General features: G+C 59.3%; 9 protein-coding genes across 13 annotated transcripts; 4 read left to right on the forward strand and 5 right to left on the reverse strand.

Annotated features, from left to right (window-relative positions):
• Nucleotides 1–10,001: 10,001 nt before the first annotated feature.
• On the forward strand, nt 10,002–15,750 carry CLEC4G (C-type lectin domain family 4 member G). 2 transcript variants are annotated; one of them, XM_056113193.1, is made up of 9 exons: nt 10,002–10,100; nt 11,199–11,300; nt 11,807–11,860; nt 12,053–12,115; nt 13,351–13,455; nt 13,753–13,842; nt 14,003–14,151; nt 14,291–14,406; nt 15,292–15,750. In XM_056113193.1, exons 1-9 carry the CDS (start codon nt 10,046–10,048, stop codon nt 15,428–15,430), a joined length of 873 nt encoding a protein of 290 aa, XP_055969168.1. In that variant the 5' UTR covers nt 10,002–10,045; the 3' UTR covers nt 15,431–15,750. The 2 variants fall into 2 exon arrangements, with proteins under 2 accessions (XP_055969168.1, XP_055969169.1); XM_056113194.1 differs by having other exon boundaries at nt 13,351–13,437.
• Nucleotides 15,751–26,121: 10,371 nt separating this feature from the next.
• On the forward strand, nt 26,122–34,217 carry FCER2 (Fc epsilon receptor II). Its single transcript, XM_056113201.1, has 10 exons — nt 26,122–26,143; nt 27,679–27,804; nt 28,064–28,117; nt 29,073–29,135; nt 29,322–29,384; nt 29,958–30,020; nt 30,134–30,223; nt 33,348–33,502; nt 33,715–33,821; nt 34,079–34,217. The coding sequence occupies exons 1-10, from the start codon at nt 26,122–26,124 to the stop codon at nt 34,215–34,217; spliced, it is 882 nt and encodes a 293-aa protein (XP_055969176.1).
• A 2,700-nt stretch (nt 34,218–36,917) lies between these two features.
• TRAPPC5 (trafficking protein particle complex subunit 5) lies at nt 36,918–37,538 on the reverse strand. Its single transcript, XM_056113204.1, has one exon. The coding sequence runs from the start codon at nt 37,531–37,533 to the stop codon at nt 36,967–36,969; it is 567 nt and encodes a 188-aa protein (XP_055969179.1). The 5' UTR covers nt 37,534–37,538; the 3' UTR covers nt 36,918–36,966.
• A 4,804-nt stretch (nt 37,539–42,342) lies between these two features.
• On the reverse strand, nt 42,343–45,851 carry MCEMP1 (mast cell expressed membrane protein 1). The gene is made up of 7 exons (XM_056113250.1): nt 45,786–45,851; nt 44,187–44,288; nt 43,587–43,724; nt 43,419–43,469; nt 43,151–43,297; nt 42,898–42,960; nt 42,343–42,418 (listed from the first exon to the last, which is right to left on the reverse strand). The coding sequence occupies exons 1-7, from the start codon at nt 45,838–45,840 to the stop codon at nt 42,390–42,392; spliced, it is 585 nt and encodes a 194-aa protein (XP_055969225.1). The 5' UTR covers nt 45,841–45,851; the 3' UTR covers nt 42,343–42,389.
• Nucleotides 45,852–52,485: 6,634 nt separating this feature from the next.
• STXBP2 (syntaxin binding protein 2) lies at nt 52,486–63,791 on the reverse strand. 2 transcript variants are annotated; one of them, XM_056113180.1, is made up of 19 exons: nt 63,716–63,791; nt 61,904–61,953; nt 61,616–61,697; nt 60,909–60,985; nt 60,320–60,398; nt 60,112–60,215; nt 59,699–59,847; nt 59,450–59,534; nt 59,230–59,360; nt 59,020–59,127; nt 58,525–58,582; nt 58,330–58,395; nt 58,155–58,235; nt 56,747–56,885; nt 56,360–56,469; nt 55,666–55,761; nt 54,544–54,629; nt 54,271–54,428; nt 52,486–53,097 (listed from the first exon to the last, which is right to left on the reverse strand). In XM_056113180.1, exons 1-19 carry the CDS (start codon nt 63,750–63,752, stop codon nt 53,012–53,014), a joined length of 1,782 nt encoding a protein of 593 aa, XP_055969155.1. In that variant the 5' UTR covers nt 63,753–63,791; the 3' UTR covers nt 52,486–53,011. The 2 variants fall into 2 exon arrangements, with proteins under 2 accessions (XP_055969155.1, XP_055969156.1); XM_056113181.1 differs by lacking the exon at nt 61,904–61,953 and having other exon boundaries at nt 63,716–63,761.
• Nucleotides 63,792–69,130: 5,339 nt separating this feature from the next.
• Nucleotides 69,131–71,547, forward strand: PCP2 (Purkinje cell protein 2). The gene is made up of 4 exons (XM_056113205.1): nt 69,131–69,390; nt 69,487–69,601; nt 70,365–70,501; nt 71,384–71,547. Exons 1-4 carry the CDS (start codon nt 69,388–69,390, stop codon nt 71,501–71,503), a joined length of 375 nt encoding a protein of 124 aa, XP_055969180.1. The 5' UTR covers nt 69,131–69,387; the 3' UTR covers nt 71,504–71,547.
• A 49-nt stretch (nt 71,548–71,596) lies between these two features.
• Nucleotides 71,597–73,882, reverse strand: LOC130022437 (protein PET100 homolog, mitochondrial). Its single transcript, XM_056113208.1, has 4 exons — nt 73,748–73,882; nt 72,863–72,949; nt 72,691–72,723; nt 71,597–71,747 (listed from the first exon to the last, which is right to left on the reverse strand). The coding sequence occupies exons 1-4, from the start codon at nt 73,772–73,774 to the stop codon at nt 71,664–71,666; spliced, it is 231 nt and encodes a 76-aa protein (XP_055969183.1). The 5' UTR covers nt 73,775–73,882; the 3' UTR covers nt 71,597–71,663.
• Nucleotides 73,883–74,076: 194 nt separating this feature from the next.
• XAB2 (XPA binding protein 2) lies at nt 74,077–83,330 on the forward strand. The gene is made up of 18 exons (XM_056113165.1): nt 74,077–74,144; nt 75,716–75,864; nt 76,122–76,245; nt 76,420–76,617; nt 76,987–77,121; nt 77,231–77,395; nt 78,146–78,290; nt 78,454–78,605; nt 78,689–78,808; nt 79,151–79,282; nt 79,375–79,620; nt 80,339–80,501; nt 81,969–82,159; nt 82,258–82,380; nt 82,502–82,673; nt 82,777–82,906; nt 83,009–83,118; nt 83,242–83,330. The coding sequence occupies exons 1-18, from the start codon at nt 74,094–74,096 to the stop codon at nt 83,310–83,312; spliced, it is 2,577 nt and encodes an 858-aa protein (XP_055969140.1). The 5' UTR covers nt 74,077–74,093; the 3' UTR covers nt 83,313–83,330.
• A 1,265-nt stretch (nt 83,331–84,595) lies between these two features.
• Nucleotides 84,596–114,744, reverse strand: CAMSAP3 (calmodulin regulated spectrin associated protein family member 3). 3 transcript variants are annotated; one of them, XM_056113162.1, is made up of 19 exons: nt 114,512–114,744; nt 104,146–104,399; nt 101,733–101,855; nt 101,531–101,626; nt 101,353–101,385; nt 100,370–100,417; nt 99,905–100,043; nt 97,057–97,196; nt 96,857–96,950; nt 95,338–95,392; nt 95,144–95,217; nt 94,777–94,846; nt 93,159–94,653; nt 89,099–89,238; nt 88,690–88,970; nt 87,317–87,416; nt 86,969–87,081; nt 86,732–86,850; nt 84,596–85,121 (listed from the first exon to the last, which is right to left on the reverse strand). In XM_056113162.1, exons 1-19 carry the CDS (start codon nt 114,657–114,659, stop codon nt 84,816–84,818), a joined length of 3,828 nt encoding a protein of 1,275 aa, XP_055969137.1. In that variant the 5' UTR covers nt 114,660–114,744; the 3' UTR covers nt 84,596–84,815. The 3 variants fall into 3 exon arrangements, with proteins under 3 accessions (XP_055969137.1, XP_055969138.1, XP_055969139.1); XM_056113163.1 differs by lacking the exon at nt 100,370–100,417; XM_056113164.1 differs by lacking the exons at nt 100,370–100,417; nt 101,353–101,385.
• Between the last annotated feature and the right edge of the window lie 20,346 nt (nt 114,745–135,090).

A 135,090-nucleotide genomic window follows, 5' to 3' on the forward strand; every position in this document is an offset into this window, starting at 1 on the left:
CTCCCATCCCGAGCGATCTCTCCAACCATCATTTACTTAGTGATCCCTTCTTCATCCCAGCTGCCTTTTCCCCCAGCACATGAGACCGACTTCCAAGTCATGGAGTGATCCTCCTGGCCTTTATCTCTACTATCCTATCCTAATAGGTGTTAGTCTCCTAATATGTTACTTTATATTCCACAAATGAATTCAGATATTCTAAGTCTGTCCCTCTCTTTCTGACTCACTTCACTTAGCATGATACTCTTCATGTTAGGTAAAGGTAAAGGTACTCTTCATGTTAATGCATTTATATGCAAATTTCATGATTTCATCTTTTCTTTTCTTTTCTTTTGTTTTATTTATTTATTTATTGCTTTTTGGGTCACACCCGGCAATGCACAGGGGTTACTCCTGGCTCATGCACTCAGAAATTACTCCTGACGGTGCTCAGGGAACCATATGGGATGCTGGGAATCGAATTCGGGTCGGCCGCGTGCAAGGAAAACGCCCTACTTGCTGTGCTATTGCTCCAGCCCCGATTTCATCTTTTCTAACAGCTGCATAGTATTCCATTGTGTAGATATACCAAAGTTTCTTTAATCCATCATCTGCTCTTGGGCACTCGGAAAACATGAGATTTATTGGGAGGAAAAGAACAATTGCATGGAGAGTAACCCACTCCCAGGAAATAAAGTCAATTTTCGCTATGTTAGCGTCCAGATATATATATATATATATATATATATATATATATATATATATATGAACTGCGATTTACAAAGTTAATGAGTTGCATTTTAGGCACAAATTATTTCGAAACCCTGATGCCATTTCACCCATTACTTTTTCTTTTTTTTTTGCTTTTTGGGTCACACCCGGCGATGCACAGGGGACCATATGGGATGCTGGGAATTGAACCCGGGTCTGCCGCGTACAAGGCAAACGCCCTACCCGCTGTGCTATTGCTCCAGCCCCTCACCCGTTGCTTCTTATTCTTTTCTCACCGCCCCCCCCTTGATTTCTTCCCTTCTCTGTCCTTCTCCTCTATAAACATGGGATGGAGGGTGATCTAGGCATCCCTGCTACAATACATTTACTACATTTTCTCTGTTGTGTAGACCGCGACTAAGTGAGATCATCCTTCTTCTGTCTTGTTTCACTCAACCTGCTATCTTCCAGTTTCAACCACAGTTGCTAGCTGCCCCCATTTTTTGCAAAGGGATGGGGTCAGGGAGCTGGAGGAGGCATCTTCTGGGCTGGAAGTGGCATCTTCTGGGAGTGGCTGGAGGAGGCATCTTTTGGAAGTGGCTCCAGAGCTGCAATGCACGTTTTTTTTTTTTTTCTGTTTGTTTCATTTGTCCTGGAGTTCCCACCCTGCTATGCTCAGGGCTGACTCCTGGCTCAGTGCACGCACTGGGGCTCTGTCCTGGAGGAGTTGGGGGACCTGCTTTGCAGAAGGGTGAGCTCTGGGTTTGCTCCCCGGCTGTGCCAGGATGCCCCGAGCCCTCAGTGATGGGGACCCAAAACCAAAACAAACACAGCATGGACGCTGCGGCCAGGGTCCGGGTCCCAGTGGCCTCTTTGCCAATAAAGCCAGACCCGGGTCTGTTTCCCAGGAAGCGCCGCCGGAAGTGGCGTCCGCCCCGCATTTCCTTCCGGTTCCGCCCGCGGTTCCCACCGTCCGAAGGTTCCGGCGCTGGTGGCCGTTGTTTGCTCCGGCTGGGGTGTCAGGCTCTGACAAGGGGGCAGCCCTGCAACCCCCCACCGCCCAGCTGCAAGTCCGTCTCCTTGCACCGCGCCCCTGGCATGGGCCCCGCCATGCACCGTGTCCAGAGGGATGCTACCACTAGCAGATGCCTCCATCACCTCCTGGTCCTGCTGGGTCCAGGGCTCAAGCCAAGCCCTGGGATGTGGGAGGTGACCCACGGGGCACAGCCTGGTGCAGCACTGGTGACAGTGGGTCACTGTTCAAAAGTCCCAGATATACTATTCTTTATGTTTTGTTCAGGGGGGCCACACTTGGCAGTGCTCAGGGACTCAGGGATCAGTCCTGGGGACAGGGGACCCATGAGAACCTGAGTGAGTCTTCCCCACGCAAGGCAAACTCCCTCCCTTGCTGCATATTATTATTATTTGTTATTTATTATTATTTTTTTATTTTTATTAGTGAGACATCATGAGGTACAGTTGCAGACTTACACATTTTCGTGCTTGGGTTTCAACTATACAATGATCAAATAAATACCCATCCCTCCACCAGTGCCCATTTCACACCATTCGATATTTTCAAGGATGAAAATATCGACGAATAAAGTTGCTCTGATTCAGAGTTGGAAAGATAGGAAAGTTTATTTGGAAAGTGAAAAGGAAAGGAAAAGGAATTCCCTAGTTGGGGGGCGGGGAAGGACTTCATGCGGAGCTAAGGATGGCTCTTTTATGATGTATTTATTTATTTATTTATTTAATAGGAAATATGGTTCTTGTTTCCGTTATTGCTTTTGGGCCAAACCCAGCTGTACTCGGGGCTGACTCCTGACTCGGATCACTCGGATCACTCCTAGCAGTGCTCAGGGGACCCTTTGGGTGCTGGAGATCGAATCTGGGTCAGCCACATGCAAGGCAAATGCCTTACGTGCTGTAATGTTCATTCAGTGAAAACTTACCTTGCTTCACTAATAATCAGTTTTATCACTTGTCATCCCGTTGTTCATCGATTTGCTTGAGTGGGCACCAGTAACGGCTCCATATGTCCCTGTCGCGGGCTAGTGTAGCCCAGTGGCGTCTGCTCACTCCAGGAACACGAAGAGCGTCAAACCATTCATTCAGGATCTTGACAAAAATGTCCGACCAGGGGCTGGAGCAATAGCACAGCAGGTAGGGCATTTGCCTTGCACGCAGCCGACCCAGGTTCGATTCCCAGCATCCCATATGGTCCCCTGAGCACCGCCAGGAATAATTCCTGAGTGCCTGAACCAGGAGTAACCCCTGTGCATAGCCAGGTGTGACTCAAAAAAGCAAAAAAAAAAAAAAAGTCCGACCATCTCATAGGTGGGTGGCCAGGAGTTCTTTTGACGTCCTGTGGAATCCAGTCAGTAGCAGCTCTAGTCCAGCAGTCGTCTCCAAATCGCATTACGTGTCCGACCCATCTGATTTTTGACGCCTTGGCAAACAAGGCAGCGTCCCTGATCCTCGATCGTTGACGGAGGACAGCACTTCGGATTTCTTCACTAATAATAACAACAAAGATTGTTACAGCAGATTCGAGGATTGTGCAGTGGTCTGGTTAGTTTTAGAGTCTTTTGAGTTACCTGTCGGCTTAGATATTTTGTCATTTTCTCTGAGTATTCTGTGAGCCTAAATTCTGTGGCAGAAACTAAGATCATCAGAAACTTTTTTGTGTGTGTCTTTTGGAGTCACACCTGGTGATGCTCAGGAGTTACTCCCGGCTCTACATTCAAGAATTACTCCTGGCGATGCTCAGGGGACCCTAGGGATTCCAGCGATGGAACCTGGTCGACCTCATGCAAGGCAAGCGCCCTCCCCACTGTACTATCACTCCGGCCCCATCTTGGGCATCTGGTTAACTTTGCTGGGCTTTTTTTTTTTGAGGTGGGGGTTACACCTGGTGATGCTCAAGGTTTACTCCTGACTCTGCACTCAGGAATTACTCCTGGCGTAGCTGTCGGGGGGGGGGGGGTGACCCTCTGGGATGCCAGGAATAGAAACCGGGTTGGCTGTGTGCACAGTGAACACCCTCCCCGCTGTGCTATGACTCTGGTCCCGCCAGCCCCGAGGCCCCACCTTGGGAGATTGTTGACTTCCCATTCCCAGAAAGAGCCCAGGTATTTGCGGGTGTTTACAATGTGGAATGAAGACACCTAAAATTGAGCTGCTGGAGCTGGAGTGATAGCACAGCGGGTAGGGCGTTTGCCTTGCATGCGGCCGACCCAGGTTCAATTCCCGGCATCCCACATGGTCCCCTGAGCACCGCCAGGAGTAACTCCTGAGTGCAGAGCCAGGAGTAACCCCTGTGCATCGCCAGGTGTGACCCAAAAAGCAAAATAAATAAATAAAATAAATAAAATGGGCTCATATGGGGGCTGAGAGATAGTACAGTGGATAGGGCGTTTGCCTTGCACATGGCCAAACCGGGTTCAGTCCCTGACACCCCATATAGTCCCCTGAACCCCACTAGGAGTGAGTCTCCTGAACCCCCACCAGACGTGATCCCTGAGCACAGAGCCAGGAATCATCCCTGAGCACTGCTGGGTGGGACCCCCTATCCCCCTGATTTATTTTTAATGGGCTCATACAGGGCTGGAACGTCGTGCAGCAGGGAGAGTGTTTACTTTGCATACAGTGAACCCAGCTTCAATCTCCAGCATGACATATGACGCCCCCCCAAACCCCGCCGGGAGTGATCCCTGAGCACTGCCAGGTTTGACCATGAAACCGAAAAAAGAAAAGAGTGCTGACAACTGCCTTCTGGAGCTTTCCTCTAAGAATCTGTCTGTTGACAGCTGCACTAGCTGAGACTCCACTCTGTAATGCTCACTCTACTTTTTTTCATTATTATTATTATTATTATTATTATTATGGGGCTGGAGCGATAACACAGCGGGTAGGGCGTTTGCCTTGCATGCGGCCGACCCGGGTTCGATTCCCAGCATCCCATATGGTCCCCTGGGAACCTCCAGGGGTAATTCCTGAGTGCAGAGCCAGGAGGAACCCCTGAGCATCCCTGAGTGTGACCCAAAAATCAAAAAAGAGAGAGAGAGAGAAACTGAAGCTGCCAAACTCTGAGATTTCCCACCCTGCCCCCCAGTTTGCAGAGTGATGAAGCCTAAGCACAGAGAAGTTGGATGATTGTTCTTGGTGGGTAGCAGGCAGGGACGAGAACCCTGGTCCTTCGTCTTCCGGCTCTGTGATCAGGGAAATCACGGCTGAGTGGGGGATTCTTGCTCTAAGAACCTGAATGATCCCTGCAAAGATGAGTTGATTTCTCCAAGAGGAAAATCGACCCAGAGGGGGTTTTCTTTTGTTTGTTTTTTCTTTTTGGGTCACACCTGGAGATGCACAGGGGTTCCTCCTAGCTCTGCACTCAGGAGTTATTCCTGGCGGTGCTCAGGGGACCATATGGAATGCTGGGAATCGAACCTGGGTCGGCTGCATGCAAGGCAGAGCAATAGTGCAATGGATAGGGTTTTGCTTTTCACGCCCACCCGGGTTTGATCCCCAGCGTCCCATATAACCACCGGAGCAGAAAGAGAGCCAGGAATAACCCCTAAGTATCGCTGGAGTAGCCCCAGAACAAAACCTGGTGAGTGATACAGGGAGTGGAGAGAGAGTACAGCGGGCAGGGGGCTTGACTTGTACCCGGTTCGATCCCCGCCCCCCACAGGGTCCCCCCAGCCCCTCCAGGAGAATCGGAAGGGCTACGGCCTGCACGCAGAGCCCTGGGCAGTGGGTGGGGACGAGGGACGGAGATAAATAGGGTAAAGGAAGGGCACTTGCAGATCCCAGAGAGACGCAGAATGGGTGGTCTCGGGCCACTCTTCTCGACCCTCCCCAAACCCACCTAAAGCCCAAAGGGTTGCGGCGGCGATTCGCTGACTGGCCGGCAGGGGGCGCCGCAGGCCCGGGACTCTCGTTCCAGCTCAGGTTAGTCCTGAAAAAAAAAAAAACAAAAAACGGACCAGAGACTCAACCTCCCAAGAGTCGGTGATTATTTCCGTGGGTTCATTAAGGAAAGTCCCTCGGAAAAGAAAGCACGAGGGCCGGGGCTGGAGCGATAGCACAGCGGGTAGGGCGTCTGCCTTGCACGTGACAGCATCCCTGCATCAATTCCCAGCATCCCATATGGTCCCCCGAGCACCGCCAGGAATAGTTCCTGAGTGCATGAGCCAGGAGTAATCCCGTGCATCGCTGAATGTGACCCACGATCACGATCACGACCATCCTGTTGTTCGCCGATTGCCTCAAGCAGGCCCCAGTAACGTCTCCTTCGTCCTAGCCCTGAGAATTTTTTAAAAAGTGCCACATTCAAGGCTCCTTCAGGGTTAGGAGAATGAGACCCATCACTATTACTGGTATTTGGCATATTGGGTACGCCACGGGGAGTTTGCCAGACTCTGCCGTGTGGGCAGGTTACATTCAGGAGCCTGCCAGTTTGTCCAAAGTAAGAATGAGATAATAAGATGTCATTATTATCTCATTATGTCAAAACCCCACTTCCGGGAGCTGGGTTTTATAGTCTCTGGGTCTTGGCCGTTGATGGGATTACATGGCGCCAGGGGGCCAGTCGGTGGGTGTGACCCCTGCCTACTGGAAGATGGAGGATCTGGGTGGAGGATGCTCAGCCCTGATCCGAGCAGGCTTGGAGATCTCCAATGGTACAAATAAAATACAATTTTTTTTTATTAATTCAAAGCTCATTCAGGGTTAGGAGAATGAGACCCATCATTGTTACTGGTATTTGGCATATTGGGGACGCCACGGGGAGTTTGCCAGACTCTGCCGTGTGGGCAGGTGACATTCGGTAGCCTGCCAGGGATGTGACCCAAAAAGGAAAAAAAAAAAGCATGAGGGCCAAGATCTTTGAAAGTCGGAGCTGGAGAGATAAAATAGCAGTGGGGTATTTGCTTTGCAAGTGGCAGACCCAAGTCCGATCCCACACATCCCATAAGGTCCCTCTGAACCCCGCCAGGAGTGATCCCTGAGCACAGAGCCAGTCCTGAGTCCTACCAGATGCCCCCCTCCCCAATAAACAAAAACACCAAAAAAGAAAGTAAGGAAGAAAAGATCTTTGAAGTCAGCATTCAAATAGAATGAATTCGAGTCAAGAACTGGAGTCAGAAATTCCCCAGACTGGAGCTGGGGTTATAGCACAGCGGGTAGGGCGTTTGCCTTGCACGCGGCCAACCCGGGTTCGATTCCCAACATCCCATATGCTCCCCTGAGCACCGTCAGGAGTAATTCCTGAGTGCAGAGCCAGGAGTAACCCCTGTGCATCGCTAGGTGTGACCCAAAAAGCAAAAAAAAAAAATGGGGGAAAAAAAAGAAGAAAAGAAACGCACCCATCCTAAGTGTTTTTGCGGGTGGAGGGGAGGCAGGAAGCACTCCTGGTAATTCTTGGCTAACTGGGTCCGGATACAATGCTGGGGGTCACCAGGGACACCCTGGGGTGCTTGGGGACCTCCAGGGCCACAGCTGGTGGTGCTCAGGGAGTCTGCAGTATATTGTGCTTCAAACTCCCGCCCTGGTGCTTACAAAGCACCTCTGATCTCTGAACATAATCTCCCTGCACCCCACTCCTGTCCCTTGTCCTTTTTTTTTCTTTTTGGTTCACACCCGGCAATGCACAGGGGTTATTCCTGGCTCATGCACTCAGGAGTTACTCCGAGCAGTGCTCAGGGGACCCTATGGGATGCTGGGAATCGAACCCGGGTCGGCTGCGTGCGAGGCAAACACCCTACCCGCTGTGCTATCACTCCAGTCCCTCCCTTGTCCTTTTATGACGACAAGGAGGATGGGGGGGCTTCACTGGGTGGTGTTTGGGGATCATTCCTGGTGGGACTCAGGGGACACTATGGGATGCTGGGCATCGACCCCGCGTCGACCGCTCGCAAGGCAAACAGCCACCCCTCTGCACTGTGGCTCAGGGTTCTGGAAGGGGGCGGTCACCACAGAGGAGCGAAAACTGCTGAAAGCGAAGCAAATAACTGGGAAAACAGGAAGCAGCCAAGGAGGGGCTGTTTTCCTAGACGGAGGACTGGGGGAGGGGCTGGGAAGTTGAGGGGTGAAGTCTGTGCTATTTGGTTGCTGTTTTTATTTTGTTTGGGGACCACAGCTGGCTGTGTTCAGGGCTGACTCCTGGCTCTGTGCTCAGGGACCACTCCTGGTAGAGGTCACGGGGACCCTATGGGGTTCCAGAAGCCGAACTCGGGCCGGATGCATGCCAGGCAAGTGCCCTGTCCACTGGAGTATCTCTCCAGCCCCCACTGTTCTGGGTGACCTCAAAGTAAGCTTTTCACTAGTTTCCGACAGCGGATGTAACAGATCGCCTCAAACTCGCTGGCTTAAGACCCATTTATTTTATTTTATTTATTTATTTATTTTTGCTTTTTGGGTCACACCCAGCGATGCTCAGGGGTTATTCCTGGCTCTGCACTCAGGAATTACTCCTGGCAGTGCTTGGGGGACCATATGGGATGCCGGGGATCGAACCCAGGTCGGCCGCGTGCAAGGCAAACGCCCTACCCGCTGTGCTATCGCTCCGGCCCCAAGACCCATTTAATTGGGAGGATCCTCCCAGGATGGGAGATGCATGCTGAAAGTAGACTCTAGACCGAACATGATGGCCACTCAATGCCTCTTTTGCAGACCACAGCACCCAAAAGGAGAGAGAGAACAAAAGGGAATGCCCTGCCACAGAGGCAGGGTGGGATGGGGAGGATAGGGGGTGGGAGGGATATTGGGAGCACTGGAGGTGGAGAATGGGCACTGGTGGAGGGATGGGTACTCATCCACTGTATAACTGAAACCCAGGCACAAAAAAATTGTAAGGCTACAACTGTACCACATGGTGTTTCACTAATGAAAAAAAAAAAAAAGACCCATTTAAGGGCCAGAGTGATAGTACAGCGGGGAGGGCATTTGGCTTTCACATGGCTGACTGGGGTTCAGTTCCACCATCTCAAATGGTCCCCCAAGCACTGCCAGGAGCAGAGTCAAGAGAAACCCCTGCACATCGCTGAGTGTGACCCCACCAAAAAAAAAAAAGACCCATTTAAAGGGGCCAGGACGATTGTGCCCAGGGGAGGGAGGGTGGGAGGTCTGGAAGAGGGTGTCTACCTTGCACACAGCCAAGCTGGGTTCGATCCCTGACATCCTTAAGCACAGAACCTGGAGTGAGTCCTCTGCTCTGCTGGGTGTGACCCTCAAACCAATTGAAAACACACGACGACCCTTTTAGGGGGCTGGAGAAATAGTGTGGGACACACTCGCCCTGGCTCCCCTGAGGCTGCAGTGGTTGCCACCCTGCACGCGTGCTGTCTCCGAGGCACCGACAGGGTTCGCTCCTGAGCACGGAGCCAGGAATAGGCCCTGGGCACTGAGATGTGGCCCAAACACTGCCCCCACCCCCCAACAAGAAAATAACAGGAAGAGCCAGTTAGAGAGCTGGAACGACAGTCCAGTGGGGAGGGTGTTTGCCTTGTACGTGGCCAACCCAGGTTCGATCCCCGGCATCCCATAGGGTCTCCTGAATACTGCCAGGAGTAATTTCTGAGTGCAGAGCCAGGAGTAAGCCCTGAGCATCAACGGGTGTGACCCCCAAGCAACAAAAAGACACAGTTAGAGCCCCACAGTTCTATTACCAGAGACAGTGGGGCATGCCCCTGCACCACCTGACACCGGTCTGTCACTGCAGGCATACTTAGGGATTCTGCTTTTTTTTTTTTTTTGCTTTTTGGGTCACACCCGGCGATGCACAGGGGTTACTCCTGCCTCTGCACTCAAGAATTACTCCTGGCGGTGCTCAGGGGACCATATGGGATGCTGGGAATCGAACCCGGGTCGGCCGCGTGCAAGGCAAACGCCCTCCCCGCTGTGCTATTGCTCCAGCCCCGACCCATAGGGTTTTTTTTTTTTTCTTTTTGGGTCACACCCGGAGTTGCACAGGTGTTACTCCTGGTTCATGCACTCAGGAATTACTCCTGGCGGTGCTCTGGGGACCATATGGGATGCTGGGAATCGAACCCGGGTCGGCCGCGTGCAAGGCAAACACACTCCCAGCTGTGCTATCTCTCCAGCCCCCAATACGCATTTTTAATCACACATACACAAATTCATACTCAGATACCTTCACCGTCCTCCAACCCAATCTCCCATGGCCTCACCTCAGCTCCCATCCCTACCGGCCCGGAAGAGAAGCTGCTGTTTGACCGGCCAAGGAGTTCCCGGCACAGAGATGGGAAGGAAGCGAGTGTGGGAGAAGCGGGGTGAAGGGCGGGGCACGGGGCTGCCTGTCTGTCTCTGTCCACAACGGGCGCTGCTGGCCACCATGGACACCACGGAGTACAGAGAGTGGAACGAAGGGCTCCTGAAGCGCCATGCGGGTAAGAGCAGCTTCTTCTGCCCCCTCTTGAGCCCCTCTGACCAGAGCTCAGGGATTGATGTGGGGAGATGCTAAAAGGATGTCTGGGGTGGGGCTGAAGCGATAGCACAGCGGGGAGGGCGTCTGCCTTGCACGCGGCTGACCCGGGTTCGATTCCCAGCATCCCATAGGGTCCCCTGAGCACCGTTAGGAATAATTCCTTTTTTTTTTTTTTTTGCTTTTTGGGTCACACCTGGCAATGCACAGGGGTTACTTCTGGTTCATGCACTCAGGAATCATTATTGGCGGTGCTCAGGGGACCATATGGGATGCCGGGAATCGAACCCGGGTCGGCCGCGTGCAAGGCAAATGCCCTACCCGCTGTGCTATCTCTCCAGCCCCTAGGAATAATTCCTGAGTGCATGAGCCAGGAGTAACCTCTGAGCATCGCCGGGTGTGACCCAAAAAGCAAAAGCAAAAAATAAAATAAAATAAAAGGATGTCTAGGGGGCTGGAGCGATAGCAAAGCAGGTAGAGCGTTTGCCTTGCATGCAGCCGACCATGGTTCGATTCCCAGCATCCCATAGGGTATAATTCCTGAGTGCAGAGCCAGGAGTAACCCCTGTGCATTGCCAGGTGTGACCCCCCCAAAAAAAAGAATGTCTAAGGTGTGGGTGCAGGAAATACTCTTCACCCCTCAAGCCAGTTGAACTTGGATTCAAATTCTAACTCTGCCTCTTAAGGGCTGTGTGGCCACAGGCAAGCCACGAAACCTCTCTGAACTCAAGAGGGGAACCAGGCTGCCAAAGCTTCACCCTCAGTGCCTTAAGGCTGGGAGCACACGCTGCTGTGTGAAGGAACCCTGGTATTGGTCCTCAACATTGTGTGGACCCCCAAACACCAAGAGTAGCCCCTGAGCACAAAGGCAGAAACAGCCGCTGAGCACAGAATCAGGAGTAACCCTGAGCATAGAACGAAGAGTAGCCCCTAAGCACAGAACACTGTCACTGTCAGGGATGGTCCCAAAACAATTACAAAAGCAAAAAAAAAGCCCCAAGCTTGGGGTCCGGCATTCCAGGCCTTCCTGTTACAGGACCCAGATCTTTCTTTTTTGCTCCAGGTACCTGCAGGTGCTGGGGACAGAGGCTGCTCGGCCTGGCCCTGGTTTTGGTGGCCAGCACCATCGCGTGGATCCTGGTGCTGACCATCCTCTCCTCCAGGGGTGAGCGGCTTCCTGAGGATCGGGGAGAGGGCTGGGTCCCCTCTCTCTGGAGGCATGCCCCCTCCAAACCACAGTGCTCCAGTTATGTGGGAGACCCAGCTGAGGGGGAACAGGAGTCCAAAGATTTGGTCTCTCTGAGGGCTGGAGAGACAGCACGGCGGGTAGGGCGTTTGCCTTGCACGCGGCCGACCCGGGTTCGATTCCCAGCATCCCATAGGGTCCCCTGAGCACCGCCAGGAGTGACTCCTGAGTGCAGAACCAGGAGTAACCCCTGAGCATCGCTGGGTGTGACCCAAAAAAGCAAAAAAAAAAAAAAAAAAGATTTGGTCTCCACTGGCTGTGCGCGTGCACATGTGTGCACGGAGGGGCATGAATGCAGGGGGACCGTCTCCCCTCGGAGGGTGTGCTTGCAGGTCTTGTGCGCGCCGTCTGCCCGCCCCCCTCTTAAGCAGACCCCAACTCAGGACAGGCCTGGCCATCATGCCTGCGGGACCTTCTCTCTGCAGCTTCCTCGGAGCGCGGGACTCTGCTCAGCCGCCAAGACCTGCAGGTGACAAATGGTGCGCAGTAAAGGGGACAGGGGGTGGGGGCGGGGGCGGGTGAGGCCTGAGTCTCAGGGGTCCGTCCTGGGGTCCGGATAGCGGGTGGAGGGGGACTTCGCCTGGGTGTGTGATCTAAGGGCGGGGAGGGTTCCTTTGTGTTTCTGTGGGTGACTCTGCATGTGTTGAGGGGGCTTGGGGGGCTCCTTCCAGCTTCCAAGCTGACGGCGCTCCTGGATGACTTGAAGAAGGAGGTCAAAGCCTACAATAGCAGCTGTGAGTCTTGGAGATTGAGTGGGAATTGTGGGTGGGAATTGTGGGCGGGAATTGTGGGTGGGAATTGTGGAGCTTGTGGGTGTGTCCAAAACGTATGCGGTGTGGGCGGGCCCAAGGTTTATGGGTGGAGCTTGTGGGTGTGGCCAATAACGTGAGGGTGTGGGCGGGCCCAAGGCTTATGGGTGGAGCTTGTGGGTCTGCCGAATGACGTGAGGGTGTGGGCGGGCCCAAGGCTTATGGGTGGAGCTTGTGGGTCTGTCCAATGACGTGAGGGTGTGGGCGGGCCCAAGGCTTATGGGTGGAGCTTGTGGGTCTGTCCAATGACGTGAGGGTGTGGGCGGGCCCAAGGATTATGGGTGGAGCTTGTGGGTGTATCCAATGACGTTGGGGTGTGGGCGGGCCCAAGGTTTGTGGGTGGAGCTTGTGAGTGTGTCCAATGACATTGGGGTGTGGGCGGGCCCAAGGCTTATGGGTGGAGCTTGTGGGTGTGTCCAATGACGTGAGGGTGTGGGCGGGCCCAAGGCTTATGGGTGGAACTTGTGAGTGTGTCCAATGACGTTGGGGTGTGGGCAGGCCCAAGGATTATGAGTGGAGCTTGTGGGTGCGTCCAATGACGATAGGGTGTGGGCGGGCCCAAGGTTTATGGGTGGAGCTTGTGAGTGTGTCCAATGACGTGAGGGTGTGGGCGGGCCCAAGGTTTGTGGGTGGAGCTTGTGGGTGTGTCCAATGACTATGGGGTGTGGGCGGGCCCAAGGCTTATGGGTGGAACTTGTGAGTGTGTCCAATGACGTTGGGGTGTGGGTGGGCCCAAGGCTTATGGGTGGAGCTTATGGGTGTGTCCAATGACGTATGGGAGTGTGGGAGGGCCCAACATTTGTGGGTGGGGCTTTGTGGGTGGGTCCAGTGATGTGGGTGGGGCTGTGAACCCTGTTCAAGGTTTATGAACGGGGCTATGGGCGAGTTCAAGGCTGATGGGTGTGACTTGTGGGTGTGCCCAATGATGTGGGTGGGGCTGTGGTGGACCCAAGGTTTATGGGTGTGGCCTGTGGGCGGGCCCACTGTCTGTGGGTGGGGCTTGTGGGCGGGCCTAAGTTTTTGTGGGTGGGGCTTGTGGGTGGCTTCAATGGTGTGAGTGGGTTGTGGGCGGGCCCAAGACGTGCGGGTGGGGCTTGAGGGTGGGCCCAGTGGGGATGCTTTTTCGACTCCGCCCCCACCGTCGTCCCCTCTTGGAGCAGGTGTGAGCATGCAGGTGCAGCTCCAGACGGCGTACGCCGAGCTCCAGAAGGCGCAGGGAAAGCTGATGGAGCAGGAGAGCGGCCTGAGTGAGCTGAACCAGCGGGGTAGGGGTGCCATCCCCCACCCCGCCTGTCCCCACCCCACCCCCATTCCTCATCACGCCCGTCCGGTCACGTCGGACTCCTCAGGAACGCCTGGTTCCTTTTCCCTGGGAGGCCTGGCTTTGGCCACGGGAGTCCGAACCGTGATGACAACTCCTGACCCCAACCCCAGCCTGAACCCCGAGGTCCCCAGCAGCCTTGGTCCCGTGACCGGGGTCAGGGACTTACCCTCCCCTTATCGTGACCCTTACCCCGGACCTTGACCCCGGCCATCCTCTGCACCCCGTCTTGGCCTCGCAGTGACCCAGAGTTTGGCGGAAGCCGGGAGGGACCGCGAGAACATCCGCACGGAGCTGCTCCGGGCGGTGGAGGGGGTCCGACAGGCGAATGGTGAGAAGGGGCAGGGCGGGGGTGGGGGTGGGGGTGCAGGGGGCGGTCAGAGCTACCCTCTGGCCTTGGAGTCCGCGATCTGGCCCCACGTGCACACACGCCTTAGTGGGCGTGCAAGCAAGCCACTTCCGTATCTCCTCCCGCTTCTGCCTCCTGCCAGGCTCCTGCCAGCCGTGCCCCGCGTCCTGGTTGCCTTTCCAGGGCTCCTGCTACTTTTTCTCCCAGCGAGCGGCGCAGTGGGAGGCGGCACTGCGGCACTGCGTCCAGCAGGGGGCGCACTTGGTGATCGTTAAGGACCTGGAGGAGCAGGTGCGCGCCCCGCAGTGCAGAGCAGAGGGCAGGGGGCGCGCCCGGGGCTGGGGGGCTGTTCCGGGGGCGGGGGGGTGGGGAGGGGACTGTGAAGCGATGTCAGTGTCACTGCCCCAATGCAACTGCTCTTCCTGCCCAGATCTTCCTGACCCGCAACAACGGCAACTTCGGTTACTGGCTGGGCCTGAGAGCCCAGCGCAGGGGCCACGTGGTCCAGAGCTACCAGTGGGTGGACGGGGTCCAGCTCACCTTCAGGTGAGGGGGGAAAAGATCCAGCAGGGGGGAGATGTGACAAGATCTCAGGTACTGTCGGGATGGGCAGACTTCAGAGGGGAAAAGAATACCCTTCCTCTTTTTTTGGTTTTTTTTTTTTCCTTTTTGGGTCACACCCCGGCGACACTCAGGGGTTACTCCTGGCTCTGCACTCAGGAATTACTGGAATTACTCCTGGACGTGCTCGGGGGACCGGGTTGGCCGCATGCAAGGCAAAACGCCCTCCCTGCTGCAGCCCCAAGGAACTGCCTTTTAGGAGGAAGGGGTGTTAGGAAATTGCGTTCCTAATTAAAGAAATAAATAAAAGGAAATTATGTTCCTGGTAGTTGCTGAGCTCAGACGGCTCAGGGTATCTAAAGTGAGATCTGGAGCTGGAGCACTAGCACAGCGGGGAGGGCATTTGCCTTGCACGTGGCCGGCCCGGGTTCGGTTCCCAGCATCCCATATGGTCCCCTGAGCACCGCCAGGGGTAATTCCTGAGCGCAGAGCCAGGAGTAACCCCTGTGCATTGCCGGGTGTGACCGAAAATGCAATAAATAAACTAATTAAAAAATAAATAAAGTGAGACCCAATCCATAACCAGGCTACCCGGAGCTAGGCGGTAGGACGGCGGGTACACATTTGCCTTCCACGTGGCTGACCCGAGTTCGATGCCCGGCACCCCATATAGTTCCCCGAGCCCCGCCAGGGTGATTCCTGAGCACAGAGCCAGGAGTCAGCCCCGAGCACTGCTGAGAGAGGCCAAAGGAAACAAACAAAAAGCCACCGTAATCAGGCTAGACGCTGAAAGCTGGACCACCCCAGGCCAGGCCCAGGCTCAGCTCGCCCCCTGCAAGGCGCCCACCCTCTTCTGCCGCACCCCTGCAGCCACTGGAACCGGGGGGAGCCCAATGACTCCATGGGACGCGAGGACTGTGTCATGATGATCCCCACGGGACTGTGGAACGACGCGCCGTGTGACAACGAGAGAGACCGCTGGATTTGCGAGAAGCGGCGAGCCTGCTAGAGCGGCCCAGGGACCGCCCAAGCCACGCCCACCGCCCCACGCAACCACTCACAGCGCTCGCCACGCCCTCATGTCCCGCCCGCTCGCGTGGCCACGCCCCCGTCGCCCGCACGACCCCGCCCCTCTCCCCGCCCTCCCACGTGACCTCGCCTGCCCCGCCCCCTCGCGTAGCCCCGCCCCGCCCTGTGTGCCACGCCCCCTTTCTCTGCTCCTGAGAACCAGCCTCTTGGTCCAGCATTTTCGCCTTCTGCTGGGACTTCTGCTCCAACCTCCCGGGCACACCTACCTTGAACCTTTCCACCTTCCCAGGCAGCTGCTGATCTGACCCCACCCCCCACCCCCCGCCCCCCATCCCCCACCCTCCCTCTCTGGCCGTTTTTCCCGCCTTAGTGCCCACCCCCCTTGCTAAATTGGTCTTTCCTCCCACCCCAAAGATGCTTGCAGTCTTGGCGACCCCAGAAGGAATAAACTGTTGGAGAGAAATGAATCGTGGGCTCCTGGCTCCCCTGGGAGCCGGGGGTCGTCAGCGTCTTCTCAGAGATCTTCCGGCGATCCCTGTGGCTGAGTCCACTTGGTGGGCGCTGGTGGTTCTCGAAGGCTCCAAACGCGGGTCATTCATTCACCCCCACGAGGTCAGGAGGTCGGGAGTGCAAGCAATGAATGAGACACAGTCCTCAACCCCTGGGGAAACGTCTCCTCTCTTTTGGGTGGGATGAGTAGGGCCTCACAAGCAGTGCCCAAGACCCCCGGGGTTCACTCCAGGCAATTCTCACCCAAATGACTAATGGTGAGGTGCTGGTTTAGGTCTTGTGGGGCTGGAGGGAGGGGGGCTGTGACCCACCTCAGCAGTGCTCATGGGCCTCCAGGCCTGCACTTGGCAACGCTTGGGGAAACCTGGCGATCAAACTGGGGTTGGCTGGGGCTGGAGCAATAGCACAGCGGGGAGGGCGTTTGCCTTGCACGCAGCCAACCTGGGTTCGATTCCCAGCATCCCATATGGTCCCCCGAGCACCGTCAGGAGTCATTCCTGAGTGCATGAACCAGGAGTAACTCCTGTACATCGCCGGGTGTGACCCAAAAAGCAAAAAAAAAAACCTGGGGTTGGCTGCCTGCAAGGCCAGCACCTTCACCCCTGCACTGTCTCTCTGGGCCCTGAGCCTTCTGTGCAGGCAGAAGGTTCTAGAAGGTATGGAGGTTGGCGGTCCTTAGTTGTGGCTGACCTGGCTGAACCCCATTTGAGGGGGTCCAGAGTCTGGCTCTATCCACGGGGGAGTTTTGCTCTGAAATCACCCTGCACTCCCAAACTTTCCTGCTTGTCTTCTGGGGATCTGGGGGCTCTCCCAGAATTTCCAGTGAATGTTGGTCCAATTTGGGGTGGGGGGGGAAGTGACTGATGGAATTGATTCTGGATTTAAGGGTGGCTAGGTGGCCCCTGGGAATTCCTTCCTGAGGCATCACTTAAACAATGAGAAGGTGAAAACTTTCAGTGCTGGAAACACACACACACACACACACACACACACACACACACACACACCAGGTCCCTTTCTGGGTGCACCGGCCTTGCAGCTTAGACAGAAGCTCTGATCAAGGCCAGGAACATTCTGGCTTCTGAACAAATCACAGAGCCAGGGAGCAGGTTAACCTCCAAAGAGTCAGTTTAGGGCCAGAGTCATACATAGTACAGTGGGTAGGGCACTGGCCTTGCACATGGCTGACCTGGGTTCGATCCCTGGGTCCCTCAAGCCCACCAGGAGTGATCCCTGAGCACCGCCAGGACTAAAACAAAATAAAGAAGAGGGACCAGAGAGACAGGACAGAGGGAAGGCGTTTGCCTTGCACGCAGCTGACTCTGGTTCAGTCCCCGGCATCTCAGATGGTCCCTTGAGCCTGACCACAGGGAATCATCTCTGAGCACAGAGCCAGAAGTCAGCCCTGAGCACTGCAGAGCATGGCCCCAAAAAGTATAAAAGGAAACTCAGTTTTCCTCTGTGCCTGGAGACATGAGGGCATGTTAGGGTTCCGGAAGGAGGGGGCATTGCTCCCCGCAACTTGTGTGTCTGCGGTTGCTGGCGCGTGTCTTGGGAACTGCCAGGGGTCCTGGCGCATTGCACAGTGTGCCTGGGATTTGCTTGTGTGACGCTGAGTGCCCGTGGCGTTGGCCAGAGCTCTCAGGCTCTCAGGAGTGTGTGTGTGGGATGCATCCGGTGCGTCAGCCAGAGGTGACATGACTGTGTACATGTCTAGTATGTCTAGTGGCCGCCCTCCCCCCCCAAACTCTCTCTCTCTCTCTCTCTCTCTCTCTCTCTCTCTCTCTCTCTCTCTCTCTCTCTCCCTCCCTCCCCACATGTCCAAGTCACCGTCTCTAGGTGTAGGTCTGTCCATGGGTGTTGGAGCGGCTGTGTCCATGTCTGGGAGGAGAGAGTGCTGTGTTTGCATGGTGGGAACATTGTGGGTGTGTTTTGTGAACCGCCTGTTACTGGTGTTACTGTGGTGTGTGTATGTGTGCTTTTCTTGTGCTGTGTGTGTCTGTGTATCTGTGTGTCTGCATGTGTGTCTGAGTGTGTCTGTGTGTCCGCATCTGTGCCTGTGTGTGTCTGTGTGTGTCTGAGTGTCTGTGTGTGTTTGAGTGTGTCTGTGTCTCTGTGTCTCTGTGTGTGTCTGTGTGTGTCTGAGTGTGTCTGTGTGTGTCTGTGTGTGTCTCTGTGTCTGCATGCCTAAGTGTGTGTATCTGCGTGTGTCTCTGTGTCTGTGTGTCTAAGTGTGTCTGTGTGTCTCTGTGTGTCTGTGTCTGTGTGTCTGTGTGTGTCTCTGTGTCTGCGTGCCTAAGTGTGTGTATCTGTGTGTGTCTCTGTGTCTGTGTGTCTAAGTGTGTCTGTGTGTCTCTCTGTGTGTCTGTGTGTCTCTCTGTGTGTCTGTTTGTGTGTCTGTGTGTGTTTGTGTTTCTGTGTGTCTGTGTGTGTCTGTTTGTGTGTCTGTGTGTCTGTGTATCTGTGTGTGTCTGTGTCTGTCTCTGTGTGTCTGTCTCTGTGTGTCTGTGTCTGTGTGTGTCTGTGTGTGTCTGTATGTCTGAGTGTGTCTAAGTGTATCTGTGTGTGTCTGTGTATCTATGTGTGTCTGTGTCTGTATGTCTGAGTGTGTCTAAGTGTATCTGTGTGTGTCTGTGTATCTATGTGTGTCTGTGTGTCTGTGTGTCTGTCTCTGTGTGTCTGTGTCTGTGTGTGTCTGTGTGTGTCTGCGTGTGTGTCTGTGTGTCTGTGTGTCTAAGTGTGTCTAAGAGTATCTGTGTCTCTGTGTGTCTGTGTGTGTCTGTCTCTGTGTGTCTGTGTGTGTCTGTCTCTGTGTGTCTGTGTGTGTCTGTGTGTCTGTGTGTGTCTGTGTATCTGTGTGTGTCTGTGTCTGTCTCTGTGTGTCTGTCTCTGTGTGTCTGTGTCTGTGTGTGTCTGTGTGTGTCTGTATGTCTGAGTGTGTCTAAGTGTATCTGTGTGTGTCTGTGTATCTATGTGTGTCTGTGTGTCTGTGTGTCTGTCTCTGTGTGTCTGTGTCTGTGTGTGTCTGTGTGTGTCTGCGTGTGTCTGTGTGTCTGTGTGTCTAAGTGTGTCTAAGAGTATCTGTGTCTCTGTGTGTCTCTGTGTGTCTGTCTCTGTGTGTCTGTGTGTCTGTGTGTGTCTGTCTCTGTGTGTCTGTGTGTGTGTCTGTGTGTGTCTGAGTGTGTCTGTGTGTGTCTGTGCTCTGGGTTGGATGACCCCCTGAAGCTGCTCCTGAGCCATCTGGGTGGTGCTGCCCCGTTGACGACACTCGACATTGGCCTTGAGGTGGGAGAGCTTCAGAGACGTTGCCTCGGAGGCAAAGGACAGTACCAAAGGGGGCGCCGGCCCCTGTCATTTTTGGTCACTGCCCCTCTACTGGGGCTCGGCCTGGCTCCGGCCTGTCCCCCTGCCAGTAGGCGGCCTGCGTCATGCTCACTGCGTTCCTGCCCTCCGTTGTCTCACCCCTGCAGTGCCGCCACGGCCTTCGCCCCCGGAACCTGTGCTGAATCCCCGGTGCAGTGTCCCCTCACCGAGTCCCAGTCCCTGACCGTCCCTGCTCCCTGGCGGCCGCCTCCCCTGCGTGCGGCCTGTTGGGATCAAAGGTTGTTGGTCACTGTCTGCTGATGCATCTGCCACGCTCTCGTCTGTGGCCGGCCAGGGAAGGCCCACCCGGGACCCCGACACCGTGGAACAGTGACTGAGTTTAGACACTGTGATGTGTGTGTGTGTGTGTGTGTGTGTCCACCTGCCCGCCAGGGACCCCCCAGTCCATCCCTCACCCCACCACGCTCAGTAGCTCTCATGAACCCACCCAATTCCACCAAATTCTCACTTCCCCAGTACTGGGACCCGAGTCAGAGGTTAGAAGACTCCCCTTGCAGGGTGCAGGGAGGGGGACCCCCCACACACACACACACAAGCAGGGCCTATAACTTCCTTTCTGGGGTAAACTGAGACCCAAGGGGGGTCCAGAGAGTTGCCACCCCTGGCTAAGATCCGGACGCTCTGACCCAGTGCTTGTGGTGAAAAAAAAAAATCCCCATGGGGTTGGGGGCCAGCCCAGGACTTGGGGGTCCACAGGTCTGTGAACTCCCATCAGCCCATCCACGAATCACCCCATCGGCCCTTGGCAGCCAAGCACAGCTGAGCGCTGGGGTCTCCGTGGGGGCCGCCAGGGTGGGTGACGGTCCTTGGGGACCCCTGGCTGTGGGGTATTCTAGGCTCTCCCGAGACAAGCCTGAAAGAACAAAGCCTCATAGATGGGGGCCCACATCCGCCGGGTTTCCGCCCGCCCCCCCGGAAAAAAAATACAAGAGACCAAGGTTAATTCTGCAGAAGGCGAGAGGGAAGGATCTCCGCATCTCACGGGGTCCCCCAAGTCCCCAGAATCATGGTTGAGAGGTTGCCCCTCCCCCCACCTCTTCCTCCTCTGATTTAAATAGAACCCAGGCGGAGACCCAGCCAGCAGAGAACTGCACCCCGGAAGGACCCGGGCTGGAGGCGTGGGGGTGCCCTGATTACGGTGCCCCGTCTCCCCTGCAGCCCACCGAGGCCTGAGAGGGCATTTGCCTGGGCGTGCTGTGTCCTGGCCATGAGAGGTCCCGCCCCGCGTGGACGGGGCCCCCAGCTCAGACCGTTCTGTCACGGCATCTTCTGCCTCCTCCCCAAACTCTTCTCTCACCCCACCCAAAGTTTCGAACCCAGGTCATCCGCCTTGGCCTCTGGACCAGAGGAGGTTACCAGAGTCGTTTGTTTTTTGGCTTTTGGGGTCCCACCCAGCGGTGCTCAGGGGTTCCTCCTGGCTCTGCACTCAGGAGTTACTCCTGGCGGTGCTCGGGGGACCCTATGGGATGCTGGGAGTCGAACCCGGGTCGGCCGCGTGCAAGGCAAACGCCCTCCCCGCTCTGCTATGGCTCCAGCCCCCCACCAGGGTCTTAATGACCCCCCAACCCCTGGCCCAAGAGCAGGGGTCGGTCCCCTCACTCTCCTGTTACCTCCCTGACTCGGGGAGGGGGCTGGGGTCATGCATCAGAGCAGAGTCTCTTAGCACTTCTGTGACTTTCTTCCTGCCTCCCCGTCGATGGCGCCTTCTGGGGGGGGGGCGCTCAGCGTTTCTCCTGGCGGTGCTTGGGGGACCACCTGGATGCTGGGGATGGAGCCCAGGTCAGCCCCGGCAAAAGCAAACGCCTTCCTGCTGCACAGCCCTCCAGGTGCTCTGTTCTCTTGTTTGTCTCCCTTCTCTCTCCTCCTCTCCCTCCCCTCCCCTCCCCTCCCTCCCCTCCCCTCCTCCCTCTCCTCCCCTCCCCTATTCCCATCCTCCCCAAATCTCCCCTCCCCTCCTCTCCCCTCCCCTCCCTCCCCTCCCCTCCTCCTCTCCTCCCCAAATCTCCCCTCCCCTCCTCTCCCCTCCCCTCCCTCCCCTCTCCTCCTCCCTCTCCTCCCCTCCCCCATTCCCATCCTCATCTCCTCTCCCTCCCCTCCTCTCCCCTCCCCTCCCTCCCCTCTCCTCCTCCCTCTCCTCCCCTCCCCCATTCCCATCCTCATCCCCTCTCTCCTTCCCTCCCCTACCCTCCGCTCCCCTCCACTCCCCTCCCTCCCCTCCTCCCTCTCCTCCCCTCCCCCATTCCCATCCTCCCCTCCTCTCCCCTCCCCTCCCCTCCTCCCTCTCCTCCCTCCCCCATTCCCATCCTCCCCTCCCCTCCTCTCCCTTCCCTTCTCCTCCTCCTCTCCCTCCTCTCTCCCTTCCCTTCCTCTTTTCCCTTCCCTTCCCTCCCCGTCTCTTCCCTCCTTCCCTCCCCTCCCCTCTCTCCTCCCCTCCCCTATTCCCACCCTCACCTCCTCTCCCCTCCCCTCCCCTCCCTCTCCCCTTCCCTCCCCTTCCCTCCCCTCCCCTCCTCTCCCTTCCCTTCCTCTTTTCCCTTCCCTTCCCTCCCCGTCTCTTCCCTTCCCTTCCCTCCCCTCTCTCCTCCCCTCCCCTATTCCCACCCTCCCCTCCTCTTCCCTCCCCTCCCCTCCCCTCCTCTCCTTCCCTTCCTCTTTTCCCTTCCCTTCCCTCCCCTCCCCTCCCCTCCCCTCCCCTCCCCCTCTCCCTTCCCTTCCCTCCCTCCCCTCCTCTCCCTTCCCTTCCTCTTTTCCCTTCCCTTCCCTTCCCTCCCCTCCCCTCCTCTCCCTTCCCTTCCTCTTTTCCCTTCCCTTCCCTCCCTGTCTCTTCCCTTCCCTTCCCTCCCCTCCCCTCCCCTCCTCTCCCTTCCCTTCCTCTTTTCCCTTCCCTTCCCTCCCCTCCCCTCCCCTCCCTCCTCCTCTCCCTTCCCCTCGCCCTCCCCTCCTCTCCCTTCCCTTCCTCTTTTCCCTTCCCTTCCCTCCCCTCCCCTCCCCTCCCTCCTCTCCCTTCCCTTCCCTCCCCTCCCCTCCTCTCCCTTCCCTTCCTCTTTTCCCTTCCTTCCCTTCCCCTCCCCTCCCCTCCTCTCCCTTCCCTTCCTCTTTTCCCTTCGCCTTCCCTCCTGTCTTCTTCCCTTCCCTTCCCTCCCCTCCCTCCCCTCCTCTCCCTTCCCTTCCTCTTTTCCCTTCCTTCCCTCCCCTCCCTCCCCTCCCCTCCTCTCCTTCCTTCCCTCCCCTCCCTCCTCTCCCTTCCCTTCCTCTTTTCCTTCCCTTCCCTTCCCTCCCCTCCCCTCCTCTCCCTTCCCTTCCTCTTTCCCTTCCCTTCCCTCCCCGTCTCTTCCCTTCCCTTCCCTCCCCTCTCTCCTCCCCTCCCCTATTCCCACCCTCCCCTCCTCTTCCCTCCCTCCCCTCCCCTCCTCTCCCTTCCCTTCCTCTTTTCCCTTCCCTTCCCTCCCCTCCCCTCCCCTCCCTCCCCTCCCCTCCTCTCCTTCCCTTCCCTCCCCTCCCCTCCTCTCCCTTCCCTTCCTCTTTTCCTTCCCTTCCCTTCCCTCCCCTCCCCTCCTCTCCCTTCCCTTCCTCTTTTCCCTTCCCTTCCCTCCCTGTCTCTTCCCTTCCCTTCCCTCCCTCCCCCTCCCCTCCTCTCCCTTCCCTTCCTCTTTTCCCTTCCCTTCCCTCCCCTCCCCTCCCCTCCCCTCCTCTCCCTTCCCTTCCCTCCCCTCCCTCCTCTCCCTTCCCTTCCTCTTTTCCCTTCCCTTCCCTCCCCGTCCCTTCCCTTCCCTCCCCTCTCTCCTCCCTCCCCTATTCCCACCCTCCCTCCTCTCCCCTCCCCTCCCTCCCCTCCTCTCCCTTCCCTTCCTCTTTCCCTTCCCTTCCCTTCCCTCCCTGTCTCTTCCCTTCCTTCCCTCCCCTCCCCTCCCCTCCTCTCCCTTCCCTTCCTCTTTTCCCTTCCCTCCCCTTCCCTCCCCTCCCTCCCCTCCTCTCCCTTCCCTTCCTCTTTTCCCTTCCCTTCCCTCCCCTTCCCTCCCCTCCCCTCCCCTCCCCTCCTCTCCCTTCCCTTCCCTCCCCTCCCCTCCCCTTCCCTCCCCTCCCCTCCCCTCCTCTCCCTTCCCTTCCTCTTTTCCCTTCCCTTCCCTTCCCTCCCTGTCTCTTCCCTTCCCTTCCCTCCCCTCCCCTCCCCTCCTCTCCCTTCCCTTCCTCTTTTCCCTTCCCTTCCCTCCCCTTCCCTCCCCTCCCTCCCCTCCCCTCCTCTCCCTTCCCTTCCTCCCCTCCCCCTCCTCTCCCCTCCCCTCCCCTCCCTTCCCTCTTTTCCCTTCCTTCCCTTCCCTCCCCTCCCCTCCCCGCCCCTGACTTCCTCCTCCTGCACACTGGAGATGGGGGCTCTCCTCTCTCTCCCCCTCAGTGCTCTCACCTGAGCCGTGGCGATAAGAATAGCCGGGTTTTCACGGGCCAGGAAGCAGGGAGGAGTGCGCCCAGTGACCCGGCTCGCTGACCCACAGCCACCTCTGCAAAAGGAGAAGCTGAGGGCGGCGAGTGCGCAGAAGGAACGTCTCTCAGCTCAGACACCTCGCCGAGGCCGGGCCCTGCCGTCTCCGGCCGACTCCGTCCCTGGCCCAGCGCCCACGGCAGACACCCGCCGGGAACCCAGGTAAGGTGCGTGGGTGGAGGGGTCTGAGTGTGTGTGACTGTGTGTGTGTATATGTTGTGTGAGTGTGTTTAAGTGTGTATGTGTTGTGCGAGTGTGTGTGAGCGTGTGTGTTTATATGACTGTTTGAGTGTGAGTATGTGCGTGTATGAGTGTGTGTGTGAGCGTGTGTGTATGTGAGTGTGTGTGTGTGACTGGTGGGACATAGGAGGCATAGTTCCTCAAGAAACTACCTCGCCAGGGGTTGGTGGGGTGCTGAAGCAACCGTATAGCTGGGAGGGGGCTTGCCTTGCACACGGCTAGCCCGAGTTCAATCCCCAGCATGCCATAGGGTCCCCTGAGCACCACCGGGAGCCATTCCTGAGCGCAGAGCCAGGAGTCACCAACCCCTGAGCATCGCCAGGTATGACCGAAAAAGGAAAAAAGGAAACTCCCCAGTTAATCTACTTTTGGTTTGGGGGCCAGACAAGCAGCATTGCTCGAGAACTATTTCCAGGACCAAGAGATATCACAGGGACTAAAACTAGTTTTGCAAGCAGCTGACCCGGGATTGATCCTGGCACCCCATAGGGTCCCCCTGAGCCCAGCCAGGAGGGACCCCTGAGCACAGAGCCAGGAGTAAGCCTGGAGCATGGTTGGGTGTGACCCAAAACTTAAAAAATATAAAATGAAAGAAAGAGAGAAAAAAAGGGAGAACAGAAGGAAGGGAGGGAGGGAGGGAGGAAGAAAGGGAAGGGAGGGAATGAGGAAGAAAGGAAGGAAGGAAGGAAAGAAAGAAAGAAAGAAAGAAAGAGAGAAAGAAGAGAGAGAAAAAAAGAACAGAAGGAAGAGAGGGAGAGAGGGAGGGAGGGAGGAAGAAAGGGAAGGGAGGGAATGAGAAAGAAAGGAAGGAAAGAAAGAAAGAAAGAAAGAAAGAAAGAAAGAAAGAAAGAAAGAGAGAAAGAGAGAAAAAAAGAACAGAAGGAAGAGAGGGAGAGAGGGAGGGAGGGAGGAAGAAAGGGAAGGGAGGGAATGAGGAAGAAAGGAAGGAAAGAAAGAAAGAAAGAAAGAAAGAGAGAGAGAGAGAGAGAAAGAAAGAAAGAAAGAAAGAAAGAAAGAAAGAAAGAGAAAGAAAGAAAGAAAGAAAGAAAGAGAGAAAGAAAGAGAGAGATTGGAATGATGGATAGCAGGTAGGGTGTTTGCCTGTATGTGGCCAACCCAGGTTCAATCTCCAGCATCCATAGGGTTCCCCCGAGCACCTCCAGGAGTAATTCCTGAGTGCTCAGTCAGGAGTAACCCCTGAATATTGCTGGGTATGACCCAAAAACAGGAAGGAAGGAAGGAAGGAAGGAAGGAAGGGAGGGAGGAGGGAGGGAGGGAGGGAGGGAGGGAGGGAGGGAGGGAGGAAGAGAGAGAAAGAAAGAAAGAAAGAAAGAAAGAAAGAAAGAAAGAAAGAAAGAAAGAAGAAAGAAAGAGGGGGCTGGAGCGACAGCACAGCAGGTAGGGCATTTGCCTTGCACGCGGCCGACCCAGGTTCGATTCCCAGCATCCCATATGGTCCCCTGAGCACCGCCAGGGGTAATTCCTGAGTGCAGAGCCAGGAGGAACCCCTGAGCATTGCTGGGTGTGACCCAAAAAAAGGAAAAAAAAGAAAGAAAGAGAAAGAGGAAGGAAGAAAGAAAGGAAAGTGGTTTGGGTGGCAAGTCACAAAAGCTGTGGGTAGACAGAGGTGGGTCCTGCACGAGGCCCAGTCACAAACCCCTCCCCGCACTACACACAACACACACACTGCCCAGACCATAAAGGGGTCCCTAGCCCCCCTACCACACTGAAGGCTCTGTCACCTACCAAGATCACACAGCCATGTGTTTGAGTGCATGTCAGGGACCTTGGGGTGCCGACCTTGGTTGGGTCTCCAGTCCGTGACCCGGTCCCCAGCTTCCCTTTGGGGTTGAATGTCACCTTGGCTCCAGGAGGCAATGACATGCCATCCACCGGTGGGGAGGAGGGCATCCCTGAGCTCTTCAAGACCCTGTACCCGAAGTCTCACATTTCACCCCAAACCCTCTTCAAAGCCCAGATCTCAGAGCTGCACGCTGCGGACGGAACACCTTGGCAGGTAGTGAGCTGCCCGCCGCTGGGAGCAACCAAGTGGGGCTGCCATGGATGATAACTCATACTCGGGTGAGTGGATTCTCTGATGCCCACGGGGCAAAGGTCACAGGCAGGTCTTCCCTTCCCCCCCCCGCCCCCAGTGGAGAAGGGAGGGACTCCCCCATGTCTTTGTTTGGAAAGAAGAATGAATTTCTAGGAAAAGCTGGAGCGAGTGGGAAGGGCGGGGAGCCCACACTGGTCTTCCTGGCTCAGCGCCTGGCAGGGGAGGAAAGCCAACGGGTTCCTCCCTCTCTGACTCAACTCAGCCCCCCCAAAAGGCGGCTCCGGCTGGGGCGCTGGAGGCTGGATGAGTCTGCAGTTCCCTTGAAGGAGGCTCAGAAGCAGTGGGGTTCAACAGGATGGAGTGTGGCTCCCAGCAAGAAGGAAGGGACCCCCCGGTCTTGGGCAGGGAGCAAGGTAGACTTTGGGGGACAGGGGTTGCGTGGGTTAGGGGAAGAAATGGGTTTCAATGCTTATTTTTTTTTGCTGTTTCGGTCACACCCGGCGATGCACAGGGGTTCCTCCTGGCTCTGCGCTCAGGAATTACCCCTGGCGGTGCTCAGGGGACCCTACGGGAGGCTGGGAATCGAACCCGGGTCGGCCACGTGCAAGGCAAACGCCCTCCCCGCTGTGCTATCGCTCCAACCCCTTCTTCTGGTACTTTTTTTTTCTTCTTTTTGGATCACACCCGGCGATGCTCAGGGGTTACTCCTGGCTCTGCACTCAGGAATTACTCCTGGTGGTGCTCAGGGGACTCTATGGGATGCTGGGAATCGAACCCGGGTCAGTTGCGTGCAAGGTAAACCTTCTGTGCTATCGCTTCAGCCCCATGGGTTGCAATGCTTTGCATGTGGGAAGCCTGAGTTCAATCCCCTGTACCGTATGGTCCCTGAGCACTGCCAGGGGTGACTCCTAAGCTCTGAGCCAGGAATCACCCCTGAGCACTGCCCGGTGGGGCTGGAGAGAAAGCACGGGGCTTGCCTGTGGCTGACCCCTAGCTCCATCCGGGCCCTGCTCTCCGATGCACAGCCAGGATTCCCCACACCCTCCCACCCCGCCCTGTAGCCTCGGCCGCTAGCCTTGAACGGCCGCCTCAGCTGATCAAGAATCTCTGAGGATGACGGGGGTGGTGGGGGGGGGGAGCACCGGGTCTTTTGAGCACTGCTTGGGAAGGTCTAAAAGAAAAAAAAAAAGAACACGACGGGAGATGCAGGATAGCACAGCACAGAGAAAAACTGACACCTGGAGTTTTGTGTGCAGGGAAGGGGCGTTTGAGGAGGGTCCTGGGGTAGGGACTGTGGCCATCACCAGAGCACCAGCAGAGTGCCGGACAGTGGCAGAGACAGACCCAGCTGCTCGGGCTCCCTGCCACTCCGGGACCTGCATGCAGGAGGGGGGTGCGGGGAGGCCAGGGGAGGGACTCTGGGGGGTCCACTGGGAGCCACGCACCCTCATCGCAGGGACCCCAAGTCAAGATCCCAGGGTGAACGAAGGTGGGTCGCGATTCTGGGGGATAGGAAAAATCAGAGTCTGGGAGCACCCGGCACCCTCCGTTCTCCCCACAGAGGTTCCTGTAGAATATTCCAGAAGGCAGAAGTCGTGTTGCAGAAGGCAGGGGCTGAAGCTGGTGCTCTTGGGGCTGCTGATGGCTTCCTTCTGCGCCGGACTACTGACTGTCCTCCTCTTGTGGCGTAAGGACACCCCCAGCCCCAGGGAGCCCCATCCTGGGTGTCCCCCCAAAAACCCAGACCCTCACTCAAAGCCCAGGCTGTTCTCCTGCCCTGCCTCCCCTAGCTCCTTCCTGTGCCTTGCACCCCACCTGGCAGCCCTTCTGCCACCCTTTGGGTACCTCCTGAAGGGTCAGTCCAATCGCTGTCCCCCTAGGGGCTAGGGAGGGGGTGCTGGTGACCTGAGACCCCCACCTCTCCCTCCCCTCCGTCTGCTCCCCAGACTGGGACGCGGTGCAGTCCATGAAGCAGCTGGAGGAAACGGCTGCCCGCAACGGTAGGAAAACGGGGGGGGGGGGGGGCGTGGGTGTGGGTGGACGGGGGGGGGGAGGGGACGCTAAGGAGGGGACGCCTCTTGTCCTGCTTGTGCAGCTGAAACACGCCGGACAGGGGAGAGGGACCAGGGTCCAGAGTCCCCCCCCCAAGAACTGAGGGTACACTGGAATCCCCCCACCCCCAGCCAGGAGCCCTTAGTGACTCTCAAGAGGGAGGGAGACTCTAGAATGTTCTGGATAGGGGCTGGAGCTGATAGCACAGCGGGTAGGGCGTTTGCCTTGCACGCGGCTGACCCGGGTTCGATTCCCAGCATCCCATAGGGTCCCCTGAGTGCCGCCAGGAGTGACTCCTGAGTGCATGAGCCAGGAGGAACCCCTGAGCATCGCCAGGTGTGACCCAAAAAGCAAAAAAAGAAAAAATAGAATGTTCTGGATAGCCTTGGAGCCCACCCCCACCCCACCCCCCACCGCAGAATGGACATACTTCCTAACTTCCAGGTGGAAACTTGGGAGCAGCCCCAAGGATGCCCGGGAGCTTGGGATCCAATCCCGCTGTTCTTAGAGGATTTGGGGGGTGCGCTGAAGGTCCGGCACTGGGGGCTGGAGCGATAGTACAGCGGGGAGGGCATTTTCCTAGCACACGGCCGACCTGGGTTCGATTCCCGGCATCCCATAGGGTCCCCTGAGCACCGCCAGGAGTAATTCCTGAGTGCAGAGCCAGGAGTAACTCCTGTGCATTGCCACCAGGTATGACCCAAAAAAGAAAAAAAAAGAAAGAAAGAAAAAAAAAAAGAAAAGAAAAGGAAGGTTTGGCACTTTGCTGAGCATCTATGGCCCGACCCCAAATAAAAGCACAGAAGGGCAGAGACCTGGGGTGGGGGCTCAAGGGTGGGACTTCAAGTGGAGGCGAGGCAGGGGGCGTGGTATCAAGACCCCGCCCCTCTCACCCCACCCCAGTCTCCCAGCTTTCCCAGGTCTTGGCAAGCCACAAGGACCAGCAGATGACCCAACAATCCCAGGGTGAGTGACCATGGGCAGTGAGGAGAGAAGTTGGGGGCACCTGGCGAACCTGGGGACACCAGCGCCCTCGACCCTTCACACCTCCCACCTGTCCAGAGACTCTGGGGGGGAGGCCACGGCCGCAGAGGGGGTGTCCTAAATCCTTGCTAATACTGACATACCCCGACCGCCCCCCCCCAAAACCAGCTGCCCAGATGTTGCAGAATATGGAGAAAATCGTGACTGAGCAGAAGACCCTGAAACACCAGGGTGAGCAAGACAGCGGGTGCTTTGCAACAAGGCTGACCCGGGTTGGATATCCCATAGGGTCCCCCCCAAGCACGACCTGGAGTAATTCCTGAGCACAGACCCCCTGAGCACGCCAGATATGACTCCGAAACAAACAAAAAATATCAGAATGTGGGGCTGGAGCAATAGCACAGCGGAGAGGGCGTTTGCCTTGCACGCAGCCGACCCGGGTTCGATTCCCGGCATCCCATGTGGTCCCCGGAGCACCGCCAGGGGTAATTCCTGAGTGCATGAGCCAGGAGTAACCCCTGAGCATCGCCAGTGTGACCTTCAAATTAAAGATAGGGGCTGGAGCAATAGCACAGCGGGGAGAGCATTTTTGCCTTGCACGCGGCCGACCCGGGTTCGAATCCCAGCATCCCATAGGGTCCCCTGAGCACCGCCAGGAGTGATTCCTGAGTGCATGAGCCAGGAGTAAGCCCTGTGCATTATTGTCGGGTGTGACCCAAAAAGCAAAAAAAAAAAAAAAATCAGGGCGGGGGGGGCGGGGGCGTCACTCTTGATCTCGACCCCCCACCTCGCGCCCACGTGCAGAATTTCAGTTCTCGCGGAACCTGGACGGAGTCCAAGAGGATCTGGTCAATCTCAAGTCCGCGGGTGAGTCTGAAGGCGGGAGAGGGCGGAGGAGGGCGGGGGGGGGGGGGGGCGCGGGCGCTGGACGGCGGGTGACGCGGCCCCCACCCCCACCCCCACCCCCGCCCCCACCCCAGCCTTGAACGAGATGTACAGTGTCTGGAACCGCATGGAGAAGCTCCAGGAGGAAGTGGAGAAGCTGTGGTTAGAGCTGCATCTGTCCAACGGTGGGTGCGCGTGACGCCCCTCCCGCTCCGCCCCCCCCCCGCCCCCCACTGCCTGGGCTGACCCGGGGTGCGGGTACTCCTCTGAGCACTGCGCGTGTGCGCGCCTGCAGGTAGCAGGGAGCGTTGTAGTTCCCAGACGTGGCCACCAGAGGGCGCCCGGCATCGCCCTTTCCGAACCTCATGGCCACCTAGGGTGGGTCACCTGGGGGGGACTGGTGGGACCTCCCCGCCCCCACCCCCGCCTTTCTTTTTATTGTTTGGTGGGGTGGGGGCACACCCGGCCGTACTCAGGCTCTGCACTCACATATTGCTCCTGGCAGTGCTCGGGAGTCCTTATGGGATACTGGGGATCGAACCCGGGGTCAGCCGTGTGGAAGTCAAACACCCTCCCCGCTGCACCCCTATACCATCACTCCGGCCCCGGGGTGGGGTGGGGGGGGGACTCCCTTCCTATGGAGAACTTCTGGCAGGGCTCCTGCTTGGAGGTGCTCAAAGCTGGGTAGTGTTTGTGGGGATGGGAAAGGGGGGGGGGGGATGGAGGAATCGAACCCAGGGTCTTCCACGTGGCAGGATTGTGCTCTTACCCCTTAAACTCCATCCCGGGGCGGGGGGTCCCGCCTGGCCATTCTCCTCTGCAGCTCAGTGGAGGATCAGCCCTGACCACAGTCTGCTCCCAGGACTGACCCAGCCCGGGGGAGCAGGGGGTCATGATGATGGAGGGGGGAGGGGACCATCTTTTTTTTTCTTTGCTTTTTGGGTCACACCCGGCGATGCACAGGGGTTCCTCCTGGCTCTGCACTCAGGAGTTACTCCTGGCGGTGCTCAGGGGACCATATGGGATGCTGGGAATCGAACCCGGGTCAGCTGCGTGCAAGGCAAACGCCCTACCCGCTGTGCTATCGCTCCAGCCCCCGGAGGGGACCATCTTGGTCTCTAACTGGGAGGGGGCTGGGTCACTGCCCAGAAGTTCAACCCACCCCACCCTGCGCGGTTGTTCCCACCCCACCACCACTGGGAAACCCCTAATGCCTCTTGGGGCAGAGATGAGGACGGATTTCTGCTTGGGGGGGATGGGAGTGCTGTCCCCTGGGACATGGTGGGCCAGTGGGGATCCCAGGGAGAAATTCCATCGGGGTGTCCACTTGGGGGACGGAAGCAGCGGGTGAAGGGTCTGAACATCGATGGCTGTGTGCAAACTCCTGATTCCAGCCAGGGGACCCAGATCCAAGGCACCTCTCCCTGCCCCGCTCTTTCAAAATGTTTGTGAGGAGACAAAGAAATAGTACATGGTGGGGGCTGGAGTGATAGCACAGCGGGTAGGGCGTTTGCCTTGCATGTGGACGACCCGGGTTCGGTTCCCAGCATCCCATATGGTCCCCTGAGCACGGCCAGGAGTAATTCCTGAGTGCAGAGCCAGGAGTAACCCCTGTGCATCACCGGGTGCGACCCATAAAACAAAAAAAACAGGGGGGGGGGGAGCTGGAGTGATAGCACAGTGGGTAGGGCATTTGCCTTGCACACGGCCAACCCGGGTTCGATTCCCAGCATCCCACAGGGTCCCCTGGGCACCACCAGGAGTAATTCCTGAGTGCAGAGACAGGAGTGACCCCTGTGCATCGCCAGGTGTGACCCAAAAAGCAAAAAAAAAAAAAAAAAAAGTGGGTTGGATTGAGAGTCCAGAGGGGAGGGCGTTTGTCCTGCTCATGGCTGCTGACCAGGGTTCAGTCCTCAGCACCACTAGGAATGATCCCCAAGCACAGATGGGTGTGCAACACCCCCCCCAAACCCCCCAAAAAGGAAAGGAAATTGCAGGGGTCAGGGAGATGACTCAAAGATCTAAGCATAGTTTTTTTAATGCTGGAGAATAAGGTTTGATCCCTGAGCACTGAGACAGGAGTGGACCTTGAGCACTGCCGGGTGTGCCCCGTGCCCAGCCCCCCCAATAAATGGGGGGTCTACATCTGTGTAGACACCATGGGAGTGAGCTCTGGCCTGGACATACTGGAGGCTGTGGTGCTGGCTGAACTGGGGGTGACAGAACGGAGGCCAAGACAGTCCCATGTTAAGGCTGGAGCCATAGCACAGCGGGGAGGGCATTTGCCTTGCATGCAGCCAACCCGGGTTCGATTCCCAGCATCCCATAGGGTCCCCTGAGCACCGCCAGGAGTAATTCCTGAGTGCATGAGCCAGGAGTGACCCAAAATGCAAAAAAAAAAAAAGAGAAATATTAAAAAAACACTACAAGGGCTGGAGCGATAGCACAGCGGGGAGGGCATTTGCCTTGCACGCAGCCAACCCGGGTTCGATTCCCAGTGTCGCACATGGTCCCCCAAGCACCGCCAGGAGTAATTCCTGAGTGCATGAGCCAGGAGTAACCCCTGAGCATCGCCGGGTGTGACCCCAAAAGCAAAAAAAAAAAAAGGCAGTCCCATGTTGAGACCCCTGGGACCCAGCCTCCAGTCCCCTGCCTTGTGTGTGATTCCCAAGAAGATCCTCCCCAATTCCCAAGAAAGTGGCCCTGGGTGCTGGCCCCAGGGGTGGGGTGGGAGAAGTGGACAGCACTTGGGGCTGGGGAAAGGGGTGTGAGCAGTCTGGCATGGCCGTCCACACCCTCCACTGCCCTGTGGCTGGGATGCCATTGGGGGTGGGGTGAGAGGGGGTGCGGGCAGCGGTGGGCACCCCCTCTAAGGATGTTGGTGGTGATGGAAGGGGGTGTGCCCGGGTCCTTGGGAGTGTGGGCGCTGCTGGCCATTGAGCAAGTGATGAGAGGATGTTGGGTGGGACCCGGCTGGTGATTCTGGGGGGGGCGGGGAGCAGTGGGCATGCCTGGGGGGTGCTTATACGGAGGTCCTGGAGGGGGAAGCACTGATCCAGGCAAGAGAGCCAAGAAGGGGACCCAGGTGGCCCAGAGAGACGGGACAGCAGGGAAAGCGCCACCTCGCACTGCCCAGGTGCCCCCAACCCGACCCCACAGAGCCAGGGCTAGCCCCCAGCATCGCTGGCCGTGGCCCAACTGTTCTGCCCCAGAGGAAGGGGATGCCCGTGTTCACCTGGGGCTGGATGTGCTGGAGCCCCAGAGAGACACACCCCCCTGAGCCCCTCAATCCCCACTCCCACCCCCCAGGCTCCCAGTGCAACACGTGCCCAGAGGACTGGGTCAACTTCGGCCGGAAGTGCTACTACTTCGGCCAGGGCACCCCCAAGAAGTGGCTGCAGGCGCGGAACGCGTGTCGCGCCCTGCAGGGGCAGCTGGTCAGCATCCACAGCCAGGAGGAGCAGGTGGGTGCGGCCCCGTGGGGGGAGACCCCGGGGGGCCGCGGCTTCCCATTTGGGGGCCACCCTCCAACCCACGTGATGCTCAGGACTGGCTCCCGGCTCTGCTCCCTGGAGTCTCTCCTGGCCGGGCTGGGGGCGGTGGGTGGGGGTGGATGCCAGGCGGGGGGGATCAAACCCACTGGAGGCACCCAAGAGCCCTCCCGGTGCCCCCCCAGGACTTCCTAACCCAGCATGGCAGTAAATTTGGGACCTGGATCGGCCTCCGGGACCTGGACTTGGAGGGGCAGTTTATCTGGATGGACGAGAACCCCTTGAACTATAAGTGAGTGGGAGCAGAGTGGGGACCCTGTGTGGTCAGGGGAGGCTGTGTGGAGGGACCCACGAGCACCCCAACCCCATCTGGGCTTGGTGAGCTTCAGGGTGGTCAGTGAGGAGGCCGGTGGGGTTTGGGGTGCGGGCCCAGAGGGGGCGAGGCCGCGGGCTGGAGGGTGGGGATCCAGGGTCCTGGATTAGGCAGGAGGGTGTGTGTGTACGGGGGGGTCCCTCCGGCCTGATGGAAGCTGCCCTGCCTCGTTCCAGCAACTGGGGCCCTGGGGAGCCCAACAACCAGGAGCCCAGCGAGGACTGCGTGGTGATGGAACACTCGGGGAAGTGGAACGACATGGACTGCCTTGGCCGGCTGGACAGCTGGGTGTGCGACAGGCTGGCCACCTGCTGACCCGCCCCCAAAGGCCCCCTCGCCCCAGTTTCCAGGGAGTCCCGGGAGCCCGGGATGGGGTGGGCGAGAACCCGAGGGGATGTGCCTCTCCCACCCGCTCTGTCTCCCCAAGAACCCTCCTCAGAACTCGGAACATTGGGGTCTCCCTTCCCACCCCCCCAAACCTACTCTGTATGACCGGGGCCCCGCCCTTCCCGCCTCTGTCTTGGTGTAACCGTGGGGGGGGCGCACCCCAGACTCTTCCCCACCTGCATACTCTGGGCTGGCAGAGACCACCTCCCCAGTACCCTCACCCCATCTCTCCCACTGCCCGTCTCCCCCAGGACCCCCTGCGCCCACCCTCACGGGTCCATCTCCTCCCTGCTGGCTCTTGAAGGACAGTGGGCTTGGAGTAAGCTCCCAGGGCCCTGTGAGACTTGGCATGGGGGACCCCCGGGTTCTAGCCCCCAGACCGCACAGTCCTACAGCCAAGCCCTCTGAGCATGCCCAGTGTGCTCCCAAGTGCCAACACACACACACACACACACACACACACACACACACACACACACACACAAATTAAACCTGAAAGAGCTTCCTTTTCCTCTCTGGGGTATGCATACTTTAATACGCCACCACCTACGGCGTGGTCAACCTCTGGTCTGCAGCAGGCGTTGAGACTAACGGGACCACATCCAGTAGGGCAGGGAGGCCGGAAGGGGCCGTCAGGGTGGGGAAAAAAAGGGGAGAAACCCCAGGTAAAGGATTCTCAACAATGCGGCCAGAGCAGTGGCTGGTAGGTACAGCGGTGAGAGCACTCGCCTTGCATTCGGCCGTACCCGGGTTCCATCCCTGGCAACCCTCAGTGCAGAGCCAGGAGGAAGCCCAGAGCATCGCCGGGTGTGACTCAAAACATGAAAAAAAAAAATCGTAGGACACCATCTCTAGTCCCCAGACACAACCAACCTCAGTGTTCCAGAAGCTTCCCACCTTCTCCCTGCTCCAGCAGCTTCCTATCGCTTGTTCACGTCTCCACTGCCACTAGACGGCACCCCCATTCCATCCCTAACACCAGAGGAGGGGCTGGAGCGATAGTACAGCGGGTAGGGCGTCTTTGCCTTGCACGCGGCCGCCCCGGGTTCGATTCCCTGCATCCCATATGGTCCCCCGAGCACCGCCAGGAGCAATTCCTGAGTGCATGAGCCAGGAGTAACCCCTGTGCATCGCCGGGTGTGACCCAAAAAGCAAATAAATAAATAAATAAAACCAGACAAAACTGTGACCCAACTTGGGTCAGACCCCATTGCAGGGTCCCCAACTTCCTCCAAGGTGCTGGCAAGTACAACTGGGACTGCAGGATGGATGTGGGTGCTGAGTGCGTGACCACCCAGCCCGTCCCACCCCCAAACATACACACACACACTGGGGGCTGGAGCCGTAGCACAGCGGGTAGGGTGTTTTTGCCTTGCATGCGGCCGACGCGGGTTCGATTCCCGGCATCCCATGGGTCCCCTGAGCCACCGCCAGGAGTAATTCCTGAGTGCAGAGCCAGGAGGAACCCCTGAGCATTGCCAGGTATGACCCAAAAAGCAAAGAAAAAAAAAGTTGCATATAAGGGTGGGGAAATAATACAGAGGGGCAGGACGTCTGCCAGACTCACAGCTGACCTGGATTCAATTTTCAGCATCCCTTAGGGTCCTCCAAGTCCCGCCAGGAGTGGTCCCTGAGCACAGAGCTAGGAGTAAGCCTTGAGCACCGCAAGATATGTCACCCAAAAAAAATAAATAAAACAGGGGTTGGAGCGACAGCACAGCAGGTAGGGCGCTTGGCTTGCACGCGGCCGACCCGGGTTCGATTCCCAGCATCCCATAGGGTTCCCTGAGCGATAGCACAGCAGGTAGGGCGTTTGGCTTGCATGCGGTCGACCCGGATTCGATTCCCAGCATCCCATAGGGTCCCCTGAGCGATAGCACAGCAGGTAGGGCGTTTGGCTTGCACGTGGCCGACCCGGGTTTGATTCCCAGCATCCCATAGGGTCCCCTGAGCGATAGCACAGCAGGTAGGGCGTTTGGCTTGCACGCGGCCGACCCGGGTTCGATTCCCAGCATCCCATAGGGTCCCCTGAGCGATAGCACAGCAGGTGGGGCGTTTGGCTTGCACGCGGCCGACCCGGGTTCGATTCCCAGCATCCCATAGGGTCCCCTGAGCGATAGCACAGCAGGTGGGGCGTTTGGCTTGCACGCGGCCGACCCGGGTTCGATTCCCAGCATCCCATAGGGTCCCCTGAGCGATAGCACAGCAGGTGGGGCGTTTGGCTTGCACGCGGCCGACCCGGGTTCGATTCCCAGCATCCCATAGGGTCCCCTGAGCGATAGCACAGCAGGTGGGGCGTTTGGCTTGCACGCGGCCGACCCGGGTTCGATTCCCAGCATCCCATAGGGTCCCCTGAGCGATAGCACAGCAGGTAGGGCATTTGGCTTGCACGCAGCCGACCCGGGTTCGATTCCCAGCATCCCATAGGGTCCCCTGAGCGATAGCACAGCAGGTAGGGCGTTTGGCTTGCACGCGGCCGACCCGGGTTCGATCCCCAGCATCCCATAGGGTCCCCTGGGCACCGCCGGGAGTCATTCCTGAGCCGGGAGTAACCCCTGAGCATCGCCGGGTGTGACCCAAAAACCAAAAAAAAACACCAAACACACACACAGACACAGAGCGCATTGCGCCAGGGCGCAGCAGCGGGGCCGGCCGGCCTTTATCTCCCGCGCTCAGCTCAGCGGCCCTCCAGGGCCCGGTCGCGCGCGATGACCGCCTCCTCGAACTTGATCATGAGCGTGGTGCCCTTGTGCCAGTGCGCCGTGACCTTGGCCGGGAAGCCGCTGTGCGTGAGCACCGCCTCCACGATGCCCGCCGTGAAGCTGGCGCAGTTGAGCGTGCTGTTCTCCTTGGGCACCGAGATGTAGGTGTTGATGAGGGGCTCGCGCTCGATGATGTAGAAGGTCCGCGCGTCGTCGTTGGCCTGCTCCAGCTTGTCGGCCTCCTTGCCGAACAGCGCCTTCCACACGGCGCCCTTGACGAAGAGCAGCGCGCCCAGCACCTTGGTCTCCCGCCGCGCGCCCTTCTCGCGCGCCACCAGCGCGTCCAGCACGCGCGCGCCCACCTGGCGGCCCAGCGCGGCCAGGCGCGCCTGCAGCTCGGCCACCGAGAACACGCGGCTCTGGCAGTGCTGGACCAGCTCCGAGAAGAGCAGGGCGAAGGCGCTCAGGCTGACCTCGGTGCGCGGCCGGGCCAGCGCGCGCTCCAGCAGCGCCGACTTCCCGCGCGTAAAGCGCGCCTCCATGCCGCCGCCGCCCTGCGGGGAGAGGGGCGGGCGCTGGGTGGGTGGGGGTGGGGGTCGGGGGGGTCGGGAGACGAGGGGAAAGCCAGCCACCCTCCCCCCCTCCCCGGCCTCTCCCCCAGCCCCTCCATCCCCACCAGGAAGCGGCTCTCCATCACTCCTCCCAGGTGGGAGGGATGCTCTTAACTGGGGATGCGTGCAGTGGACCACCGGGTTCAAGGACCCCATGGGATCCCCCTTCCCCAGCAGGAGTGACCCCTGAGAGCAGAGCCAAGAATAAGCCCTGATGAGGCCGGAGCGATAGCACAGCGGGGAGGGCGTTTGGCTTGCAGGCGTCAGACCCGGGTTCGATTCCCAGCATCCCATATGGACCCCCTGGCACCACCAGGAGTGACCCCTGAGAGCAGAGCCAAGAATAAGCCCTGATGAGGCCGGAGCGATAGCACAGCGGGGAGGGCGTTTGGCTTGCAGGCGTCAGACCCGGGTTCGATTCCCAGCATCCCACATGGTCCCCCCTGGCACCGCCAGGAGTGACCCCTGAGAGTAGAGCCAAGAATAAGCCGTGATGAGGCTGGAGCGATACCACAGCGGGGAGGGCGTTTGGCTTGCAGGAGTCAGACCCGGGTTCGATTCCCAGCATCGCATATGGACCCCCTGGCACCACCAGGAGTGACCCCTGAGAGTAGAGCCAAGAATAAGCCCTGATGAGGCCGGAGCGATAGCACAGCGGGGAGGGCGTTTGGCTTGCAGGAGTCAGACCCGGGTTCGATTCCCAGCATCCCATATGGTCCCCCCTGGCACCACCAGGAGTGACCCCTGAGAGCAGAGCCAAGAATAAGCCCTGATGAGGCTGGAGCGATAGCACAGCGGGGAGGGCGTTTGGCTTGCAGGCATCAGACCCGGGTTCGATTCCCAGCATCCCATATGGTCCCCCCTGGCACCACCAGGAGTGACCCCTGAGAGTAGAGCCAAGAATAAGCCCAGATGAGGCTGGAGCGATAGCACAGCGGGGAGGGCGTTTGGCTTGCAGGAGTCAGACCCGGGTTCGATTCCTAGCATCCCATATGGTCCCCCCTGGCACCACCAGGAGTGACCCCTGAGAGCAGAGCCAAGAATAAGCCCTGATGAGGCCGGAGCGATAGCACAGCGGGGAGGGCGTTTGGCTTGCAGGCGTGAGACCCGGGTTCGATTCCCAGCATCCCATATGGTCCCCCAAGCACCGCCAGGAGTAATTTCTTAATTCCTGAGTGCAGAGCCAGGAGGAACCCCTGAGCGTTGCTGGGTGTGACCCAAAAAGGAAAAAAAAAAAGAAAGAAAGAAAGAAAGAAAAAGAATAAGCCCTGAGGTTGGAGCGATAGTACAGTGAGGAGGGCGTTTGCCTTAAACGCGGCCAACCCGGGTTCGATTCCCAGCATTCCATAGGGTCCCCGAGCACCACTGGGAGTGATTTCTGAGTAGCAGAGCCAGGAGTAAACCCTGAGAATTGCCAGGTATGACCCAAAAAGCCAAAAAAAAAAAAAAAAAGAATAAGCCCTGAACATAGCTGGGTGTGGCCCAAAAGACAATTCTCCCCATCCCAACCCCCCCCCAAAAAAAGAAAATGACAAGCTGGGGCCAGATACATGGTCCAGCAGGGATGGCATTTGCTTTGGGCACGGCCCACCCGGGTTCAATCCCATAGGGCCCCCTGAGCACCGCCAGCAGGGATTCCTGAGTGCAGAGCCAGGAGGAACTCCCCTGGGCATCGCTGGGTGTCACCCCCAAAACCATATAAACCAGCAAAACAAAACAAACAACAAAAAAAGAACCAAAAAAGCACTGGAGACAATTCTGGAAACTGGCTCTCCAGTGAAGTGGGCCCGGCACGAGGCTGACCAGGGTTCCCTGCCTGAGACCTGCCAGGAGTGATCCCTGAGCGCAGAGCCAGCAGTCAGACCTGAGCACAGGCAGGTGTGCGTCCCTCCCAAAATAATAATAAACTAACAACAACAATAATAAGGCACGTTCTGGGGGCTGGAGCAATAGCACAGCGGGTAGGGCGTTTGCCTTGCACGCGGCCGACCCAGGTTCGATTCCCAGCATCCCATAGGGTCCCCTGAGCACCGCCAGGAGTAATTCTTGAGTGCAGAATCAGGAGTAACCCCTGGCTACTGTGCATCGCCAGGTGTGACCCAAAAAGCAAAAAAATAAATAAATAAACAATTTAAAAAAATAAAGCACGGACCCATATGGTCCCCTGAGCACCGCCAGGGGTGATTCCTGAGTGCAGAGCCAGGAGGAACCTCTGTGCATCGCCAGGTGTGACCCAAAAAGCAAAAAAGCGAAAAAAAAAAAAAAAAGCACGTCCTGGCTCCTTCTGCCACCTGTAGGAGTAACTGTAGGAGGCCCGAGGTGGGTGGGTCAGATGATGGGAAGGAGGCACCCAGAGTCTTTCTGCAGAGACCTCCCAGCCTCTCCCCAGCAAAACAGCAGGAAGGGGTGGGGGTGGGGTTTGCGGTCCAGGGGGCTGGCCCGGAGGAGCCGTGGGGAACCCCCGGAGGGCGAGAGCGCTCCTCCGTAACTGCATCATCTGCAATGCACTTAGGGCACCTGCAGCCGACGTCGATGTGACCTGGCCGGGGGCGTGGCCAGCCTGGCCTGGGGGTTGGGGGGCGGCTCTGAGAAGGGGGGAGCCTGAACCCGCGTGGGAAACGAAACTGGAGCGGGGGGGTGGGGGGAGAGGCGATCATCAGACGAGTAGGGGGGGAGAGGAGGCTGGGGGCGCCGGGACCCCCGCCCCCAGCCCCGAGGCTGCAAGTCGCAGCTGCGGAAAGGGGGGGGCAGGAAGAGCGCCGATCTGGAACCGGGAGGGTGGGGCAGAGAATCGGGGCGCTTAGGACCCCCACACTGGGGCTCTGCAAGGAGATGGTGCTGGACTGGGGGGACCCCCACCAGGCCTGAGATCCGACCCCCTCCCCCACCCAAGGGAAGCCGCCGCCAAGGATGGAATCGGGGGGCAGGGGAGCTCCTGCAGATCGAGGCCCCCCCAGGGCTCCGGGGAGGTGGACACGGGGGACACGGGCCCCCCCCGACCTCCGATGAGGCCTGGGGTGGGGGATGGGAGGGCGGGGGGCGGGGGGCGGGGGTCGAGGAGCGTTCGGCGCCCGGCTCGGGTGGAGCCCTGCGCATTAAGCCGCGGAAGGATGGGGACCCGCCCCCCGCATCCCCGCCAAGCAAAGGGGCGGGCGGCAGGACCGGGAGAGGGGGAGCCGCGGGGGGAGGGGACCGGGCGGCCGAGCGAGGGTCTCACCGGGAACTGCAGCCGCCTCCGCGCTGCCGAGCTGCTTTACGGCGCCGTGAAAGGCCGTGAAAGGGCGCGGCGCGCGGCGCTTCCCGGCAACGGCCGCACGGGGGCGCGCGTGTCCTCGCGGCCGGAGCCGCCTGTGACTCCCTCGAGCCGCTGTCTGCGTGCCCAGAGGGACACAGTGACCCGCCCCAGAGCACTCGCCCAGGAGCTGTCGGCAGCGGCCTTCGTGCGGGATTTGCGTCTTCAGTGCAATGCAATCAATTGCTCACGGGCAAAAATTGCACTTTGGGGGCTGGAGTGATAGCACAGCTGGGGAGGGCGTTGCACGCCTTGCACGCGGGCGACCCGGGTTCGATTCCCAGCATCCCATAGGGTCCCCTGAGCACCGCCAGGAGTCATTCCTGAGTGCATGAGCCAAGAGTAACCCCTGAGCATCGCTGGGTGTGACCCAAAAAGCAAAAAAAAAAAACTGCACTTTTTTTTGGTGCATGCGGTAGATCCGGGTTTCATCCCCCTGCACCCCATCATCGGGTTCCCCGAGCACTGCCAGGAGTGATGCCTGAGCACAGAGCCAGGAGTAAACTCTGAGCACGACCGGGTGCTCCACCCCCACCCCCCACCCCCACCCCCAAAATCCTATCAGCTCGGGTACAGGGTTAGGAGCTCATAGAAACCCACTTATGTGCAAGGGAGACCTTGAACCCTCCTCGTGAGGATCACGGGGACTTAGGGAGCACCCAGGAGCCCACGCAGACTTCCTGCCTCCCTGCCAGCTAGTCACCCATGCGTGACCTTCCCATTTCTTCAAGCCGGAACCTTTGCAAAACGTTTCTTCCGCCTTCAATTTCCACAGCCCCCCGTTGCCACCACCCCCAACTCCTCCAAGAAAAACAGGTCTGAGAGTCACGTTTGTTTTTGGTCTTGACTTTTTTTTTTTTTATCTTCGGAAATCTCATAACGTGGGAGCAGAAGAATCTCATAACCAGCGACCAGACCAAGCAGGCACCTGCGGTGACGTCATATTCCCCCCCCCCCCCCGCAGTGGGCACCCCGCACCCCCCACCCCTACCTCCCGCATGCTGGGTTGCTGGGTTTATGCGCACCTTCACCCCTAGACACAGTCTCCTGTTCCCACGGAGCAGCAAACACACGCACCTCCGTGCTGCAAACACCCAGAGTCACCAGGGCACACCTTGGTGGGGTCTGATCACAGCCCAATTGAGCCAGCCACCTTCACAGACGACACAGGTCTCCTCTGTGCGGGGCCACACAGGTGCACGCCCATCCTGTACCCTGAGCGCCCCCTGCTGGACGCTGAAAAAAACACACCCTGGTGACCCGCTTATAACAGGCAAAAGGGAATCCACATGCCACACAACACACACACACACACACACACACACACACACACACACACACACACACACACACCCCTCTAACGCCCTCAGACCCTGGCATGCATTTCTGTACACGCGGAGGGGAAAAATCAAGGGTTCAGATCGCAGATCAGGGATCTTCACCGGCCAATTGACCAAGTCCTCCAGGCTGACACACAGGACTTGGTGGTCTTCATTTACGCAGAGGAGGGCGCTGGGGGTGGGGCTAGGGAGGAAAGCACGTGGTCAGACAGATTGCACCCCTGTTAGGGAAGCTGGGGGTCAAATATTGGGGACTCCCTCTCCCCACTCATTCACCCACATTCCCCTTGACTTACGTGCAAGGCTGTGGGTTTTTTTTTTTTTTTTGCTTTTTTGGGTCCCACCCGGCGATGCACAGGGGTTACTCCTGGAATTACCCCTGGCGGTGCTCAGGGGACCCTATGGGACGCTGGGAATCGAACCCGGGTCGGCCGCGTGCAAGGCAAACGCCCTACCCGCTGTGCTATTGCTCCAGCCCCTGTCTTTAATTTGAAGGCCACACTGGCGATGCACAGGGGTTACTCCTGGCTCATACACTCAGGAATTACTCCTGGCGGTGCTCGGGGGACCATATGGGATACTGGGAATCGAACCCGGGTCGGCCGCGTGCAAGGCAAACGCCCTATCCGCTGTGCTATCATTCCAGCCCCATCTCCGACTTACGTGGTCTGGGATTCTCCAGGTTCTGGGAGATTGTGTTGACTTTAGACTTGATGTAGCTTGTGTCTGGGGGGTGGAGTGGGGGGGGAGAGGAAGCTGGGAGTGGGAACCTCAGATCAGGCCCACCCCCTGCTTCCTTGGAAAGCCCCTTTGGGTCCATCCAAGCGCGGGACGTCGGGCAGCACTAGCACCCCTTGGCGACTAGTCCTGGCCCTGCACCCAGCCGGACCAGGAGCTTTTGGAGACCAGCGGGCACCTTTGACAATCGAGTCCAGTTTGCTGCTGTAGCCGCTGACCACTTTGTGCTCCGCACCGATGGACTGCTGGGTCGCCTGGATGGCCTTCAGGAGCGAGCCCTGGCCCACCCTTAGCTCTTCCTGACAAACTCGCACCGCGCTGGAAACTGAGGATGGAAGGGACCAAGAGTGTGAGTTTGTGTGTGGGGGGGGGGGTAAGTGGGGGGGTCCCCACGGCTCTGCCAGCGCCCCCAATTCCACCACCACCCCTCAGCTCTGCCCCCTCACTGTTATTCAGCTCCGTCTTCAATTCCAGCAGCTCTCGGGACATCTCAGAGTCTGTTGGCGTGGAGGGGAGACAGAACACAGTTTGTGGAGGGGGTTCGAGGGATTGACAGCTCTCACCCGGACCCCCCACCCATCACGGAAGGAAGCTGGGAAGATGGTCCCACTCACTCTTGACCAGGATGATGGCGGACAGGATGATGCAGAAGAGAAATATCAGGGCCAGGAGGATGTACAGGCTCAGAACAGCCCGGTAGAGCCAGCCAGGAACCGGAGCCAGGGCTGAGGGCTGTCCCCTCTGGACTGGACCTAGGGCAGATTCGGGTCCCAACCAACACTCCCATCAGCCCCAACTCTAACACACACCGTGTCCCACACCTGTCACTCAAGCCCCCACGTTCCCCTGCCTGCCTCCACCAGTGGGACCTCCAGTAGGGTTCCTGGTGTGTGGAAACCTTTAGTTTTTTTTTTCCCCAATGCCCATGGATATCACTGGCCGTCGTGGTCCCCCTGGAGGGCTCACTAACACCCTCAGCTAAATTGCCACCGTACCTCGCCATTTTCACCGGCCCCATTCACCCCATGGGCAGAGTTGGCACATTGCCAATCCGAGTCAGCTCCCAACCCGGAAGCCAGCCAAACCCCGTACCACCACCTCCTACCTCCACATCCTGCCCCTGTCCCAGACATCCTGCCACCGGGGGGTGGGGTGGGGGGGGACGGACCCAGGCCCAAGGTGGGTGGGATGTCTGCAGGAGGGCTAAGGCTTACCTGAATTCTTGGGGAGCTTATCACGGCCCTTGGACTGGTCCCGGTGTTTGAAGGTCAAGGTGATGTTCTCATACTCAGGGTCTTCTGCAGCTGCAGGGCGTTCTGTGGGAGGGATAACGGGGCTTGCCCAGGATGCCAGGGTGCCAAGACGTGGGAGGGAGCTCAGGGGTCTTGTTTTCTTGCTTTTTGTTCTTGTTGTTATAAGGGGGTCATAGCCAGTAGCACTTACTTCTGGCTCTGTGCTGAGGAATTACCCCTGATAGGAAACCTAAAGGGGTACTGGGGGGGGGGGGCTGGAGTGATAGCACTGTGGGTAGGGCGTTTGCCTTGCATACAGTCGACCTGGGTTCGATTCCCAGCATCCCATATGGTCCCCTGAGCACCGCCAGGAGTAACTCCTGAGTGCAGAGCCAGGAGTAACCCCTGTGCATCGCCGGGTGTGACCCAAAAAGCAAAAAAAAAAAAAAAAAAAAAAGTTAAAAAAGTAAAAAAAAAGTTTAAAAAAGTAAAAAAACAAAGTCAAAAATCTTGTGCACACCACCGACCCAGGTTCGATTCCCAGCATCCCATATGGTCCCCTGAGCACCGCCAGGAGTAACTCCTGAGTGCAGAGCCAGGAGTAACCCCTGTGCGTCGCGGGTGTCTGGAGCGATAGCACAGCGGGTAGGGTGTGTGCCTTGCACACCACCGACCCGGGTTCGATTCCCAGCATCCCATATGATCCCCTGAGCACCGCCAGGAGTAATCCCTGAGTGCAGAGCCAGGAGTAACCCCTGTGCATCGCTGGATGTGACCCAGAAAGCAAAAAAAAAGGGGGGGCGGGTGCTGGGAATCGAACCCCAGTGTACTATCTCTCCACCCATTCATTTGTTGGGGGTGGGGGGCACACCCAGCAGTGTTCAGGGCTTACTCCTGGCTCTGTGCTCAGGGATCACTCGTGGCAAGCTCAGGGGACTGCATGGGATGCCGGGGATCGAACCTGGGTCGGCCATGCAAGTGCAAATCAAGAGTCCTCCCCGCTGTCCTCACCCTTTGGCCCCATTTGCTTCTCGTCATTCTTTTTGTTTGTTTGCTCTTACCATACCTGGCAGTGCTCAGGGATCACTCCTGTTGGGACTCGCTGGAGGGCGGGGGACCCTCTGCAAATCCAGGGATCAAACCCAAACCCAGGCCGGCTGCATGCAAGACCAGTCCCTCCCTGCCGTTCTGTGAGGTGTTGCATTTCAGAATCTCTCCACGAACAACAAAATGAAGGACAAGAAGCAAAAAAAAAAAGAGGCTGGAGCGATAGCACAGCAGGGAGAGCATTTGCCTTGCATGCGGCCAACCCGGGTTCGATCCCCAGCATCCCATAGGGTCCCCCCCTCCCCCAAGCAGCATTAAGAGTGATTTCTGAGCACAGAGCCAGGAGTCACCCTTGAGCATCGCCAGGTGTGAACCAAAAAGAAAATTTAAAAAAAGAGAGAGAGAGAGAAAGAGAGGAGCAGAGGGAGTGAGTTCTGCTTCTTGTCAGGGTTCAGGGGAGACGCACACTCTGGCCTTCAGAGCGAGACCCCTTCCTCCTCCCCACCCCAACGCACCCACCCTAAGACATCAAACCTTCTTTGCTGGCCGGAGCTCCTCGTCTCTTGTCTTTGGAAGCTGATGCTTGCATCTTGTCTTCTGGGGTCCTGTGATTTCATTCGGGCTCCATGGTCTCCTGGCTTCCCTGAACTCGGTCTCCCCACCCACCGGAAAGTATTGAGTAAGGTGACGCAATCTGGGGTTAGAGGGGCGGGGTGGGTGACAGGAAAGAAGCACCAGGCTCCCTTATGGTCAGAGTTCCTGGAGCTGCTTCTTTGAGACCTTCAGCCGTCACCCAGCTCCTCTCAGCAAGATCAAACAACGGAGAAGCTGGAGAGATACAACAGCAGATAGAGCACGTGGCAGACCCGGGTTCGATCCCCAGCATCTCATAGGGAACCTCCTGGCCCCGCCAGGAGTGATCCCTGAGTGCAGAGCCAGGAGTCAGCCCTGAGCATGGCCAGGTGTGACTCCCAAACAAAACAAAACAGGAATATTAATATCCAAAGCCAGGGAAAATGAGGGCCAGAAGAACTGGTCAGGGGCTGGAGCGATAGCACAGCGGGTAGGGCGTTTGCCTTGCACGCGACTGACCCGGGTTCGATTCCCAGCATCCCATAGGGTCCCCTGAGCAACGCCAGGAGTCATTCCTGAGTGCAAAGCCAGGAGTAACCCCTGAGCATCGCCGGGTGTGACCCGAAATGCCAAAAAAAAAAAAAAAGAACTGGTCAACGGCTGGAAGCTACCACATGACCACATGACCACACATGTGAGGGGAGCAGAGGGCAGTTCGTTAGAATAGACAAGGGATGAGTGTGACAATAAGAGTTGGAAATGGCCACTCTGGACGGGAACTGAGTGTGAAGTCAGTAAAGGTTATCATATACATGATAACCTGTCAGCATCTGTAACGCAAACCATAATGCCCAAAAGGAGAGAGAAACAGAGAGACAGAGACAGAGAGAGACAGAGAGAGACAGAGACAGAGAGAAGTGTGTCATAGATGCAGGGCAGAATAGGGTGGGAGGGACTCTGGGGACATTGGTGGTGGGAAATGTACACTGGTGAAGGGACCAGTGTTACAACATGACACAGCTGAAATCCAGTCATGAACAACTTCGTAACTGTGACCACTATGGATCTCACTGTGATTCAATTAATAAAATAAATTGTGTTAAGAAGACAATTCAGGGGCTGGAGCGATAGCACAGCGGGTAGGGTGTTTGCCTTGCACACGGCCAACCCGGGTTCGATTCCCAGCATCCCATATGGTCCCCCGAGCACCGCCAGGAGTCATTCCTGAGTGCAGAGCCAGGAGGAACCCCTGTGCATTGCCAGGTAATTCAATGGAAAAGACACTGACTTTCCCTGGCACGCAGCTGACTCAGGTTGGATTCCCAGCAGCCCCATAGGGTCTCAAACCCTTCCAGGAGTGATCCCTGAGCACAGAGCCAGGAGTCAGCCCTGAGCACCTCTGGCGATGACTCAAAAACTTAAAAAATAGGGCTGGAGCGATAGCACAGTGGGTAGGGCAGTTTGCCTTGCATGCGGCCAACCCAGGTTCGATTCCAGGCATCCCATACGGTTCCCTGAGCACCGCCAGGAGTAACTCCTGAGTGCAGAGCCAGGAGGAACCCCTGTGCATCGCCGGGTGTGACCCAAAAAGAAAAAAAAAAGAAAAAAGAAGAAAAAACCTTAAAAAACACAAAAGGCTGGGGCTGGAGCGATAGCACAGTGGGGAGGGCGTTTTTCCTTGCACGCGGCTAACCTAGGTTCATTCCCCAGCATCCCACCAGGTCCCCCCAAGCACCACCAAGAGTAACTCCTATGTGCAGAGTCAGGAGTTACCCCAGCCACCATGGGGTGTGGCAAAAAAAAAAAATCCCCGGCAGTGAATAAGGGCTTCTGAACACTGCAAGGAGTAAGCCCACAGCATTGCTGGGTGTGGTGCAAACAACTCCCACAAACTGCTTTACTTGGAGGCTGGAGAGAAAGTCAAGGCTGGAAGGCACTTGCCTGGCCAGTTGCCAACCCGGATGCTTCGTGCCCTGAGCCCGCCAGGAGTGATCCCTGAGCACAGAGCCAGGAGTCAGCCCCGAGCACGGCTGGTGTGGGTCCCAAGAAACAAACCGAAAAAGCTGTTTTACTTCACTGGATCGAATGACGACTGGTCAGGCGCTTCCCCAGATACCGTGTGGACATGCGTGTGGACATGCGTGTGTTCATGTGTGTACTTGTGGGTATGCATGGGCACACTCCCAAAATGAACCGCTTCCTCCTGCCTCCCCCCCAGTCTCCAGAGAGAAACTGGGGTACCCTGAACACCCCAACTTCAGGCGGGGGCAGCTGAACCGAGACAGGATTCCCAACACCCCTCCCGACCTTCTTCCTGCTACATCAAGGGTCCCCCGCAAGCCCACCCCAGAGCTTCTCCTTTTTCGAGCACCCTCCCGCCCCAGCTGGGGCCAGGGAGGACAAGGAAATGCATGAGGCAACATGCAAACCACAGGCCTCCATCCACATCCCTGTCTGGGCGAGGTGCACCCGTGACCCCCCCCTTCTCCGTTCTAGCCCCCCCAAAATGCAGTGGCCCATCAACCTGGACACTCCCTTCAGAGACCAACTCAGACACACGCCCCGACATCCGCTCACCTCAAACGCGCACAGCCTACGGCCACGTGACCATCTGTGGACATACATGTGGGTCCAATGAAAGGGCCTATGTCGGATTGGCCCTGTCTACACTGCGCCTCCTCATTTGACCTTGAAAGGAGGGGGAGACAGGGGCCAGAGCGACAGGCCAGCGGGGGTGGCCTTGCACGTGGCAGACCTGGGTTCGATTCCCGGCATCCCTAATGGTCCCTCCCAGGCCTGCCATGAGTGATCCCTGAGCACAGAGCTAGGGGGAAGCCCGGAGCAGAGCTGGGTGTGGCCCAAAACAGAACAGAAAAATGTGGGGGGCAGGGAGATAAAAATATAAACAAAGGGAGGGGGCTGGAGCGATAGCACAGCGGGGAGGGCGTTTGCCTTGCACGTGGCCGACCCGGGTTCGATTCCCAGCATCCCATATGGTCCCCTGAGCACCACCAGGAGTAACTCCTGAGTGCAGAGCCAGGAGTAACCCCTGTGCATCGCCGGGTGTGACCAAAAAGCCAAAAAAATAAAAATAAAATAAATAAAATTAATAAATTCTTGGGGTTGGAGAGATAGCACAACGGGTAGGGCGTTTGCCTTGCACGCGGCTGACCCGGGTTCGATTCCCAGCATCCCACAGGGCCCCCTGAGCACCGCCAGGAGTAACTCCTGAGTGCAGAGCCAGGAGGAACCCCTGTGCATCGCCAGGTGTGACCCAAAAAGCAATATATATATATATATATATATATATATATATACACACAAAGGGGTCAGAGAGGTGGGACAGTCAATGAGGCACTTCTTGCTTGCAGACGGCCCGGGTTCGATCCCCAGCACTCCATAGAGTCCCCTGAGCCCCTCCAGGAGTGATCCCTGAGGGGCCGTAGCGATGGGACAGTGGGGAGGACGTTTGCCTTGCACGCAGCTGACCCAGGTTCAATCCCCGGCATCCCATAAGGTTCCCGGAGCACCTTCAGGAGTAATTCCTGAGAGCAGAGCTGCAGAGCCAGGAGTAAAAGCCCTGAGCATCACTGAGTATGACCCACCCCCAAAATAAAAAAAACAAAGGAGTAAGCGCTGAGCATTGAGGAATGTGAGCGCCTCGGAGAGAGGGAGAGAGAGAGAGAGAGAGAGAGAGAGAGAGAACATAAAGAGAACATAGGGAAATAATTTTTATTGGGGGTTTGGGCCATTTCCAGAAGTGCTCAGAGCTTACTCTTGGCTCTTTGCTAAGGGATCTCTCCTGGCAGGGCTTGGGGGATCATATTTGGTGTTGGGGTTCAAACTGGGGTCTGCCATGTGTGAAGCAACTATCTTAACCCCAGTTCTATCACTCTGCCCCCACCACCAGACAAATTAATAGGAGCCACAAGTTTAATTTAAAAACTTCAGGGGTTGGGGCTGGAGCAATAGCACAGCGGGTAGGGCGTTTGCCTTGCATGCGGCCGACCCGGGTTCGATTCCCAGCATCCCATAGGGTCCCCTGAGCACCGCCAGGAGTAACTCCTGAGTGCAGAGCCAGGAGTAACCTCTGTGCATTATTGGGTGTGACCCAAGAAAAGGAAAAAAAAAGTGAATTACAGGGCTTTAGAGACATTCCAAGGGGTTTTTATGTTCTTGCCTATCTGAGTTCAATCCTTGGTTCCCCAAAGCGCACCAGGAGTGACCCCTGAGCAGAGCCAGAAGCAAGCCTTGAGCACAGCTGGGTGTGGCCCACCCCATCCCAAATATTTCTTTTATTTTATTTATTAGGCTGGAGCGATAGCACAGCGGGTAGGGTGTTCGCCTTACAAGCGGCCAACATGGCCGACCCGAGTTCGATTCCTCCGCCCCTCTCGGAGAGCCCGGCAAGCTACCGAGAGTATTCGATATGCCAGACACAGTAACAACAAAGTCTCCAATGGAGACGTTACTGGGCCCGCTCGAGCAAATCGACGATCAACAGGAGGGCCTTTACCTTTACCTTTACCTTTTATTTTTATTTTATTTATTTATTTTTTTTGCTCTTTGGGTCACACCTGGTGATGCACAGGGGTTACTCCTGGCTCTGTACTCAGGAATCACTCCTGGCGGTGCTCAGGGGACCAGATGGGATGCTGGGAATCGAACCCGGGTCGGCCGCGTGCTAGGCAAACACCCTCCCCGCTGTGCTATTGCTCCAGACCCAGCCAAATATTTATTTTTTTAAAAAGTTATTGGGCAGGAGAGATAGTACAGCAAGGAGGGCACTAGCCTTGCCCACGGATGGTCTGGCATCTCATAGGGGGACCCCTGGGCCCCACCAGGAGTGATTCCTGAGTACCGAGCGCCGAGTAATCCCTGAGCATCGCTGGTGGCCCAAAACCCAAACCAAGCCAGGACTGTAGCAACAGCACAACGGGTAGGGCGTTTGCCTTGCACGCCGCCGTCCCGGGTTCAATTCCCAGCATCCCATATGGTCCCTGAGCACCGCCAGGGGAAATTCCTGAGTGCAGAGCCAGGGGTAACCCCTGAGCATCACCAGGTATGACCCAAAAAGAAGGAAAAAAAAGAAAAACCAAGCCAGGACTGGAGCAACAGCACAGTGGGTAGGGCGTTTCCCTTGCACGCCGCCGTCCCGGGTTCGATGCCCAGCATCCCATATGGTCCCCTGAGCACCGCCAGGGGAAATTCCTGAGTGCAGAGCCAGGGGTAACCCCTGTGCATCACCAGGTGTGACCCAAAAAGCAAAAAAAAAAAAAAAAAAAACAAACCAAGCCATCGAAAAAAAATGTAATGCCCTTAAGACCAGAGACATTACATCATTTTGATACAAATAAGGAGCAAAGGCTGAGGCAGTTTAAGAAACAGATAATTACTCCGTGGTCCTTCTGCTACCTCCCTGTCACTTCCAATTCAGGCCACCCCTGCAGCCTGCACCCCTCCCGCCCCACCTCTGCACAGCCCTTTGGTTTCCAGGCCGGGGAGATCAAAGGAACCGCAAACTGTGCCACGGCGCCCCCTGGTGTTCGCGGCGTTGACCTACACAGAAGGTTCCAGGCGGAAACCCCGGGGCTTTCCCTGGGACGGATGTTCAACTAGCCCCGCGGAGAAGGCGCTGGACTTGCAATGGTCAACCTGGGTTTGATCCCTGCTCCCCTGCCTGGTCCCCTGAGCACCGCCAGAAGAGATTCCTGGGTGCAGAGCCAGGAGGAAGCCCTGAGCACTGCCGAGTGTGGCCCCCAAAACAAAACAGAGAAACAAAACGACCCCACTCCCTGGCCAGAGAAATCATACAGGAGGGATGATTTCTGCATCATCCTTGCAGGCAGTGTTTGAAGCTGGGCCTTAATAGGAATCTCCAGCACTACAAAAGCAGCCCCCTGAGCACTGTCATGGGTCACCCCTGAGCAGTGCCAGAAACAGCCCCTAAGCTATTTCCACCAGGTATGGGTCAGACAACCTCAAAAAAAAAAAAAAAAAAAGAATTCCCCCATCCAGGCATCTACCTGCCTTTGTCTGGAGGTGTCACCAAGACCCTTAGTAGAACCCTCTGAATTAGACTCTCCACAGCACCACCAACTCCCTTCCCAAACTCTTCATTTTCAGTCCAAGTTTCACTTCCTCCAGGAAGCTTTCCTTGAGTGCCCAGATGGCTTCCACAAGATCCATTCAAGCGATTGTCAGGGTGAACCATCTATCTGGGCCCCCAGAAAAAAGGACCCCTTCGTATCACCTTACTTGCACCGAGATTCACTTCTAGTTTATTATAGTTTGTGTGTGTGTGTTTGGGGGGGGTGTGACTCACACACTTGCCTGCGTTGTAAGCAGCAACCAGATATTTCCGGCAATTAAAATAACAATAATAATGATAATAATTTACAAAAGCAGGGGTCTGGCGATGCCACCTGGTGTTGAGTTCTGATATAGACACCACACTGAGGCCACCAGGGACACCCGGGGCTCTGTGAACATCCGGTGGCGGCCAGATCCAGGTGAAGACAGACACCAATGCAGGGTTGAAGACCTGGAGCCCCAATTTGGCCACAGAATCTCTACAGCCTTCATCCGGGCTAATTAAAGTAATTGGGGGTTGGGCATTGAGCTAAGCCCTGGGGTCCTTTATCGGGAGGAGAAAAGAGGCTGGGGTTCGAATGCCTGAGGCACAGGATCCAGGCATGCACCCAGGGAATGAAGAGCCATCCTTTTTCACCCCATCCTTTTGTCTTAGGGGTGAAAAAGGATGTACAGAGAGGCGTGGCCTGGAGTGGGCGTGGTCTTGGCAAGGCGTGGCCCCGGATAGGGCCGGTTTTGTGGGCGTGGCCTTGTTGGGGGCGTGGCCTGTGGGTGTGTTTCTGTGGGCGTGGTTTGTTGTGGGCGGGGCCCGCAGCTGCAGGCTCCGCCCTGGAGCACACCAGGTCCCTTGGGATGTGGGAATGGGGGTGGGGGGGAGGAGGGACAGCAGGAGGTAATGAGGGCAGGAGGTGTTGGTGGAGCAGGATGAAGGGGTGAGTGGGGAAGCCAGCCCTGAGGCCAAAAGGAAGGGCTGGCAGGGCTCCTCGGGAAAGAGAGTGGGTTGGCTGGTGCAGAGAAGGGAGTTTATTTCTCTGGAACGGAGAGGCGGCGGCACAGTGGCTTGGGAGCTTGGTGTTTGGTGGACATGGGGGCCATCAGGGCAGAGGAATATCCTCCAGCTTCTGGTCCAGCATCTTGAGGTCATCCAGGAAGCGGGTCGGGGTGAGGATGTGCGAGGAGCCTGGGCAGGAGGGTACGGTTGGGGGTTGGAGGGGTGTCGCTGCCACTGTCACCACTCCCCTTCCCTCCTCCCCACACAAATCCCTCACCCCCCAGCAGTTGGGTTCCTGATCCCACTGGAAGGCCTAGAGTCTTAGAAACCCAAGGGGATGGAGTGATAGAACAGAGGGAGAGCGTTTGCCTTGCACCTAGCCATCCCGGGTTTGATCCTTGGCATCCCATACTGTCCCCCAAGCACCGCCAGGAGTTACTCCTGAGCACTGCTGGGTGTGTCCACAAAACAGACAAATATAAATTCAGGGGTCCGGGGTTGGAGCCGGAGTACAGCAGGGAGGGCGCTTGCCTTAGATGCAGCCAGACAGAGTCCATCCCCCATATGGCCCCCCGAACCCTGCCAGGAGTAACCCCTGAGCACTGCCGGCTGTGTCGAAAAAAGCAAATGAAAAAAAAATGGGGCAGGAACGATAGTACAGAGGGTAGGGCATTTCCCTTGCACGCAGCCGCCCTGGGTTCGATCCCCAGCATCCCATACGGTCCCCCGAGCATGGCCAGGAGTAATTCTTGAGTGCAGAGCCAGGAGTAACCCCTGAGCACCACCGGGTGTGACCCAGAAAGAAAAAAAAAAAAACAATCCAGGGCTGGAGAGATAGCACAGCGGGTAGGGCTTCTGCCTTGCACGCAGCCAACCCGGGTTCGATTCCCAGCATCCCGTATGGTCCCCTGAGCACCGCCAGGAGTGATTCCTGAGTGCAGAGCCAGGAGTAACCCCTGTGCATCGCCGGGTGTGACCCAGAAAGAAAAAAAAATCCAGAGCCCCTGCAACTCCCAGCCCCTCAAGACACAGAAGCCCAGCTCCACACTCTAGTCCTGCAGAAGTTGCTGGTTCTTAGGGGGCCCCAAGTGATAGTCCAGCAGGGAGGCATTTGCCTTGTACTCAGTCTGCCCGGGTTCGATTCCCAGCATCCCATAGGGTCTCCAGGGCACCGCCAGGAGTCATTCCTGAGTGCATGAGCCAGGAGGAACCCCTGAGCATCGCTGGGTGTGGCCCCCAAACCAAAAACAACAAAAAAAAAGGTGCGGACTCAGGGGGTTCAGGTTCTTCAGTTCCCATCTGTCTAAGCATCTGGGGGATCCAGCCCTAAGGACCCCCCTTCTCTTGAGGGGGGCGACTCACCAATAAGCACCTCCCATTTGCCCTCGGTGGCTCTGGTCACCTCGTAGGCGGCCCGCATCTCTGACATGGTCACTCCACCCAGAACGTAGAGGATGAGCCGCGGGCCGGCTCGAGCTTCCACGCCCGCCTTATTCTTGTGCCAGTGGCCGAAGCGGGCGCTGGGGTGGTCAGGGGCGCAGGGGTCAGGTGGGTCACTCCACTCCACACCTCATCCCGACCCCCAACGCAGGACCCCGGCATGGGGAAGGGGTGGCGCGGGGCGGGGGTCCTCACCTGACCGCAGCCTGGGAGCTGGCGGCGGGGGCGGGGTCCGACACGAAGGGCCACAGCTTGCGGTCCAGGCGGTCCTCGATGGCATCCTGGGGGTCCACGCGGAGGCTGGGGTCACCGTCTAAACCTCCTCCCTGCCCCTCGGGGATCCTCCGTGGAGTCACCGCCTCCAGCCTCCCGGAATCCCAGACCCAGCCCCCCTCACCCACCATCCTGGAGTGTCCCCCAAGAAGGTAGGGGTTGGGGCTGGAGCGATAGCACAGCGGGGAGGGAGTCTGCCTAGCACGCAGCTGACCCGGGTTCGAATCCCAGCATCCTATAGGGTCCCCTGAGCACTGCCAGGAGTAACTCCTGAGTGCAGAGCCAAGAGTCAGGAGTAACCCAACCCCTGAGCATCGTGACCCAAAAAGAAAAGAAAAAAAAAAGTCTCAGGGGGCTGGAGCTATAGCACAGCGGGGAAGGCGTTTGCCTAGCATGCAGCCGACCCGGGTTCAAATCCCAGCATGCCACGTGGTCCCCTGAGCACTGCTAGGAGTCATTCCTGAGTGCAGAGTCAGGAGTAACCCCTGAGCATCGCCGGGTGTGATGATCGCCAAAAAAGAAAAAAAAGAAAACAAAAAGAAGGCAGGGGTTGGGGGGGGGCTGAACCTCCCGGGCGAGCCCCCAGCCACTGGGTCCTGAACCTGCCGGGTCGTGGCCCCAAAGGAAAAGATGGAACCACCCCCGCCCCCATTCACCTCCTGGGGTCCCCCCAGGGTGTGCCCTCAGAGCTTTTTTTTTTGGGGGGGGGCCTCTGTTAGCTCCTAAGGACCCAGGCACCCAGACAGCCCAGGCCTGGGGCAGAGAGCCATAGGGGGCTGATGGGGGGGCAGGAGGACGCCCCTGGCCTGCTGTCCGGGATAGGGAGGGGCCAGGCGGGGCAAAAGGGTTTCTGGGGGGTGGGTGGGGGGAAGAGGAAGAATCTGGGGCTGGAGAGAAAGAGGCTCCTCGGTGGCACCTGGCGTGTCCCCCCTCCGCCCCCCAAGCATGCTGATGCCGTAGGGAGGTGTTGCTCAGGTGGGCCAGGGGTGCCCAGGGGTGCTCAGGTCTGGCATGTGTGGCGCCCACCCCCAACCCCCACAGCACCTCCATCACGTCCTTGACGATCGGGGTCCAGCGGGACAGCTGGTAGGTGGGCTCCAAACGCTCCCTCCGCTCCAGTCGGCTGGGGCTCGCCGGGCCCTATGGGGGGGCACGGAGGGGCCGTGGGGAGGCTGGGCAGGGGGTAGGTCCTGGCTGGCGGGGGCTGGAGGGGGGCTCCTCTGGCTTTGGGGACGGGGTGGGGGTGGGCGTGGGGGGGCATGCAGATAAGAGATGGAGAAAGGGAGGCGGAGATGAAAGGCAGAGGGGAGGCGGGGAGCAGAGGGAGGAGGGAGGATGGGGAGGGGTGGGAGGGAGGGGGAGGAGAGAGGAGGGGAGGGAGAAGAGGAAGCGGAAGGGAGGACGGGTGGGGCCCAAGGGAGGGTCCAGAGCGGGTGGGGGGGGGGGCGGGAGACAGACAGGGGCGCAGGGGGGCGGGCGTGGGGGTCATGAGAGAGCCGGGAGGTGGGGGTGGGGGCGGAGAGACAGGCGAGACTGAGCAGAGGAAGCTGCCGGGTGTGCCGGTTGGGGTGCGGGGCCCCCTGAGACCCCGGGAGCCCGGGGGTGGGGGTGGGGGGCTGCGGCCGCCCCCCACTCTGCCCTCCTGCCCCCCCACGGCGGGACCACCGCGACCCCCTCCTGCTCCTCCTCGCCCCGGGCTGGGTCGGCGGCGGCGCCGCCCACCGCCTCCCCCGCGTACCCCCGGGTTGGTGACGGTCGCCCCCAGCTGCTCCAGGTTCCGGATGAGGCTGCTGTGGGCCTGCACGTTGGCGTGTTGGATCAGCTTGGTCAGGTTCTCCTCGCTCACCCCTGCGCGCGGGACGGAAGTGGGGGGAGCCCCACGGTCTGGGGGTGCCCGGGACGCGGCCCCACCAGGAGGCGCCCGGGCGGGCACCCCGCAGCGGCCAGGCTGGGGGTCGTCTGGAAGCAGGCGCGGGGGCCCGGTGTGGGGGAGCTAGAGGCTGGGGGTGTCAGCAGGGCTGACCGGGTCATGCAGAGGGGAGTCTGGGGTCGGTGGACGGGCTGCCTGCACGGGAGAACTGGGGGTGGGGGTTCCCGGTGACGCCCCCCGCCCCGCCCCACCCACCGTTCCGGAGGAGGACGTAGAGCAGCAGGACCCGGATCTTGTCGTAGGCCGGCACCGCCGCATCCAGCAGCACCGGCACGATCAGCTTCATGGCGTCCTTGATCTTCTCGCCCTCCGCGTCCGAGCCCATGGCCAAGTCCTGCGGGCGCGGGGTCCAGCTGGCCCGTCAGCCCCCATCGCCCCAGGAAGGGCGGGGGCTCGCCCGGCCTAGGAAGGTTCCACCCTGCCCACAGACCACCAGGCCCGCCCGCCCACTCTTCCTCCCGCAGACCCAGCCAGCCCTCATTCAGGTCCTGGGGTTCCAGAGACTCCGCCCTCACAGGCCACACCCCCCAGGTCTCCCAGGCCCCGCCCCTCAAGGACACACCCCCAGGTCTCCCTCCAGACTCCGCCCCCAGGGCCACACCCCCAGGTCTCCCAGGCCCCGCCTCAAAGACATATCCCCAGGTCTCCCTCCAGACTCCGCCCCCAGGGCCACACCCCAGGTCTCCCTCCAAACCCCGCCCCTCAAGGCCACACCCCAGGTCTCCCTCCAAACCCCGCCCCTCAAGGTCACAACCCAGATCTCCCTCCAAACCCCGCCCCTCAAGGCCACACCCTAGGCCTCCCTCCAGACTCCGCCCCTCACAAGCCACACCCCCAGATTCCCCAGACTCCGCCCCCTCAAGGCCACACCCAGGTCCCGCCCCTAAGGCCACACCCTCAGGTCTCCCTCCAAATCTGCCCTTCAAGGCCACACCCCCAGGTCTCCCTCCAGACTCAGCCCCTCACAAGCCACACCCCCAGGTCCCCCAGACCCTGCCCCTCATCGGCCACACCCCCAGATCTCCCTCCAAACCCCGCCCCTCAAGGTCACAACCCCAGATCTCCCTCCAAACTCCGCCCCTCACAAGCCACACCCCCAGGTCTTCCTCCAAACCCCGCCCCCAAGGCCACACCCCCAGGTCCCCAGACCCCGCCCCTAAGGCCACACCCCCAGACCCCGCCCCTAACGGCCACACCCCCAGGTCTCCTTCCAGACTCCGCCCCTCATAGGCCACACCCCCAGGTCTCCCTCCAAATCCACCTTGCGTCAAGGCCACACCCCCAGGTCCCCAGACCCCGCCCCTAAGGCCACACCCCAGACCCCGCCCCTAACGGCCACACCCCCAGGTCTCCTTCCAGACTCCGCCCCTCATAGGCCACACCCCCAGGTCTCCCTTCAAACCCTGCCCCTCAAGGTCACAACCCCAGATTTCCCTCCAAATCCGCCCTTCAAGGCCACACCCCCAGGTCGCCTCTAAACCCCGCCCCTCACAGGCCACACTCCAGGTCTCCCAGCAGACCGCCCCTCAAACCGGAGCCTCTCCATCCCAGACCTCACTGAGGGCCTTTTCCGTCCAGGAACCCCCGCGACAGGCTCCCCTACCTGCTCCACGTTGCACAACTTCTCCACGGTCCCCTTGAAGTGCTTCATGCAGTCGTCGGCTAAATGGAGATGTGTAGAATACTGCAGGCGGGGGAGAACCAGAGAACAGGCTGGGAGTCAGGCATGGGGGGCTTCAGGCGGAGGGGCAGGGCAAGTCCCCCCAGGGCCCACTCACCTTGTTCAGTTCCTTCTGGTACTGCGGCATCTTCTTCAGAATGTGCGACAGGTCTTTGATGTTGGCCTGGGAGCCAGGGTGCAGGGAAGGCCACAGTCAGGGTCCCGCTCTGGGGGGAGGCGATCGGGGGAGGGGGGGGGCCTCTCCTCCCATGCTGCTCCGCGTGTCCCAGGCCCGCCCCCCACCCCCACCTACCTTGTCGGTGGTCAGCCTCTTGCTCTCACAGAAAGTCTTCAGAAGCTCCGTGACCTTCCTGCCAGGGAGGGTTTGAAGGGGAAGGTGGGGTTGGGGGCTGGGGCTAGGTGAGAGGCGGTGGAGAGACTCCGGCAAGTGGAGAAAGGGGGTGCCCAGGGGGAAAGACCCGGAGCACATGCGATGTGGGGATGCTGGTCCAGGGCCCAAGGCTTGGTGGCTGCCCTAGCCCTGGGCAGAAGGGCATGGGGAACGGGGCGTGGCCTTCTGGGGGCGTGGCCTGTAATGGGCGTGGCTTTTGCGGGTGCTGCTTTTGGGGCAGGGCTTTGTTGGTGACTCATGGGCGGAGTCTGTGGGCGTGGCTTCTGGGGAAAGGGCCTCGTGGGCGTGGCCTCTGGGGCAGGGCCTCGTGGGCGTGGCCTCTGGGGCAGGGCCTCGTGGGCGTGGCCTCTGGGGGCAGGGCCTCGTGGGCGTGGCCTGGGAGGGCAGCGCACGTACTTGGACACGTCTGCAATGTGCATGTGCCGTAGCTCCACCCACAGGTCATCGTCCTCATCCAGCAGCACTGCTTTCTCCCGGGTCTCACTCAGCCCCGTGGTCTCGTACCTGGGGGAAAGTGGCCGGGTGGGGAGGGGGTTGTCAGGGCACCAGGAGGTGTGGGGACGGGAGGGGAGGGAGGATGGAAGGGCAGGTCCCGAGGCCACCCACTTGTATGTGTCCTGCTCAATGTCCAGCAGGTCGTAGGCCATGGCCTGAAACGTGAGCTCGTGCAGGAGTGGGGTCACAGGGTCGGCTGCCCGGTCCATGATCAGCAGCTGGGAGCGGGTTTTCTCAGGACCCTGGAGGCGGCAGATGGGGAGTGAGTTGGGGGGGAGACCCCAGGAAGCCTCACCCCTACCTGTGCATCCCCCGGGGCCATCCCTCTCACCTCGCCCAGACTTGGATTATCGGCCTTGAAGCCGTTGAGCTTGGCCAGGACGGCATGGGCCAGCTGCGCCGTGTCCTCTGGGCCTCTAGGGGTGGATGGGTGGAGACTCAGACATGGGGGGTGGGGGAGGCAGGGAGGAGGCACTCTCCAGGGTGGGAGGCCGGTGAGGGCAACGGGAGGGGTGGGGGGGTCACAGATGGGGTTCAGGGGAGGAGGGAGAGGGTGGCAGGAAGGGGGCGGGGTCCCCACTTGCGGTAGCGGATAGACGGGTACTCCTGCAGCGTGGCACACAGTGTGGCGATCTGCTGGGCCAGGGCCTCGAGCTGCCGCGTGCGCTCCCCAGCCCGGAAGGGGCAGTAGAGGTTGTAGGTGCTGTGGGGGGCGTCCAGGGAAAACACCTGCGAGGGGGGCAGGAGGGCAGAGTGAGGGGCGCAGGCACCCCCTTCTCCCGGGGTGGGGGCGTCTCTGGAGCCAGCCTGGATGGCCTCTGTCTCTCCATGAGGTGGGGGGGGACCCATCCTCCTCCCACTCCCCACCCCCCCACCCTGCAGGGCTAAGTGGGGGGGAGGGCTGCTCGGTGCTGCCCCCTGGAGGTTGCCGGTGGTACAGCCCCTCAGGTGCCGGGATACCAACCGCCTATCAGGGACCAGGCTGGGTCCTACCTGGGCCTCATAAGGGAGAAAGGCCAGGTGGATCTCCTTCAGCGTCTTCACGACCTTGGCTAGGCGGGAGCGGCCCAGCTCACAGAACAGGGGCTCTGGGCAGGCTGGGACAGGCGAGAAGAGGTGTCAGGCCCCCCCAGACCTGGAGCAGATCTCAATACACACCCCCCCCCAAAACTCTCCCCAACGTCCTCCGCTCCTCACTCACTGTCAGTGAAAAAGATGTGCGCTGCCTTGTAGGTGAAAGTCGGGGTCCCCCGGAAGTCTGCGATCAGGGCCTGCACGGACTGCGGGACGCAGGACTCTCTCCAGGCCTCACCTGGGCCCACCACCCCTCAGCCCTATTATAGGGCCTCCAGGTCCCTTATTCATCTCCCCATACAGGCAGACACATGCATTCACGTGAACAGGCACACACACGTGCACACAATGCACGTGAAGATGTGTGAGTGCTTGGGGCTGGAGCGATAGCACAGCGTGGTAGGGCGTTTGCCTTGCACGCAGCCGACCCGGGTTCGATTCCCAGCATCCCATAGGTTCCCCCGAGCACTGCCAGGACTGATTCCTGAGTGCAGAGCCAGGAGGAAGCCCTGAGCATTGCTGGGTGTAATCCAAAAAGCAAAAAAAAAAAAAAAAAAAAGTGTGAATGCAACACGTGAGTACACGTGCCTACTAGACACGTGTACTAAGCATGCATACGCCTGCATTCAGGTAAGCACGCACATACGTGCATGCATGCACCCAATCCCACGTGCAAGCACACACACACACACACACACACACACACAGACAGGTACCTTCTCTGTGGGGCTCAGCAGGTAGATAGCTTCCAGGCTGGGGATGGGCTCACGTCGTTTGTTGATGTCCTCCACGACTACCCGGGTTGGAGGAAGGAGCGTGGGAGGGGGCGGGGGACAGGGGAGTAGCCTCAGCTCTGGGGGAGCTGGACCCCCATGAGGGAGGGGCACGCTGCCCTCCTGGAGGCTCCCAGAGGGACACACCCACAGGTGACGCAGCTCAGAACCACCCTCATGGTGGCTCTCTCCGGGGTCCGTGGGGCTCCTTTAGCAAGTGCCATGCTCTGGAGGCCGGAGCGGTAACACGGTTGGAAGGATGTTTGCCCTGCATGGGGCCAACCTGGGTTCGATCCCCAGCATCCCATAGGGCTGCCATCACCCCTCCTCCTGCCTTGCCCACCCCCCCCCCAGCATCGCTAGGATTAATTTCTGACTGCAGAGCCAGAAGTGAAAAAAAAAAAAAAGGAAAAAAAAGGAAATCCCGCCCTCTGGAGGCTCCCACACTGTCCACCTGGATGTCCACCTGGAGGGGGAGATGGACACGGGGTGCCACAGCCGGGGACGTGGACTCCTGCAGGGGGCACCGTGGGGTGCACTTGTAGGCAACCCGCTCTGGGCTATCTTGGACACTGGGGGGTCCACACAGGAGTCTTCACAAGGTGGTACAAGGATCGGGTTGCGGGGGGAGGGGGGATGTCTCCACTCACTGGTGATGCCCTCGGCCAGGATGTCCGACATCTTGCAGCAGGAGGACAAAATGCGCATGCTCGGGTGATCCATGATGAGCACCTAGCGGAGGAGTTGGTACGTGGACAGGGGCCTGGGGGGAGGGGGCGGGGCAGTGGGCTCGGGAGCCCATCGGGTGAAGGGGAGGGCGGCCCCAAGAGCCCACCCCCTGCACCACTAACCCCCCCCCACACACACACTCCTCACGCCCCAGCTGCTTCTTCGGTGGGTTTTCGGGGGTCCCCCCCACCTGTTTCGCCCCGACCTACCTTCCACTCCCCATCCTTTTTGACACTCCGAATGACGCCGCTCAGAATTTCTGCGGGGAAGGGAGGAATGGGCAATGGGCTCAGGAAGAAGGCTGGGTCCCCTGGCATGCTGGGGACACTTGCAGACATGCATGCGTGTGTGTGCGCGCACACACACACACACACACACACACACAATGTCCCCAACTTTTTTTTTTGCTTTTTTGGGTCCCACCTGTTGATGCTCAGGGGTTACTCCTGTCTCTGCACTCAAGAATTACTCCTGGCAGTGCTCGGAGACCATACGGGATGCCGGGGATTGAACCCAGGTCCGCCCGTGCAAGGCAAACACCCTCCCCGCTGTACTGTCGCTCAGGGAGCCCCCCTGCCCTCCCTCCAACTTTCCCTTAGTCTTGAGCGTGAAATGTGCCCTTGGGATTCCTGACTGCACACACGTCCCCATGCCTTGGGGGTCTGCACCTTCCCTAATTTCTCCGAGCAGTTCCGGGTCTCCACCCATTCCCACCCTCAAGCAAGTTACAGCCAAGGAACCGGGTTCAAACAACAGTCTCAGCCTCACTGTGTGGCTGAGTGCCTGGGGCTTCAGTCAGCAGATCTATGAGATTCTGGGGCTGGAGAGGTTTCTGGGTTCCAGCCCAGCACTGCCTGGAGCCCCAGAGGACCCCGAGCGAGGACTAGCCCTGGAGCACCATTGGTGAATCCATCCCCCCCCTCCACCAAAACACCAAAAAAGCAAAAAAAAAAACCCACAAAAATTAAAACAAACAAACAAACATTGTTTTAGAAGGATGAAAACAGTGGACATCAGGGTTTGCCTCCAAGTCAGGCTCGCTACCTCCAGCTCCCGCCAGGTTTCCACCAGACCCCCTGATTCCCCCCCACCCCGGATGAGAATCGGGGCCTCTGGTGCCCTGTTCTGAGGCCACCCTTGCTGGACCGTGGACTCAGTCTCCTCATCTGTCAAATGGGGAGCCCCAGGCCTTCTGGGGACCAGGGGGAAACCCTGTTTGGAGGGTCTCTTGTTTTGAAGCTGGGGTGCCCGAGGTTTAAGCCACACTCTGCACTGGCCGGAGGACGGAGAGAGAGAAGGCAGGGGGAGCAGAGGGGGTGGCCCCGCCTGCCACATGGTCATGTCCACTGTTATCTGGACCGCCAGGGCGGAAGGAGCAGCCGTGGCCGGAACTCCTGGAGGTGGAGGGGGGAGGAGGGAGGAGGCGACCTCCAGCCCGCCCCCCCAGCAGAACCCGCGGGGGGCCTGGATCCCCTCGGGGTCCTCCCCTTGCTGGGGGCTGCAGGTCCCTGCAAGGTGCAAGCTGCAAGGCAGAGGAGGGGAGCCCCCCTGGGTGTGAACAGACGCGGGGACACGCCCCCCGAGCTCGCCGGGCTCCGAGCGGGGTGGGCGGGGGGTGGGGGTGGGGGATGCCCCAGCCGCAGCCCCGGAACCCGAGCCCCCCGGAGTTTGCAAGTTCCCCGAGCAAGGGCGTCTAGGCGTCCAGCAAGGCCGGAGTCTCGGGGAGGCCCAGGGGTCGGTCCGGACCCGCTCGCCCGAGCCACACCCCTGCCCGCCCAGTCCGATCCCCCCCTGGGTGGGGCGTCCCCCACCCCCACTCCCCGGAGCCCAGCGAGGACCAAGGCGGGGACCCCCGTCCTCCAGCCCGGCCCGCCCCTTCGAGGACCAGGTGATCGACAGCTCCCCCGGCCGGGCCCCCGACTCCCCGCCCGGATCCCAGGATCCCCGGCGCGCCCCCTGCCCTCCCGGGTCCCCGGGGAGACGCGACAGCCCCGTCCGGGGGGCTGGGGGGCGACACTCACTTTCCCCCACCACCGCCTTCAGCCCCGAGGGCGCCATCTTCCCCAGGGGCGCCGCCGCCACTTCCGGGTTGGGCTCAAGGTGGGGGCGTGGCCGACGCGTCAGCCACGTGGGCCCCGCCCCCCGCGGGCCCGACCACGCCCCCTGCGGGCCCCAGCCACGCCCCCGCGGGCCCCAGCCACGCCCCCGCGGGCCCCAGCCACGCCCTCACGGGCCCCAGCCACGCCCCCGCGCACCTGGCCCCGCCCCGCGCACCTGGCCCCGCCCCGGCGAGGCTGAACCCGGCGGAATGCGGGCAGGTTGACCTTTCGCTCCTCGACTCCCCCCCTGCTCGCTTCCTGCGAGAAAGGGCGAGATCGCGGGGCGCTCTGCACGCCAGCTGCTTGCCCCCAAGTGGTCCCACGCCTGGGGGAGGGGGGTGCGGGTGCGCCTGTGTCTCCGCCCTGCTCAGAATGCGGGAAGCCACAAACCCCGTGACCCACTTCCCTCCTGTCCCCAAGAGTTTATAGGCTTGGGCAATATTTGATCAACTCGAGAGGCCCTAGAGAGAGAGAGAGGGTCGGGCTGAGGCCATCGGCTAAGGTGTGGCCCGTTCTCACCCCAGGCTCCAGAGAGCCCAGGGGTGTGCAGGGCTGACAGTGTGTAGGACCCCCAGGCTCATGGGGTCGTCCACCCCCCCCTCGAGTACAAAGCGGTGTGACTGCAGGTCTACCGAGATTTGAAGCTGGAGTCGGTGGTGGGGAAGAAGGCGTATGCTTTGAGGGGACAGTACAGCAGGTAGGGCACTCGCCTTGCATGGGACTAACCAAGGTTGAATTCCCAGGCTATTCCCAGGGTACCCCCAGCCTTCAGGATTGATCCCTGAGCAAAGAGTCAGGATAAGCCCTGAGCACAGGTGTGGCCCCCAAAAAACAAAATACTTATGCTTTGGGGACAGGAGAGAAAGTACAAGGAGGTAAGGCACTTGCCTTTCACAAGAATGACTTGGGTCTGGTTCTACGTGGAAAGTATCACGCTAAGTGAAATGAGCCAGAAAGAGAGGGACAGCCATCGAAAGACTGCACTCATCGGGGGAATATAAAGTAACAGAATGGGAGTCGAACACCCAAGAGTAGTTGAGATAACTACCGGGAGGTCGGCTTCACGGCTTGGAAGCCGGCAGCACATGCTGGGGGAAAAGGCAGCTCAGATAGAGAAAGGAACACCAAGTTTGGAGGACTCGCTCGGGATGCGAGATGCATGCTGAAAGTAGACTGTAGACCGAACACGATGGTCACTCAAGGCCTCTATTGCAAACTACAAGACCCTAAAGGAAAGACAGAGCAAAAGGGAATGCCCTGCTAGAGAGGCGGGGTTGGTGGGGGGGATGGGGTGTGGGGGTGGGATGGCCACTAGGATCATTGGTGGTGAAGAATGGGCACTGGTGGAGGGATGGGCACTCGATCATTGTATAACTGAAACCCAAGCATGAAAGTTTGTAAGTCTACAACTGTACCTCATGGTGTTTCACTAATAAAACAAACCCAAAAAAATGCCATACTCCAATCAAAAAAAAGGAAAAGAATGACGTGGGTTGAATCCCTAACATTCCATATGTTCCCTCGAGCCCATAGGAAGTGTGATCTCTGAGCGCAGAGGCAGGAATCAGCTGTGAACACAACCAGGGACAACCCCCAAACCAAAAAATATTGCCTTGCACAAGACCAACCTGGATTGGATCTCCAACATCCCACAAGTTCCCCCGAGAATCTCCAGGAGTAATTCCTGAGTGCAGAGTCAGGAGTAACACCTGAACATTGCCAGGTATGGCCCCCAAATAAAACAAAATAAAGGAAGTTTCTAAGAATAAGACCAGACGTGGAAGCGAAGGCCCCACTATTTATAAAGACAGACAGGTGCTGGTTTTGTCTTTTTGGCTTTTAGCTGGGGGCAGAGCTCGCTGCACTCCCCAGATCAAGATTTAAGGGGTGGAGGGGTGGAGGGGTGGAGGGCTGAAGTGATAGCAGAGCGGGTAGGGCGTTTGCCTTGCACGTGGCCAACCTGGGTTCGATTCCCGACATCCCATATGGTCCCCCGAGCACCGCCAGGAGTCATTCCTGAGTGCAGAGCCAGGAGTAACCCCTGAACATCGCTGAGTTTGACCCAAAAAGCAAAAAAAAAAAAATTAGGGAAGGGGACCTGGGAGGTCCCAGAAAGCCGAAGTCACCTTTAGCACCCCAGCCTGACCCCAGGGGGCACCTGCTATCCTCTCCACCTCCTCCTTTGTGAGGGAACCAGCCTATCCTGCTTTCTGGGGTCAACTGAATGGCCCCCTCAAAAAGCTAAGTCGAGGGGTTGGAGAGATAGCACAGCAGGTAGGGCATTTGCCTTGCATGCAACCTACCCGGGTTGGTTCGATTCCCAGCATCCCATATGGTCCCCTGAGCACTGCCAGGAGTGACCCCTGAGTGCAGAGCCAGGAGTAACCCCTGTGCATCGCCAGGTATGACCCAAAAAGAAAAAAAAAAAGCTAAGTTGAGCCTCTCAGAATACATAAACAGGAGCAGAGAAAGTGTGTTGAGAGGATGTTATGCTGGGGGGGTCGGGTCCCCTAGGAACCAAGTGTTGGTCCGTGTCCCAGTTCAGAGCTACAAGCCAAGGACCATGCTAGACTACCTGCCCCCTAGCCCGGACAAAGATCCCACACTCATAGGTGGGTGTGGGGGTTCTATCCCCCTCTGAGTCAAGGGAACCCCCTGGGAAATGAGGTCACTGGAGGAAGGAGCAGGATGGTCCCAGGTTGGCATTCATTATTTGTGGAGGGGGGCATGGTGATGTGGGTCCCTTCTCCCAAGGGGACAGTTGCTTGGGGATCAAGATGCTGCATATGACCTGTTCATCGCTTTTTTATCATTTTTTTTTTTTTGCTTTTTGGGTCACACCCAGCGATGCACAGGGGTTACTCCTGGTTCATGCACTCAGGAATTACCCCTGGAGGTGTTTGGGGCATCATATGGGATGCTGGGAATCGAACCCAGGTGGCCGTGTGCAAGGCAAACGCCCTCCCCGCTGTGCTCTTGCTCCAGCCCCTGGCCTGTTCATCTCTTGAAGACACTTGTTTGGGTTCCAGAAAGGCATCTTGGGGTACAGGGGGTGCCCCTCCACACCCTCAGTGATACCCACCTCCATATCACCAAGGAAAGCTGCTCCAGAAATGGATAAAGACTGGGAACGGGTTCATGAGAAGAAAAAGTCGCTACTGAGGCTGGAGCGATAGCACAGCAGGGAGGGTGTTTGCCTTGCATGCGGCCGACCCGGGTTCGATTCCCAGCATCCCATATGCTCCCCTGAGCACCACCAGGAGTAAGCCCTGAGTGCAGAGCCAGGAGTAACCCCTGAGCATTGTCGGGTGTGACCCAAAAAGGAAAAAAAAGAAGTCTCCACTAAGAGAAGAATCAGGCTGTCGGGGCCAGAGCAATAGTACAGTGGGGAAGGCACTTGCCTTGCACATGGCTGCCCTGGGTTCGATCCCATAGGGTCAAATGGCCAGGATGACCAGCAGTAATTCTTCAGCACGGAGCCAGGAACAACCCCTGAGCATCCCCAGGTGTGACCCCAGAAAATAAATAACAACTGTCAACTGTCCTCCCATTGTTCATCGATTTGCTCGAGTGGGCCCAGTAACGTCTCCATTGTGAGACTTGTTGTTACTGTGTTTGGCATATCGAATACGTCATGGGTAGCTTGCCAGGCTCTGCCGTGCGGGCGAGATACTCGGTAGCTTGCGGGGCTCTCTGAGAGGGGTGGAGGAATTGAACCCGGCTCGGCCGGGCCGGCTGCATGAAAGGCAAATGCCCTACCTGCTGTGTTACCGCTCCAGCCCGATAAATAAATAAATAAAAATAAATAAATAAATAAAAAGAATCAGGCTGGAAGGGGTTTATTGAAATACTCCCAAGGAGCCCCAGTGAAATCATCCCGATTCTGTGTTCTGGGGAGATTTATAGTGAAGCACAGGAAGCCTGAGGTTCAGGGTAGGCTGGTTCCAGGGCTTTCCAGCAGGTTCCAGGAATTATGACAGCCATAAAAAAAAAAAAATCCCCGGGCAATGGCTTAACCAGCTGCTCAAGCCCAAGGACACGGGTCCCCTCCGTCCTGTCTGCCCTGCTCTGTGGTGACCGGTCAGAGACAGTGCAACTTGGTGACAGGGACACAGCAAGTCCCAGTTTGGGGGTCTGCGGATGTGAATAAAAGGGGGCCCGGAGAGAAGCAGCCCTGAAGTGCAACTGGCTGAGGGGGTCCTCTGTGATCCAGGGGTGTCCAACTCCCCTGTCCACTACTATGTGGCAGGAAGTGGGGAGGCCCATTTGGAAGTTCGGGGGTGCTCAGAGGTTTCTCCTTCCTCTGCATTCAGGAATTACTCCTGGGAGTACCTGGCGGGGGGACTATATGGATTCCGGGGATCAAGCCCTCCCTGCTGTCCTATCACTCTGGTCCAGGGTGGGCCCGCCCTGGCCTGCGCCCACTGTGCTGACCTGCAGTGACCTGCCCCCTCCCCAGCCTACTGGGTCCCCCCGCCTCTCCCCACCCCAGTCTCTGGCATCTAGCCACTGAACAATGATCTGGATTATTTTGATGGGGCTTAAGGCTGGGTGGGGGCGTATGGGTGGGAGCCGGGGAGCCGGGCTGGAGGGTATTTTCTGCTTGGCACCCTGGTCTTTTAAAAAGCTTTTCTCAGGGGGATTGTGATAGGACAGTGGGGGGAGGGGGGGTTGGGCATTTGCCTTGCACATGGCGGACCCGGGTGCAAGCTCTGGCATCTCATAGGGTCCCCCGTGCACTGCCAGGAGTGATCCCTGAGTGCAGAGCCAGAAGGAAGCCCTGAGCACCACCAGGTATGACTCCCCCCCCCCAAACCTAAACCCAAACCCAACCAAAACAACAACAAAAAAGCTTTCTCAGGCTCAAAGCCAGGCAGAGGCCAGTGGAAACATGGATGGAACCAGGATAAGGATAGGGGGCGGGGGCTGGAGCGATAGCACAGTGGGTAGGGCGTTTGCCTTGCACGCGGCCAACCCGGGTTCGATTCCCAGCATCCCATATGGCCCCCCGAGCACAGGGCTAATTCCTGAGCGCAGAGCCAGGAGTAACCCCTGTGCATTGCCGGGTGTGACCCAAAAAGCAAAAAAAAAAAAAAAGGATGGGGGATGACATCCCCTCCCCTCTTGGGCCAGCCTGGGCCAGGGGTGGGGGCACTCCATAATCAGGCCTCGCCCAGCATCCCCCCCAACTCCTGGGGAGCCCGCCAATGCTGAGGCAAATCCGTTTGTGGGACACCTAATTAGCTAGCGGGTCTCCCAGGACCCCTGACCCAGTTGCTGCCGGCGGAGATGCCCTTGGGAACGGGGGGTTCGAGTGCTCGGCACCGCTGCTCGGACAGAGGTCAGAGCTGATAGGGTGGACCCCGGGGGAGGTGCTGGGGTGGGGGTGGGGGCTGATGCAAGGATTTAGGGGTGACCCCGCCCCCAGGCAATCCTCCCATCTGGCCCAGAAGTAGGACACGGCTCCCCCTGCACCCCCACTGCCTGGGCAGCCTCTCCCACGAGGGGGGACCACGTCAGCCGGGGCGGGGGGGACCGGGAAGGAACCGCCGGCCTCATTTGTAACAGCTCAGCCGAGCCGAGCGGAAGGGTCTATGGTGAGATGGGCGCAGGTTGGGGTGCGGGGAGGCGGACCCCGCGCTGGGTGGGGTGGGGGGAGCTGGTGGGACCCACGGCGCGTCGTGTGTCCCCAGGCGGGCGCCCCGGACCAGGAGGGCTTCTTCGACCTGGTCAGCCACGTGCAGGGAGGCCGCATGGAGGAGCAGCGGTGCCAGTTGCAAGCCGGGTCCGGGCAGCACCCTGAGAGCCGTGAGCACGGACCCAGGGGTGGGGATGTTGAGGGATGAACGGGGTGACCTGCAATGAGGGTCCGTAGGGTGGGAGCCCAGGCTTCGCATGGGGAGACGCGGGCTCCTCGGGCACTTGGGGCTTCCTGGGAGCAGGCACTGGGTAGGGACCCCTATTACACCTGAATGTTTGCGGGGCTGGAGCGACAGCACAGCGGGGAGGGTGTTCGGCTTGCACACGGCCGACCCGGGTTCGATTCCCAGCATCTCATATGGTCCCCGGAGCACCGCCAGGAGTCATTCCTGAGTGCGGAGCCAGGAGGAACCCCTGAGCATCGCTGGGTGTGACCCACCCTCCAAAAAAAAAGGGGAAAAAAAGGGAATGGAAGGGGTGGGGGTGGCAGGAGGGATACGAGGAACATTGGTGGTGGAGAATGAGCACTGGTGGAGGGATGGGTTCTCGCACATTGTATGACTGAAACCTAATTATAAAAGTTTGTAAGTCTGGGGGCTGGAGCAATAGCACAGCGGGTAGGGTGTTTGCCTTGCACGCGACCGACCCGGGTTCGATTGCCAGCATCCCATGTGATCCCCAGAGCACCATCAGGAGTGATTCCTGAGTGCAGAGCCAGGAGTAACCCCCTTGTGCATCACCAGGTGTGACCCAAAAAGCAAAAAAAAAAAAAAAAGACCAGTTGGGGGCTCCAGTCGACTGGGGTGTGGGTGGGCGTCTGGAGTCTGAGTCTGTGCCCACCTGCATGCTACACCCTGTCCCCCCATGCCAGCCCCCGGAACAGAGAGTGGCCCCGCACCCGAGATGGACAATCTCATGGACATGCTCGCCAGCACCCAAGGCCGTCGCATGGACGATCAGCGCGTGACCATCAGCGCCCTGCCAGGTTTCCAGCCTGTGGGTCCTAAGGTGGGTGCCTTCCTGCCACCACCCCTCACCTCCATCAGGGCCCATCCTGGGCACCTGCTGGCGGCGGCGTTCTGGCCCATATACCTCCTGAGTGAGGAACAGGGACACAGCAGCCTGGGTGGGGCTGCCCAAGTCCGGCAGGGGGACGTGTGAATGTCAGAACCGAGGCCGAGACTCCAGCTAGGGCCAGAGATCAGCCAGCCGACCTGGGTTCGATCCCCAGCATCCCATAGGGTCCCCCAACCACCACCAGGAGTAATTCCTGAGTGCAGAGCCAGGAATAACCCCTGAACATTGCTGGGTGTGACCCCAAAAGACTTTGGGGAGATCCTCGAGACACCCCCAAAGGCTGCTTTCAAGGCTGAGAAGCTGAGGGGCTGGGGTGATAGCACAGCGGGTAAGGTGTTTGCATTGCACGCGGCCGACCCGGGTTCGATTCCCAGCATCCCATCTGGTCCCCTGAGCACCGCCAGGAGTAATTCCTGAGTGCAGAGCCAGGAGTAACCCCTGTGCATCGCCGAGTGTGACCCAAAAAGCCAAAAAAAAAAAAGGAGTAAGTCATGAGTACTGACTGGGTATTGTCCACCCCCCCAAAAAAAATTGTTAAAATTAAAAAATTGGGGGCTGGAGAGACAGTCCAGCGGGGAGGGCACTTGCCCTGCACATGGCCTACCTGGGTTCGATCCCCAGCATGCCATAGGGTCCCCCAAGCACCGCCAGGGGTTAATTGAGAACAGAGCCAGGAGTCATTCCTGAGCACTGCTGGTGACCCAACCCCCACCTCTAAAAAAAACGAGGGGGGGTGGGGGAGAAAGGAAGAGCTTTCGACTCCCCCCTTCTCCCGATTAACCTCGCTCTCCCTTGCCCGCCCTTTCTCCACAGGACAAAATGCAGAAACGCCCCGGGACCCTGAGTCCCCAACCCCTGCTTGTGCCCCAGGACCCGATGGCACTCAGCTTCCGTCGCAACAGCAGTCCCCAACCCCAGACCCAAGGCCCCTGAAGGGCCTGAGTAAGCTGGCCGGGCACCGTCCCCCCCCAACCGGCTCCTCCTACAGGCAGATAGATAATAAAGGACGGCTTGAGGACAAGGAACTGAGGAACCGAATGTGTGTTATTTGGCTTCGTGACAGGCGGGTGGACGGGTGGGTAGACCGTGGGCCTCAGGAGCTGTGCTGGGCCGCTCGAAGGAGCTTCTCCTCCCTCTGCTTCCGAAGCCGCGCCTTAAACTCTTCCATCTCTCGGCGCTGTGCGTGGGGCCGATGGTAGGAGGGAGAGACAAGACAGGGTTGGGGTTGGCGGACCACACACACACCCCACACACAGACACACACACAGCCGAGGGCTGGGACCTCTCTCCCTCCACCCTAGCCACCCCCCCCCCCCAACTCCCAGCTTCCGAGCTGACTTGGGTGGCCGGAGCACAGGAAAAAACTATGCTGGTTAGAATCAGGGCCTACTTGGGGCTGGAGTGATAGCACAGCGGGTAGGGTGTTTGCCTTGCACGCGGCCGACCCGGGTTCGATTCCCAGCATCCCATATGGTCCCCTGAGCACCGCCAGGGATAATTCCTGAGTGCAGAGCCAGGAGTGACCCCTGTGCATCACCGGTGTGACCCAAAAAGAAAAACAAAACAAAACAAAAAAAGAATCAGGGCCTACTTGGGGCCCTGAGAGATGGGTCAGCAGGAAAAGTATTTGACTTGCATGTGGTGGCCCCTCCCAGGATCCCTGGTACTGCATTGGGTGCTCTCAGCTCTACCAGGAATGACCCTGAGCACTGCCGGGTGTGGCCCCAATCCCTCCCACGCCCCCCAAAAAGAACCGACCCAGATCAAGAATAAGCAGGATTGTGGCCGAAGCAATACAGTACAGCAAGTAGGGCATTTGACTTGCACGCAGCCGACCTGGGTTCAATTCCAAGCATCCCATATGGTCCCCCGAGCACTGCCAGGAGTAATTCCTGAGATGCATGAGCCAGGAGTGACCCCTGTGCAACGCTGGGTGTGACCCAAAAAGCAAAAAAAAAAAAAAAAAAGAACAAGCAAGATCAGTGTCATGGGTCACAGAGCGTTTTCCAGAAACTAAACCCTGGGCTTTCAGGTCCCTGGCAGCAACTGGGGCCAATATTGACACGGGTACCCCTCCCCGCCATGGACACCTCTGGTGGCAGGAGCAGGGTGTCACTTACCTGCTCTTCTGTCTCAGGAGGCCACAGCTCTCTCTGTGGGGACGAAGTCACAGCTCCAGGCAGGCTCCTGAAGCCTGACCTGGGAGGATCTTCTGGGCTCCCCAGAAGCCCCCCAGGGCTGGATCCTTCATCCCCCAGCCCCCCAAGCCCCTCCAAGGGTACCCACACCCACCTTGCGCTGTATGACGTTCTGTTCAAACCATTCAGCCTGATTGGCAACCCAGAACATGGCCACGGGGAAGGTGAGGTAGAGAACCATCTGGAAGGGCAAGCGGTAGATAAGCAGAACTTAGGGGTCCCACCCCTCACCTCCACGTGCAGGCCCAACCACCAGGAACCCCCAAACACCTCCTCGGCGGCCTCCTTACCAGGAACCCCAGAGCTCTCTTGGATGAGTCCAAGTTTATTCCCTGGAGCCAGAGAGAGCTTAGCGGGCTGGAGAATAGGTCTGGCATGCAGGAGGACCCGGGTCTCACGGCTGCAGCATACGATCTCCCCCCAACACACACACCCCCAGCACCCGCCGGGAGCCCCGCCGAAAGAAAGTCTATTTCTGCTGCAATCCAAGAAATCTTGCTCCCGAGAGCCCCTTCTCAAAACGCTCCCTTCCCTCTGAACACAGCACCCTCGGGTCTATATTGCAATCAATGACAACCAATGCAATCGATGACAATCAATGCCCTGAATGCAATCCTTCCAAGTTAGATCCCCCGAGGGATCCTCCCAAGCCCAGGAGAAATCATTTTTCATGTTCCTAAATCCGAGGATATAAGTAGTCCCTGCTGATGACACCCATCTCAAGCCCAAGGGTTCCCCCAGGGGCTAAAGTTTCCCCCCCTTCCCCGCTCCATCGCCCCTTTCCGAGTCCCCCCGACTTCAGGTAACCGCACCCCCCGCCACCCTGCTATGTCCCCGCTCCAATCTCTGCACCTTCCTCCCCAGGAGTGCTCGCTCTTTGACATCCCCTCCTTTTTTCTGGTCTCCTCCTCTGCGTCACCAAGACGCCCCCCAATCCAGCCTCCCATCCCGCCCTCTCCCGGTCCTGGGGTTCACTGACCCGAAAAACCTCTAATTTCACCCCCATCTCGGCTGCTTCCAGCCTTGCAAAGTCGCTTCCGCCCCGCCAGGGCCAACCCTCCTGCAAGACAGTAGCTCATTGGGATTTCGCGGGTCCCACGGCTGCAGCTGATTGGTCGAGGAGGCCCCCTCGTGACGTCATCTCCAGTCGCTTTTCCCCCCTACTTCCGTTCTCTGTCGCTTCGGAGCGGAAAGTCAACAAGGCAGAGCTGGGCGGGGCCAAAGGGTTCTTGGCCAATAGGAAGTAGACTTGGCTCTGGAGGGGGCGGGTCTTGGGCGCGTGACGTCGAAACCCCCGCGACTCTCTCGCCCGGAAGCCCTGGAAGATGGTGGCGATGGCGCGGCCGTCGCGTACCGAGCGGTCGGACCTCGTCTTCGTAAGTTCGCGGATGGGGTCGAGGGTGACTTTTTCGCAGGGCAGCGAGGCCAGGGAGGCCGTAGGGAAGCGGAGTCCGGCCTCCCCGGGGGATCGAGGCAACTTTTGGGGGGTTGACGGACGGGCCAGAGGCGGGTCGGTGATGCCTGGACCAGGCTGGCCGGGGAGGCTGCAGCCCTGGAGGCGGCGAACCGGGCCTGGGTCGGAGAAGGGAGCAAGGTGGGAGGGGGCGAGTCGCCGAGCTAATGCAGAAAGGAGAGATCCGGTAGGGGTCGGAGCCCTGGGACGGCGGGGAGGGCGTTGGCCTTGCTTGCAGCCTACCCGGTGGGTTCGATCCCCGGAGCCCCCATATCTATGATCTTCCCAGAGCCTGCCAGGAGCGATCTCTGGACGCAGAGCCAAGATGTGGCCCCAACTTTACCCACCCCCACCCCATTTGCTTATTTATTTTTTTGCTTTTTTTTTTTTGAGGTCACACCCGGCGATGCTCAGGGGTCACTCCTGGCTCTGCACTCAGGAGTCACTCCTGGCAGTGCTCGGGGGGACCCTATGGGATGCTGGGAATCGAACCTGGGTCGGGCCGCATGCAAGGCAAACGCCCTACCCGCTGTGCTATTGCTCCAGCCCCCCAGTTTCGGGTTATGTAGCGAGCCTGCTCCGATTGGGCACGAGGACCAGTTGCTGGTGGAGGGCTGGAGAGTGGGTACTGCACCCCGGGTTTGTTTTTTTTTTTGCTTTTTGGGTCACACCTGGCGATGCACAGGGGTTACTCCTGGTTCATGCACTCAGGAATGACTCCTGGCGGTGCTCGGGGGACCCTGTGGGATGCTGGGGATCGAACCCAGGTCGGCCACGTGCAAGGCAAACGCCCTACCCGCTGTGCTATGGCTCCAGCCCCCTGTTTCCTTGTTTTTTTGATCGACATCCAGCAGTGCTCAGGGGTCATTCCTGGCTCTGCACTAGGGGATCTCTCCTGACGGTTTCTATGATCCTATGGAATGCCAAAGGTTCAGTCCTGGTCAGCCTCCTGCAAGGCAGATGCTCTCCAAGTGTACGACCCTCTCCACTTGCTTGGGACTCAGTATTTGGCCGACCGTTTGATTTTCCCAGGTTCCGTGCTCCTCCAGTAGGTTTTTGGGATCCTGGGAGATGCGGAGCTGTAAGAGATCCTGGCGGAAGCGGGTGTAGCATCTGGGCTGTGTTGGACCAGAGGGGTTCATGCAACCAAGTGTGCAATTGTAACCAGGTCACTTGCAGGATGGACCCCAAGCCCTACCATAATGGAATCCAGGATCACCATTGGTCACCAAAGCTTTATGCTATTTATTTATTTATTTATTTATTTATTTTTGGCTTTTTGGGGTCACACCGGTCGATGCACAGGGGTTCCTCCTGGTTCACGCACTCAGGAATGACTCCTGGCGGTGCTCGGGGGACCCTACGGGATGCTGGGAATCGAACCTAGGTCGGCTACGTGCAAGGCAAACGTCCTCCCCGCTGTGCTATCGCTCCAGCCCCTGCACCCCGGTTTGGAGGGCAGACGCTCTGGACCCCCTTCCCTACCCCCCGCAGGAGGAAGAAGACCTCCCCTATGAGGAGGAAATCATGCGGAACCAGTTCTCCGTGAAGTGCTGGCTCCGGTACATCGAGTTCAAGCAGGGCGCCCCCAAGCCCAGGCTCAATCAGCTGTACGAACGGGCCCTCAAGCTGCTGCCCTGCAGGTGGGAAGCACCCCAGCGGCCCTGGGGGGGCCGAAGGAGAGGGGGGTCCCCCACCCTGGGCTGCCCCTCACCGAACTGACCGGTAGAGCTGGAGGTGGGCACAGGTGGGCACACTTCCCCTGGCCCAGCGTGCTGACAGTTGTCATGGAGGCCCAGTCGCCACCTCTCGGAGGGCGGGGGGAGCAGGGGGGAAAAAGTTTGGGGGGCTTGCGATGTTGACCCGCCGTGGTCCGCACCCCCCCGCCCCCTTTCCTCAGCTACAAACTCTGGTACCGGTACCTGAAGGCACGCCGGGCGCAGGTCAAGCACCGCTGTGTCACTGATCCCGCTTACGAAGATGTCAACAACTGTCACGAGAGGGCTTTTGTGTTTATGCACAAGGTGGGGGTCTGCACCGGGCAGGAGGGGCGGGGGGGACAGGCCTGGGGCTGGGTCTAGACTTGGCCCTTGAGGATGTTCGTTCTTTGAGTACTGGGTGGGTCCTAACTTGGGCCGGGGCCGGGGGCCGCAGCTCAGACCAGCCTCTGCCCGCCCCTCCCCCGCCCCCCACCCCAGATGCCGCGTCTGTGGCTCGATTACTGCCAGTTCCTGATGGACCAGGGCCGGGTCACGCACACGCGCCGCACCTTCGATCGGGCGCTGCGGGCGCTCCCCATCACGCAGCACTCGAGGATCTGGCCCCTGTACCTGCGTTTTCTGCGCTCGCATCCGCTGCCCGAGACGGCCGTGCGGGGCTACCGGCGTTTCCTCAAGGTGAGCGGGGCCGGGGGCTGGAGTGATAGCGGATAGGGCGTCTGCCTTGCACGCGGCCGATCCGGGTTTGATTCCCAGCATCCCATAGGGTCCCCTGAGTACCGCCAGGGGTAACTCCTGAGTGCAGAGCCAGGAGTAACCCCTGTGCATTGCCGGGTGTGACCCAAAACGCAAAAAAAAAAAAAAAAAGTGAATGGGGACTTGGACTGGGCTCTAGCTGTCCCCGTCTGCCGGCCGGGTACTGGGGTGAATCAGAGTCCCCGATGCCACCATGCCAGGCTGGGAGACGGGCGGGAAGGCGCAGGGCCAGGCTGGGTCAGCCCAGGCTACCCCTCGACCCTGACTGGGGTGCGGCCGCGCCCTCCCCAGCTGAGCCCCGAGAGCGCCGAGGAATACATCGAATACCTGAAGTCCAGCGACCGGCTGGACGAGGCGGCACAGCGCCTGGCCACGGTGGTCAACGACGAACGATTCGTGTCCAAGGCTGGCAAGTCTAATTACCAGGTGGGCTGCGGGGGGGGTGGGGAAGCCCCGCCATCACCGCCTCCCCTCTGCTGCCCCCCCGACGGGCCCGTGACCGTGACCAGGTCTTCACCCCCCCCACCCCCCACAGCTCTGGCACGAGCTCTGCGACCTCATCTCCCAGAACCCCGACAAGGTGCAGTCCCTGAACGTGGACGCCATCATCCGCGGCGGCCTCACCCGCTTCACTGACCAGCTGGGCAAGCTCTGGCGCTCGCTGGCCGATTACTACATCCGAAGCGGCCACTTCGAGAAGGTGCGGGACTGCGGGCTGAGCCGGTCCGTCCCCCTGGGACGCAGAGGGGGGCCTCCGAGACCCAGCGTGCTCTGTGTGCAGGAGGAGGCCCGGGTCCTGTCCCCGGCGCCACTGGGGGACCCTTCGCTTCCCCTCAAGGCCTTTACAGGAAGGTGCAGGGTCCCAGACAGTCCCCTTGGGGTCAGCCCTGGGGTCACTGTCCCTGGCTACATGCCTGGAACTCCCACATCTCGGGACCCTCCTGCCTTCCTCCCTCCCTCCCCGTCCCCCCTTCCCCTGCAGTGCTCGCTGAGTCCTGCTACTGTTCAAGGATCACTCCTGGTGGGGCTCCGGAGACCCTGTGGGGTGCCTGGGATCAAACTCGGGTTAGCCGTGTGCAAGCCAGCGCCCTCCCTGCTGTGCCGCCCCCTCCCACCTCCACCCTCGGGGTGTCTTTCTTCTCAAACTAGGGGTGCCTGTGTCTATCACAGGCGCCGCCCACCCCCACGTGGGGTGACTTGGCGCCTGGTTAGGGAGTGGCGGGTCGGGGTGCTTGGGGGTGCCCTCGGGGCTGTTGGGGCCAGATTGGAGGACGTGGGCGCAGAGAGCAGTAGGGTGAGGGGTTCGGGGGGACCGGGGATGGCCTGGGCAGCTGCCTGGTCTGGAGAACCCCCTCGGGCCACCGCGGGGGAGACCAGCTGAGCTCAGGGCGGGGGTTCGGCGGGGTGGGTGTGGGCTGGGGTGGGGATCCAACCGGCCCGGTCCCCGCAGGCCCGGGACGTTTACGAGGAGGCCGTCCGCACCGTGATGACCGTGCGCGACTTCACCCAAGTGTTCGACAGCTACGCGCAGTTCGAGGAGAGCATGATCGCGGCCAAGATGGAGACGGCGTCGGAGCTGGGCCGGGAGGAGGAAGGTGGGCGCGGGGCCGGGGCCGGGGTCCGAGTGGCCTGGTGGGCCTCCAACGGCCAGGGCGGATCTGAGGGCCGTGGGGTGGGGTGGGGGAAGCGGGGACCGAGCTGAGCAGGAAGGGGGCGGGAAGGGGGGGGCCGCGACCTCACCGGCCGCTCCCACCGCAGATGACGTGGACTTGGAGCTGCGCCTTGCCCGCTTCGAGCAGCTCATCAGCCGGCGGCCCCTGCTGCTCAACAGCGTCCTGCTGCGCCAGAACCCGCACCACGTGCACGAGTGGCACAAGCGCGTGGCCCTGCACGAGGGCCGCCCCCGCGAGGTGCCCCCTCCCCGCCCCTGTCCCGCCGCCTCCCCTCCCCCCCGTCCCATCTTCCCCGTGCCTGACCCAGTTCCTCCCCTCAGATCATCAACACCTACACGGAGGCCGTGCAGACCGTCGACCCCTTCAAGGCCACGGGCAAGCCGCACACGCTGTGGGTCGCCTTTGCCAAGTTCTACGAGGACAACGGGCAGCTGGACGACGTGAGTGCCCGCCGGGGCATGCCTGTGTTTATACGTGTGTGTGTGTCCGTGTCTGTGTCCATGTGTCCGAATGTGGTCATGTGAGCGTATCCGTGTGTGCCTGTGCTTGTTTGTATCGTGTGTGTGTGTATCCGTGCGAGCGTATCCACGTGCACCTGTGTCTGCCTGTGTCGTATGCTTGTGTGTCTGAGTATCTGCATGCCGGTGTGTGTGTATCTGAGTGCGTGTGTGTGCGTGTGTGCGTGCGCGCGAGTGTGATCCTTGATCTCCCCGGGGATGCCTCGCCCCTGCCGTCGCGTGGGTGTGGCGCCCGCCCTCAGCGCTGCCTCCCCGTGCCCGCAGGCCCGCATCATCCTGGAGAAGGCCACCAAGGTGAGCTTCAAGCAGGTGGACGACCTGGCCAGCGTGTGGTGCGAGTGTGGCGAGCTGGAGCTGCGGCACGAGAGCTACGACCAGGCCCTGCGGCTGCTGCGGGTGAGTGGTCGCCCCAGGGTGGGCTCGGAGGACCAGGGGGAGGGTGGCCGGGAACCCACAGCCAGCTCCGGCCGCCCCTCCCCCCCCCGCAGAAGGCCACGGCGCTGCCGGCCCGCCGTGCCGAGTACTTCGACGGCTCCGAGCCGGTGCAGAACCGCGTGTACAAGTCCCTGAAGGTGTGGTCCATGCTGGCCGACCTGGAGGAGAGCCTGGGCACCTTCCAGTCCACCAAGGCCGTGTACGACCGCATCCTGGACCTGCGCATCGCCACGCCCCAGATCGTCATCAACTACGCCATGTTCCTGGAGGAGCACAAGTACTTCGAGGAGAGCTTCAAGGTGGGCCGGGGTTGGGGGGGCGGGGGGCGCTCCGCAGAGCCGTACCCCCAGGCGGCTGGCTGCTGAGGCCTCATGTCCTCACCGGGTGCCACTCTGGGCTCACCCCGACCCCGTGCACCCTGGTCTCTCCTCATCCTTGGATGCCAGTCCTTGGCCGCGTGACCTGGACACTCTGGGATTCCACCCCCCACTGGGGAGCGGCGTGTGGCAGGGAGTGCGCGTTTCACGGGCAAGTTCTGCTTGTGTACTTAGGCTGGGGCAGCACTCACGGCCACTTGGGGTGTTTTTTTTTTTTTTTTGGTTTTTTTGCTTTTTGGGTCACATCTGGCATTGCACAGGGGTTACTCCTGGCGGTGCTCGGGGGACCATATGGGATGCTGGGAATCGAACCTGGGTCGGCCACGTGCAAGGCAAACGCCCTGCCTGCTGTGCTATCGATCCAGCCACACTTGGGGTGATTTACGTGAACACGTGCACCCGGGAGAGCCACCCATTCCCCTGCCTTAGGGTCCTACTGGGTCTAGTGGGGGCTTAGTACGCAGGCGTGCACCCCCCCCCCCCCAAGTGACAGCCCCGGACTCAGTCCCTTCCCTCATTAGCTCGCCTGGTGGCTACTGACAGGGCTGAGGCTGGGCGGGGAAGAGTCCCCGGGGCTGGGGGACCGCTCTGGATGATGGGGTGGCAGCCCCCTCACCGCCCCCCTCCACCTCTCCGCCAGGCCTACGAGCGCGGCATCTCGCTGTTCAAGTGGCCCAACGTGTCCGACATCTGGAGCACGTACCTGACCAAGTTCATCGCCCGCTACGGAGGCCGCAAGCTGGAGCGGGCGCGGGACCTGTTCGAGCAGGCGCTGGACGGCTGCCCCCCCAAATACGCCAAGAGTGAGTGGGGCTGGAGGGGTGGCTGGAGCCATAGCACAGCGGGGAGGGCGTTTGCCTTGCACGTGGCCGATCTGGGTTCGATTCCCAGCATCCCCTAGGGTCCCCCGAGCACCGCCAGGGGTAATTCCTGAATGCAGAGCCAGGAGTGACCCCTGTGCATTGCCGGGTGTGACCCAAAAACCAAAAAAAAAAAAATCAATTTAAAATTTTTTAACTTCAGGGGATTGGAGAGATAGTACAGTGGGTAGGGCACTTGCCTTGCTCGCAGCTGACCCGGGTTCAATCCCCGGCATCCCATGGGGTGGGGGGGTTCCCCCATGAGCCACCAGCAATAATTCCTCAGTGCAGAATTGGGAGTCACTCGAGCATCACCAGGTGTGGCCCCAACTTAATAATAATCATTATTTTTTAAATAATAAATAAAAATAAAAATTACTGTTGCCCTTCTCGAGCCTTCAAAATGGGTGGACACCCCCTCATCTCCAGGCATCAAGATGAAAAAGCTGGGGCTGGAGCGATAGCACAGCAGGGAGGGCGTTTGCCTTGCACGCGGCCGACCCGGGTTCGATTCCCAGCAGCCCATATGGTCCCCCGAGCACCGCCAGGAGTAATTCCTGAGTGCAGAGCTAGGAGAAACCCCTGAGAATCTCTGGGTGTGACCCGAAAAGAAAAAACAAAACAAAACAAAACAAACAAACAAAAAAATATATATATATATATATACTTACTCCCAGGGCTAGAGCAATAGCACAGTGGGTAGGGCGTTTGCCTTGCACGTGGCCAATCCGGGTTCGATTCCCAGCATCCCATATGGTCCCTCGAGGACCGCCAAGAGTGATTCCTGAGTGCAGAGCTAGGAGAAAACCCTGAGCATCATTGGGTGTGACCCAAAAATAAATATATCTAATTAATATATAGTAAAGGCCCTCCCGTTGATCATCGATTTGCTCGAGCGGGCCCAGTAACGTCTCCACTGGAGACTTTGTTGTTACTGTGTCTGGCATATCGAATACGTCATGGGTGGCTTGCCAGGCTCTGCCGTGAGGGCGAGATCCTCTCGGGAGCTTGCCGGGCTCTCCGAGAGGGGCGGAGGAATCGAACTCGGGTCGGCCATGTTGGCTGCGTGCAAGGCAAACGCCCTACCGCTGTGCTATCGCTCCAGCCCCAGCTTTTTCATCTTGATGCCTGGAGATGAGGGGGTGTCCACCCATTTTGAAGGCTTGGGAAATTATAATTATAATATATATATTGCACGCGGTCAACCCAGATTCGATTCCCAGCATCCCAGAGGGTCCCCCGAGCACCGCCAGGAGTAACTCCTGAGTGCATGAGCCAGGAGCAACCCCTGTGCAGTATTGTCGGGTGTGACCCACAAAGAAAAAAAAGAGAGAGAGAGAGAGAGAGAGAGGGGCGGGGAGGACGCAGGGCCCCGGCCCGGGCACCCGCTGAGCCCCGCTCCCCCCGCAGCCCTGTACCTGCTGTACGCGCAGCTGGAGGAGGAGTGGGGGCTGGCCCGGCACGCCATGGCCGTGTACGAGCGGGCCACCCGCGCCGTGGAACCCGCGCAGCAGTACGACATGTTCAACATCTACATCAAACGCGCGGCCGAGATCTACGGCGTCACGCACACGCGCAGCATCTACCAGAAGGCCATCGAGGTGCCCGGGGGGCGGGAGGCGGGAGCTGGAGGGCCGGGGGTGGGCCGGCAGCCTCGGGACCCCCCACCGAGCCCCTGCCCTGGCCCCCCGACCCCCAGGTGCTGTCGGACGAGCACGCGCGGGAGATGTGCCTGCGCTTCGCCGACATGGAGTGCAAGCTCGGGGAGATCGACCGTGCCCGCGCCATCTACAGCTTCTGCTCGCAGATCTGCGACCCCCGGGTGCGCTGAGCAGGGGCGGGGGACCCCCTCCTCGGGCTGGCGGAGAGGGCGGGGGGACGGCGTGGCTCGCGGCGGGGCGCCTCCCCGGTGCTCACGGGCGCCCTCCCCTCCCGCCCCGCAGACCACGGGGGCCTTCTGGCAGACGTGGAAGGAGTTCGAGGTGCGTCACGGCAACGAGGACACGATCCGCGAGATGCTGCGGATCCGCCGCAGCGTCCAGGCCACCTACAACACGCAGGTCAACTTCATGGCCTCCCAGATGCTCAAGGTGTCCGGCAGCGCCACGGGCACGGGTGAGCCCCGCGAGGCCTCCCCTGGGGCGGGGTGGGGTGGGGGGGGGTCAGGGGCACCGTGTCCGAGCCCTTGTGTCCCCCCCGCCCGTCCTCCGCCCTGCAGTGTCCGACCTGGCCCCCGGGCAGAGCGGCCTGGACGACATGAAGCTGCTGGAGCAGCGGGCGGAGCAGCTGGCCGCCGAGGCCGAGCGTGACCAGCCCCCGCGGGCCCAGAGCAAGATCCTGTTTGTGAGGTGAGGGCTCCCCCTCCGTGTCTGTCCGTCTGTCCGAGGGAGGGATGGAGCCAGTGTCACCATGTCCTTGACACACGCACACCCACCCCCCCCACCCCCCAGGAGCGACGCTTCCCGAGAGGAGCTGGCCCAGCTGGCCCAGCAGGCCAACCCCGAGGAGATCGAGCTGGACGAGGAGGAGGACGACGACGAGATGGACCTGGAGCCCAACGGTGAGGGGCGGCCCCAGCCAGGGCCAGCCAGGCGGGCAGGAGCAGGGGGGTGGGCAGTGCGTGTGCGCGGGGGAGGGCTGACCGGCGTCCTGGAGGGTCACCCGTGTCCCCTCCCCCGCCCAGAGGTGCGTCTGGAGCAGCAGAGCGTGCCAGCCGCCGTGTTCGGGAGCCTGAAGGAGGAAGGACCCCAATAAAAGCTTTGTTTGTTTGTACCCCACGCTCCGTGCCTCCTGCCTGCCCGCCCGCCCGCCCGCGCCGGGCCCAGGTGCCCAGAGGCCTTGCCAGCTCAGTGGCGCCCTGGCCCTGGGCCAGCCCCCCACCCCCACCCCGAGATTGGTTGGTGCGGGAGGAGGAGCAGCGGGCGCCGGGCCAGGCCCCCGCCCCACCCTCACCCCGCAGAGCCAGTTCCCAGGCTGGTCTGCGCCGCCCTGAGCCCAGCGAGGGCGGGAGGGCCACCCGCCCCGCCCCTCCCAGCCCAGGTCTGGCCAGCTCCTGTCCCCAGGGCAGTGCCTGCCTCTCCCTGCCCCCTCTCCAGTCACCAGAGAGCCGTCTCCTTCCTCTCCGGGAGTTTGTTCTCCCTGCCAGGGCCCCCCCTCCCTCAGGAAGAGGGGGTTTGGTTTTGGTGCTCGAGGACCAACATCTGGCCAAGGGGACCCTGTGGACGCCGGGGATCCAACTAGGTGGCCACGTGCAAGGCCAGCGCCCTCCCCAGTCCGATCTCCAACCCCCAGAAGAGGCTTTGGAGGCGCCCTGGCACTGTGCCCTGCTTGGAGTGGGGCGCTGCCCTCGTTCAGCTCCTGGCCGAGGTGTAGCCCTAAGCCCTGGCAAGCCCTGATTAGTCTTAAGGGATTTGAAGCAGGAGGGACGTAATCAGATTTGTGCCCAACCAAGGCCACCCAGGCTGCTGGGGGTGAGGGGGGACGGCTGACTGGGATCAGGCGAGGCAAAGGGTGTGGGGAGACCGACTGTTGGCTTTGGGCGGGGGGAGATGCAGGGGAGGTGACCGGGAGGCAGGCTGGCAGGCCCAGTGCCCCAGAGCCACGGATTCAGGGACCCGGGTGCACCTCTGAGATGTCGGCACGGGGGCGAAGCCTGGAATTGCCTGGCCCATCTGAGGGCACATGACCGAGGCAGAGACCGGCCCAGAAGGGCCAGATCGTGGACAGTGACCAAAGAGGAAGCGACTGGAGATGGGCCTGCAGGAGAGAACCTGGTCGGAAGCCTCGTGAGGGCTCAGGGCCAGAGTCGGGGCGGTCTCGGGCGGCTCAGGGGGCAGGAGCACAGGCTTTACAGAGTCCCAGGTGCCGCTACGTGTTCCCCAAACACCAGGCCAGTGGCCCGTGAGGACTGTGAGGTGGGCACCTCCACCCCGTCAGGGCCCCCAGAGGAAGGACCAGAGACCAGTGGGCCCAGGCACAAACAGGAGACGCTGCCAGGGGTACCCAGGCCAGCCTCTGGCCGATGCCAACACGCAGGATCTCTTTAAATTATTTTATTCAAGAAGGTGGGGAGGACAGACAGGGGACCGAGCTGAGCCCTGAGTCCCTGAAGCTCCCAGCTCAGCCCCCACAGCAGGACAGGACAAGTTAGGGGGTGGGGACTCCAGCCCCACCCAGACAGCGGGGAGAGGGACAGACAGGACCCAGGGAGGAACCGAAGCACCTGGGGCCCGGCCCGCGGACTGCCCGGGGCTGAGGCTACTTGGGGGTGCTGCCCCCCTTCTTGGGCGTGGTCGGCTTCTTGCTCTGCCAGAGGTGTCCCTGGATGGTGAAGGCGTCCACGCTCATGGACATGGTCTTGGCGGGGATCTGGGTGAAGCGCTTGCGGTCCGAGTTGTACTTGTAAATGCCCTCGACCATGGCTGGTGTGACCGTCCGCGGCCCGTAGCCCGTGAGCCGCGACAGCTCCTCCGACTCCCCGGACAGGGTGTAGAGGGCCCGGAACTGGCAGCTCGAGTCCCGGAAGAGGATCAGGAAGTGGTTGGCCTTACTCTTCTCGATTTCCTGGGGGAGGGGTGCGAGCGGAGGGGGTGCGGTGTGCAGGAGGGGCGGGGCAGCACGGTTGGGGGGCCCCACCACTGCCCCAGAGGTGCCGCCCCCAGCAAGCCCCGCCCATTTCAGACAGCCCCTCTTGCTCCCCAGCTTGGCCCCCTTCTGGGAAGCCCCGCCTGCCCTCAGCAGCCCCGCCCCTCCGGGGTAGCTCCTCCTCCAAATTGTCAGCTCCGCCCTCCGGGAGGCCCCGCCCCTTCAGTAAGCCCCACCCACCCTGCTCACCAGCTCCGCCCCTTGCAGGCAGCCCTTGTCTCCTGACAGCCCCGCCCCTTGCCAACAGCCCCGCCCCTCTGGTAAGCCCCACCCCCTGCTCGCCAGCTCCGCCTTTTGCAGGAAGCCCTTGTCTCCTGATGGCCCCGCCCCTGCTCACCAGCTCCACCCCTTGCGAGCAGCCCCACCCCTCTGGGGTAGCTCCTCCTCCAACTTGTCAGCTCTGCCCTCTGGGAGGCCCTGCTTTGGCCACGCCCCTTCAGTAAGCCCCTCCTCCTGCTCACCAGCCCCGCCCCTTGCAGGAAGCCCCGCCCCTCTGGCAAGCCCCACCCCCTGTTCACCAGCTCCGCCCCTTGCAGGCAGCCCTTGTCTCTTGACAGCCCCGCCCCTTGCCAGCAGCCCCGCCCCTCTGGTAAGCCCCACCCCCTGCTCGCCAGCTCCGCCTTTTGCAGGAAGCCCTTGTCTCCTGATGGCCCCGCCCCCTGCTCACCAGCTCCACCCCTTGCGAGCAGCCCCACCCCTCTGGGGTAGCTCCTCCTCCAACTTGTCAGCTCGGCCCTCCGGGAGGCCCTGCTTTGGCCACGCCCCTTCAGTAAGCCCCTCCTCCTGCTCACCAGCCCCGCCCCTTGCAGGAAGCCCCGCCCCTCTGGCAAGCCCCACCCCCTGTTCACCAGCTCCGCCCCTTGCAGTCTCCTGACAGCCCCTCCCCTTCAGTAAGCCCCTCCTCCTGCTCGGCAGCACTGCCCCTGCAGGCAGCCCCGCCCCTCTGGTAAGCCCCACCCCCTGCTCACCAGCTCCGCCCCTTGCAGGCAGCCCTTGTCTCCTGACAGCCCCGCCCCTCTGGTAAGCCCCACCCCCTGCTTGCCAGCTCCGCCCCTTGCAGGCAGCCCTTGTCTCCTGATGGCCCCGCCCCCTGCTCGCCAGCTCCACCCCTTGTGGGCAGCCCCGCCCCTCTGGGGTAGCTCCTCCTCCAACTTGTCAGCTCCGCCCTCCGGGAGGCCCCGCCCCTTCAGTAAGCCCCTCCTCCTGCTCGGCAGCCCCGCCCCTGCAGGCAGCCCCTCGTCTCCTGACAGCCCCGCCCCTTTAGTAAGTCCCTCCTCCTGCTCGGCAGCCCCGCCCCCTGCAGGATGCCCCGCCCCTCTGGTAAGCCCCGCCCCCTGCTCACCAGCTCCGCCCCTTGCAGGCAGCCCCTCCTCTCCTGCCAGCCCCTCCTCTCCTGCCAGCCCCTCCTCTCCTGCCAGCCCCTCCTTTTGCAGGCAGCCTCGCCCCTCCTGCCAGCCCCTCCCCCTGCTCGCCAGCCCCGCCCCTTCCAGGCGGCCCCTCCCGCGCCGCCCGCCAGCCCCAGGGCTCACCTCGAGAATCCGGTTCTTCTGCGGCTCGTTCACCTTGCCCGCCAGGCAGCAGTGTGACAGGGCGTTGTGGATGATGAACTTGTTGGACTTGGCGCTGGGCTCCTTGTACAGCCGCGGACCTGAGGGGAGGAGGAAGGGAGTGAGGGAGGGAGGGGGGTGTTTTGCAGCGGGGAGCAGGACACACAGGGCAGTCGACTACGAGGCACCCAGGACCTGCCAGGGCAGGTAATCACCTACCTGTGTACTCAGGCACGGAGGCCGGGGAGGAGGCGTTGCTGCCGTTGTCCCAGTCACGCTCACGGCTCCCGGGCAGGCGGCTGGGGGACATGAGGCCCGAGGGAGAAGGGGCCCTGCGGGGGAGGGGAAGGATCCCGACTGGAGGTGTGCGGCCCCGGGTAGGGGTGCCACCTTACCCAGAGCAAGACAGCAGGGAGATGCACACGGAACGGGTGGGTATCCCAAGTCTACTCAGGGCCCGGGCTTGAACCCTGCCTTCCTCGGGCCACCGAGAGGCACGTGACGGGCTTCGCTCTGAGCCCAGATGGTCCCCACTACTCAGAAGCTACCTGCCCTGGCCACACTCACCGAGACGTGGGTCTCTTCACCCCAAGGTTGTTGGGGGCCTCGTTGGCCACGGTGGAAAGTGACAGGGTGGACTGGGAGTAGACTTTGCTGAGCCGAGAGCCTGGGAGGAGTGGACATGGGGTAAGGCCTGGTCCCTCCCTCCAGGGCCCACCCCAGCAGCATCGTGATACCCAACACACACCCCTGCCCCCCACGGGCAGCCCCACTCGACAGTGACCCCCACTGCCCCCATGGGGGAAGGAGCTTTGCCCAGCAGGCTAAAGGAAGAAGCGCTTCCTGGTCACCAGCTGTCCAACCTGAGGCCCCTTCTCAGCCCTGACCATGCCCCTGGGGTCTCATCCACTGTGCCCTGGAGAGAACTCAAACCAGCTCAACCCAACACCTCCCACTTTATTAGGCACAAACCCCCCAACCCACGCAAGAGTCTCTATCGTTCCATTTGGGGCCACACTTGGTAGCGCTCAGGAGTCCAGGCAGTGCCAGCGATGGAACCCAGGGCTCCGGCCGGCAAAGCCTGGGTGAGCCCTCGGAGCAGCTCCCGAAGCCCAGGTCTCTTTCTTGTTCTTTTCTTGGGTCATGCTCAGGAGTGAGTTCTGGCTCTGCACTCAGGAATTATCTCCTGGCAGTGCTCGGGGGACCATACGGGATGCTGAGGATCGAACCTGGATGGGCCACTCGCAAGCAAACGCCCTACCCACTGTGCTATTGCTCCAGCCCCTCCTTTTCCTTTCTTTTTATATTTTTATTTTTTTGGCTTTTTGGGTCACACCCAGCAATGCACAGGGGTAACTCCTGGCTCATGCACTCAGGAATTACCCCTGGCGGTGCCCGGGGGACCCTATGGGATGCTGGGAATCGAACCTGGGTCGGCCGCGTGCAAGGCAAACGCCCTCCCCGCTGTGCTATCGCTCCAGCCCCTTTCCTTCCTTTTTAATGTTTTTTTTTAGTTTGGGGGCCATACCCAGCGGTGCTCAGGGCTCAGACCTGGCTCTGCGCTCAGGGATCCCTCCTGGTGGGATTTGGGGGAACGCTGTGAGTGCCAGGGGTGGACACAGGGCCGGCTGCATGCCAGGCAAGCCCCCTCCCCACTGTACCATCACCTCTGCCCTGTTTCTATTTAACTTAATGGGGGTCATATGCAGAAGTGGGGTCTGGGGGGGGTCTAGGGGCCACCAAGGTCACAGCCAGCAGGACTTGGGGGACCCTGCATTTCCGGGGAGGAAACCCAGGACCTCATCTACTCTGGTCCTTCAGTCCATCCCATCCCGAGTTATCTCTCAAGCAGACAGGGGCCAAGGTCCGAGCCACGAGGACCCCCTGGCACATCACATACCCAGCTGTACCCCTTCCTCAAGGACCCCCAGGGGTCTCACCCAGCAGGCCCCGGGCTGGGCTTCGGGCCAAGGCAGAGTCGTCGCAGCAACCGGAACGAGGCCGGGGGGCTCTCCGTCCACCCCGGCCCTGTCCCGCACCGCGTGGCCGAAGCACCTTGTCCAGGTCGTCCATGAGCTTCAGCTGGGCCCGGCGCTCGTACTCCAGCCGCGTGAAGTCGCCCCGCCGGGGCCCCACCTCCTCGTCGGCAGGGCCCCGGCCAGCGGGGGCCACGGAGACCAGGGGCGCCTGGGGGCTGGGGGTCACCTCCTCCTGGGCCAACCTGCGCACAGACAGGCGGGGGATCAAGCGTCAGGTGCCGGGCAGGCTTCTGAACAGCAGAGCTCCGAGCCCCCTTCCCCACTCGATGCAGTGCCCCGAGCCCCCTTCCCCACTCGATGCAGTGCCTACCGCAGGGCCTCTTCCCGCCGCTGTTCCTTCTCCGCCTCCTGCCACTGCTTCCTCCGCTTCGCCTCCTCTGCCCGGCGCTGCTGCCGCTCTAGCAGACTGGCCCGCTTCTGTGCCATCTCATCCTCCGGCTTGTCCTCATCCTGGGGTGAGGGGAGGGGAACAGGAATAGGCAGGAGTTCGGCCGGTCCCCAGCCCCTGCCCATCGGTCCTGCAAGCTCCAGGGAGGTTGGCTGAGCTACTCCAGTGGGGAGCTACTCCCTGGCTGAGGCTACTCCCAGAGGGGGGCTACTTCCTGACTGAGGCTACTCCCAGGGCAGGGGGAGGGGGAGGATATTCCCAGGCTGAGGCTACTTCCAGTGGGGGCTACTCCCTGTCTGAAGCTGCTCCCCATGGAGAGGGAGCTACTTCCTGCCTGAGGCTACTCCCAGAGGGGGGCTACTCTCTGCCTGAGGCTATTCCCAGAGTGGGGGCTACTCTACTCTCTCTGAGGCTACTCCTAGTATGTGTGGGGTTATGGGGGGATACTCTCAGGCTGAGGCTACTCCCAGAGTGGAGCTTCTCCTTCCCTGAAGCTACTCCCAGGCTGAGGCTACTCCCATTGGGGGCCTACTCCCAGTCTGAGGCTCCTGGGGGGGGGGAGGGTGGAGATACTCCCAGGCTGAGGCTACTCCCCACGGAGGGGGAGCTACTTCCTGCCTGAAGCCACTCCCAGAAGGAGCCTACTCCCTGCCTGAGGCTACTCCCAGTGGGGGATACTCCCAGGCTGAGGCTACTCCCAGAGTGGAGCTTCTCCTTCCCTGAGGCTACTCCCAGGCTGAGGCTACTTCCAATGGGGGCTACTCCCAGGCTGAGGCTACTCCCATTGGGGGCCTACTCCCAGTCTGAGGCTACTGGGGGAGGGGGAGGGTGGAGATACTCCCAGGCTGAGGCTACTCCCCATGGAGAGGGAGCTACTTCCTGCCTGAAGCTACTCCCAGAAGGGGGCTACTCCCTGCCGGAGGCTACTCCCAGTGGGGGATACTCCCAGGCTGAAGCTACTCCCAGAGTGGAGCTTCTCCTTCCCTGAGGCTACTCCCAGGCCAAGGCTACTTCCAATGGGGGCTACTCCCAGAGTGGGCCTACTCTACTCTCTCTGAGGCTACTCCGAGAGGGGGGCTACTCCCTGCCTGAGGCTACTCCCAGTGGGGGAGGGGGGACTGGGGGATACTCCCAGGCTGAGGCTACTCCAGAGTGGAGCTTCTCCCTCCCTGAGGCTACTCCCAGGCTGGGCTACTTCCAATGGGGGCTACTCCCAGAGTGGGCCTACTCTACTCTCTCTGAGGCTACTCCGAGAGGGGGGCTACTCCCTGCCTGAGGCTACTCCCAGTGGGGGCGGGAGTGGGGGATACTCCCAGGCTGAGGCTACTCCCAGAGTGGAGCTTCTCCCTCCCTGAGGCTACTCCCAGGCTGGGCTACTTCCAGTGGGGGCTACTCCCTGTCTGAGGCTATTCCCAATGGGGAGAGGGAGTCACTTCCTGCCTCAGGCTCCTCCCAGTGAGGGGTTACTTCCTGCCTGGGTCCACTCCCAGAGTGGGGGGGAGGGGAATCCTCCCTACCTAGGGCTACTCCCAGTGAGGGCTCCTTTTACACCAAGGACACTCCAAGCTGGGCACTCCCAGCCCGGGACTACCCCGGGGGTACTGGGAGCTCCTGTTCCTGCCCGCCCCCACCCCCAACCGGTTATCATAGCTCTAAAGGCATTTAGGGGGTACCAGCCTCACACACAGCCATGGTTGGATCTGGGGCACAAGAAGGACGGGGTGTGGTGGGGGTACTGGCGACAGAGAAGGCCGGCAAGGGCACCTGTCCACTCATGTCCATCTCGCCAGAGGTTCACCCCAGGGAAGCAGGGGAGGAGGAAGGAAGAGCATGTGTCAGGCAGAAAAAAAGAGTCAGGGCAAAGGTCCTGGGGCTGGAATCAACACGGAAGAGGCGGGGACCAGTGGGAGGCTGGGACTGGGCCAGCTGAGGAGAATGGTGCAGGAGGAATTCCAGGGCGAACAAAGTCTAGGAGGGGGTTAAACAGTGACAAGGGCCCATTACTGTCCTGCTTCTTGAAGGCTGAATTGATAATGGTTTGTTTGGGTTTCGTTTGGTTTCTGAGCCACACCCGTGGTGGTCAGGGCTTACTCCTGGCCTTGCATTCTGGGATCACTCCTGGTGGGGTTCAAGGGAACTCATGTGGTGCTGGGGACAGAGTCAAAGTCGGCTGCGTTTAAGGCATGTACCTTAAGGGGCTCAGGCCCCTTTAAGGATGAGTTGAAAATGGCCCAGGGCAGGGGTTGGGAAGTGTGATGTAGAGATAAGGGGATCCCACAGCAGTCGGAGCCTGGGCTGGGTATTGTGGTGCAGGAGAGTGTCCTGGGGAACTGGGAACTGGTAGTATCACATGTCTGTGATGGGTAGTGGGGTAAGGAAGAGAAAACGATGGAGGAGACGCCATGGAAGACCCCGGCTCTGGCTTTCCATTGCCCGGCCAACCCTTTCCTCACTGGGCCCGCCTCTCAAATGACCCACGCAACCCGTCTGACGATTCCCACCCACCAGCCATCCACAGCCATCATCCATCTATCCACCCACCCACTCACTGATCCACCCATCCATTTATCTGTTCTACCCACCAACCCACCTAAATTCCATCCATCTACCCATCCATCAACCCATTCGTTTTTCCATCCACCTACTATCATTCACTCGCCATCCACCCGCCTCCCACCTACCCATTCAATCATCCATTTATCCACCGACCCGTTCACTCTCCTGTCCACACATCCATGATCCAACCATCCAACCACCCACCCATCCACTCACCCATCCACCACCCACTCGTCCACCTACCTTCCCATCCATTCATCCATCCACCCTCCAATGACCCACCCGCCCACCCATTCATCCTTCCACCCAATGCACCCATCCATCCACCCATCCATCCATCTATCCGCCCACAACTCATGCACCCATCCATCCACGCACCCAATCCATCCTTCCACCCACCCACACACCCATCCTTCCACCCATCCATCCATCCATCCATCCAACCACACACCCATTCATCCATCCACCCACCCATCCACCCACCCACCCATCCATCCATCCATCCATCCATCCATCCATCCATCCAACCACACACCCATCCACCCACACACACACCCACCCATCCATCCACCCACCCACCCATCCATCCATCCATCCATCCAACCACACACCCATCCACCCACACACACACCCATCCACCCACACACACACCCACCCACCCATCCACCCACCCATCCATCCATCCATCCACCCACCCACCATCCATCCACCCACCCACCCATCCACCCACCCATCCATCCATCCATCCACCCACCTATCCATCCATCCATCCATCCATCCATCCATCCATCCACCCACCTATCCATCCATCCATCCATCCATCCATCCATCCATCCATCCATCCATCCACCCACCCAGCCATCCACCCACCCAGCCATCCACCCACACACCCATCCATCCACACATACACCCATCCACACACCCATCCACACACCCATCCATCCATCCATCCATCCATCCATCCATCCATCCATCCATCCATCCACCCACCCACCCACCCATCCATCCATCCACCCACCCACCCACCCACCCACCCATCCAACCAACCACCCACCCAGCCATCCAACCACCCAGCCACCCACCCACTCGTGCACCCAGCCATTCATCCATCCACTCAACTATGCACCCATCCATCCTTCCACACACCCATGCATCCATCCATCCACCCATGAACCAAATCCATCCACCCACCCATCCATCCACCCACCCACGCACCCATCCTGCATCTATCCATCCCCCACCAGCCCACACACCCATTCATCCACCCGCCCACCTACTCACCCACCCACCCATCCCCCTCAGTCTATTCACCTACCAGCTCCACAGATCCTCCATCCTCTCCACCTACCCTTTGACCCATCCCCCTCCACCTTCCCCGCCCCCCCCCCCCCCGCGCCTCCCCCTACACAAGGCTGGTGACACCCACCTTATAGAAGAATCCCAGCCCTGCCCGGGGCTCTCCCTCAGAAGATGCCTCTTCCTCCAGGGAGTCCTCAGCACCCGGGGGACTCGCGTCTCCCTCCTCGTCGGCCGAGGGCTCCTCCAGGCTGGCCAGCGGGATCTCAATGAGGCCGGGCCGGGCCGGGGGCTCTTCAGGCGGCGTCCCCTCGGCCAGGAGGATGGAAGAGCGCGTCTGCACGGGCACCTGGCTGGGCGAGAACTTGCGCAGGTGGGGGAGGCTGTCCACGTCGTGGGGCGGCGTCAGGACCCTGGTCAGCGGTGCCAGGCGCAGCTCGGCAGGCCGCGCGTGCTTGGGGCTCCGAGGCGCGGGGCTGGGGCCGGGCCCTGGGGTGCGCCTGGGCGCTGGGGCGCGCCGGGCGGGGCTGGGGGACGCGGCTTTAGGACCCGAGGAGGACGAGGACGACGTGGGGCCCGGGATGACCCAGGCGGCCGGGGGCGGCGCGGGGCCCGGGGCCTCGGGGGGGACCAGGAGCCGCTGCTGCTGGTCCGTGAGCCGCTGCATGTCCCGCTGCAGAGAGCTCAGTGCGGCGCTCAGCTTGCTGACCGCCCGGTTATAGTCCCCCAGGCCCTCGGCGGGCAGCGGGCCCAGTTCGGGCGAGAAGGTCACCGCCTTGGCTCTGGGCGCCGGTTCCCCTTGGCCCTCGCCGGCCGCCCGCTCGCCCCCGGGGGCCGGACCCGCCTCGACGGCAGCGGCCTCGCTGGCGGCGTCCACCTCGGCCTCGGCGGCATCCCGCGGCTGCACCTGCAGGAACGCGCTCTTGCCCAGGCGTTGGCGGTGTTTGGCGAAAATCGCCTCGATGCGGCGCTTCTGGGCCTCGATGGCCCGGCGCTTCTCCTCCAGCCGGGCGCCCAGCTCGCTCATTTCGGAGCTCAGGGCCTCCGGGGCCGCCGGGGAGCTGGCGGGGACCCCCGCGCCGGCCTCGGCCTCGGCCTTCACCAGCTGCTTCTTGCGCTCGGCGAAGCTGGTCATCTTCACCTCGGGGCTGCTGCTGGCGGTGGATGCCGACGTCTTCGGGGAGCCCTGGGCGGTGGCCGGCGAGGACGGCGCTCTGGCCCCTTCCCCGGAGGCCTTCCCGGGGCTCTGGGGGTGCGGCGAGTAGAGGGGTGCTTTGGTGGGCCCGTCGGGCAGCGACTTGGAGAGGCTCTCGAAGGCAGATGGGGAGGCCAGGGGCAGCTTGGAGGGCGCCTCAGGGGAGTGGAGGTAGAAGCTGCCGTCGGCCGCCCCGTCGGGCAGCAGTCGGGGTTCGGCGCTGTGGATTATCTGCAGCGCCTCCTCGATGCTGGGCAGGTCGGCTGCCTCCTGGGCCTGCGGGCCGGGGGTCCGGGCTGCCGCGGGGCGCGGGGGGCCCAGGCTGTCGGAGCTGACGGAACGGAGAAGGACGGGATCCCCCATGACCACGTCCACGTCGCTGTCCAGGCCAAAGGGGGTGCTGAAGGACGCGGCCTGGGAGAGGGGACGGCTGGGCGGCCGGAGGAGGCGTCAGCCCCTGGGATTGAGCCTGGGTCCCTCCCGGGAGCCCAGCCGTGTCGCCTCCCCCCATCCCTGACCCTGGCAGGGGGGGACACCCCGGGGGTGCGCTGACCTGAGCTGCCGGTTCCACACCTTGCTGAGGGTTTCCACATGAGACATGGAGGGGGAGGACTTGAGCGAGCCTGGGGAGGGGGGGCAGGGGTGGTCACTGAGTGGCCACTATGGGGTCACTGAGACCAGCGAGGGGTGTCACTGGGTGAGTGACTGATGAGTCATTATGTGAGCGGACGGATGGAGGGGGCACCCTCCAAGGCCACTAGGTGAAATGGCCCAGAGGGACCCTGTGAGCTCAGTCTCTGGCAAGTGGCAGGAAAGTGCAGTGAGTGAGTGAGTGAGTGAGTGTGTGTGTGTGTGTGTGTGTGTGTGTGTGTGTGTGGTGGGGGGTCCTCTCAAGACAAGACATGCCCCACAGCCCTCACCTGTGGATCCACGGAGCGGAGACTGGGGACCACCCGGCGTCAAAAGGGGATGGCGGAAGTTGAAGACCGGAGAACTGGAATGGAAGTGACTCAACTGTCGGGTTCTCCCCACACACACGCCAGGGACCCAAAGCCCCCTGCCCCCCCTTGCCCATCCTGAACCCCAAAGCGGGGGCTCCCAGGGGAGGTGTTACCTGCCCCCGCTGCGGTTCTGAGGGTTGGATGTGTCCACGGCCCGGGGAGAGGCGGCTGTGGAGAAGAAGAGGGTCAGGGGAAGAGAACCCACTGAATCGCCACAGAACTGAGTTGGCGGAGACTGGGGAGGGGTGGGGTGGGGGGCAGGGCAGGGACTCAGATGGGCGTAGCGCCGGGTGCACCAGTGAGGGGAGAAGAATCGGGCATTCTGGAAACTGTGACTCGAATGAAAACCACAGTGCCTGGGGGAGGTGGAGAGAGAGCACCGCGGGGAGGGCACCTGCTAACCCCAGTTCAATCCCTGGCACTCCACAGGGTCCCCTGAGCCCTGCCGGGAGTGAGCCCTGAGGACCGCTAATGCGACCAAAAAAAATTAAAAAAAAAAAAAGATGGGGGGCTGGAGTGATAGCACAGCGGGTAGGGCGTTTGCCTTGCACGTGGCCGACCCGGGTTCGATTCCCAGCATCCCATATGGTCCCCTGGGCACCGCTAGGGGTAATTCCTGAATGCATGAGCCAGAAGTGACCCCTGTGCATTGCCGGGTGTGACCCAAAAAGCAAAAAAAAAAAAAAAAAAAATGGTTTGGGTCAGGATGGAGCACAGGAGAAGGCTTGCCTTGCACGTCTGAGGCCCAGGGTTGGATCCCTGACAGGACCCAACAAAGAAACAAAACTGAAGATGAGGCTGGAGCAGGGAGCAGTCTCAGGGCTTGGAACAGGGCTGCCCTCCCCAGCACTCCGTAGGTCCCCCGAGCTCCGCCAGGAGTGATCCCTGAACAGAGTCAGGAGTAGCTTCTGAATACCTCCGAGGATGGCCCCCAAACCCGAACCCCACAAACAAGCAAAAAGGATCCGGTACATTAAGAATAAGTGTTCAGAGGCTGGAGCAATAGCACAGCAGGTAGGGTGTTTGCCTTGCACGTGGCTGACCTGGGTTCAATTCCCAGCATCCCATATGCTCCCCTGAGTACAGCCAAGGGTAATTCCTGAGCGACCCCCCCAAAAAAAATAAAAAAGAATAAGCGTTCAAAGGGGCCGGAGCGACAGTACAGCGAGGAAGGTGTTTGCCGTGTACACAGCCGACCCGAGTGCAATCCCTGGCAGCCCACAGGGTACCCCAAGCACCGCCAGGAGTAATTCCTGAGTGCAGAGCCAGGAGGAACCCCTGTGCATCAGTGGGTGTGACCCCAAAAGCAAAAAATAAAAAGAACAAGAGTTCGAGTATTTCTATGTACAGCGCTCTGGTCACAACCTGATAAGCCATCAGTCAGCAGGCCTGAGAGAGACAGCGAAGAGGGCGCTGGCCTTGCCCGAGGTGGACCTGGGTTCGATCCCCATCACCCCATAGGGTCCCCCGAGCCCTGCCTGGAGTGATCCCTGGGCGCAGAGCCTGGAGTCAGCCCTGATCACTGCCGGATGGGACCCAAAACCCCCTGCTCCAGAAAAAGAATGAGAGAGAGCAAGAAGGGTCGGGCCAGGCGCGGCCCCCCGTGGCCCCTGCACCCTCGGGCCCGCTCACCGTGGCCGTCAGGCAGATCCTTGGCCTGCACGAAGTCCGGTTTCAGCACCTCGAAGCACATAAACATCTCGGCAAGCAGCACCACCAGATTGACCTGCGGGAGGGCGCGGGAGGGAGGCAGGGTCAGCCTGGGGGACCTTCTGCAGAGCTGGCGGGTAGGGATGGGGCATGGGGGAGGGGGTGCCCCAGACGGGCGTTACCTTGAGGGGCGGGGGTACATAGAGCAGGTCCTCCAGGGCCAGGGGGCAGCCCCGGGGCAGGCGGGAGGCACAGAAGTCCTGGACCAGCTGCAGGTTGTAGAGGCTGTCGGCCACGGACATGGGGTCCTTCAGGCACACCTCTGGGGGGGAATGGGGGGGGATGGGGGCCTGGTCGGAGCAGAGACACACCTGGGGACCCAGCAACACCCCTCCCAACCCCACTCCTGCAGGATGCAGTCACTGGTTCCAGGGGCCCTGCCATCAGCCCGGAGTGGAACCCCCACCACACCCCGCCCTGAAATTTCCTGAAGTACAAAACACGGGAGTGTCCTTAGCGTGGCATTGGCAGTGCTGGGGTGTGTGTGGGGGGGACACCTCCTGCATTGTGGGGTGCAACCCCAGGGCACTCTCACTCTTGGAACTGTCTGTGTCTTTGACCCAAGCTGACGGGGCTTTTCTGATTTTTTTAATGTTGTCTTTTACGTTTTCTGTCTTTTTTTTTGGGGGGGGGTGTGCATTCTCGGCAGTGCTCAGTTTAGTCCTGGTTCCATACTCGGGGATCACTCCGGTGGGGCTCGGGGGTCCCTATGGGTGTTGGGTAGAAGCCTGGGTTGGCCGCTGCAAGGCCAATGCCCTCCCTGCTGTACTATCACTCTGGTCTTTTTTGTTTTTGTTCTGTTTTGAATATTCGGAGGGACCACACCTGGCCTTGCTCAGGGCTCACTCCTGGCTCTGTGCTCAAGGATCACTTCTGGCAGGCCTTGGGGGAGCCTCTGGGGTGCCGAGGATCGAACCCAGGTCGGCTGCGTGCTATCTCTCTGGCCTCAGCATGGTTCTGAAGCCCAGGTGCCCCGACAAACACTGGCGTGCAGGTGGGGAAAAGGTTTCAAACCAACGGATTTGAAGCTCTATTCCTTCGAGAATTTTTTTTCTCGCCAAGAAGCATACTGAAGAGGGTGAAGACCAAGAGGCTGGAGTAAGAACCCAGCGGGGAGAGCACTGCTGGTCTTACACAGAGTTGAGTGGGGTTCGATCCCCGGCACCCCCTGTGGTTCCCTGAGCACAGAGCTAGGAGGAAGCTCTGAGCACCAGCAGGTGTGACCCCCAAAAAATAAAATATCGATGAAATTTGGGATAGGAATACAGCTCAGTGGGGGTACACAGGAGATACTGGAGTGAATCCTGGGGTTGATCCCCACAACAGACACATACACACACTCACACATATACACATCAATACACACATACAGGAGCTGGAGTGATAGCACAGCGGGTAGGGCGTTTGCCTTGCATGCGGCCGGCCCAGGTTCGAGTCCCAGCATCCCATAGGGTTCCCTGAGCACCGCCAGGGGTGATTCCTGAGTGCAGAGCCAGGAGTAACCCAAAAAGCCAAAAAAAAAAAAACCCCATACACACATATACATATATATAAGTATACACACATACACATTTACATATACAATCACATATATACACACAAATACACTTACACATACATATGCACATGCAAACTCACATACACATAAACACACACACAACATACACCTACACCCACATATACACATAAATAAACATAAACTCACATATACCCATATACACACATACAAATATACGTATACACATAGACTCACACATGCACACACACACAAATATACACACATCTACGTTACACACAAGTGTACCCACATAAACATACACACACACATACAAATACACATTCTCACGTGCACGTCCACGCAAAATTTATAATCAATGACGTTTGGCGACAGCCAGCAAAAATAGAAATAAACCAGAAGGAAAAAGATGGATAAATTGGATAAATTCACCCCTGGGCGCAATAAAAAGTGATCGAACTCGTCCAAGGACAAAACGAGATAAAGAGACGTACCAGTGGACACTGAAAGCCAAACAAAGACGGCCTGAAGAGAAGGGGATCCCCGGAGGAAGACACAATGGGGCAGAGTCCAGGGAAACAATAGACAGTACAAAGGTTGGGGCGCTGGAATCCTGGCACCACACACCTTCTCCTGAGCACGGAGCCAGGAGTCACCCCTGAGCACCTCCGGGTGGGTTCCAAAAACCAAGAGGAGGGGCTGGAGAGAGTTCGGCAGGCAGGGCACTCACTGGCCATGGGCACGCTGACTCAGTTTCTATTCCTGGAACCCAAGACGGACCCTGAGCCCTACCAGGAGTGATCCCTGAGCACAGAGACAGGAGTAGTGAGTAGTGAAGCCCTGAGCACTGCCAGGATTGGCCCCAAAGCCGAAGAGCAAAACAAATAAAATGTCTTTGCTTGGCATGTGGCCGACTCCAGTGTGGCCCGCAGCACTACCAGGAGTGATCCCTGAGCACAGAGTCGGGAGAAGCCGCTGAGCACTGCCACTGAGTGGCAGGGACCCCACTCCCCACCAATGGACAGACAACAGCTGGTCTCCTCATCTGGGTGAGGTTACTATCCCCCGCAAACGAAGACGTGAGGGCCAGAGCGATAGCACAGCGGGTAGGGCGTTTGCCTTGCACGCGGCCGACCCCGGTTCGATCCCCGGCATCCCCTAGGGTCCCCCGAGCACCGCCAGGGGTAATTCCTGAGTGCAGAGCCAGGAGGAACCCCTGAGCATCGCTGGGTGTGATCCCCTCACACACAAAAAAAGCAAAAAATAAAAAAAAAAAAACACAAGGATGTACGCTCCTGCGTCTGCCTCCTTACTAAATTTCCAAGCTTCCCTCCACACCAGGGGCCCCTCTGGGAGCACACACGAGGTCACCCCGCCAAGCCTCAGGGCGGCGGGGCCAGGCTGGACTGGCTGGCACTTGCGGTCAGCGCCGCTCCTGGACCGCGGTCACTCACCCTCCAACCGCAGCAGCTGCGGACAGTAGCAGTGGATAGTGGCCGCCAGCGCCGCACCGCTGGCCAGGTCCTGGAGTGTGGTCACGGCAGGGAAACACGGGGCTCGGCGGGCCACGGCGCGGTCCTTGCGGTAACGAATCTGTGGACGGGAGCCCAGTCAGGATGCGGGGGGAACCCTCGGCTCGGCCCCCCCACCCCGGGGTCCACGGGCATGCAGGCTGGGCAGGGAGGCCTGGGGGTTTCCGTCAAGAGTGGGGGGCTCTGAAGCCAGGGCGGGTGGTTCTTCTTGTCTTTGCTCTTTTTTTTTTTTTTTCAAATCCCAGAGCCAGAGTGGGGATGGGGGGCCAGCCTGGAGCGAGGGGTGGGCATTAGCGGCAGAAGGCGGAAGGCAGGTGGCAGAGAGCAGCCAGGCCAGCAGTGGGGGGCGGGGGACCCCCCGAAAGCCCAGGGCGAGGAATACATTACCATAGGGGGTTTGTTCCCCGACTCCTTCAAACAGAAGGCAATTGCGTGCTGGGGGGGGGGGGAGAGGAGCAGCCGTCAGCAGGCGGGGGGTTGGGGTGCTGACTAGCTGGGGTCCCCAGGCACACCTCCGAGGGGTCGAGGGGAACAGGGTGGGAGCCCCATGTCCTGAGCCCTTGGAGATCAAGCCCCCTGACTGTGCTCTGGCCGGCTTGCAGGACCCCAAGTTCCGCCCGGTCCTGGAGGGACCCTCCAAACAGCAGCCTCCCATGCAGGGAACCCCACGCCCTCCCCAGCCCCCCACCCATCCCTAAGACTCAGGCCCCAGCTCAGAGGAGGAAGCAGGCACGCGGGGACAGAACAGCCCACCCACCCCCACTGGCCACCCAGGCCCCAGGATGGGGGTGGTGGGGGGAGGGGAAGGAGGTTCCCCTCATGGTGAGCAAAGGCGGGGGGGGGGGGTCCCCATCCCTAAGGCACTCCTCAATCAATTTGTCTTGATCACTGTCGCCTTATCACACTTCCGGGACTGAGGCACGGGACCCCTCCCCGCCAAAGCGGGGATTGCTTCAAAGCTGGGGTTTGCAACCTCTTTGGGGGGGTGGGGTAGGAGGGGGGGGGGTGTTTCTCTGTGCGCCCTGCCCAGCAACTCAGGATTCACGTATGGGATGAGCTGGGCGGGGGGGGAGTGAGCTCAGGGGGACAAAGGCGCGTTCAGCTAATTGATGAATTGATTGATTATACGAAGCTGTATCCTGGTCCCAGCTAGTCGGTGGGGAGGGGACTCCTCCGTAAGTAACCCTGGAGAGCTCACCCCGCTGGCGACCCCCGACCCTCCAGGGCTGGGGTCCCACCCACTTTGCTCACAGCTGGGGGTGGAGGTCATGAGCCAATGCAGAGAGGCAGGCGGACAGACAGACAAGACAGACAGACAGACGAAGCAACAAGCGGGCAGGCAGATGGGGCGGACAGACGGCCCCACTTACAGGAACCAGCTTCCAGTACCAGCGTGTGGGGCACTGAGGCAGAGAGGCAGAGAAGGGCAGCAGGAGGGGCGGGAGAGGCAGAGAGAGAGCGTCACTCCAGCCACCCTCCCTGCAGGGCTCCCCCGGCCCCCCACCGGCAGGCCTGCCTGTCTTCCCCCTGGCCAGCGCCCAGCCTCACCGAGGGCTGTGCTGGGGCCACGCCATCGGCGGGGGCCACGGGCGACGCTCTCTGGGCCGCTTCCTGCTCCGTCTTCTCCTGCAGCCGACGGATGGTCTGGGGAAGCAGGGCAGGGAGAGGTCAGTGTTCTGGCCACGGGGTCATCTGGTCCCCAGAACCCCCCACCCCAAGTCCCCCCAAAGTCCCAGTTGCAACGACCTACCGTGTCCACCCAGAAAAGGAGTTTGTGCTCCAAACTGGACAAGGCTAAGGGACCCGGCAGCGTCTTTGTCCACTCAAAGGCGAAGGCCACCATGAGGGCGTCGATGACAGCTAAGTGGGCTCCCTGTGGGGGCGGCAAGGGCTGGAGGGTCAGGCTAGGAGCTCCGCGAGCTTCCGAGGGGAAGAATCGAGGAGTGGGAGGAGCTGGAGGGGCGGGGTTATGGGTCAATGGGCGGGGTTTCGGTGTAGGCTACAGGTGAGGGATCCTGGAAGAGCCCTCCTGGTGGGTTAGATTTTGCCATCATAAATTGAGTGGACCAGGTGGGCAGTCTTTCAAAGCCACGGGTGACACCTTTGGGAAACGCCAGGCCTGGTAGGCGGAGCCTAAGGGAAGGAGTCAGGCCTGGTGGGTGGAGCCCGAGGGGAGGAGTTAGCCCTGGTGGGTGGAGCCCAAGGGGAGGAGTCAGTCCTGGTGGGTGGAGCCCAAAGGGCGGAGTCAGGCCTGGTGGGTGGAGCCCAAGAAGAGATCAGTCCGGTGGGTGGAGCCCGAGGGGAGGAGTTAGCACTGGTGGGTGGGGCCCTAGGGAGGAGCCAGTCCAGTGGGTGGAGCCCGAGAGGCGTCAGTCTGGTGGGTGGAGCCCAAGGGGAGGAGTCATTCCTGGTGGGTGGAGCCCGAGGGGAGGAGTTAGCCCTGGTGGGTGGAGCCCAAGGGGAGGAGTCAGTCCTGGTGGGTGGAGCCCAAAGGGCGGAGTCAGGCCTGGTGGGTGGAGCCCAAGAAGAGATCAGTCCGGTGGGTGGAGCCCGAGGGGAGGAGTTAGCACTGGTGGGTGGGGCCCTAGGGAGGAGCCAGTCCAGTGGGTGGAGCCCGAGAGGCGTCAGTCTGGTGGGTGGAGCCCAAGGGGAGGAGTCAGTCCTGGTGGGTGGAGCCCGAGGGGAGGAGTTAGCCCTGGTGGGTGGAGCCCAAGGGGAGGAGTCAGTCCTGGTGGGTGGAGCCCGAGGGGAGGAGTCAGTCCTGGTGGGTGGAGCCCGAGGGGAGGAGTTAGCCCTGGTGGGTGGAGCCCAAGGGGAGGAGTCAGTCCTGGTGGGTAGAGCCCAAGGGGAGGAGTCAGTCCTGGTGGGTGGAGCCCAAGAAGAGATCAGTCGGGTGGGTAGAGTCCGAGGGGAGGAGTTGGCCCTGGTGGGTGGGGCCCTAGGGAGGAGCCAGTCCAGTGGGTGGAGCCCGAGGAGAGGCGTCAGTCCGGTGGGTGGAGCCCAAGGGGAGGAGTCAGTCCTGGTGGGTGGAGCCCGAGGGGAGGAGTTAGCCCTGGTGGGTGGAGCCCAAGGGGAGGAGTCAGTCCTGGTGGGTGGAGCCCAAAGGGCGGAGTCAGGCCTGGTGGGTGGAGCCCAAGAAGAGATCAGTCCGGTGGGTGGAGCCCGAGGGGAGGAGTTAGCACTGGTGGGTGGGGCCCTAGGGAGGAGCCAGTCCAGTGGGTGGAGCCCGAGAGGCGTCAGTCTGGTGGGTGGAGCCCAAGGGGAGGAGTCAGTCCTGGTGGGTGGAGCCCGAGGGGAGGAGTTAGCCCTGGTGGGTGGAGCCCAAGGGGAGGAGTCAGTCCTGGTGGGTGGAGCCCGAGGGGAGGAGTCAGTCCTGGTGGGTGGAGCCCGAGGGGAGGAGTTAGCCCTGGTGGGTGGAGCCCAAGGGGAGGAGTCAGTCCTGGTGGGTAGAGCCCAAGGGGAGGAGTCAGTCCTGGTGGGTGGAGCCCGAGGGGAGATCAGTCCGGTGGGTGGAGCCCGAGGGGAGGAGCTAGCCCTGGTGGGTGGGGCCCTAGGGGAGGAGCCAGTCCAGTGGGTGGAGCCCGAGAGGCGTCAGTCTGGTGGGTGGAGCCCAAGGGGAGGAGTCAGTCCTGGTGGGTGGAGCCCGAGGGGAGGAGTTAGCCCTGGTGGGTGGGGCCCTAGGGGAGGAACCAGTTCAGTGGGTGGAGCCCGAGGAGAGGCGTCAGTCCGGTGGGTGGAGCCCAAGGGGAGGAGTCAGTCCTGGTGGGTGGAGCCCAAGGGGAGGAGTCAGTCCTGGTGGGTGGAGCCCGAGGGGAGGAGTCAGTCCTGGTGGGTGGAGCCCGAGGGGAGATCAGTCCGGTGGGTGGAGCCCGAGGGGAGGAGCTAGCCCTGGTGGGTGGGGCCCTAGGGGAGGAGCCAGTCCAGTGGGCGGAGCCAGATGAGAGGCGGCAGTCCTGGTGGGTGGAGCCTTAAGGGAGAGCTCAGTCCTGGTGGGTGGGGCTCTCGGGGAGGGCTCAGTCCTGGTGGGTGGGGCCCTCGGGGAGGACTCAGACCCAGAGGGGGAAGCCGGACCCAGAGAGCAGCGGCGCAGCCTCCAGGCGGAGCAGAATCCGGGCCCGTGGGCGGAGCCTGGGCGGGGCGGCCCGGGCGGGGGCGGGGCTTACCATGAGGATGGGCTGATGCCTCAGGTCGGCCTCCTGCACCGGGCGCTCGGGCAGCGCGGGCACCGTGCCCCTCCGCGCCAGCAGGGTGAGCAGGGCAGCGGGGCTGGGCGGGGTCTCGAGCTGCGGCAGCGCCTGGCGCCAGGCCCGGCAGTAGAGCTCGGCCGACAGCAGCAGCCGCGTCACGGGGGGCTTCACGTGCTCCTGCGCGTACTGGTCGGTGTAGAAGGGCTCCCACAGCTCCGAGGGCACGTGCTCTGCAGGAGGGGGCGGGGGGCGGCGGGTCAGGGCATCAGCCTCGGCCCTGGCCTCAATGCAAGGGGGCGGCGCCCACGAGGGAGGCGGGCACCGGGCGAGGGAGAGCGTTGCAGGAAGGGGCGTCGGTGGGCGTCGGTTTTCCAAGTTTTCCAAGCGGAGTGCAAGACAGCTGTGGGGGTCTGGGGGGAGCAGGCGGGCTCTGGGACCCGGGGCAGCCGGGCTGCAGCGAGGCGGGATCCGGTGCAGGGGAACGTGGTCCTGGGGCCCCCGGGCAAGGACAATAACACGAACAATAGGGCTTAATCTGGAGCTTAGTGGCCTCTGGGGCGTCCCACCGGGCAGGTACCCCCGGTAACTAGGCGTTCAGATCGAGAAGCCCAAGGCATCTGGGGAGGGGCCCCTAGGATGCAACTCCCCCGCCCCCCCGCCTGAAATATTAAGGGACCCCACATCCCTGTCTCCCTGCTCCAGGACCAATGTGGGGGGCGGAGCTGTGTGGCCCGAGGCAGGAATGGGGAGGAGGGAGGGGGGAAGGGCAGCGCCTTAGATCCTGAGGGGTTGGGAGGGGGCAGTGGAAGGAGCGAGGATAGGGACCACCGAGTGAGGACAGGGGGCTTGGTGGCGAGACCCCAGCCCCACAGGGAGACTAGCACGGGTGGCCGGGGAGGACACTTGAGGTGCTGGGGCTGTGGGTGTCCCCAGGGTGCTGGGGATGGGGGAGGGTCCCCAGGGTGGTGGGGGATGGGGGAGGGGAGGAAACCGTGAGAAAGATCTTGAGAGGGCAGGCCAGGGAGCTGGTGGGGGATCTATGAGCCCGGAAAAGGGGCTGATAGGTAGTGGGGGTGAGGGGGGGGTGGGGGAGGGGCCTCGCACCGGGCAGACCCAAGTTTGATCCCTGGCACCCCCAAAAGTCCCCAGAGCAAGTCCAGGAGTGAGCACAAAACAAGCCCTGAGCACTGCCAGCAGTGACCCCGAAACTAAATAGTAATAATAATAATAATAGGGGCTGGACCCATAGCACAGTGGGTAGGGCATTTGCCTTGCACGCAGCCAACCCGGGTTGATTCCCAGCATCCCATCTGGTTCCCTGAGCACCGTCAGGAGTAATTTCTGAGTGCAGAGCCAGGAGTAATCCCTGTGCATCGCCAGGTGTGACCCAAAAAAGCAAAAGTAATAATAATGCATTGTAGAACTGTCATCCCATTGTTCATGGATTGCTTGAGCGGGCAACAGTAACATCTTCATTGTGAGATTTGTTGTTACTGTTTTTGGCATATCCAATAGCCACAGGGAGCTTGCCAGGCTCTGCTGTGCAATAATAATAATACGGGGAAGACCCTGCATGTGGCCCACCAAATTTTGATCCTCGGCCCCCCTAAGGTTCCCCAAGTCACACAGTGATCCCTGAGAACAGAGCCAGGAGTAACCCCTGGGCACTGCCAGGTGTGCCCCCCTCACACACACACACACACACACACACACACACACACACACACACAAGATTGGGGCTGGAGAGATAGCACAGTGGGTAGGGCGTTTGCCTTGCACGTGGCCGACCCGGGTTCGATTCCCAGCATCCCATCTGGTCCCCTGAGCACTGCCAGAAGTAACTCCTGAGTGCAGAGCCAGGAGTAACCCTTGTGCATTGCCGGGTGTGACCCAAAAAGTAACTAAAGTAAAGTAAAGGCCCTCCCGTTGATCATCGATTTGCTCGAGCGGGCCCAGTAACGTCTCCATTGGAGACTTTGTTGTTACTGTGTCTGGCATATCGAATACATCACGGGGAGCTTGCCAGGCTCTGCCGTGCGGGCGAGATACTCTCGGTAGCTTGCCGGGCTCTCCGAGAGGGGCGGAGGAATCGAACCTGGCTCGGCTGGACTGGAGGTTTGCAAGGCAAATGCCCTACTGCTGTGCTATCGACCCAAAAAGCAAAAAAAAAAAAATAAATAAATAAGATTAATTTTTAAAAGAAAGACAAAAACAGGGGCTGGAGCAATAGCACAGCGGGGAGGGCATTTGCCTTGCATGCGGCCGACCCAGGTTCAGTTCCCAGCACCCCATATGGTCCCCCGAGCACCGCCAGGAGTCGATTCCTGAGTGCAAAGCCAGGAGGAACCCCTGTACATTGCTGGGTGTGACCCAAAAAGCAAAAAAAAAAAAAAAAAGAAGAAGAAGAAAACAAACAGGGGTATGAAGATTCTGTTGCTTACAGGCCCTCCAGTGGGGGACCACATGGGGCTCAGTGACCCCCTTGCACAGGAAGGAGCCTTCCTGCGCCCTCCCCCATCCACACAGAACCTTCCCAGGCGACCCCTCCCCGCCTTGGTGCTATTACCCCCTCTCTGGTCCCTCAGCACAACTTCAAAGGAAAAAAGATAAAGAATTCCTGGGGCTGGAGCAAGCAGGGCATTTTCCTTGCAAGCGGCCAGCCCAGGTTCGATTCCCAGCATCCCATATGGTCCTCTGAGCTCCACCAAGAGTGCAGAGGTAGAAGTAACCCCTGACCATGACCATCGGCTGGGTGTGACCCAAAAAGCAAAAAAAAAAAAAAAAAAAAACAATTCTTGGGCCAGGTCACAGGGAAGGGCGGGGAAGGGCGCTTGCCTTGACATGGCCAACCAGGTTTGATCCTGGACATCCCCAGGGTCCCCCCTCCCAGCCTAGCCCCGCCAGGAGTGACCCCCTAAGCTCCAAGTCACCAAGTGTAGCCAAAAACCAAGACCGAAAGACTCCAGGCTTGGCTTCCTCCTTCCGCCCGTGGCCGCCTCCCCTGCCCGCCCCAAGGCCAGCAGTGGCCCGTGGCCTAGTATCTCCCTGCGCTCAGTGCCTCCAGAAGCCTTCCTGCCCGCCTCCCCCAGGCAGAGCTCCCAGTTTCCCATCTTGCCCTCCGGGCCATTACAGGGCAGCCTCTTCCCCAGGGTGCCTCCAAGGTCGGGGCTGGGGGAGAGGGGCCGTGTGGAGGTGGCCCGGTCACTGTGCTCCACTCCATACTGTCGCAGTGAGGGCTCAGACCTGGACATCACTGCCGCGGGCCTCATGCACCCCCCAATAACCCTCAAACCTTCCTCCCCCCCACTGAGCACCAGGCCCGGCCAGGTCCCCCTCCGGAGTTTCCCAGTGAAAACGAGTTTCTAGCACAGCCGAGAAGACACGTGCCTCTGCAACGTGGCTGACCCGGGTTCGATCCCCCGGCACCCCAAAGCGTCCCTCAGCCCCACCAGGAGTGATCCCTGAGCACAGCTGGGCAGTGGTCCCCAAACAAAACCAGACAGGAAACTAGTTTCTTTCTAGTACAGTGGGGCTGGAGCGATAGCACAGCGGGTAGGGCGTTTGCCTTGCATGCGTTCAACTTGGCCGTCCCGAGTTCAATTCCTCCGCCCCTCTCGGAGAGCCCGGCAAGCTACCGAGAGGATCTCGCCCGCATGGCAGAGCCTGGCAAGCTGCCCGTGACGTATTCGATATGCCGAACACAGTAACAAGTCTTACAATGTTACTGGGCCCACTCGAGCAAATCGATGAACAACGGGAGGACTGTGACTGTGACTAGTCCAGTGGGGAGGTTCCATCCTTGACACTGCATGGGGCCCCTCAGGCCCTCCAGGAGTGATCTGAGCACAGAGCCAAGAATAAGCCCTGAAGCGTTGCTCAGTGTGGCCCCCACAACCTAGAAACAAAACTTGCAATAGTACAGTGTCGAGAGCGTTTGCCTTGCATGTGGCCGATCCGGGTTCGATCCCCAGTATCCCATAGGGTCTCCCGAGCACTGCCAGGAGTAATTCCCAAGTGCAGAGCCAGGAGTAACCCCCTGAGCATCACCAGGTGTGACACACACGCACAAAAAAAGAGTTTCTGAGATGCCAGAGTGATAGTACCGTAAGGAAGACGCTTTCCTTGCACGCAGCTGACCTGAGTTTAATCCCCAGCACCCCATAGGGCGGCTGGAGTGATAGCACAGCAGGTAGGGCGTGTTTGCCTTGTACGAGGCCAACCTGGGTTCAATACCTCTGTCCCTCGCAGAGAACCTGGCAAGCTACCGAGAGAGTATCCCGCCCGCACGGTAGAGCCTGGCAAGCTCCCTGTGGCATATTCGATATGCCAAAAACAGTAACAACAAATCTCACGATGGAGACGTTACTGGAGCCCACTCAAGCAAATCGATGAACAACGGGAGAACAGTGCTACAGTGGACAGTGCTACCCCATAGGGTGCCCCTGAGTCCCACCAGGAATAATCTGAGTGAAAGCCAGGAGAAAGCCCAGAATCTGGATACTGTTAAGAAGACAGACACCCTCCCCCCCCCATCAAAGAATAAAAGGGACAGGGGGCTGGAGAGAGAGCACAGCGGGTAGGGCGTTTGCCTTGCACGCGGCCGACCCGGGTTCGATTCCCAGCATCCCATAGGGTCCCCTGAGCACCACCAAGAGTGATTCCTGAGTGCAGAGCCAGGAGTAACCCCTGTGCATCGCCGGGTGTGACCCAAAATAAATAAATAAATAAATAAATAAATAATAAAAGGGATAGGAGGGGCTGGAGTGATAGCACAGCGGGTAGGGCGTTTGCCTTGCACGCGGCCGACCTGGGTTCGATTCCCAGCATCCCATATGGTTCCCTGAGCACTGCCAGGGGTAATTCCTGAGTGCAGAGCCAGGAGGAACCCCTGTGCATTGCCGGGTGTGACCCAAAGAGCAAAAAAATAAATAAATAAAAGGGCTAGGAGGGGTGGAGGTGGGGGAGGGTTACTCAAGTGACGCCATGTGCCTCACATGTAGAAAACCCCCAGCACTGCCAGGTGTGGCCCCCAACCCAATAAATAAAACCTGGGCCAGAGAGATGCCACAAGGAAGAAGGTGCTCGCCCTGCATGCAGCCAAGATGTTGACCCCCATCCAATCCCTGGCACCCAGCAGCGGCTCCTGAGCACTGCCAGGAGTGGTCCCTGAGCACCGCTGGGAATCCCATCTCCCCGATTAGAAACAAAAAGGCGGGGCTGGAGCGATAGCACAGCGGGTAGGGCGTTTGCCTTGCACGCGGCCGACCCAGGTTCGATTCCCAGCACCCCATACCGCCAGGCGTAATTCTTGAGTGCAGAACCAGGAGTAAGAGCCAGGAGTCACCCCTGCGCATCGTCGGGTGTGACCCGAAGAGCAAGAAAAATAAAATGAAATAGGAACCAAAAGGCCCCATTGGGCTGGAGAGACCGTGCAGCAGGAAGGGTGCTTGCCATGCACGCAACCAACCCAGGTTCAATCCCCAAACCAGAAGCGATCCCTGAGCACAGAGCTCTGAGCACCACTGGGGGCATGGTTCCCCCCTGCAACCCCCTCGCCCCCCAAAAAAAATTAAAACAAAAGTAGAACCATCGGGGCTGGAGCGATAGCACAGCGGGGAGGGCGTTTGCCTTGCACGCGGCCGACCCGGGTTCGATTCCCAGCATCCCATATGGTCCTCTGAGCACCGCCAGGAGTAACTCCTGAGCGCAGAGCCAGGAGTAACCCCTGTGCATCGCGGGGTGTGACCCAAAAAGAAAAAAAAAAAAAGGAGAACCATCTGCCAGATGTAACGAGGAGGAGGAGGAGGCTGAGGGTGATTCCGTTCCCTGGGATGCACCGTCACACAGAACACCATCACACAGAGCAATCAGACCATGAGGCGCAGGACGGTCCCTTTCCTCAGTAAACCAGAACATCCGTGGAGTAACTCACAGATGGGAGCTGCGGAGGGGCCGGAGGGGCCGATGGTCCCAGGCAAGCCAGGCAAGCCCGGAAGGCTGTAAGAGGCCCTGCAGTGCTGCCCTCCAATGCAACAAAATATATATGTGCAGTATACAGTATCTATCCGGAGACACAGAGAGAAACATTCAGGAGGGCCGGGCTGACACGAAGCAGAAAGGGGAGAAAGGCCATTCACACTAATGAGATGCTCCGGGCCTTCGCCCAGGTACCAAGGTTTCATCCACTCCGGACTGCCCACTGATGGCACAAGGCGATGCAGAAACAGCCATGGGGTCAGCGGTGGCCAGGACACAGCACCAAGACTTAGCTGACTTCGCTCCCGCCTCTTTCCTTTCCTTTCCCCTCCTTCCCTCCCTCTCTCCCTCCCTCCTTCCTCTTCCTCCCTCCCTCCCTTCATTTCTCCTTTCCTTTCTCTCTTTTTTTTTTTTTTTTTGCTATTTGGGTCACACCCGCGATCTCAGGGGTTTCTCCCGGCTCTGCACTCAGGAATTCCTCGTGGCCATGCTCGGGGGACCATATGGGACGCTGGGAATCGAACCCGGGTCGGCCACGTGCAAGGCAAATGCCCTACCCACTGTGCTATTACTCCAGCTTCTCCTTTTCCCTTTTCTCCTTCCCTCCCTCCCTCCCTCCTTCCTTTCTTCCTTGTTCCTTCCTCCCTTCCCTTCCTCTTCCTTCTATGTTTTAGTAACAGGGTCTACTCCAGGCTCCGGGGTCACTCCCCATAGTGTCTTGGAGACCAGGCCATGCCAGGGCAGGAACCTGGATCTCTCACACGCCAAGCCTACATTCCAGCTCTTCCCGCCAACTGTCCAGCCCGAACTACAATTCACTGTGACCACGGGGTGTGCATTTCCACCAGGATTCACTGTGACCACGGGGTATGCATTTCCGCCAGGATTTCTTTCTTCCCGCCACCGTGGTGAGGGCCGTGGGCCTCTGGACTCCCCAGCGGGGAAACACATGTGCTCTCACTCTGTCCCACCCCCAACCCCAGCCCCACCCCCAGCCTATGACCCTTATTCTTGGCCCCACAGTACAGATGAGCAAACTGAGGCCAGGGAGCTGAGATCGGATCACAGTGGCTGTGCCCACACGAACGCACGGTTGTGTTTGTGTTCTTGTTGGTTTTGACTTGGGGGCCTTCTCTGGCTCTGTTCAGGGCTGACTCTCGACTGCGCTTAGCAGTCCTGGGAGTGCTCGGGACCCTATGGGATGCCCGGGATCAAACCCAGGCTGGCCGCGTGCAAGGCAAGTGCTACCACTCTGGCCCCTCTCACAGAGGTTCTGAAGGATTCGGGGTACCAGCGTATCGCCCAGGCCAAAGTCACCTTCCCTGAAGATGCCAACCTAATGCCGACATGTGTGAACCCGGGGGTCTGCACAGCCCCTCACATGTGCCCTTCAGGCACCAACCTCATCCCAACCACCTTTCCCCAAAAAATTCTATCCAGGGGCTGCGGGTAGGGTGTTTGCACGCAACCGACCTGGGTTCGAGTCCCTGCATCCCATATGGTCTCCTGAGCACCTCCAGGAGTAATTCCTGAGTGCATGAGCCAGGAGTGACCCCTGTGCTTTGCCGGGTGTGACCCAAAAAAAAAAAAACTATCCAGTCACCTGCAAACACCATCCACAGCCCCCTCTGGCTCTCTCGGGGCCTCCCTCCAGCCCTCCCTCACTCACACCTCCCAAATATCCAATCAGACCCGCCCCCCACAGCCCTGGTGCCCCGCACGCCTCACCACCACAATGCAGAAACCGCCTAGCCCCTGGCCCCACACCCCACTCTCTCTCCCGGGTCTCCACCAGCACCAGCCTGGGAACCACTAGACCAGAAGTCCCCAGACTGAGACGGCTGACTGTGACTGTCCCCTTTCCAGAAAATTAAAAAAAAAAAAAAAAAAAAAGTAATTTAAAAAACCACTGTGCGTCGGCCCCAGGAAATGTATCTTTAACAGAGCCAGCGAGATAATGTGAAGGTGCTTGCCTGGCACAGTGCCCACCCGGGTTCTATCCCTGGCACCCTGCAGAGGGTCCCCGGAGCCCAGCCGGAAGTGCTTCCTGAGCTCAGAGCCAGGAGTCAGCCCTGAGCACGGCTATGGCCCCTAGCATTGCCCTCTTCCCTGAAAAAGATGATTAACCAAAATTCCACAGAGCCGGGAGCTGGTGTGTCCGCTGATCAGGAGAATCAGCTCCCAGATCCGGGACAAAGTCCCAGTAATTGGCCGACACGGGTGCTGGGTCCCCTTCTGTAAGAACTATCAGGAGTGCTTGGTCAACACTCCGCCAGACCCTGACCGAGTGGGTGACTAGGGATGGGGAGAAAATACAGGGGTTAGGGCTGGAGCGATAGCACAGCGGATAGGACGTTTGCCTTGCACATGGCCAACCCGGGTTCGATTCCCAGCATCCCATATAGTCCCCAGAACACTGCCAGGAGTAATTCCTGAGTGCAAAGCCAGGAGTAATCCCTGTGCATTGCCAAAAGCCAAAAATAAATAAATAAATAAAAAGAAAGTACAGGGGTTAGGCATGCGCCAGACCAGGGTTTGAATCCGGGGTCCAGCACCCCAGCCAGAAGATTTTTGGCTTGTAGTCCCGAGAACCATCACCCCAGCACCCCCAGCGATGTCCCTGTCTCAGTCCTCCCATTCCAATGGCCAGCCTAGTGGGCTGAGACTTCCCGGAGGGACCCCCACGTCCCACTGAGCACTGCTGCTTAGTCAACCACCCCCTACACACACACACACACACACACACACACACACACACACACACACACACACACAAGAAAGACAGAAAAAGATGACGAACTGCCTTTGTCCAGAAGGGCAAACATAAGTATCTCTGCCTTTGAGATAACTTCCGCCAATCTGGTAGAAGTCAACTAAATCTATTTTTTTGTTGTTTTTGGACCACACGTGGTGGTGCTCTGGGCTCTGCACTCAGGGATCACTGCCCGCGGAGCTTGGGGCACTTAGGGGATGCCTGGATCTAACACAAGGGTCCTCCCCACTGTACTACTGTTCCGGTCCCGAACCCCAGCTCCCCAGTTCAGATTGCTGGGGGTTAATCCCCTCTAGCGGCAGGGGACTGGCTGGCTGGGACATGGCTGGATGTCCCCTTTTCCGCCCCTTCCTAACCCCCTCAACCCTCCTGCTATTTTTTTTTTCTCTCCAACAGATCCTTGGGTGTGAGTAGAGCCCAAAGCAGGTTTTGGGGGAAAAGGAGGGTACGGGGAGAAAGAGAAAGAGAAGGTTTAGCCCGACCGGACACGGACAGCTGTCAGGGGACCCACACCCAGAACTGGTTCCTCTGGGAAGGCGGCTGGAGGGGGGGGGGATGGGCGTCGCCCGGCCCTGCCAAGACCAGTGGGAGGACGGCCGGGCGTCCTCACCCCACTGCACCCCCGTCAGTCCTCCCGGGGCAAGGCTTGGGGACCTTAATTAACCTGGTTCCTCGGCCAGGCCCCGGGTTCTCAGCTCTGCCTGGGACGCCTTGGGGAGCCGGCTCGGGGTGGCCACCCCACCTAGGGACCCACCGCAACCTCTCTCGCTCTCCCGACGCCCCACATGTGCAGGGGGGCACCTGGGCCGGCGGCGCTGGTGGTGGTGGTGGTGGTGGTGGTGGTGGGGTGTGGACGGGCGATTCACACCCGGTCATCCAAACCTTTTCCCTGGCGGCTCGCCCGCCTCTCTCTGCCAAAATGGGGCCAGAAGTCAGAAGCTTCTGCCGCCTGGGCCCCGGCGCTGGAGGCCAAAGAGGGGTTCCCTGGGGGCCGAGGGGGCGCCCGCAGCTCCGGCCGGACGATGCGGGGTGTGCGTGCGTGTCCGGGCTGGCCGGAGCGCGGGGTGGCCAGGTCTTGGCACGCGCGTTAAGTGTGTAAAGGGGAGAAGCGGGGGACGTGCCAGCCAAGGCCCTGGGGAGGGGGAGGGGGGCGGAAAGCGATCCCCGCCCCCCACCATCTCGCTCTCCCTCTCCCCCTCTCCCTCCGGGGCACCGGGCCGACCCGAGACCCCGCCCCGCTCACCTAGGGGTGGGGGGGTCCCCGGAACGCCGGGGTTCCCCGCGCGCGCGCGCGCGCGGGCGCGGGCGCGGCCGGCCCCACCCCCACCGCGCGCGCGCGCACACACACACGAGCCCGCAGCCGCCCCGGGCAAAGTCCAGCGCCCCGAGGCCGAGCAGGAAACCCCGAAACGCGGCGCGGCGGGGACCCCCCGGGCGCGGGCACGTCGGGGCGGCCGCGCTATTGTTCCCACGGCCCCGGCGCCCCGCCCCCCCGCACCTGCCGCGCGCCCCCCGCCCCAACCAGCGCCCCGAGGCAGCCCCCGCTGCACCCCGCCGGCCCCGCAGCCCCGGCGCCGGGGACCCCCGCGTTACCTGCGCCCCCGAACGCGGCCCGCAGCACCCACGCCAGGCTGGCGGCCGCCTTGGCCCGCGAGAAATCGTACTGGTCCAGCGACTTGATCTCGGGCACCAGGAAGGTCCTGCGCAGCGGCCCGGGCCCCGGGGGCGCCGCCTCCACCATGGCGGCACCGGGGCTGCGGGCACCGCCGCCGCCGATCGCTCGATCGCGCTGCGCCGCGCTCGTGCCCGGGCCCGGCCCGCCGCCGCCGCCGCCGCCGCCGCCGCCGCCGCCGCCGCCGCGCCAGGTGCGGCCGCTCGACCCGCGCCGGCGACGCAGCGTCGGCCACGCCCCCGGGGGCGGAGCCCAGGTGCGCCCCGCCCACTCCCCGCCCCGGGCCACGCCCACTGCCCGGGGCCCCTCGCCGGCCGCCGCCGCGGTGGCCCCGGGTGGGTCCGCGGGGAGCGCGCGTGAGTGGGTCCGTTCCGGAGGCCGCAGGGGGAGATCGGTGCGGGGTAGGCGGCGGGCCACGCACGGGGTGCCCCGCCGGGTGGGTGCCCCTTAGGAGCGAATGCGCCCCCCCACCCCACCCCCGCTGCCCGCCGCGCGCGCCCCGCACCCCGCAATGCGTCTGGCCGCGGCGGGAGGGAGCGAGGGCCACGGTGCTCGCAGCTGATGGGGGTGATTTAGGAGGTGCCCGGGGCTGGCGAGGTGGCGCCTACGTCGCTGAGCGGCGCGCAGCGGTTTGCAAGCGGGAGGCCCCGCGTTGGACACCCTCCTGCCCGCCACCCACCCCCCCCCCCCAGACACACGCACATATACCCCGCACCGCTGGAGAAGTGGGGTCCCCTGAGCCGCGCTCTGAGCGATCCCCAGCCCTGAGTGTGCTGCTGGGTGTGGCTCCAAGACAAAAGAAACGCTACCGGGGGCTGGAGCAATAGCACAGCGGGGAGGGCATTTCTGCCTTGCACGCGGCGGACCCGGGTTCGATTCCCAGCACCCCATAGGGTCCCCTGAGCACCGCCCGGAGTAACTCCTGAGTGCAGAGCCAGGAGGAACCCCTGAGCATCGCCAGTGTGGCCTTCAAATTAAAGATAGGGGCTGGAGCAATAGCACAGCGGGGAGGGCATTTTTGCCTTGCACGCGGCCGACCCGGGTTCGATTCCCAGCATCCCATAGGGTCCCCCGAGCACCGCCAGGAGTAACTCCTGAGTGCAGAGCCAGGAGGAACCCCTGGGCATCGCCGAGTGTGACCCAAAAAGCAAAAAAATAAAAAGTGAATTCCCATGCACCAGGGCCATAGCACAGAGGGGAGGGCATTTCTGCCTTGCACGCGGCGGACCCGGGTTCGAGTCCCAGCATCCCATAGGGTCCCCTGAGCACCGCCAGGGATAATTCCTGAGCGCAGAGCCAGGAGGAACCCCCTGTGCATCGCCGGGTGTGACCCAAAAAGCAAAAAAAAAAAAAAAAAAAAAACGCTACAGAATTTAGGGGAGTGCTTGTCCCCTGTCTTCTCCAGTGGGATCCCCAGCAAGGCACAGTGAGCCCTGAGCACGGAACCAAGAATCAGCACTGAGCATCGCTGGTGGGACCCCAAAACCAAAGGAATAGGTAGTACAGAGGGGAAAAGACTTTCGGCGCAATGACGTCACACGCGCAAGACAAAGACCCAACTACTGAATCCCCTCCTTGGCCCCCGTGTGTGTGTCTGGGTCACACCTGGCAGTGCTGGGGGCTACTCCAGGCTCAGTGCTCAGTGATGTTCAAAGCGCCGAGCACTGCCAGGGCTCAACCCGGGGCTCCTTCATGCAAGGCGCGTGCTCGCCCCGTTCGGCGGCGTGCAAGGCAAACGCTCTACCCGCTGTGCTATCGCTCCAGCCCCATACAATTATTTTTTAAATATAAGGGGGGTGGGGCAGAGAGGGAGTAACAGGGGTCATAGCACTTGCCCTGCCTGGGGCCACATAGGGTCCCCCAAGCACTTCTCGAAGTGATGCCTGAGTCAGGAGTACTCCCTGAGCACCACCTGATGTGCCCAACCCCTCGTCCACCCAATGAAAAAGAGACCCGGGGCGAGCACGCGCCTTGCATGAAGGAGCCCCGGGTTGAGCGTGTGACGTCCCATAGGGTCCTCCGAGCACCGCCAGGAGTCGTTCCTGAGTGCATGCGCCAGGAGTAACCCCTGTGCATCGCCGGGTGTGACCCCAAAAGCTAAATAAATAAATAAATAAATAAATGAAAAATAATTGTATGACCAAAGAGATGATGCAGTGGCAACGTATGCATGGCTGACCCAGGTTCCATCCGACACCCACAGGGTCCCCTGAGCCCCGCCAGGAGTGATCCCTGAGCTCAGAGCCAGGAGTCAGCACTGCGGGGTGTGGTCCCAAACCACCCCCCCCAATTTTTTTTTCTGCAGTGCTGGGACCAAACCCACGTATTATTATCATGCAGGCGAGACATGACATTGCCACAGACCCCAGCCCCAGTCCCGGCCACTGTTTCCTTGACCCTATAAAACTACGAGATGGGCAGTTAGAGAGAGAGGGCAGTGGCTAAGGCAATGTGAACGCCCTGGGTTCGATCCCCAGCATCCCATAGGGTCCCCCTGAGCACTGCCAGGAATGATTCCCAAGTGTAGAGTCAGGAGTCAGCCCTGAGCATTGCCAGGTGTGGCTAAAAAACTCAAAGTTATGACATGGGAGGGCTCTTTCCAACACCGTGTTCTCCTTTGAACAAGAGTTTGGCTGGTTTTCTTTTTCTTTTTCTTATTTGCTTTTTTGGGTCACACCCAGCGATGCACAGGGGTTACTCCTGGTTCATGCACTCAGGAATTACTCCTGGCGGTGCTCAGGGGACCATAAGGGATGCTGGGAACCGAACCCAGGTCGGCCGCGTGCAAGGCAAACGCCCTACCCGCTGTGCTATCACTCCAGCCCCTGGTTTGCTTTTTCTCCACGCTAGAGCAGCACCTGTTCTCTCTGGAATGTATTTTCCTCTCCTAATCTCCCCTCATGTCTTTGTAAGTAAGTTTCCTTCACTAAAAACTATCACTTCTGGGGCTGGAGTGATAGCACAGCGGGTAGGGCGTTTGCCTTGCACGCAGCCAACATGACCGACACAGGTTCGATTCCCAGCATCCCATATGGTCCCCCGAGCACCGCCAGGAGCAATTCCTGAGTGCATGAGCCAGGAGTAACCCCTGAGCATCGCTGGGTGTGACCCAAAAAGCAAAAAAAAAAAAAAAAAAGCTATCACTTCTGAGACCAGAGCCATAGTACAGCGGGTACCAGCCCAAGGGTCCCCTGAGCGAGCACCGCCAGGAGTAATTCCTGAGTGCAGAGCCAGGAGTAAACTTCGAGCATCGCTCTGTATGACCCCAAAACAAAAACAAAAAAAACTGGGGCCGGAATGATAGTACAGCAGGCTGAGCATTTGCGTCGTACGTGGCTGACCCAGGTTTGAACCCCAACATCCCACATGACTCCCCAAGCACTGCCAGGAGTAATTGCTGAATGCAGAGCCAGCAGTAACCCCTGAGCATTGCTGGGTGTGACCCAAAAAGTTCCCACCTCCACCACCAAAAAAAAAAAAACACAAACCCCAAAACGATCCCGCTTCACTAAAAATAAAGTTTTTAAAAACTGTGAGCTGAAGTGTCTGGAGAGATGGTCCAGGGGTTCAGGTGTTTTTGTTTTGTTTTATTTTGGTTTTTGGGTCACACCCGGCGATGTTCAAGGGCTACTCCTGCCTCTGTACTCAGGAATCACTCCTGGCGGTGCTCGGGGGACCATATGGGATGCTGGGAATCGAACCCGGGTCGGCCACGTGTGAGGCAAACGCCCTACTCGCTGTGCTATTGCTCCAGCCACCCAGGGGTGAAGGTGTTTTGCCTTGTAAGCAGCTGACCCAGGTTTAATCCCCATCACTGCACAGGGTTCACCTCCAGAAGTGATCCTGAGCACAGAGCCAGGGGTAAGCCCTGAGCAGCACCGGGTGGGGTCCCAAAACTCAAATAATAATAATAATACCATTAATAATGGGCTGGAGCGATAGCACAGCGGGTAGGGCGTTCGCCTTACAAGCGGCCACCATGGCCGACCCGAGTTCGATTCCTCCGTCCCTCTCGGAGAGCCCGGCAAGCTACCGAGAGTATTCGATATGCCAGACACAGTAACAACAAAGTCTCCAATGGAGACGTTACTGGGCCCGCTCGAGCAAATCGACGATCAACGGGAGGGCCTTTACCATTAATAATAACAACACGAGAGAAAAAGCGGGAAGCTTTTCTCTAGATTTGGCCTCTTCCTCTGCTGCCCGAAAGTGGCTTTCAGAGGCTGGAGCGCTAGCATAGCGGGGAGGGCGTTTGCCTTGCACGCGGCCGACCTGGGTTCAAGTCCCAACATCCCATAGGGTCCCCTGAGCACCGCCAGGGGTAATTCCTGAGTGCAGAGCCAGGAGGAACCCCTGAGCATCGCCGGATGTGACCCAAAAAGCAAAAAAAGAAAAAAAAGTGGCCGTGAACAGCCCCCACACTGGGGTTCCTCAGTCCCACTGCTCATGCATGTCCGGGGTACATGACCTGGCAGGGACGGGTGTGGCCAAGCCCAGGGAGCAAGAGTTGGGGCGTGGGCCCGCGTGCCTGGATGTGCCCGGTCAGGGTGTGGGCACACAAGAAGATGGCCAGCGTGTGTGTGTGTGTGTGTGTGTGTATGTGTGTGCATGCGTGAGTTTGTGTGTGCACGTGAGTTTGTGCCTGTGTGTGTCTGTTTTATGTGACTGTCTGTGCGTACATGGAGTGTGTGACTGTACGTGGTCTGTGCATGTCTTGTTCTTGTGCATGTGGTATGTGTGTGCGTCTTGTGCACACCCAGCATCTGCGTGTCTGTGTGTGCGTGTGTGAGTCTGCACACTTAATAGGCGAGAGCAAGGGATGTGTGCGTATCTGGGTGTGTGTGTGAAGTGTATGTTCGTCAGTGCATGTGTGTGCCAGGTTGCGGGGGAGGGGCCGGCACCCCCCTCTGTTCCCTTGGAAGACCCAAACCTACTCCTTTCACCCCTCTGAGCCTCAGTTTCCCTCTCTGTGCTATTGGTTTTTGGGGTGTTTGGGTTTTGGTGTTTTTGTGGGGTTTTTTTTGGGTGATTGTGGGTTTTGTTTTTTTTTTGGGTGAACCTTTGATTTTTGGGCCACACCCGGAGGTGCTCAGGAATCACTCCTGGTGGGGCTCAGGGGACTCTCAGGGGTGCGAGGGATTGAACCTCTGCTCTGTCAAGGCCAACTCCCCCGGTGCTGTGCTGTGACTCCAGCGCCCCCACTGTAACCGTTGGGGACACTGGGCCTCCTGCTGGGGGAGGCCAGGGGTGCCCTCACCTCTCTCAAGTGTGTTTGCCCTTCCTGGGCAAGATGGGTGTGGACCCCAGGACTGGAGAAGAGGGAGGCAGGGGGAGGTAGGGGTGGATTCCCTGGGACAGGGGTCCTGTCTTCAGATGCCCCCACTGTTCCCCTTCCCGGTCCTCCTCAGAGAAGGCCAGAGGGTGCTCCCCCCTCCCCGCTGGGCACAGTGCCCCCCCCAGGCGCCAGCAGCCTCCTGGGACCCAGCCTCCACACTGGGCCAACCGGACTGCCTGGCCCGCCGCCCCACCCACACGGGCTGGAATCAGGGCCTGCCTGGCCCCGGGGGCCTGTTCTTGGGGCCCAGGAGCTCCAGACATACTGGCTCCCTGCTTGTAGGCCCCGGCCCCCCACACCCCCACGTCTGAGTCTTGGGGCCCTCCCTGAGCTGTCATGCCTCCCTCCCCACCAACACCCCACTCAGACCTGGGTTATTAAGCTGGGGGTGGAGATGACTTGTCAGTTTGTGGGTCAAGGGTTCAAGGGTTCAGGATTTGGCTGGGGGGCAGGAGAGAGTGTGAAGCCCTGGAATACTCCAGCCTGGGGGTCCAAGGGGGGTTGGAGCCAGAGTCCAGGGGGAAGGGCACTGGCCTTGCCCCTGGGCAGACTGCGGTGTGATCACTGGGTTTTGATCACTGGATTTGATCCTCAGCATCCCACAGGACCCACAAGTTGGATCCCCGGGGTCCTGTCGAGTCCCTCAAGCACTACCAGGAGTGATCCCTGAGTGGAGAGCCAAGCCCTGAGCACCGCCAGGTATGGGCCAAAACCAAAAATCACAACAAAAAGTTCTCAAAAATCTAGCTCAGGGCTGGAGAGAGAGCATAGTGGGGAGGGCGTTTGCCTTGCACGATTCCCAGCATCCCATATGGTCCCCTGAGCACTGCCAGGAGTAACTCCTGAGTGCAGAGCCAGGAGGAACCCCTGAGCATCGCCAGGTGTGACCCAAAAAGGAAAAAAATAATCTAGCTTACCTGGAGTGATCCCTGAGCAGAAAGCCAGGAGTTAGCCCTCATTATTCGGAGAGCCCGGCAAGCTACCGAGAGTATTCGATATGCCAGACACAGTAACAACAAAATCTCCAATGGAGACGTTACTGGGCCCGCTCGAGCAAATCGATGATCAACGGGAGGGCCTTTACTTTACTTTACTTTACTTATTAGTCACACCCACTGAGGAGGGCTAACCTGAGCTCTTCTTTTGTTGTTGTTGTTGTTTTGTTTTCTGTGGGGGTTTTTCTTGTGTGTGTGTGTGTGTGTGTGTGTGTTTGTGGGAGGGTAACATTCATTAATCCTCAGGGCTTACTCCTGGCTCTGCACTCAGGAATGATGTTGGGGACCCTATGGGATGTCGGGGATAGAAACCAGATCGGCCACGTGCACAGCCTGAACTTTCACCTTCATCACGGAATAGGATGGTTTTTCTTATTTTATATGATTTAATTTTTTTGAGGAGGACACACCCAGCAATGCTCACGGGTTACTCCTGGCTCTGCCCTCAGGGATCACTCCTGGCCTTGCTCGAGAGAGACCCTACGGGATGCCGGGGATTAAACCCGGATCAGAAGCATGGAAGGCAAACACCACTACCGACACACACACACACACACACACACACACACACACACACACACACGGGACTATCCCTCCAGCATCCTTGTTTGAGTTTTTTAAATTCTTAACTTATTATTATTATTACTATCATTATTATTATTATGAGAGGGAACACCTGGCAGTGCTCAGGGATGACTCCTGTGGTTCTGTGCTCAGGGACCATGGCTGGTGTGGTTCCGGGGGCCTCATGCAGTGCTGGGAACTGAACCCGGGCTAGCGGCAAGGCAAGTGCTGTAACTACTGTGCTATCTCTCCAGCCCTGAGAGATCTCTCCAGCCCTGTGAGATCTCTCCAGTCCCATGCTATCTCTCCAGCCCTGGGAGATGTCTCTGGCCTTGTGCTATCTCTCCGGCCTTGTGAGATCTCTTGGGCCCTGTGAGATCTCCCTGGCCCTGTGCTATCTCTCCGGCCCTGGGAGATCTCTCCTGCCCTATGAGATCTCTCTGGCACTGAGAGATCTCTCTGGCCCTGTGCTATCTTCCAGCTGGCGGCCCCGCCCACAGGTACCTTTCCATCTGCCTTGAGATCTTCAGAGTGAAGAGATCTTATCAGGCCCCCAGGGACTTCAAGGAGTCTAAAATATTTCGAAACTAGGACTGGAGTGATAGGACAGCGGGTGGCCCAGGGTTCTAGCCTCATCATCCCATATGGCTCCCCTGAGCACCGCCAGGAGTGATCCCTGAATGCAGAGCACAGCGTTTAGCCCTGGGCAATGCCGGGTATGCGCCCCCAACAAGACCAAAAATAATTTTTAAAATAATGAGAGTCTCTTTTTTAGAAGTTGAAGTGATAGGAATGAGGTAGGGCACTTGCCTTGCACGTGACAGAGCCAGGGTTCAATTCCCAGCACCCCTGAAGGTCCCCCGAGCTTACCTGGAGTGATCCCTGAGCACAAAGCCAGGAGTCAGCCCTGAGCACTGCAGGGTGTGGCCCCCAAAACAAAATGAAAGAAAGTCTATTTGGGGGCTAGTGAGATGCCTCCCTGGGTGGGTACATGCTATTCAATGCAGTGTCTGGTTTGATCCCTAGAACCTTATGGTCCCCCTGGCACCACTGGGAATAGCACCCCTCACCCCGTCTCTGCAAGCACCAAGCCAGGAGTCACTCCTGAGCACTGCCAGGTATGGCCCCCAGAGTAAACAAAAACACATACATTGAGACTTGGAACCTGGGAATATAGGTTAGTTGTACTGTGCTCATCTTGGAGGTGTGAGATTGTGAGTTTGATAGGCAAAAATGCATTCCCCCATCACTACAAAAACATGAATGACATTGAGCATGAGAGGGAAAAAAAGGGGAGGGAATGGAATAAGGGCCACAGAGATAGCCCAGTGGGTAGGGCACTTGCCTTGCATACAGTTGACCTGGGTTTGATCCCTGTCACCTCACAAGTTCTCCCAAGCCCGCCAGGAGTGATCCATGAGTGCAAAGCTAGGAGCAAGCCCTGAGCACTGCCAAAGCAAGCCCCAAATCTACAAGAATATTGAGACCCTAAGAACAAACTATTTGGGGCAGGCTAGGGAGAGATGGATCAGCCCGGGAGCTGAGGGAGGTAGGGCCCCATCGTGGAATGAAGGAATGGGTAAGAAGTAGGAGGGGAGACATTCCAGGCAGAGGGAGGGGCCGCTCGCCCACAGGCCTGGGGCACTCAAGATTCTGCAGGTGCGGGACAGAGTCAAGGTTGAAGGGGGGGGGGGGGGCTGGAGCAATAGCACAGCGGGGAGGGCGTTTGCCTTGCACGCGGCCGACCCGGGTTCGATTCCCAGCATCCCATATGGTCCCCTGAGCACCGCCAGGAGTGATTTCTGAGTGCAGAGCCAGGAGTAACCCCTGTGCATCGCCGGGTGTGACCCAAAAAGGAAAAAAAATGGTTGGAGAGCAGAAAGTTGGAAGGTCTCAGAGATACTTCCCAGGTTCTTTCCAGTGAGAAAGCATTATGCTTTGTATAAAATTCCATTAAAGGGGCTGGATCGATAGCACAGCGGGTAGGGCATTTGCCTTGCACGCGGCTGACCCAGGTTTGATTCCCAGCATCCAATATGGTCCCCTGAGCACCGCCAGGAGTGATTCCTGAGTGCATGAACCAGGAGTAAACCATGTGCATCACTGGGTGTGACCCAAAAAGAAAAAAAAAAGCCATTAAAGGGGCTGGAGCAATAGCAGAGCGGGCAGGGAGTTTGCCTTGCACATGGCGGATCTGGGTTCGGTTCCCAGCATCCCCTGAATGTACCACCAGGAGTGACTGACCCGGGTTCGATTCCCAGCATCCCATATGGTCCCCCGAGCACCGCCAGGAGTAATTCCTCAGTGCAAGGCCAGGAGTAACCCCTGAGCATCACCGGGTGTGACCCAAAAAGGAAAAAAAAATGCCATTAATGTGTCTCTGCAGAAAAAGGAAATCTACAAAGACTGGCTTAGACAACAAAAGTTAAATGCAGGCAGGAAGGCCAACCTGGGGTCCATCCCCTGTACCCCACAGGGTCTTCAAAATCCCACCACCTGGAGAAGGGATCCCAGAGTGCAGAGACAGGACTCAGCCCTGAGCTCAGTGCGCCCCAAAATCCGAAAAAAGAAAAGAGGGAAAGAGAAGAGAAGGGAGGGATGGAGCCTTTAGGACAGCGGGTAGGGCGCTTGCCTTGCATTCAGCTAGACCCGGGTTTGATCCCTGGAGCCCCATAGGGTCTCCTGAACCCTGCCAGGAGTAGTTCCTGAGCACAGAGCCAGGAGTATGTCAGGAAGGAAGGAAGGAAGGAAGGAAGGAAGGGAGGGAGGGAGGGAGGGAAGGAGAGAGGGAGAGAAGGAGGGAGAGAGAAGGAGGGAGAGAAGAAAGAGGAGGGAGAAGAAAGGAAGAAAGGAAGGAAGGAAGGAAGGAAGGGAGGGAGGGAGGGAGGGAGGGAGGGAGGGAAGGAGGGAGAGAGAAGGAGGGAGAGAAGAAAGAGGAGGGAGAAGGAAGGAAGGAAGGAAGGAAGGAAGGAAGGAAGGAAGGAAGGGAGGGAGGGAGGGAGGGAGGGAGGGAAGGAGGGAGGGAGAGAAGGAGGGAGAGAGAAGGAGGGAGAGAAGAAAGAGGAGGGAGAAGGAAGGAAGAAAGGAAGGAAGGAAGGAAGGGAGGGAGGGAGGGAGGGAGGGAAGGAGGGAGGGAGAGAAGGAGGGAGAGAGAAGGAGGGAGAGAAGAAAGAGGAGGGAGAAGGAAGGAAGAAAGAAAGGAAGGAAGGAAGGGAGGGAGGGAGGGAAGGAGGGAGGGAGGGAGAGAAGGAGGGAGAGAGAAGGAGGGAGAGAAGAAAGAGAAGGAGGGAGAAGGAAGGAAGGAAGGAAGGAAGGAAGGAAGGAAGGAAGGAAGGAAAGAAGGAAGGAGAGAAGGAGGGAAGGAGAGAGGGAAGGAGGGAAGGAGAGAGGGAGGGAGGGAGGGAAAAGAAGGAGGGAGAAGGAAGGAAGGGAGGGAGGGAGGGAGGAAGAGAGAAGGAGGGAGAAGGAAGGAAGGGGAAGAAGGAAGGAAAGGAGGGAGGGAGGGAAGGAAGGAAGGAAGGAAGGAAGGAAGGAGGGAGGGAGGGAGGGAGGGAGGGAGGGAGGAAGGGAGGGAAGGGAGGGAGGGAAGGCCAGCAAGTAGGTTCACAGGGGATAACAGAAGAAATGTGAATGAAACGGGCACTCTAGTTAATAATGTATCAGTCCGGGCTGGTTGCTTGCAACAACCGTCTCAGCTAGCCAGGCTGTCGCTGTTGTCTCAGCGGTCCTGTCCCTGGGTTCAGGGAAACCCAATCTCTTCACCATTCCTGTGAAACAAAAACTGGTCTTGAACAATCTCCTTGACTACTTATTTATTTATTTTGGTTTTGGGGCCCACACTGGGCAGTGCTCAGGGCTGATTCCTCAGTTCTGCACTCAGGAATTACTCCTGGAGGGACTCAGGGGGACGCAGTCGGGCATCAGAGATCCAACCTGGGTTGGCCGCGTGCCAGGGAAGCGCTCTGGCCGCTGGACCGTCTTTCCAGCCTCACCATTTAAAAAAAAATTTTTTTGCTTTTTTTTGGGTCACACCCGGCGATGCACAGCGGTTACTCCTGGCTCTGCACTCAGAAATTACTCCTGGTGGTGCTCGGGGGACCATATGGGATGCTGGGAATCGAACCCGGGTCGGCCAGGAGTTACCCCTGAGCTTCGCTGGGTCTGACACCCCTCCCAAAAAAAGACTGGATTTACAGTGCTTGCCTTGCATGCATGCAAGCCTGTTTCATTTTTTTTTTTTTTTTGTTTTAGGGATACACCCAAGGGTGCTCAGGGCTGACTCCTCACTCTGTGCTCAGAAATCACATCTGACAGGCTTGGGGGACCTGGGATTGAACCCGGGTCAGCCTCATGCAAGGCAGACACCCTCCCTGCTGTACCATCACCAAGCCCAGTTTGATCCCCAGCACCCCGTATGGTCCCCTGAGCCCTACCAGGGGTTATCTCTGAGCACAGAACCAGGAGTCAGCACTATGCACCACCGAGTGTGACCTAACACTCCTTCCCCCAAGTGAAGGGTACTTGCCTTGCACATGGAAGATCTAGGTTTGATCCCCGGCATCCCACAGGGTCCCCTGAGCACCGCCAGGAGTGATCTCTGAGCACAGAGCCAGGAGTAACCCCTGAGCACTGCTGCTGGATGTGCCCCCCTAAAAAAAAAAGAAGAGGAGGAGAAAAGGAAAGAGAAGGAGGAGGAAGAGGAGGCCCAGGAGACCAAACAGATCAAAGGATCACTACAGACTGATTCCTTTTTTCTTTCTGTTTTTGGGGGGACCACATCCAGCAATTCTCAGGGTTTATTCCTGGTTCTGTGCCCAGGAATTACTCCTGGCGGTGCTCAAGGAACCATATGGGATGCCGAGGATCGAACCCGGGTTGGCCGTGTGCAAAGCAACCTCCCCGCTGTTCTATCGCTCCAGCCTCAAACCTATTTCTTCTGTCCTATCTCAGTGATGGGGGCCGGGTGGAATCAGAGGTTCAGGGCCAGCGCTGCCGAGTGGGGGTGCCTGGGAGACCGTCCTCAAACTGGGTTATCACCACCTGGGCGCTGGGGGACTAGGGACAGAACATGTCTTGCTTATGAGGACTGTCCCGTACAGCAGTGATTAGCAGCTTCCCTGTGCTCTTCCCTGGAGATATCAAGCATTCCCTCCCTCAATGTGGCAACCCAGATGTCCCCAGACCTCATCACATGTCCCCCCCCCAGCAGACTGAACAACTCCCCTAGGCACGCAGATAATAGACATGGAACAGTTTTGGGTTTTTTTGTTTTGTTTTGTTTTGTTTTTGCCTTTTGGGTCACAACCAGCGATGCTCAGGGGTTCCTCCTGGCTCGTGCACTCAGGAATTTCTCCTGGTGGTGCTCGGGGGACCATATGGGATGCCGGGGATTGAACCCAGGTCGGCTGCATGCAAGGCAAACGCCCTACCCATTGTGCTATCGCTCCAGCCCTGCCACTTTTTGGAAGAGTCTTGTGGTTAGTGAATTTTCAGGGCTGCCAGAGAAGCCGGGGTCTCAGAACAATCCCGCTGGGCTCCGTAAGATCTTGGAAGAAAAGGACAATCTAAGGCCGGGATTTGGGGCGGGGTGGGTGCAGAGAACAGGATTCAAAATGAGTTGGAGGGGCTGGAGTGATAGCACAGCGGGGAGGGCGTTTGCCTTGCATGAGTCTGACCTGGGTTCGATTCCCAGCATCCCACATGGTCCCCTGAGGACCGCCAGGAGCAATTCCTGAGTGCAGAGCCAGGAGTATCCCCTGAGCATTGCCGGGTGTGACCCAAAAATTAAATAAATAAATAAATAAAAATAAATAAATAAATGAGTTGGAAGCCAGAGAGCTAGGACAGCGGGGAAGGCGTTTATCTTACCTGGCACTGACCCAGGCCTAAATCCCAACTCCCCATGGGGTTCCCCCAAGCCAACCAGGAGTGATCCCTGAGCACAGAGCCAGTAGTCAGTCCTGAGCATTGTCGAATGTGCCCTCCCCAAATAAAATAAAAATAAATCAAAATAAAAACGTGTTGAGGGCCTGGAGCAATAGCACAGCGGGTAGGGCGTTTGCCTTGCATGCAGCCGACCCGGGTTCGATTCCCAACATCCCATATGGTCCCCTGAGCACCACCAGGGGTAATTCCTGAGTGCAAGAGCCAGGAGTAACCCCTGAGCATCGCCAGGTGTGACCCAAAAAGAAAAGAAACAACAACAACAACAAAAACCGTGTTGATCAGGGGCGATGGTGCCAAGTCTTGAATGTGGCTTTGTATGCAGGAGCCCCGGGTTCAGTTCCCAGCCCTGTAGGGCCGCCCCCACGAGCAACCACCATGAGGGACCCCAGAGCAATGAGCTGGGAATAGTCCCTGAACACCTCCAGGTGTGACCCCCTGTTTCTGAAAAAGAAAAAAAAAAGGGATTGTAGAGAGGGTACTGACTTTCCATGTTTTGGGGAGGGCGGCACACCCGATAGTACTTATAAGACTACCCCTGCTCAATGATTAAGAGACTGTGTGATACTGGGGATCAAAGCCCGGCCTCCTGCCTGCAAGGGGGGGTGCTCCAGGGGCCAGAGCGATAGTGCAGCAGGTAGGAAGCTTGCCTTGCACACGGTTAACCCAGGTTCGATCCCTGGCATCCCATGCAGTTCCCTGGGCATCTCCAGGAGTAATTCCTGAGTGCAGAGCCAGGAGGAACCTTTGAGCATCACCAAGTGTGACCTAAAAAGCAAAAAAAAAAAAAAAAAAAAAAAAAGGAGGGGGAGGGGTGTTGCTGCAGGGTCCCTACAGCAGGTAGTTTGCTTGTCCTTCACACGGCCAACCTGGGTTTGATGCCAGCACCCCACACAGTTCCCTGCGCCCCACCAGGAGCGATTCCTGACTACAGAGTCGGGAGTAAGCCCTGAGCACCACTGGGTGTGGCCCCAAAGCAAAAAAAAAAAAGTGGGGGCACCAGTTCTGGGAGCTATCTCCCTCCTCCCGAGGACTTGTCAAAGCACGGAGGCAGGAGTGAGGGGAGGAGGCGGTGAATCTGGAAGATACTCAGGTCGCACCCTTTCAAAATTGGGCCGAGATGGGGACAGGAGATGAGGGGCCCAGCGGGCGAGGGAGGGGCGGAGGATGAGTTTCACCCTGGACGTGCTGCGTTTCAGGGCCCAGGGGCTATGAGGGAGAGCGGGAGCTCCTGGCCCTTTGGCTCCTCAGGCCAACCCTGGGTTCGACTCCCGACACCACATGCTCTCCTGAGCACAAACCCAGAAGGAACTCCTGAGCATGGCCCCCTGAGCATGGCCCCCTCCAAATCACCTTCCTCTCTAAATTCTATTTTATTATATTTATTTATTTATTTAGAAGTCCAATACTTATTTGGGGCAGGAGCGGTAGCACAGCAGTAGGGCGTCTGCCTTGCATGCAGCGAGCCTGGGCGAGCCGGGTTCGATTCCTCCACCCCTCTCAGAGAGCCCGGCAAGCTACCAAGAGTATCTGGCCCGCATGGCCAAGCCTGGCAAGCTACCCGTGACGTATTCGAGATGCCAAACACAGTAACAACAAGTCTCAAAATGGAGACGTTACTGGGCCCGCTTGAGCAAATCGATGAATAACGGGAGGACAGTGTCACTTATTTATTTATTTATTTATTTATTTATTTATTTTTGCTTTTTTGGGTCACACCCGGCAATGCTCAGGGGTTCCTCCTGGCTCTGCACTCAGGAATTAGTTCTGGCAGTGCTCAGGGGACCATATGGGATGCGGGGATCGAACCTGGGTCGGCCGTGTGCAAGGCAAACGCCCACTGGCTGTACGATCGCTCCAGCCCCTCATCTTGAAATTCTGATGTCTTTTGGGCTACACCTCACAGTGTTTAGGGCCGAATCCTGGTTCCGCGTGCAGGGATCACTCCTAGCGGGACCAAATAGGGCCAGCGATTAAGCCCAGAGTGCAAGGCAAGTGCTCTACCCACTGTGCAATCTCTCTGGTCCCCAAACCATCCCCTTTAGCACAGCAACTCTTCTGGAAACTTTACTACAGTTCCCAAGCGGCAACCCCAAAACCATGTGGGCCTAAGCGAGATGACTTAGCAGTAACACCCCATCAGGTTCTGGAGGGGGGTGTCCTCTGCCATAGCATGGCCAGCGCATGTGGGGCAGTGCCAGGGGTCAAGTTCGGCAGCGATACCACCCTGAGACATCGCTGGATACAGGTATCGTGTTTCCAAGCACTGTCCTCCCGTTGTCCATCGATTTGCTTGAGCGGACCCAGTAACATCTCCGTCGTGAGACTTGTTGTTACTGTGTTTGGCATATTGAATACATCACAGGTAGCTTGCCAGGCTTTGCCGTGTGGGCGAGATACTCTCAGTAGCTTGCTGGGCTCTCTGAGAGGGGTGGAGGAATCGAACCCGGCTCGGCCGGGCCAGCTGTGCGCAAGGCAAACGCCCTCACGCTGTGCTATCGCTCCAGCCAGTGTTTCCAAAGGGTATATATTTTTTTTCAGGGGCCACACCCCAAATGCTCAAGGGTTACTCATCTGTACTCAGGAATCACTTCTTGTGGTGCTCAGGGGATCATAGGAGATCTTGGGGATCAAATCTGGGTTGGAGGGCTGGAGCAATAGCACAGCGGGTAGTGTGTTTGCCTTGCACGCGGCCAACCCGGGTTTGATTCCCAGCATCCCATATGGTCCCCTGAGCACCACAAGGAGTAATTCCTGATTTGAGAGCCAGGAGTAACCCCTGTGCATCACCGGGTGTGACCCAACAAGAAAAAAAAAGTCTGGGTTGGCCATGTGCCCTACCCACTGTACTGTACTATCTCCCAGGCCCCCTCCAGAGGGTATTTCAAAACGATTCTAATTGAGGGGAAATAGTGTTCATCAGTGCTCAGGGCTTCTTTCTGGGTTTGCGGTCAGGAACACCCCTGACAGGACTCAGGGGACCCTCTGGGGTGCCAGGGATAGCTGTCCTATCTCTCTGGCTCAACCCAAAAGCTATTTTATTTTACCACACGCTTCTTCCCTGAGGCTTTGGAATGTATAGACATCGCAGCAGAACAATCTAGGCGAAAATACACAAGTTCACACCGGGAGAGATGGCACAGCGGGGAGGGCATTTGCTTTGCCTGCGCCCGGACCCGGGTTCCATCTCCAGCATCCCAGAGGGTCCCCCGAGCACTGCCAGGAGCTCGCTAGATGTGCCTCAAAAAAAAAAAAAAAAAGGAAAGAAGGGGCTGGAGCGATCGCACAGCGGGTAGGGCGTTTGCCTTGCACGCAGCCGACCTGGGTTCGATTCCCAGCATCCCATATGGTCCCCCAAGCACCGCCAGGAGAAATTCCTGAGTGCAGAACCAGGAGTAACCCCTGAGCATTGCTGGGTGTGACCCAAAAAAGAAAAATAAAATAAAAAAAAGAAAGAAAACATGTGCCTGGAGCCGGAGGTTCTTCATCCTCTTAACAACTTCTTTGACACGTTTTTTTTTTCTTTTTGGGTCACACCCAGTGATGCACAGGGGTTACTCTTGGTTCATGCACTCAGGAATTCCTCCTGGCGGTGCTTGGGGGACTCTATGGGATGCTGGGAATCGAACCTAGGTCGGCCGCGTGCAAGGCAAACGCCCTCCCCGCTGTGCTATCGCTCCAGCCCCTCTTTGACACTCTTGAAGGTGTTCCACACCGCTCTCTTCCTCCTGTGCACCAAGTTCTGGCGCCAAGTCGTTCCTCATTTTTAAATTTTATTTTTTTAAAAACACTGAAAAATAGGGGGCTGGAGCAATAGCACAGCGGGTAGGGCGTTTGCCTTGCCGACCCGGGTTCGATTCCCAGCATCCCATAGGGTCCCTCAAGCACCACCAGAAGTGATTTCTGAGTGCAGAGCCAGGAGTAACCCCTGTGCAACGCCTGGTGTGACCCAAAAAGCAAAAAAGGAAAAAAAAAAAAAAAAGGAAAGAAAACACACAAGTCCCTCCCCTCCATTCTCCCCGTGTCACTTCGCCCAGGAGTGGGAACCCACGGTTCCGTTGGCTTTTTGCAACTCGCTCCCGGGGTGTGGCAGGCGTGCGCCTGCTTGCTCCTTCGTCTGCTGGTGAGCAGAATCTCTCTCTTCTCTAGGTTTCACTGTGTTTTTCCACCCTCGGGGAACGTGGGATTTTTTTCCATGTCTGCAAAACACCGATCTGATCCATTTGTTGTTGTTTGATCTTTTTTTTTTTTTTTCCGTTTGGGGTTTTAGGGGCCGCGCTTGGTGGCGCGCTCGGGGTGGGGGTGGGGGGCGGGGGAGGATGGACCCCTGGGGGCTCCCGCCTTGCAAATCCTGCAAATCCTGCAAAGGCTCAGCATTTTGAAGCCCCCCAGCCCCGCAGGCCCCTGAGCTATTGTTCTCACGGCCCCCGCCCCTCGCCACGCCCCCCGTGGTACCCGCCCACTGGCCCGGCGCTGGCTTTTACGAGCCCGTTGGCGTCCCGAGTGGGTGGCCCGGCGGGCGTGCGCCCACGCGCTCCCCTTTTTTACGAGCAAAGGCATTTGTGAATGGGATCGATTGTTGGGTGTCGAGGCGGCTGGGTCGAGACTTGATCTCCTGGCCGACAGAGTCCCTCCCCGCCCCCCGCAAAAAAAATGTTCCATGATTTACACCTGCCCCACCCGACGGAGTGACGGATTTCCACGCTGCCAACGCATGTTTGTTTTTCCAGACCAGTGTCTCTTTCCACCCAACGGTGGGTACTCTCCAGACTGAGCACCATTGGCAGAACGTCACCAGGAGAGGAGGCCCCCTCCAGCAGCACCGGGGAGGTACACCCCAAAATAATTGGAAACGGGGCAGGGGGCTGAGGATGTAACTCAGGGGCGCGTTTTTATGTTGCCAGGGATGGAATCCATAAATTCATGCGTTCTGCCAATGAACCACACCCCAACCCTGATTTATTTATTTATTTATTTATTTTTTTGCTTTTTTGGGTCGCACCTGGCGATGCACAAGGGTTACTCCTGGCTCTGCACTCAGGAGTTACTCCTGGCGGTGCTCAGGGGACCATATGGGATGCTGGGAATCGAACCCGGGTCGGCCACGTGCAAGGCAAACGCCCTACCCGCTGGACTATAGCTCTGGCTCCTTGTTCTGGTTTTAAGGCCACCCCGGGAGGGCTACTCCCAGCTCAGGAGTTGCTCCTGGCTCTGTTATTCTGGTGATTGTGCAGTGCCTGGAAATAAAATCGGGGATTCTGTATGCCAACCCTGTGCCAGTTCAGCTCTCTCTCCTGCCAGGGCCCATACCCGAGCCTTTATATTTTTATTTTATAGTTTATTATTGGGCTGGAGCGATAGCACAGCAGGCAGGGCGTTTGCCTTGCATGTGGCCGACCCGGGTTCGATTCCTCTGCCCCTCTCGGAGAGCCCAGCAAGTTACCAAGAGTATCCCGCCCGCACGGCAGAGCCTGGCAAGCTCCCTGTGGCGTATTTGATATGCCAAAAACAGTAACAACAAGCATGTGGTCGCCCCGAGTTCGATTCCCAACATCCCATATGATCCCTGAGCACCGCCAGGAGTAATTACTGAGTGCAGAGCCAGGAGTGACCCCTGTGCATTGCCGGTGTGACCCAAAAAGCAAAAACCAAAATAAAACAAACAAACAAAAAAAACAGTAACAAGAGACTGGAGCGATAGCACAGCAGGTAGGGCGTTTGCCTTGCACGCGGCCAACCCGAATTCAATTCCCAGCATCCCATATGGTCCCCTGAGCACCGCCAGGGGTAATTCCTGAGCGCAGAGACAGGAGGAACCCCTGTGCATGGCCGGGTGTGACCCAGAAAAGAAAAAGAAAAAAAAAACCAGTAACAAATCCCACAATGCGAGATGTTATTGGTGCCCGCTCGAGCAAATAGATGAACAACGGGAGCACAGTGGACAGTGCTACAATTTATTATTATTATTAGTTTTTGTCTGGGAGGCTACACCCAGCGATACTCAGAAGCTACATCTGGCTCTGTACTCAGGAATTATTCTGGCAAGCTCAGGGGACTCTATGGGATGCCAGAGATCAGATCCGAGCTGGCTATGTGCAAGCCTAGTACTGTCTCTTCGGTTCCAAATTAGAACCTTTTTTTGTTTTGTTTTGTTTTGGCCTTTTTGGGTCACACTTAGTGATGCTCAGGGGTTACTCCTGGCTCTGCACTCAAGAATTACTCCTGGCGGTGCTCAGGGGATCATAACGAAACAAGGGAAGGAAGTGTCATTCATGGTCATGTCTGGGCGGGAAAACTGGAATGAGTCATTCTCCTTATCACTGCTTTTTGCCCGGCAGACCAAGGAGTATCTCTTGCTTGTCTCTACTTCCAGTGGAACTGGAGTCCTTTTATGTTTGGGGGAAGGGATTCACACCCAGGGGTGCTAGGAGTCGCTCCTGGCAGTGCTTGGGGGGCAGGTATCATGCACTGCTGAGATCAAACCTGTCTCAGCCTTATGTTCTGTGGTATCCAGCCCCTGCACTTTTTTTTTCTTTGCTTTTTGGGTCACACCCGGCGATGCACAAGGGTTACTCCTGGCTCTGCACTCAGGAGTTACTCCTGGCGGTGCTCAGGGGACCATATGGGATGCTGGGAATCGAACCCGGGTCGGCCGCGTGCAAGGCAAACGCCCTACCCGCTGTGCTCTCTCTCCAGCCCCTGCACTTGTTTTTTTTTTTTTTATGATGCTCTGTTGTTTAACTTCTTCTAAGCACCCGGGTAATTATTACATCATGAGAAAAAGTGCTTCCCCTCCACCCATAAATGCTGTTTATTCTAGGCAGCGTTTCTTAATCTTTTTGTTTTGTTTTATTTTTCGGACACACCCTGCAGTGCTCGGCGCTGACTCTTGTCTGCTTGGGGCGCTCTCGTGGCGGTGCTCAGTGGACCTTATGCGGGGGCAGGCTCAGCTGCATTTGATCAGCAAACTTTTATCAGTTCTCAGACACGTGTGTTTCTGGGTCTCCCCTGCCCGGTTTCTGCACCCCTCTTAACGGGATTTTCTTTCATCTGCGTCCTCTTGGGATAATCCTGGATTATCCTGAAAGCTCAAGGGGGGCCCCCCTACATTGAGAATCACTGATTTTTTTTTTTGCGGGGGCGGGGGTGGGAGCTACATCCGGCGATGCTCAAGGCTGACCTCCTAGTTTTGCATACAGGGATCACTCCTGGCGATGCTCTGGGGACCCTATTGGGGGCCGGATATGGAATCCGAGTCAGTCGCAGGACACGCCAACTCCCTGCATGTTGTACAATCTTCCCGACTTTCAAAGACACTTCCCGGGCTGGAGAGATAGCACAGCGGGTAGGGCGTTTGCCTTGCACGCAGCCGACCCGGGTTCGATTCCCAGCATCCTATATGGTCCCCCGAGCACTGCCAGGAGTGATTCCTGAGTGCAAAGCCAGGAGTGACCCTTGTGCAATGCTGGCTGTGACCCAAAAAGCAAAAAAAAAAAAAAAAAAGACACTTCCGGGGTTGGAGAGATAGCACAGCGGGTAGGGCGTTCGCCTAGCACGCAGCCGACCCGGGTTCGATTCCCAGCATCCCATATGGTCCCCTGAGCACTGCCAGGGGTAATTCCTGAATGCAGAGCCAGGAGCAATTCCTGTGCATCGCCGGGTG

The sequence above is a fragment of the Sorex fumeus genome, unplaced genomic scaffold (assembly GCF_029834395.1).
Source record: "Sorex fumeus unplaced genomic scaffold, SorFum_2.1 ptg000019l, whole genome shotgun sequence".
Classification (NCBI taxonomy): domain Eukaryota; kingdom Metazoa; phylum Chordata; class Mammalia; order Eulipotyphla; family Soricidae; genus Sorex; species Sorex fumeus.

Coding starts and splice junctions, on each gene's coding strand:
- XAB2 (XM_056113165.1), top strand. CDS start 74,094: ATGGTGGCGATGGCGCGGCCGTCGCGTACCGAGCGGTCGGACCTCGTC. Junction 75,865..76,121: donor CTCAAGCTGCTGCCCTGCAG/GTGGGAAGCACC, acceptor CCCTTTCCTCAG/CTACAAACTCTGGTACCGGT. Junction 82,674..82,776: donor CGGCAGCGCCACGGGCACGG/GTGAGCCCCGCG, acceptor TCCGCCCTGCAG/TGTCCGACCTGGCCCCCGGG.
- LOC130022437 (XM_056113208.1), bottom strand. CDS start 73,774: ATGGGGGTGAAATTAGAGGTTTTTCGG. Junction 72,950..73,747: donor TGAAATTAGAGGTTTTTCGG/GTCAGTGAACCC, acceptor TTGCCCTTCCAG/ATGGTTCTCTACCTCACCTT. Junction 72,724..72,862: donor AGAACGTCATACAGCGCAAG/GTGGGTGTGGGT, acceptor TCGTCCCCACAG/AGAGAGCTGTGGCCTCCTGA.
- TRAPPC5 (XM_056113204.1), bottom strand. CDS start 37,533: ATGGAGGCGCGCTTTACGCGCGGGAAGTCGGCGCTGCTGGAGCGCGCG.
- PCP2 (XM_056113205.1), top strand. Junction 69,602..70,364: donor CGGGCAGCACCCTGAGAGCC/GTGAGCACGGAC, acceptor CCCCCATGCCAG/CCCCCGGAACAGAGAGTGGC. Junction 70,502..71,383: donor TCCAGCCTGTGGGTCCTAAG/GTGGGTGCCTTC, acceptor CTTTCTCCACAG/GACAAAATGCAGAAACGCCC.
- STXBP2 (XM_056113180.1), bottom strand. CDS start 63,752: ATGGCGCCCTCGGGGCTGAAGGCGGTGGTGGGGGAAA. Junction 61,698..61,903: donor AAAAGGATGGGGAGTGGAAG/GTAGGTCGGGGC, acceptor CTCCTCCGCTAG/GTGCTCATCATGGATCACCC. Junction 58,583..59,019: donor CACATTGCAGACGTGTCCAA/GTACGTGCGCTG, acceptor CCTCCCTGGCAG/GAAGGTCACGGAGCTTCTGA.
- CAMSAP3 (XM_056113162.1), bottom strand. CDS start 114,659: ATGGTGGAGGCGGCGCCCCCGGGGCCCGGGCCGCTGCGCAGGACCTTC. Junction 89,239..93,158: donor GGCTGGGATTCTTCTATAAG/GTGGGTGTCACC, acceptor CCCTCACCCCAG/GATGAGGACAAGCCGGAGGA. Junction 87,082..87,316: donor GTGAAGAGACCCACGTCTCG/GTGAGTGTGGCC, acceptor CCTCCCCCGCAG/GGCCCCTTCTCCCTCGGGCC.
- CLEC4G (XM_056113193.1), top strand. CDS start 10,046: ATGGACACCACGGAGTACAGAGAGTGGAACGAAGGGCTCCTGAAGCGC. Junction 10,101..11,198: donor GCTCCTGAAGCGCCATGCGG/GTAAGAGCAGCT, acceptor TTTTTGCTCCAG/GTACCTGCAGGTGCTGGGGA. Junction 11,861..12,052: donor AGACCTGCAGGTGACAAATG/GTGCGCAGTAAA, acceptor GGCTCCTTCCAG/CTTCCAAGCTGACGGCGCTC.
- MCEMP1 (XM_056113250.1), bottom strand. CDS start 45,840: ATGCAAGCATCAGCTTCCAAAGACAAGAGACGAGGAGCTCCGGCCAGC. Junction 43,725..44,186: donor TAAGCTCCCCAAGAATTCAG/GTAAGCCTTAGC, acceptor AATCTGCCCTAG/GTCCAGTCCAGAGGGGACAG. Junction 43,470..43,586: donor CGCCATCATCCTGGTCAAGA/GTGAGTGGGACC, acceptor CCACGCCAACAG/ACTCTGAGATGTCCCGAGAG.
- FCER2 (XM_056113201.1), top strand. CDS start 26,122: ATGGATGATAACTCATACTCGG. Junction 30,021..30,133: donor GGTCAATCTCAAGTCCGCGG/GTGAGTCTGAAG, acceptor CCCCCACCCCAG/CCTTGAACGAGATGTACAGT. Junction 33,503..33,714: donor TCCACAGCCAGGAGGAGCAG/GTGGGTGCGGCC, acceptor GTGCCCCCCCAG/GACTTCCTAACCCAGCATGG.